At 47.0% G+C, this 125,642-nt stretch overlaps 3 protein-coding genes across 13 annotated transcripts in view; 2 read left to right on the top strand and 1 right to left on the bottom strand.

Moving 5' to 3' along the window:
- Positions 1–4,473: 4,473 nt before the first annotated feature.
- NF2 (neurofibromin 2) lies at positions 4,474–80,770 on the bottom strand. Of its 7 annotated transcripts, none has more exons than XM_008686721.2 (17): positions 80,169–80,761; positions 54,174–54,299; positions 52,132–52,254; positions 49,965–50,048; positions 41,186–41,254; positions 40,281–40,363; positions 38,321–38,396; positions 34,332–34,466; positions 31,279–31,353; positions 29,332–29,445; positions 26,723–26,845; positions 25,776–25,993; positions 24,316–24,421; positions 21,355–21,482; positions 19,486–19,651; positions 17,829–17,873; positions 4,474–7,334 (listed from the first exon to the last, which is right to left on the bottom strand). In XM_008686721.2, the coding sequence occupies exons 1-16, from the start codon at positions 80,280–80,282 to the stop codon at positions 17,838–17,840; spliced, it is 1,776 nt and encodes a 591-aa protein (XP_008684943.2). In that variant the 5' UTR covers positions 80,283–80,761; the 3' UTR covers positions 4,474–7,334; positions 17,829–17,837. The 7 variants fall into 7 exon arrangements, with proteins under 7 accessions (XP_008684943.2, XP_040475645.1, XP_040475648.1 ...); XM_040619712.1 differs by lacking the exon at positions 4,474–7,334 and adding an exon at positions 17,334–17,427 and having other exon boundaries at positions 80,169–80,762; XM_040619711.1 differs by lacking the exon at positions 17,829–17,873.
- A 15,175-nt stretch (positions 80,771–95,945) lies between these two features.
- Positions 95,946–108,848, top strand: NIPSNAP1 (nipsnap homolog 1). 2 transcript variants are annotated; one of them, XM_040619709.1, is made up of 10 exons: positions 95,946–96,068; positions 102,462–102,589; positions 102,787–102,832; positions 103,090–103,184; positions 104,874–104,944; positions 105,095–105,235; positions 105,561–105,592; positions 105,939–106,033; positions 107,182–107,265; positions 108,524–108,848. In XM_040619709.1, exons 1-10 carry the CDS (start codon positions 95,977–95,979, stop codon positions 108,586–108,588), a joined length of 849 nt encoding a protein of 282 aa, XP_040475643.1. In that variant the 5' UTR covers positions 95,946–95,976; the 3' UTR covers positions 108,589–108,848. The 2 variants fall into 2 exon arrangements, with proteins under 2 accessions (XP_040475643.1, XP_040475644.1); XM_040619710.1 differs by lacking the exons at positions 105,561–105,592; positions 105,939–106,033.
- Positions 108,849–110,476: 1,628 nt separating this feature from the next.
- The window catches only part of THOC5 (THO complex 5), a 33,823-nt gene continuing 18,657 nt past the window's right edge, over positions 110,477–125,642 (top strand). Inside the window, exons 1-9 of one of the 4 annotated variants that reach the window (XM_008686717.2) lie at positions 110,477–110,559; positions 112,862–112,984; positions 114,923–115,066; positions 115,975–116,088; positions 116,220–116,317; positions 118,486–118,632; positions 120,023–120,137; positions 123,975–124,107; positions 124,825–124,857. In XM_008686717.2, coding sequence (XP_008684939.1) covers positions 112,889–112,984; positions 114,923–115,066; positions 115,975–116,088; positions 116,220–116,317; positions 118,486–118,632; positions 120,023–120,137; positions 123,975–124,107; positions 124,825–124,857 — 880 coding nt within the window. In that variant the 5' untranslated portion in view covers positions 110,477–110,559; positions 112,862–112,888. The other 3 variants (XM_008686716.2, XM_008686715.2, XM_008686718.2) reach the window with 3 other exon arrangements.

Here is a 125,642-nt window from a genome sequence, read left to right as displayed (position 1 = left end):
CCCCCCCCCCCCCCCCCCCCCCCCCCGGCCCAAGGAGCTCCTCCTTGCGTTCTAAGACACCCATTGCCTTACTGGGCCTCTCCACCCTACGCCCAGCCGGACTGGTTCCAGCAGAGAGTGGCGGATGGGGGTCCTGGGTTTGGCCCGGGGAGCGGGCTGCCCCTGGAGCGGGTTGGCCTCTCGGAGCAGGGGGCCAGCTCACCGGCCTGCCTTGTGGGGAAACGGTGCCCGCTCCACCTGGCAGCTGCTTCCTGCTCCCCCTTCCAGCGCTTCCCTGGACACTCCTACGTGGGGCGGGGAGCCCTGGCATCCCCAGCCGCTCTCTCTCTTCCATGGGAAAGAGGAGGGAGGAGAGAGAAAAGCCGTATTAATAAAAGAATAGGATACTGCGACTAACTCCGCAGCGAGTGCCGCTCAGAATAGCAATGTGCTTTCTCAAGGCAAACAGAACTCCCCAGGTGTTAATGCAAATTCACTCCAGTTAAGATGAAAGAGGGTTGTTTCCCCCTTTGCTGGCTAATATGAAGGACTTAATAGATTCAGCTTTGGGAACTTCAGGCTGGGAGCAGAAGGCTGGGGGAGGGATGTAGGCGTGGGCAAAGAAGGGAGGTCCCCGCGGGCTTCAGGGCACAGCGACTGCCACCGTGCAGCGGTGCGGCTCCTGCCGCCTCATCCCCTCTCCCCGAGGCTGACAGGAGCCGGGGCACCACTCGGGAGGAGGCAGTGGGAAAGTCCAGGGGGCCCTGTCCCGGTGCCCGCTGCCCTTCATGTTAACTTGGGGGCTGACGCCACAATCGCCAGTCCCTCATTTGTGCCAGAGGAGCGTGGAGCTAGGAGAAGGGACCCGCAGGGGCGAGGCTGGCTGGCCGTGCGGGGCACCCGGTCCTAGTCCAGCTCTGGGCCACGACTGCCCCGGTGGGAGAGTGGGTCCCTCACCCTGGAGGGGCCTAGGGAGACCAGCCTGAGGAATTCCTTTAGAAACATGAGATTCAAAGACTATTGGAACAGACAAGGGCCTCAGAGTTCCTCTGGCCCAAATCTGACCTTTTATAGCCAAGGACTTGGAAGCCCAGAGAGTAGAGGGTCTTCCTCAAGGCCGCACAGCTGTACGCACAGAGCCTCTCAAGGACCACGCTCCAGGGCCTGCTCTCCTGGAAGCCTGAGTGGCTGGTGCTCTGTGGGACACAGTCTGGGTGGCTCTGCCAGCCACAGCCCCTTCATCCCCAGGGCGGAGGAGGCGGGAGGGAGGGGGCGCCTTTCTCCAACCCCGGGGTCCCTGGGCTAAACTGCCTATCCCAGACCAAGCAGATTTGGCATACATATTTCCCCCAGAATTATCCTCCATTGAAAATTGCCCCGGGGTCCCCGCTGGGCCAGTTCAGGGAGGGGGAGGGGGACACCACGCAGAGTCTGGGCCACAGCTGGAACCGTGGGAAGGTGTCTCCCTGGCTCAGCTGGGGACAAAGGGCGACTTCAAGGAGATGGGGGGGGAGGGGGGGAGGGATCGAGGCTGCCCCCACCGATCCACTTCACTTGTCTGCATTTAACTCCTCTCTCTCAGGGCAAATGGCACAGCAGTTGCCCTTAAGGAGACACCTCCGCAGCCTCTTCCCTTTTGTTTACCGACTTAATTCCTTCAGATCAAAGACTGCCCCTTCCTCCCCTAGCAGGCAGGCGGGGGAATTACATTATTTATATTGGAAATGGGCAAGACTCCGTGGGGACTTCTTCCTTGTGCCTGATAAGAGAAAATCAGGTCACTGCCATGCCTCCCTGGTGTCTGCGGTTGGGTTCGTACAGCCCGGGCACCCACGGGCTCAGGAAGAGCGCCAGGTGCGGCGCAGGCTCTGCCCACCCAGCCCCTCTCTCACCCCCAGCCTCCGGTAAATTATTGACCGGAGCAGCGGGTATTAATGTGACAACACCAGAACATCCTTTCCACGCAGCCCCGGCCGGGGTTATCTATCATCCCCGGGGCTTTGCAGCTGGCACTGGGCAAACACAGTGAGGACAAAGAGGCCAGCTGCAGGTTCATTAAGCTCCTGGTGCAGGTGGAGGGATGGGGCCCCCTGTGGGGGGCCGCTGGTGGGCTTGACCCTTCGGAGCCGCGGCTTCCTCTGGGTCACCACTGCTCTTCTCTCTGCTCCCTCCTGCAATGCCCACCCCGACCCCCACAAAGAAGCGTGCAGCTAAGGAGCCACCCTTGCCAAGTGGCACCGTGCTCCGAGCTCTCTTATGAATCCCCACAAAACCCTGTAACTTGCCTAGGGTCACACGGCTGGCAAGGCGCTGTGGAGGCATTGGGACCCAGGTGTGAGTTCCAAGTCAGAAAGGGCTGAGCCCTTCAGCTCTGTGGGCTCCTTAGCCATCTCCCCAGCTGGGTGTAAAGGAAAAAATGGGTTTCTTCATGAATGCTGCTTCTATCGCTTGTAAATAATGGGGACACTGCCCCACATCCTCACCCTTTTTCTTAGAAATCTGAGTATGTTTTGCATCTGCTCTTCACGTTATTCTGACCACATTCCAGAGGTACCCAGAGAGGTCATCGTCAACCCTCTTTTCAGAGGGGGGAACGGGTTTGGGGAAGCAAAGCCCCTGGCCCGGCTGGAAAGGGGGAGCCTCTGCCGGCTCTGACTGCACCACTCCTCACAGGTCTTGATTCCCTTCGGCTCAGAGGCAACACGCCAGCTGCTATTCTGGGGCTGCTGCCCCAGGGAGATGGGCATCAAGTGGGCACCGGGAGAGGACGCGGTGAAAGTTCGGCTCTGAGGCAGCGCAGGGGCTCCCAGTGCTGCTGAACGGCCCGAGTGGGCTCCCTGTAAACAAGCTCCTGACTCCCCCCCAGAGCCGGGGCTGCAGCCGCAGAGACCTGCCATAATGCAGTCAGGACAGGTTGCCAGGGGGCGGCTGGAAGGGGAGAGGAGCCCTTGGCCTCTCTGGGCAGCCTGGGCTGTCTGAGAGGGAGACAGAGCACATGCGGATGGCTCGACTTTCTCTTCCCCAGCCGTGCAAGAAATTGGATTCGACGCAGTTGCACCAATACCTTCCCACCCGGAGTCCTGCTGCCAGGACTCACCATTGTACGTGGGGGGCTCCCTATCCATTCCTCCGAAGCAAAGGCTTCTGGGGTGGGCGGTGGTGGCAGCAGCCGCCAGGCACTCCGCTCTCAGGCAAGGACCAAAGGTAAAGGACCAAGTGCTGGCAGGGACGTCAGAAGGAGCCACTCGGGGACCCCACAGGACCGGGCTGCAAACGCTACCATTAAGCCCTGAGGTCTGGCCAACAACTTTGAGTTTACAGCACTGTCAAACTTAAAAAAAAAAAAAAGCAGAGTGGGACTCCACTGGTCTCCCCAGTACCAAAATACCAGTAATATTAGTTCTAACCCCACTTAGTGGAGCTCTCAGGACTTGTATGGGCATATTACTATCTTTTGGGGGTTGGGGTTGGCTTTAAAAAGTCGTAAAAATATTGTCTGGGCAGCTTCAAATGACCAGTATTTATGAAGGGCTTTCTCTGGAAATCAAACTATTTCCAATCACTGTAAATAACATAATCGACATTTTGAAGAAGTAAAGCACCTTCATATGATTTATCTAATTAGCTACCGATTTTATAAATTTAAAACAAAATGTTGTCTACAAATCTTGCAATTTTCTAATTCTATAACTTCAAACATGTCTTTCCAAAATGTATTTCAAAACTATCTATATTTACCTCCAACTCCTGGAAATTTTTGAGTATTCTGATAGGTTATTTTCGTGATTGGCCCGTACAGTGGAGACCTGAAATGTATTCTGCAATGTGGCAGGGCCCTGAGAAGTCCTGATAACGCATTACGCCGCCTGAATCTTTCATTTTACGCTGCCTGATTTGAGATAGAGGTGTCCTATAGTAGTTGTGGTCTTAAAGGATTTTAATGCATTGAAAAAACAGAAACAGAACAGAAAAGCGTAAGCTCTGCAGCAATGCTTCCCAACTTGAAGTGTGAATGCCACGTGGCCTGTGACAACAGCAGGCCTCATCTGTCCTGTGGACCGTGCCCAGGGCCCTACTGGCTCTGCAAGCCCCACACCCAACCCCCTCCTCCAGAGCCCAGAATGCAGACACCTGGAAGCAGAAGCACCTGGAGGGGTTGCCCAGTCCGGCTAGTTTTCAGGTCTGGCATTGAGGACAGGCAGGGGGCGTGGAAACACAACGCACTGGGACCCTGTCCAGGGCCCTCTCTATGCGACACTGAGTGCCCCACGGCAGCGGGGGGAGGGAGGGCGTTCCCAGGTGAAAGTATAGTAAGGGGTGCTGTCATCGGCCTGGAAAAGGTGACATGGGGCCGGAGTTGAGGTCCCAGGGCAGTCAGGGAGGGCTGAGGCCCCGTCTCCTTGGCGCCCATAAGAGCGAGCCCTACCACCCAGCCCATCTTGCCGCCTCCGTGGCTGGGGCAGCAGACACACCAAAGAAGCCCAAGACACTTCTGACTGCTTAGAATTTTTATTAAAACAATCATTTAAATTACAACCATCCCCGGAATAGAAAATAGCCTTCCATGGTCTGGCCCTGACAGGAAGCAAGACTCAGGCCCCGCTGGAGCAAGTGCGGTTTGACATCTTGGAAAAGGGATGGAGCTTCCCTGGAAGCCCACAAGGGGCCTGCCTGGCCCAAGAGCAGCTGGGAGGCGCTGTCTCCCCACTGAGGCGGCCCCTCCGGGGGCTGCAAGGCCCAAGCCCTATCAGCGAGCAGCACTCTGTCCCCCGTCCTGGTTTTCTGCCTCTAGATTTGCTGTTTTGATTTGTAAGAGAAAACAGAGGGAGAGAGAAGCCTGTCCCCAAGATGACAAAACATAGTCGCGTAAGAAGTGTTACGTAATGCCACGGGGTGTTGTCTAGGGGGGCCTGGCAGGTACGTGAATAACTGAGTGGACGCCCCAGGTCAGAGCGCTGCTGGGGCCGAGGCAGAGCTCCGGGCAGGACGAATGAGGTGGTCTGTGCCCAACAGCAAAGGGCCAACAGCGCAGCCTCACGGCATGTCACCAGCCGGGCAGCCCAAGAACCGTCAGAAGTGCCCATAATGAAATCGCTGTGGCTAGGGCCCTGCTCTCAGGGGAGCTCAGCTTATTCCTTACTTAATAAGCAACCATGCCCCAAAAATGTTCACTTGGAAAGAACACAGTCACCTGAGCCACAGGCTCAAGTCCCTGAAAACCAAGCTCCTCTTTCATTCCTTTGCCTTCCAAGTGGCTCAAGACCTGAGGGCCACCACCCTCTCCGCCTATCCATCTTGGGGAGGTACACGCCAGCTCCCGCCTCCAGGGAGAGCTGAAGTGTTCCTGGATGAGCGAGGCTCTGCGGGGCACCCCCCCCCCAAGTCTGCTCTCGGGCCCCAGGGTGCTCCTGCCACAGCTCACATGCCAGCTGGCTCCCTTGTGGCCATGTGGCTCGGCATTTCCCGGACTTGGAACACACACACAGCAGTTAAATAATAAAAAAACAAAGCCCGACAACATTTATATAAACCACTACCAGGCTCCTGTGCCCGGAGCCACTGTTACAGGTTCGATTTACAGGTCAGGAGGAAAGTAACTCGCCATGGAAATTCAGGGATAGCTGGTGAGCCTGCGGAGACGGAGCCTCAACACAAGGGCCAGGCCCCACATTACAGACGCCTCAGGACTCCCTTCACCGGGGCCACATCTCGGGGGAAGAGGCTTTTGAGTGACAGGGAGACACAAGGAAGCTCTCTCAGCCACAGCCATCCACACTTGGCATCCAGATGTCCACCCTGCATGCCCTAAGGGGCTTGGGGACCCACAGGGCTGCCTTCCTCAGGGCAGGGTGGCCCCAGATGGGAGGTGGCCAGCCTGGGACACCGTCAGGTCAGCCTGACTGTGGACAGAAGGCAGAAGAGTTTCTCAAAACCATGCAGGACAGCCAGAGACACCTCTACTCTCAGGAAATCTCCAGGCCCTCACATGTCTCCACTTCATAAGCCTCTTTTCACTGGTTCAGACTTATCTCCTGCTCTGTATAACAGCCCCACTGGAAGGATCTGAATGGCTGGTGGGTCACGCAGCACCACCAAACCACAGAGAAAAGAAAGTGGCCCCAAACTAAGGAGCGTGGTGCCATGCGGGTGGCTCTGTGACCTCCTGCTGCCCGAGTGGCAGGGAGCTGTGCACAGCAGGTGCCGAGCACCGACAGTGAGGGGACACCGGGCCTGTGCATCTGGCTTGTGCTGGGAGGAGCACAGGGGACCCCACACGGCCCAAGGGGGAATATAAAATAAAGGGCCGTCTGGGGTACAAGGGCAACACCAATACAATCAAGGCTTAGGAAGGGCTTGCCGGCACGTGGCCAGAGGGAAAGGTGATTCAGGTCAGCCACACAGACTGGGGCCTCAGAGCCCTCACGGAACCTGGCCGGGCTACCAGGTGCTGACTACACCAGCCCGCCCCAGGCAGGAAAGACTAAGGCTGAAGGGGCTGAGGAAGCCACGCAGCTCCCGCCTGCCTCTCGGACCCTGGTCTGAGGTGGCAAAAGAAGGGGAGCGAATGTTCTGTGTGGAACAGATTCCTACACAGCTCTGCTGGCCTCCCTGCCCCTCTGCTGGCAGCCAGCCCGTCATCACAGCTTCTGCCTAAAGTCTTCCCCCAGTCACAGCTGCCTTTCCCATTCCCCACCAGCTGGCAGCCAGAGCGCGGCCTCGGGGGCTCCTGGGCTGAAGACCCATCGCGTGGCCTGTCGTGAGCCACAGGCTGGCTCACCGATGACATGTGGCAGGCAGGCTGGCAGGCAGGCCGCTCCGGGCCTGGGCTCGGGCGGGCCACACTCCTCGCATGCCAGTTCCTCACCAGTGGAGGAGATGAATGTTCTGGAACCCAGGATGGGGTGGGGGCAGTGGCACCAGCCTCCCCGTCTGCAGGGCTCCTGTGCACTTCACTCCCTACAACCACTTCTCTGGGCTGGGGAGGTCAGCACTGGACAGTGAGACACACACCTCAGGGTGCCTTTGACAAAGGAAGTACGGAACCCCACATCAGATGAGGAAAGACAAATACTTCTTTAAAAATTTTAAAAAGAACTAGAACCCCACGAGAGAGCTCTCTGCAGGTCACAGTTCAAGGCAATTGCACGTGAAGGGGGTTGGGCTCTCCACTCAGCTGGGCAAAGTTCCAGAGTTCCCACGAAAGCTCCCAGCCAGCCCACCTACGATGACTCCCACGGTGGCTGACCCATCCCTCTGGTGCCGGGAGCAGCAGATGCGACAGATCCTGGGTGGCTGGGAACCTGCTAGAGCTCTTCAAAGAAGGCCACTCGGGACTTGGCGCTCTGCAAGGTGAGCTGCAAAGAAGCAGAGAAGAGGTTGAAACGGGGCTGGATTTCTGCGTTCACGCCACGTGCCGTCCTGCCTTGGGGACTAACCTCAGGGCTGGTTTGGAGTGAAAGGGAAGACCGCTCAGACAGACGCTGAAGAAGCTCCCAAGTGAGTTTCCAGAGTTGCCCAGGAACTCAAATCAGGAAGTGACAAATGAGGACATGCCAGGAGGGATGGCTGGCGGACAGGAGCATGTCAGCAGGAAAGTGTCATCAATGTCATCCTTTCACAGAGGGCAGCAGATCCCTGGACACTGTCAGAGGGTCTCACGTTCCCGTCTACAAGAGTCTCTAACGTGCCTCTGTGGGGCCCTGCCTGTGGCCGTGTCACCTGGGACGCAAGGCTCAGAGGACCAGCTTGGCGGTACAAGACTCAGGCAAGGCAGGCCTGTGTCAGACAAGGAGGCGTGTGTCCCTTCCACTGCTGGTTCCCCCGGTGGCTCCCAAAGCAGACTTGCCCATGACCTGGCAGCTCAGAGGGGGTTTCCATCGACAAGCTGGGAGGCAATGAGCTTTCTAGTTGGGGCTGGTTCCGGCAAGGAGGACAGTGTCCGTGGGGCAGTGCTCTGTCTGGAAACTACAAGGCCTTCCCAGGAAGGCTGCTGTCCTGAGAAGCACAGGGTGGGGAAGCAGCAGAAGGGAGGGGAGATGATCAGGGGTTGAGCTCCTGGCATGGTGGAAAAGGCACTAGAATTTGTGACCCCCTGAACTGCTGAACCCTAATCCCCTGACTCAGGAGGCCACTTCCAGGATCTCCCCCAACAGAAGCATCTGGCATGGGCCTCCTGCAGTGCCCTGGCTCCCCTCCTGACATCACCCACTTGGGTGAGACTGTGTTCTACATCCAGCTCCTGGACTTCGCAAAGGGGGGTCTTCAGGGAAGGGGGACACAGGGTACATACTGTTCATCTTCAAATCCCCCAAACCCACTAAGCTTACTGCTTCATACCTAGTAGCAGCTCCAACGACGTTTGTTGAGTGAATCAAATGTAGGCTAGAGAGAAATGGTGGGATGCACAGGAAAGGCAAGAGCTCACACGGGGCTGAGAAGGCCCGGGCACTAATTCTCCTTTGTCACCAGCTTGCTGCGTGGCCTCAGTGGACACCCTTGACCTCTCTGAGCCTCTTCCCTCTGGAGTTAAACCACGGAAGCCGGCTGGATGGTCCGGCCCATTCCCTTGTCCTCTGCCAGTCTCTAAATCTAAAAAGTCCTTCGTACTATCTCAGCTCCCTAAAGGGTGGGGGAGGGAGGCTCGAAAGCCAAAGCTTCTCCATCAAACAGGAAGCGTCAGTGTGCTCAAATGAGACAGCTTGAGAGCCGGCTCTTTAAACCCTGCCAAATTTGTGGCCTTGAAGTTCCTGACTAACAAGGTGAGTGTAGGGAGGCATCCGAGCTGTCTTCTTCAGTGGAACCAATTTCAGAAGCCCTCTGGAAAACCCAGCTCTATTAGGAATGGAGAGAGCTTTCATTTCTTTGCTTAAATGGAACTCCCTCTACAAGGGAGCCAAGTTTGGATGGGTTTCTCCCTAAATGCAGTCAGAGGAGAACGACCAGGAGTTATGTGCTCTGTGATAATGGGACTCACAACGGTAACCGGGAAAGAAGAAAGAGAACCTGAGAATCACTGGGACAAAATCCTCTTGGGGGAGAGTTTAAATCAAAAGGTGTGAAACCCAGAGGCTCCTGGACGGCACAGGTGGTGAAGAGTCCAACTTGGTTTCAGCTTGGGTCATGATCTCAGGGTCCTGGGATCGAGCCTCGTGTCAGGCTCTGTGCTCAGCTTGGAGTCTGCTTGAGATTTTCTCTCCCTCTCCCTCTGCCCCCCACCCCCACTCATGCTCACACGCACGTGCTCTCTCGCTCTCTAAAATAAATAAATACATCTTTTTTTTTTTTTAAAGGTGTGAAACCCAATGTCTCCACTCAGGTTTCTTCCACACTCCCAGAGAAGACCTCAGGTGGGCTCCTCAGGGGGACAGGGAGATGCCCACAGCCCTTCCACACACTGAGTCACACAGAGGCAGAGCCAGGCTGCCTGATCCAAAGCCGCTGACCAGCTGGGTGGCCCTGGGCAGGTCACTTATTTGCTGTGGTCTCAGCTGCCCACTGTGAAGCGGGGATGGTGGCACCCCTTTCTCACAGGGGGACGTGCAGAGTTACTGGGAAGCACCGTGAAGCACTCAGCACCATGCGTGACGTGCGCCGAGAACTCAACAGCTGTTATTACTAATCACAGCACCACATTTTCCCCCCTACCCCCAGCTCTGGCTCCTCTCCTTCCCGTGGGGGAGCAGGGCAGAGTGCAGGTTAGAGGCGGTGCAGGAGAAGGCAGGCTCACGCATTGGGCTGGCCCTCACGGCCTCCGAGGCAGGGCAAGAGGATGCCCCCGAGAGGCCTGGCCACTTCCCCAGGCAGGAAGCCCAGGCTGTGGGGGCCTCCGAGAGCCTTCCGCCCGTTTGTCCAATGTTGGCTCCAAGAATTCCTGGATCCACTACCCGAGTTGCGTGCTGGCTGTCCCCTCGAGGTGCCAGGGGAAGGTTTTGGCAGCTCCAGCAGCGCCAGATTCCAGTTACTCAAGCACGTGTTTGTTGGGATGCAAAGCCCTCTTCGGGTGGGTAAGATGCTTCCCTGGATCCCCACCCAACACTGCATGGCAGGGGCTCAGGCTGACCTCTTATCCTGCACGAGCAGAAGTGGTACCCCAGCCCGAGGAAAGGTTTGGAGCAAAGTCAAATACCGGCCACACAGAAGTAGCAAAGCACCGCAGACACGTGGCCTCGGCAAGAGGAGAGAGCACCACGGTCTTCCATAAGGCACTAGGCTGCTACAGGGACAGGCAGACCCACCACACAGAGGGGGCTGACAGGACTGCTGCCGCTGGGGATACTGGGAGCCTCCTGCATCGGCCCACAGGCAGAACTGACTACTGTGTGATTCCTGGCGGTCCTAATTCCATTAGGGACCCTGCCGTCTGAGGAAATTACCTCCACAAGCCCACTTATCTGCTGCTGGAACCCGTCCAGCCACCACCCCGGCCTCTGCCTGCTCTCCCTTCAGCAGCATCCTTTATCTTAGACATCAAAATGTCCTCCTCCTGAGCTAGCCAGCTCTCCCTGCGCTCGCTCGTGCAGGAAAGCAGGTGGGGGAGGCAGGAAGTGAGAGGAGGGTCTGCAAGAAGCAGCCTTGGGCTTCTTTCCTCTGCCCGGGGACTCAGAAGCCCAGGGGCAGAGGTCAGGAGGGCCTCTCGGGCACTGCCAACAGCAGCTCCCAGCTGTGCTCCGGCCTGGTTCTTCTCACCTGTGGGATCTGTCACCACCTGCTGTTTCTAGAAAGCTCACTGACTGTCACGTTGACTGTACAGCTAGAGGCAGGAGAGAAGGGGAGGGCTCAGAGGATCATGGCACAGAGCAAGCCCTTCAGAAAACAAACTGCCTCTGTGCGTCTTTGTGTGCTCATGAGAACTGGCAAACAAGCGTCCTGGTTTCCCTGCCACCCGCCCATGCCCTAAGGTGTACGAGCCCATGTCAGCGTTTGGTCGGCCTTCTTGCTGTGACAGGCCCGGCTCTCTCCTCACAGCACCACAGAGACAGCCTGACGAAGGCCCTCACCTCCCTCCCGCAGGTCACACTGTGAGAACTGAAGCCAGTCCCGGGAGCCCCCACCACCACCACCCCGCACTCTCTTTGGCGGCCCAGCAATAGCCCTCCTCGCCCTCCAGTCTGAGCTGCTGGGGGGGAGGGGGCACTGCCTCTAGGAGCAAGGGCAATTCCCCAAGTACTTGCGGTGTGGGCTCCATGACCACACTGCCAAGGCTTATCTCCACGCTCGACCAGGAAGAGGTCTCCTCCCAACTTCAGTAGGTGGTGAAAGCCTCAGGATGCGTCGCGGACAATGGCTGCAACACGCTGGGACCTGCGGAATCTGCTCCGCCTGAACACAACTAGCAACCATGTCTGCCACGCGCCGTTCAAAAGTCACACCAACTCCAGACAAGGGCCAGCCATGGGGCTCCTGGAGGTCATGCCCAGCTCCTCCGGAAGCTGTACACCACAGAGTCCCTGCACAAAGCCCCCAGGCCACAGTGCTCTCGCCAGTTCCCTGAAGATGACTAAAAGAACATGAAGTTTCCTCACCAGGCACTGGGCTGACCCGCTTCTCTCTTCCAGCTGTCTCTTCACATCTGATTAAAATCGGCCGTGTGAATAATACAGGAGGAATTAAGTTCTCTCTTGACTGAACCGGCTGGTCAAGTCTGTCACTAATCCAATTCCATTCTGAGGAGACAAACTCCCTTTGCTTTCCCTGCTGCAGCTCTCTGCAGCTTGGTTTTTATCTTACAGGGGCTCTCATCCACCTGTTGGGCCTGGACCCTTCTTCCTGCCCAGCATCGACAGCCACGAGCCTGGCAGGGTCCTCTCTCCTGCCCATGTGTCCGTCCAACTGCCAGTTGTCTGCGGCAGCCACCAGGCTGTGAAAGGGCAGGAGAGGGAGCCACTCAGAAAGCTACACCTCTTTCAAGCTACCACAACTCTGTGGTATCACCGCACAGACACGTCCATCTGATCACAACAAGCTCAGATACGGGAGACACATACGTCTCCTTAAAAAGACACAGGCGGCTGGATCCTCTCAAGCCTCGGCAGCAGCAGGTGCCCAGCAGGTTCTCCCCAACCCAGGCACGCACGCCAGACGCAGACTCAACTGGTTCCTGCTCACTGGGTAAGCTTTCCAGGCGGCCCATCAAGATTCGACGATCTGGCACTTGCCCACTTCTGAGAAAGGGCTCCGGGGTCTGGGGACAGCAAGCCTGGAAGGCACCTGTGACAAGCAGCAGGCTCACCAACCCCTCCCAGCCTGCCCACCAGGGGAAGGCGGCCAGCTACAAAGGATCCTCCGGCATCATTCCCAAGAGTGCCCCCTGCTGGAAAAACACAACACGAGGCGGGCTGCGAACTCTCCTTCCAGCTCTCCTCTAAAAGTCCTTTTGGGGGAATCATTTCCCAAAGTGATGGGAGGGTAGCGAAATGTATTCCGGCACGGAGCCTGCAGCAGCAAGGCTGCTTGATTAAGAATGAATTACACTTTCATCAGCACATACAGAAAATTGATTCACAAGGCCGCATGTGATAATCTTGTTCCTAAAGCAAAAAGTGGCTGCGTGGGGGTAGGCAGGACACAGAGCCACTTCGGCTATCAGTGACAAGAGAAAGGAAGCTCTACAATTAAGCTGGGAGAACAAAACTAATCAGAGCACCAGGATTCCTCCAACTAGTCTCTGGAGGCCTTGCCTCAATCTACTCATCCCGAGGGAGGAAAAAGGAAGGTGGGAGGGGGACCGTCGAACTCATTTTAAACAATAAGACCCACAACGCTGAACCCATTTTAGATACTAACCTAATAAACTCTAGGCTCGGAGACTCTGCTTGTCCCATAAAAATGCAGCGGAATTGAAATGCAAGCCCTAAAATCATGTTATACTTCCTCTCCGCCACTACATATTGAAAACGAAGGAGCGGGGGAGGGCACAGATTCAAAAGGACAGGCAGATTCTCTGGCGCTGGGATCCACCAGGAGAAAGCCAACTCTGGAGCGGAAAGGTGACAGCCAAATCCAACAGCGGCAAATTCCAACATAATCTTCGGTTTCGGGTGTAATCAACATTCCCCGTTCCAAATCAGAGTCGAGGGGGCAGCGCCAGGGAAGGGGGAAAAGTTGCCATAAAGTGGCCAGATTAAGCATTTCTGCAGTCTTGCTAGTGACGGCTTGCACCCAAATGCCATCTGGTGATGTGCATGGGGAGAGAGCTGTGCACACACTTATTCCTAAGCAGAGGTGGGATGAAAGGCCAAGTCCATCCCAATTAACACATTCATTCAGTTTGGTATTAGCTTCTTTATCTGCTCTGGAGAGAAATCGGCCAGGGAAAACCCAGAGGGTGTCTTTCGTAACATTAATCCTTTAGGGACCTAAATCAGGAAGATGCCTGGAAACGGTGTGCCTGTGTCTTGAGCCGCCTGTGTGATGCTGGCACGGCCCTTTGCTACCCCGTTCCTCCGCCTGGAAAGTGGACTAATCAGCCTGATTCACCTCACTGGGCAGGTAGAGGCCAACTCACAGCCACGGCGTACTCTGAGCGCCGAGTACCTCAGCAAAAAGGTGCAGATATACTGATGTCATTTTCAAATTGCCAATATCAGAAGGGAAATCACGGCAAGGATCGTAAGAACAGAACCTCCAGGCCGCAGAATGAGTTTGCATCCCGTCTCTTCCCTCCCACTGTTGCAGTAACAAATCAGGTGCCGGAGGAAAGCTGCACTGAAACACATCTTCAGAGCTGAGGGACCAAATGGGATGTTTTACTGCATCCAATAAGGCCCAATAATGTCCTCAGGCACTTCCAAATGGTTGTAAAATATCCTAGGAGGGCAAAGCAGGCTTTGTACGCTCCTCAACGCCTCCCCAAAGGGCAACTGCCTGACTGGGTGAAGTCTCCCAACCAAAAAGAGGAACTAGGTCGTGGTCTTTCGGAAAAGAGGCTGACAGAACCTTCTATCTAGAGAGCTACCAGAAACAGGCAAGACAACAGTAAGCCCTCGCCAGTGGAGAGGGCCGTGGACATCTAGCTGGTGCGCGTGTGAGGTAGCAGTGGCCCCTGGGGATGAGCCCAGGTGTCCCGTCCAGGAAGACCATGCTCCTTGAGACCAGCCCACGCCTCCCAACACCTTCCCTGAGCTTCCCACAAAGCGGGGAAGAGTTCGCCACTGCCCTCTCTTCCAAGTGTTTTCTATCCACACCTGCCATGCTGTTGCTCCTTGCTAATCCTTGCTCCCACCCTGCGCCCATCCCCCTTTCTTCTCCTGCACCCCCTCCCGACTCTGCCACCTTTCAACAACAAAAGAAAGGTTCTGGAGCTGGGGAGCCAGCGCGCTCCCTTTGATGCCAGGGCAGAGAATGCCACACCAGGCAGTGCTCAGTTTCCAAAGCAGGCAGAGCCACTCGGATCGAGCGACCGGGGTCACATGAAGCACACATGACCAACGGAAACCGTTCAGAGCCGGCCAACCAGAGGTCACCAGGGAGGCTCTGGCCGTTTAATTGTGGGAGACGCCTTTCACGCGTGTTCAATCTCAGCCCGTGATTTATCGCTTCCCTGGGCGTTTTAAGTGTTCTACTTCACTTTGCCAGCCCTGCATCTCCAGGGGAGTCCGTGCAAATTGAAGATGACATTGGACTTTTATGTCTTACTGATCTGAGAGGCGGCTACAGCTTCAGAGAACTGTCAAGGTTCCTCATTCCTGTTTCTCCACCAGTGCAAACTGCAGCTGGGCCTTCATGGCTCCAACCATTTACTAATAAAATAAGCTTTCTAAGCTCTACAACCCCCATGATTTCTCATCTGTCAATTCCCTTTGAAATCCTGTACTTCCTTGGAGATCAGGGGCACAAAAATGATGACACATTTACAGGCACTCAGACCAGCTCGGGATCGGGGAGTGAAACCTGTCCCTTGAGAGGGGATGAAAGCAGGACCTTGATATGTGCAAACTCTGGGACTGCATTTTCACCTCCCAAGTGTGCAGCACAGCTGGCCACTACTCACCTTATCAGCACTGTGGCTCTGAAGCCCACGACACCTGTGTCCCCCTTACCCCAGCCTCACTGCCGGACCTCGCTCCCTCACTCGAAAGACTCAGGGGCCAGGAATATGTCACTGTCGCACTCCCTGAGAATGAAATGAGCCTAGGTTCTTAGGGGCGGCTTTTGATCACTAGGTGCCCCTCCGGGTCAGGTGCAAATGCCAAACCAGTTGCACTGAGTATCAGTTGTGGGGGGGGTGGAAATGTGGGAAGTTATGATTAGCAGGAGGAGCAAAAATATACCCCTGCAAACTCACATCAGATTTGTAAAAAGAACCAGGGAAGTTAATTCTGGCTTTTTCAAAGTTTTTACCTCCAAACGCATTAATTAATTAATTGCTGAGGTGTTATGGTGAACTATTTCCTGTGTATTATCTCATTTAATCCTCATAACAATCCTGGGCATTAAGGACTGTTTTATTCCCTTTTTACAGGTGAGGACACTGGGCTTTAAGAGAAAGTAAGAATTATGGAGGAAGTACGTGGCAGAGCAGTGGTAAGCTCAGTTAACCAGGCCAGACAGCCTCTTGGCATTTCCAAGGGAACACGGTAACCCCTGAACCTAAGGGTAAACCCCTGGAATTAGCTTAAGCGCTCCTCAGCCCCCGAGGGTACCGCGCAGTGTCGGACACGGAGGCCTCACAGGCAGGCAGAGGAGTACTGAAGGCGAGGAGGAGGAGGAGGCACGTGCCCGGGTTATGGCAGGCAGGTAGACCCATTCTTTTCTTGAAGAAATCTATGATCAGAAAACATTGAAAACAGAACAAAAAGCAGTGCAGGCTGGTTTGAACCAAGACTAATGAGCGCTCAGGACACTGGAAACTCTGAAGTTCACCACCAGCCCTTACGTGTATCTCATCCTGGACTTTGTAGATGGAGCTCCGCCCTTCACATTCTCGGCGGCCGCACTTCCAAAGCCCACCGTGGTGTTTCCCTTCAGCGAGGCTCACTCTGGCCCAACCCCAGAGCTACCCTGGTACAGGCAGGCAGCTGCTCGGCAAGCGTGGTCACTGGCTGCAGGGACCACCGGAAGTCCAGACGATGGAAAGGGTATCAAACTTCACGTGTAGCAAAAACTCCATTATTTCATCTAGTGATCCTGAGATAAGTCCAGCTGTATTAAAAGCCAAGTCCATGCTTTTATTAACCCTCAAGTAATCAGAATTCTTGATTAACTGGAACATGGCAGCCTGCTTTGAAAACAAGTTCATATCAAGATGTTTAAAAAAAAAAAAAAAGGCTTCTGTGAATGTCCTAGGAGCAGTACAAATTTGACTACAAATCAAACCTCATTTGTCTATAATAAGAGCTCAGTGAGAACTGACGGACAAAATCAGGCCCCCGAAGAATCTAAACGTTCTGAATCATTACAGAAAGAAGAAAGATGAAATCCTCTCAAGGTGGAATGGTATGGTCATACACAGGCATAGCTGACAGCACAGGCTCAGCCGAAAAGGGACTTTCTGCTGGACCCTGTGTGAGCCGCGGAGTCCAGGAGACCACAGTGGATCCACTCCACGGTCTTCTGGGCACCATGGGGTCACTACCTGACAGGTGATCCACTTGGCCTGCCCAGTTCCGGGGTTGGTCATACTGCCCTGTTCACAGCGTGCACTGCTTGGTGTTGGGGTGTTCAAAGCCAACATGTGGTATGAAAGCTGAAGAAAGAGGAGCCTGCTAACTCAAAGCATCACACACAGATTGGGGTTCATGCTATGGGTTCTTGGAACCACTGACAGATAGAATCCATCTTGTAATGAGATCCATCTGGGACTTTAATAGCTAACCTCTCTTGCTTGGATAACAACCGCAAATAAGATCTATCTTATGCCAGATCTCACTTTTTGGTAGATAGCTTCCAATGAGTTTATCTTATTCTAATAGCAGAAACTGTGCTAAGGACACCAAAGGACACATCCTACATGACGGTCAGGAGTTGGTGGGCCCACCGGCTTGCATACCGCTGGGGCTCAGGTGAGGACAGAGGGAGGATGTTACGTTATTACCGGGCATAATAAATTCTCCCCACTGCCAAGGCACGCTGGGAGGATGATGAACTGTTGCAGAAGGAAAGCAGCAATCGTTCCACTAATTCACTCAACAACCACTGACTGCTCGTCTACCGGGTGCCAGCCACTGTCCCAATGTGAGTTCACGCTGACCACGACTCTGCCCCAGGCTGTGGTGGAGCTGGAGCAGAGACGGCCTTTAGAGCGCCGGACGGATGGTCCACTTAGACTGACTACAAATAAGACCACTGTGCTGGTGGTTTGCTTTACTTGGAAAGAAAATGGTCGTGTACAGAAAGGGGAGGCTCTTAAAGAAAATGAGGGTGTGCGGGCAGCCCCTTCCTTCCACCACCAGAAGTAGCCGGGTATGACCATGGGTCTTCAGAAGCTGTCACCACATGAAAGGTCTTGATCTGGAGTTAAAGACACTCAAATCCCATTTCCATGCTAGGGCTATTTATCTGAGGACTACACCACTGAGACAAAGGACTTTCAGACAGACCTCACTGGACAAGAAGCCATGACCATCCCCAGCCCAACGATGACACAAGATGTGAAGGACAGCCAGTCCTACAGCCCCATGACATGCTCTTCAGAACGAGGCAGACTTCTGGACCCCTGGAGGCTGGTCTGGCCCCAGAAGGTGGGATGCCTGCTCTCAGACTCAAAGCATGCTGCGGCCAGTACCCGGGCGCCACCTGCCCTCGGGAGGGCTCCGCATGGCCCAGGGACAGAGACAGGCAAGCTCATGCATGGGTTAGTATCACAGAGGGTAGTACCATCACCACATACAGAGTACCTGGGAATAACCTACTTTGAGGGCTCAAATGCAGATAGGTCTTCTGCCTTGGGCTTGAGGCTAAACCAGAAAAATAAAATGAAGAAAAACAAAAACATACCCTGTGATATCAACAATGCCACATGTGCCATTTGCAAAATGCTCAGACAGGCCTGAAATTGTGACAAGTGACTTCATTTGTTTATTTTTATGGCTTGGAAACAGGTCTCTCCGGCTTTCAGCACGCCAGGTTCCCGTGGCTGAGGGACCGACTCACCGCAGCAGCTGCAAAGATGAGACGACTCCGGGTGCCCAGACGAGGAACTGGGGGCCGGGGCAGGGGAGCCTGAGGCAGCTCCTTCGAGGGCTGACTGGCTCACTGGCCCAGTTGTCGTTTTACCTCTCGGCTCCCTGGCTGAGGCCTCACTTTAGCTCCTCTTTTGCTAATTGTTTAACAATTTCGTTTTGGAAGGGAAACCCAGTAAATGACGGGAGCCAGAGGAAAGAAGAGTGTGGAATGGGGAAAGGCCTTTCCTTCTTGGTTATGCTAGTGAAAGGAATGCTCTACTGACTGCACCCATCAACAACGGCAAGGAGCTACGGAGCCCTCAGGAGTCTTCACATACAGCTCAACTACTGAAAACAGATACTCCTGGGGCGCCTGCGTGGCTCAGTCTGTAAAGCATCTGCCTTCGGCTCAGGTCATGATCCCGGGGTCCTGGGACTGAGCCCCACGGCGGGCTCCCTGCTCAGCGGGGGCCTGCTTCTCCCTCTTCCCGCCCCCGCTCATGCTCTCCCTTGCTATCTTGCTCTCTCTCAAATAAATAAATAAATTTTTTAAAAATAAAAATCTTTTAAAAAAAGAAAAAAAAAACCACAAGACCCCTTAACCTGGGACACCACTTTAAAGACTAAGGTAAAGATTAAAAAAGTAAACCTATCTAAACTATCGTGGTCAAAACTCAATGAACAGTCTAACCTTAATGACACCTCTTTTACAGGTAAAGCCTGACTCTGGGCTATCAGTCAGGAGCAGACGACCGGCAGGAGAGGTCATTTCTGCTTTGCCCGACATGAGAAAAGTACACTCTTGGGCTGACATGTATATGGGATTAACCTTCCCTAAAATGCTGAAAGCTCAAAATATCAGTAGAGAACGATCTGAAACTGCTAGCAACATAAAGTCTCACCTTTTAAAACATTAACGTTCTTCTAGACACTTTTGTGTAAGTTTTTCAACGTTAAAATTCAGAAGTTGGTTTCTTTAAAGCAAGAACAGAATTGTTTTTATAGTCCTTGCCACTTAAAAACCCAAAAAGACTAGAGGGAGAGTCCATACTCAACAGCCTCCGTCTCATTTTGCTTTCTCATGAAGTAAGGCAGCTCCCTGGGCAGAACTCCCCTTGGCTTAGAAGACAGAATTGCTTTCCTGCTAAATGATGGATCAAAACCCGTCTCGTAACAGTGATTCATTTCATCAGAGCTTTTAACAGGCTCCCCTTCCATCAAGCCAATGGGCTCACAATCACTGGTGGATTTAATTCCCTTTCTGGCGTGAGTTAAAAAATTTCCTCAACTAAGTACGTATAAAAAATGGTAACAGTCTAACGACTCGGCTCCTCAGGAAACCAGATGCCAACCTCACATTTCATTAATGACTGTCCTGATCAGTGAAGGACAGGAGACTCGGTACCTTCTTGATGGTATTGTGCTTGCTGCTGGTGCCACCCCGGTCGGAGTTCTCGTTGTGCAGAATATCCAAGGCTGTCTCCCTCTCTCTGAGTTTCAGGGCCTCGATCTCGGTCTTGAGTTCATTGAGCTGCTCCTGCAAGTGCTTGCTCTTCTCCATGTACTCCACTCTGCCGGCAAGAGGACATTGTGCATCACGGCTCTGGTGGCAGTATGACACGGGATCCAGGGTCTGCGGCCTGGGGTCCACTCCCGGGCTGGGGGAGCCGGGGCCTCACCTAACAGGTCTGAGTCTGTTTCCTCGTCCATGAGATTGGGGTAATGCTCACAGGGCTGTAGTCAGAGTTAAGTAAAATAAAGCACAGGAAAGGCCCCTGGTAAACTCTCAGAAAGTGCTCTACGAATGCCCGTTACCGCAGATAGCTTTTAGTTCTGCACAAGTAACGACACAATGAATCAAAACTCCTGGCATCCAAAACAATCTCCGGTTTCAACCCTTCTTGGATAAGTGATTCTATGCAAGTGACCTCTTCTGATAGGCCCTGGCCACGTCCTTACTTGTTTTGGGATGTCATCTCCTAAAGAGGGTGGAAGCTCACTCAGCCAACACCAGGAAGAAAAAGATCCCCACCATCGCCTGCAAATAGATATTCTATCTATGATGGTGAAAAATCTGGAAATCCTCCTCAAAGTGTCCACCTCTAAGGACATAAGGCTAACCATGCAACACAAACACCAGGAACATTCTGTAGTGATGCCCATGGCTGGTATGTGGAGTCTGTCACGTGCATGGGTAATAAGAAAACACAAACTATAAAAAAGCAGGACCCAGAACAGGATGTAGCCTCACCCCGGTCACAACCATGAAATGCTCACTGTGCCTGGTCAATGGAGAAAGGCTGGAAGGGCACCTCGGACAGCAGACACCACAGACAGAGAGGCTCATGGGTGCTCGCCCTGGGCTCCAAGGAGACAGTGTCCCGAGAGAGCTATCCCAAGGATACTGGACAAGGTGAGAGCACAGAGCCTCACACGGGCTTAGAGCTGAATCCTCATTCTGCCCCTCATCAGCCGTGTGATGCTGGGTGAGTTCATTAAATGCTGTAGATGTCATTTATAAATGGCACACTAAAACCCACCTCAGATGTCAGCTTGATGTTAGTTAGCGGGAATGAAATGAGACAAAGCTAGAAAGCCCTGCCACCCAGGCACTCAGTACATGGTTCTCCAGCACGCTGTGGCACAAGCAGCCAATTTACCTATGGCTGGGAACTGGGGGGACCATAGTCAGACTTCTCCTGCAGTGAGACTCCTTGCCACCTCGGTTCCACCAACCATGAAAGGAAGGAGGAGCACACAGCAGAAGCTGCTGTAACAGGGCATGCAGGGCTCAGCTTGGGGCTGCCCCATGCAGCAGGGCTAGCCTGACCTGGACGTTTGCTTTCCTCGGCCTTGAGCCCGAGTCTCTCTGCTTACCCTTGCTCTAGACACGGGAAGTGCCGCCAGTCTCAACCACCAGAGCACATAACCGGGAAACCTGTTCTGTTACCGTGTTCAGACATTATCACAGGCTCTATCCCCATGTGAACAGCAGTCTGACAGACTCGGAGATCCCTGACAACCAGTCCCAGCCTGTAGATGAGGTTTTGAGCCACCGTAGACTCCAGGTCACCAATCAAGAATCATTGTTATCCTGCAAGACTGATTGCTGGTGTGATGTGCTTCACTTCTGATGAGGACATTCTTCCTCTGGAGAGCAACCCCTGCAGGAGCTAGGGACAGGCTCCTGCAGTGACCCTCCAGTTTTCCCAGGCCCAGGTGGCCCCGCTCTAGCTCACCGGCTGGCGGCATGGAGGTCAGGGGGACTACGTACTTTTCTTTCTCTATCTCCATGGAAAGCCGCTTCATGTCAGTATCCTTGAAGTCGAAAGACAGGCTGTCACCGACGAGGTTGAAGCTTGGTATGTCAGGAGGCAACGGTGCTGGAATTGGGTTCATAGGCTATGAATGAGAAGTCTCCAGTTAGGAGGGCCAGGTTCTATGAGAACAGGGGCACTGCTGTGTTGACCACCCACCCTCCAGCAGCCACAGAAGCAATGGGCACATCTTGGGCCCTGCCTCCCTCCCAGTACCACCATGGCCTCACATCACAACTGTCGCCCGTTTCTCCTCCTCCAATCTACATATACTGGCTGCTGCCAGGTGATCGACCCCAAAGATCTCAAATCCAGGTAAATCATTCCTCTCCCCTCAAATCTTTAACAGCTCTTCATACTCAGCCAACTTACACACAAACTCCCACCCACTTCTTGGTTGAGGAAGCCCTCAGGCCCTGGGCTAGGAGCTGGAGATGCAGAGAACAAGACAGAGTCCCTAGCTCTGAACAGCTGAAAGTATCATTCAGGAAACAGAGGTGCTCACAGATTATCATGGTTAAGTACGGTAGATGCTGTAGCCAGAGGGTGAGCAGTGGCCGAGGGAGCTGCGGAAGGCATGCTAGAAGACATGCTGCTTCTGCTGGCATCAGAGGATATGCCAGAGGAAAAGGGGCATGGTACTAGGCAGGGCAGACAAGGCTCAGCAAGAATGCTGAGGGTCTGCAGTGCCAGCGTGGGGAGCAGGCTGGGAGACCGTGACCAGACCCTACAGAGCTCCCCTGCATGCTGAGGGGCTTGGATTCAGACCATGGAGCCAGAGTAGGGCTTGAAGCAGAGGATGGAGAGATTAGATTTGAGGACTTCCTCATCCCAGAACAAAGGGTCACCTAAAATATGGCCCCAATCTAGTCTAGCTTCTCCTCCCACTTGCCCTAACAAGTCGTGAACAGTACCATTTCTGTTCCTTTGCTTAAACCACTCCTCTCCCTACATGCCATCTCTCAGGGCCCTTCTCAAGTACTAGGATTTTTCACCAAAGTCTTTCTAGATCCCTCTCAGCCAGATGGCAACTCTTCTTTGCTATGCGTTAACATTGTGTTTCTGGTTCTGTTATGGCACTTCCCTAACTCCGCCCTGTAAAAAATCCTTTTTGGCTGTGTCTTCTTCTTTTATGGTTGGCAAGTTTCCTAAGGGCAGGATCTGCCTCTCTTTCATCCTTGGATCCTTGGCTGAGTCTGGGACGGCGTCTGGGAAAGGGTAGAGGCCCAGAGCGCTCATCTGAGACGATGACAAGGCCTAAGGCAGACTGCCTGTGTGGGTGTTGAAGGTGGTGCTGAGAGGGGGCTTCTGGGGTACTAGAACGTTCTGTTTTCTGATTTGGGTGCTGGGTGCATGGGTGTGTTGAGTTTCTGAGAATTCATCAAGCTGCACAGTTATAATTGGGCACTTCTCTGTACGTATGTTATACCTCACCAAAATTTCCGAAAAGACGGGCGCTCAGTGCTGCACTGTGGGTAAGAAAAGACACTGGTACGACCTCTGTGGAGAGCATCTCGATGGAAAAACCTGACCCCACAGCTCTATTTATGAGAATTTATTCTGCCAGGATATTCACCGTATGTGCGAAGATTTGTGCTCAGGGATATTTTCCACAGTTTTGTTCACAACTGCAGAAGAAAACAGACTAAATAGCCATCCACAGGGGACTGCTTAAATGAATTACAATCCATCCATACCACGAGATATGATTAAAAGGCTGATACGGATGAACTCCTCCAGGACTTATTTATTTATTTACTGTCTGAAAAGCGTATAAAGTTTGCTCCAGTGTAGGTTTTGTTTTATTTTATTTATTTCTAAATTTTTAAAGATTTTATTTTTGAGTGATCTCTACACCCGGCGTGGGACTCAAACCCTCAATCGTGAGATCGAGTCGCACGCTCTACCGACCGAGCCGGCCAGGAACCCTGCTCCAGTGTATGTTTTAAAACCACACACATCTCAGGTGCCCGGCCCGGACAGCGGCAGAGATCCTGAGGCAGGACCATCGGCCCACTCAGCCCACCGAGCCATGAGCAAGAATACGGAATGGCTGTTTGAGCTACATGGCTGGCTTGGGGTGGCCTGTCACACAGCCACAGAGAAGCAGAACAGATGACAACAGCAAACTGCTCCCATTTCCCTCCACCTCAGACCCTGGGCTGCTTCGTCTCTGTGGCCCCGTGCAACCCTTTGCTGCATATGCCATACGAGTGTGTGGTGCGTGCGTTTGTGCCATGGGCACATCTGTGTGTTGGCTGAGAATACCCCCGCCTCTTTCCCACCTAGCTAGTTCCCACTTACCCTTTAGAAGCCAGCTCAGGTGCCATCCTATGCCTCCCCTGCCCCTGCAGCCTGGGCTACATTCTCCTCGAGGGCCCTGTGCCCCCTGTCTGGATACAGACTCTGCAGCTGCCTGGTATTACATGGAACAGAACAGTCTGACGAACTGAATGCACAGAGGACGGGAAGGGAAGAGACTTCTCTCTTCACTGTGCGACCCTGTTTAATTGAAGTCTGCCTCCTTATCCCAAAATTGAGTCTGGAAACTGGTTCTTACCTGGCAATAGTTCACTCTGAGGTACACAGGTACATGGTATACAAGGTAGGCTAAGATTACACACAGCCTGGCATCTAGAGGCTATCCTCTCTGGAGGATAATTTGGGACTACGTTACTTAGAATAAGGAAAACGTTTCAGAGCTGGGGAAGGCCCGGCTGCCTGTTATCTAGGCAACCGGAGAGGTGACTCGTCCAAGGCCAAATGGCAGACCAGGCATTCTATCCAGTCCCCAGCCACAGGCCCTCAGCATCACTCAGTCTGCCGTGGCACCGCCAGGGGAACGGAAGGGCTGGGAGGGGAGGGGAGGCAACGAGGCCTGAAGCAGCTGCAGGCCGGCAGCCCGCAGCCAGGCTCACCGGGTATGTGGGCTTGGTGGTGATTTCCAGGAGCTTTTGCTTGGCTCTTCGCTCTGCCTCACGGGCTTCTTGCAGGTCCTGCTTCAGCTGATCTGCCTCCTTGGCCCTGCAAGGGAGGGAGGAGACAGTCAGTTCCACCAAAGTGACGGCTGGAGGAAAGAGAGCCCTCTTCCCCAACATCCCCCTGGAGAGGAGGGACGTGAGTTAACCCTGAGGATGGCCCCAGATGTGGCAAACAAGGCAAGTGGCTGGGAGGACATTTATGTGAAAATCAGACCTTCCAAAGCAAGGACAACATTCCTGAGGACTGTTCAATGCGATGGTAAATCTAAACCGGGAGAGCAGGGAAGCCAGTGGGCAGGAGTCAAGTTCAAACCTCTGGAGCTGGTAGAGGGGGAGAAGTGGGGGAGGGGCCAGCAGCTTCCTCTGCTTCACTTCTGGGTGAGCGTGGGCTGGGCAAAGGTACAGTACAGTGGATCTAAGGGCTTATATTGGATCATGAAGGGCAGGATGTGAGAGAATGGATTCTTCACAGCCCCCCAGTAAAACAACTGCAGGCCTGGGGCCAACCTCAGGCAAGAAGACGGGCACCAATGCTGAGGGCCTCGCACCTCACCCTGCAAGACACAGGACCCAGGGGGCCCTGCCCAACATGCATCAGTCAGAGGGGGAGAGACCCACACACAGAAAGAAAGGGGCCCGAGACAGGGCAGGAAACAAAGAACCATATTCTCAGAACAACATGCAAAAAGTGGAGAGGAAAGTGTTGTGAATGCACCTTGGTAGCAAAGAGCCAAATTCAAGTGTTCTAAATCAACAGAGCCAAATGCTGTGGGGAATGTGCCAGTGTTTATCTGAAGGCTGCAGGACCAGAACAATCCCGAGCCTAGAATAGTCTTTGGAAAGTACAGACTACAGTTCCATCCTTCAACCTGGTCGTGAGCTGGCCACAAAGAGGATCCCAGCCCTCCCCTCCTATCTGCCTCAGGAGCCTTAGGGCCAAGAAGGGCTGCAGGGAAGCGGGTTCCTCCTTACTTCGTTAAAGGTAAATAGCTGCTATCTCCCCATATGTCCCCTAAATGAAAGGGAAAAGAACCACATTTTTTAAACGTAAGAGCCCCCTTACCGCTCCTCAGCTAAAAGTAGTCTGCAGCCGTGCTTGATGACTTTCCTGCAAACACGGCTATCAGAGGGACGGCAGTCTATCACAGGCACAAGCACGACCAGAGGTCCACTCAACAAGAGAGCCGTGTTCCTGAGCCTTTCCGCTAGTTCCAGCCCCCAAACCCCACACCGGCTTAAGTACCAGTCCTCACCAACCTGTCAAGGGACGAGCCCTCCCCTGCCCCAGAGAGGGAGAAGCAGCTTGCGGACACGTGCAGTCAAGCTCTGCCTCGGGGCCAGGTTATGACTGAAGGGCCCCTCGCCTGGGCCCGGGCCCAGGACTCCCCACCTCTAACCTCCTCTCTGACTCCTCGGCCATCTTCAGCGCCAGCACCTCGGCCTCCAGCACCTTCTGCTCCATCAGGCGCTTCTCTTCCTCTGTCCGAATGGCTGTGGCCTTGATGCGCTGCATTTCCTGTTCGGCCTCTGCGGCCTTCTGTGCCAGGAGTTTTGCCTCCTCCTCCGTGATTTGGGCCTTTTCTGCCAACAGGTCAGCCGTCTCCTCAGACCGCATCTGGAGAAGAGTGCTGTCAGCTGGGATGGGGATCACGCGTCTGTCATCCCACCCGGATCTGGCCTCAGACACTCAGGTCAGCGGGAACCAGAGCCTCGGACTCCCTGGGGCCCTGCCACTGAATGTCCCGTCAGATGACACTCGGGCAAGGGATGACAAGCCACACCCTCAACTTTTCGGAAAGGCCCTTCAGGTTCTGCCCATGGGGAGCAAGAAGAAAGCACCTTTCTTAGTATCTTCATGAGCTGACGCGTATGCTTTATGAGGGAGAAAACCAACTTTACCTTGTTCTTTCCTTTTACATCAGTGGTTCAAACCAGCGGTGACTGTGCCCCCTGGGAGACAGCTAATAATGTCTGGAGACATTTTTATTTGTCACAAATGGGGGGTGAGGGGGTGCTACTGGCACCTAGCGGGCAGGGGTCAGGGACATTGCTACACACCCCCCTCTTGCACTTTCGGCTCCCACCACACAGGGTGATCTGGCCCCAGTGCCAGCTGAGAAGCCCTGCTTTCAAGGCGCGCCCGGTGAAAGTGGGGCCTGGCTGCACATGAACTCCACCTGAGTCTGCCTCCGCCGACACAGGTGGAAAGAAAAGGCACCGTTTTGTTTTTTAGCTGGAATGTCAAAGCACATGTTACTAATCTGTGGTCGTCAAGAGGCCTAACTCCCAAAACGCATGCGCGTCCCCATGGAGCCCCCCGGGGCCCAGACCCCCCAGCAATCACCAGGGCTTCGTTGGCCATCGTTGCTTCTTCCTTCATCTGCAGCAGCCTCCTCTCCAGCTCATCCCTCGTGCGCTCTGCCTCCTCCCTCATCTGCTTCTCTCGAGCAAGGCGCTGCCGCTCCATCTGGGGGCCAACGACAGTGGCCACTGAGTCATGGGGCCCATGGCCTACAGTGCCACAGGGGCCTGAGAACACCCAGTGTCCAGAGTCCCCCAGGGAGACCCTCTTTTCTCCCCTTTACTTTAGGTCGCTGGTGTCATTCTTGTCACCCACCACCCTCTGTCCTTCAGAACCAGCTGCAGGACCAAAAGCTGTGTCCCTTGAAAAAACATCTAGAGGTGAGGGAACAAACAAAACAACAAAAAAGCAAGCCCTGCCAAGTCTACCTGGGCCAAAGGAGGCATTCTTACACACTGCGTGCTGAAATGGCCACCCTGCCAATATCCCTTTTTGTTGGGAGACCTCACGTGGCTCTGCCCTGCGGCTGACAGGACACGATGCGGGTTCCTTCTCCCTGAGACGGAGCCCCAGAAACAGACAGCTCTTTTCTGGTTGGATGAGCCACCTCACCATTTCTCATCCACACGGACCCCTCCCACATCTCTAATTTCATCCACAATCGCTCCTGCTTCCGACCCACAGAGAAGATGGACCGGCTCTATGCGAGTCATCGGGAGTTCACACATTGTGTGTCACAGGGGGGAAGCTGCAGCGCCAAGGCACAGGCGCCCAGCCTCACGCAGAGGCAACTCCTGGCCAGGCCTGCGACTGGAGGGAGCCGAGCAGGGAACATGGCCCCTCCCCCATCCTTAAGGCACCAGTACAAAGCCGCCACTGCCTCCCGTGCCTTCTGGATCACTGTATTAATTGGGCCACATGCAGAGCTTAATAAGAGGAACAAGCACAGGACAAGCGCTATTCTCTGTGATCCTAGGGCATTAACTGAGCTCAGAAAACAGAAGCCAGAAGTGACCACTGCACTATTTTCTTCCTTAAATAGAGCACATTTAATTACTTCTTGCTTCAATCTTGTCCCAAACACAAGATTTTTAAGACTGCTGCCTTTTCTAAATACTGAGCCAAAAAAAAAAGGCCTTGGGCCTCGAAGGAATAATGCAAAGACAAGCAATAAAATACTGTAAATTCTTCTCCAATTTCCCTCTTGCAGGTCAGTGAAAAGCTTAGCTAATTTGTTCTCTAATTTCCACTGCATTACAATTTCCATTAGGTAGATTACTGTATCTCCATAATTCTCCACTTGAAAAAAACCCGGGCAACAACCTTCTGTTCCCAGCACTGCACTTTCCCTGAGACCTCCACCCACTAGTAAGGGACCTCCTGTTTGCAAGGTGGTTTCAGTTTCACAAAGGCTTTCAGGTGCAACGTGTCCTTTGATTTGACACGGAGAAGACGTACCATTAGCTCCACTGGACAGAGGAGAAAACTGAGGTCTGGAAGGTAAGTCATTTACTAACGTCACACACTAAGTTTCACATCCGGTTCCAAGGTCAGTGTCTGTACTACTGGGCTATGAAGCCGCTGGCCTGCTGTTCTACACGCAGCGCAGGTCTGGGGCGTACGCATGCTATTCTCTGCCACGGCCCTGAGGCTGACGCGCTCATTGCCAGTTTCAGATCTCTCACTTCTAAGCTTTGCGCGGCCGAAAAGAGGTCAAAGGAGGCTCTTCTTGAAGTTGCCACTTAGACCCAGGCTAGCTCAGAAGCATTTCTTTGTCCAAGAAAACCCATTCCACCATCATGGCCCCCAAAGCAGCCGAAACAGTCTGCTGTCTCAGAGAGCAAAGGCACGGAACGCTGAAAGCACGCTGGATCAAACTGGGCATTTCATTCCAAATCTCAGGGCAGGGAGCCAGCCTCGCCGGAGTCCCCACATCAGAGAGCTGCACACAGACTAATGATTACACCTCTGAGCCTGCTAGTCCTGAGGGCAGCTGACTGCAGCTGCTGCTACTCCGTCTAGGAGTTGGTCCAAAACCACAGTGGATATTCTCAGCAGCGAGGCTCAGATTAGTTGTGTGGATTTTGGAGAGTCAACATGGTTTATGAGTAAAAAACAACGATGTGGACCGTCCAGTCTGCTGATAAGCACTCCCAACACCTCCAGCCGCGGGCAGTGTGCCGCCTGGGCTGACCTGTGGCGGGGAAGTGCCGCTGGCGTCTAATTAGCATTCCCGCAGCAAGCCCGAGACGCTGCCATGCATTATATCACCACCTAATTAGAAAAGGACAAGGCTGGGCAAAGGAGACAGGCAGGCAAAAAGAAAGTGAGCTAATCAGGTGGACAGATGGATGGATGGATGGATGGACAGATGGATGGACACAGGCTTGCCTATCTCTTCCCAAGCCTACCTTAATCACACTTCACTTACTTAAGAGATGTTTCTTATAGATACGCTATTGGAGTTATTCCTCATTTCCAGAGCGGACACCCCACCAGCTGGGCACCAGCCAGGAAAGATCCAACACAGATAAAACAAGAGAAAGTGGATCTATTGCCAAATGACACCTGTCAACCCATGACCGCTGCTTACCTCCCAGGCCAAGACCAGGAAGCAGAGACAACGGCGGTTCAGACACGGTCTTGCTCACCTGCTTTCTAGCCTTCTCCTCCCTGGCCTGGGCTTTCATCTGCTGAACTTCCAAAGAATCGGCCTTCCTTCTCCTCATAAAAAGGTCATGGTTCCCGATACAGAGCTGGAGAATCTGTGGTCACGGAAGCAGTGGAAATGTTAAGCCCACAAATTTACTTCAGTGCCTACCAGCTCACCAGAGCTATGGCATCTTGGTCTCAGGGCTCTTGGGGGCAGCAGGAAACCTAAGAAGTAAAACACGGAGTGAAACACCAAGGCCCTCCCTACTAACGGCCTCCAGTGCTCTCTGCTCTGGAGACAGGCAAAACGGAGGTGCCTCAAGTACTCCACGGGGCAAAAATCGCAAGTGAGGAGAGGAAGAGATGCCGCTTCAGCGTGTCTTCTGGATGCGCCGCATTCTCCTAAGTTAAGATGTGGCTCTGCAGATCAGGGAGGGCAGGAAAGCTCATTCAATAGGCTGGGCTGGGACAACAGGTTATTCATGTGGAATAAAAGAAGCTGGATCCCTCCCTTACACCGTACACAAAAATCGGAAGAATTAAAGATTTAAATGCCAAGACTGAACCCTTGAAATTTTTAGAAGGGAATATAGAAGAGTATCTTTATGACCACAGGATAAGACATTAAAAAAGGAGGAAAAATAAGCCACAAGCTGGGAGAAGATATAACCAACAAAGAATACAAATAGCCCAGAAATATTGACCAAAAGACACGAGACAAGTGTTTGACAAACAGACAATAAGCGTGGGGGGGGGGTATGTGTTGTCATGAGCGCTGGGTATTATATACGACTGATGAATCACAGACCTGTATCCCTGAAACAAATAATACATTTTATGTTAATTAAATTTAAATTTAAAAAGAGAGGGACAATCAGCTTGGCCAAAAAATATACAAAAAGATGTTCAACCTCATTAGTAAATATACAGATGCACATTAATATGACACTGAGATACCATTTCACACGCACAATAGTGACAAAAAATTTTAAAGGCTGATAATGTAAGCGCGGAAGATATAAAACAAACGGAAGCTGCACCTACTGCACTGGATCTGTCAGTCAATTCACCTTGTTCGGAAAACAACATGGTGTAATCCTGAACTTGGACATAGACTTAAACCCTGCCCCTGTACTCCTAAGCAGATACTCTCTAGAGAAACTATGGCCGTGAGCAGGAGGCAGGTACGAGCATGTTCACAACAGCCTTGTTGAAATGGCAGAGAAGTAGAAAGAACTAACTTATTAATAGGAGAACGACAAATACATATACATACATATACGTGTACACACACACACACACACACACACACACACAAAGGAATACGATACAGCAATGAAAAGAAAGGGATCGTACCTTGAAGCATCAATATAGATACACCTCAGAAAAAAATGTTGTGTTAAAAAAAGTGACAGAAGAACACAGACAGTTGACAGCACTTGGTAAATTTCAAAAGTTCACAAAACTTAATAGTATATTCATTTTGCTATATATTAAGTCAAGTTCTGAGGAAAAGCAAGGGCCTAATAGGCACACAGCTCAGAATGGTGATCACCGTTGGGGAGGAGTGTGGGGGAAGCCAGCAGGATGCTAACATGAGGGGTTCTAACAGTACCGGAAGTGTGCTATTTCTTAAAGCTGGGTAGTGGTAGTAGCTGTTTATTTTTGCCCCTCTTCATACCTAATACACATTATACTTATCCTTTTATATGTATAAGGTACCTCCATAAAAATAATTTTTAAAACTCCACATCACAAAATTTACGTTTGACTCATTAGGTTAAGCTAAAGGGAAGAGTCTTTCAAGGTCTATCGGCAAAGTGTGTAGCAAGTGGGCTATCATTCTACACGTTGCAAGAGGTTACTCTCATATGCTCTCAAAAAAGGTGCTCAGGTTCTCAGAAAAACTACAGTTATCAGTAACAAAAACCAGGATCTCAACTTACCAGCTTATTAACACGAAGCTTTGAGGAGTTAAATTTAAAGACATCGATTTTCTTATCCAATGGTTTAATAGTAAACTGAAAGAAGGAAGCAGAAAACAGTTTCAGTCTGACAGCCTAGGGTGTGAGCACCAACAGGGAAATTCCACAAAAGCAGCAACCACACTGGCAAAGATCCAGCGTGAGGCTGTGCCTTGTCCTGGCTTCCTGGTGCCCGGGCACTAAACCATGCTGAATTATAAGTGGCTGAGGGCGCCAAGTCCGGGGCTGTGGAAGTTCAGGATCCTGGAAGGTGTGTTGTCAGCACCATCTTAGGCTTGGAAACCTGACATGCCAGCCTTCAATGGGCCCCACCATGAGGCCAACCCTGGGAAGCCCGCTGCAGAGCCGTAGGCCCAGCTCTGCCTTCGGGAAGCTCACCACCTAGCTGGAAGTAGACTGACGACAGTCAGTTACTTGAGAACTTACATCCTCCATCAGTGCCTCACTGGGTGGCACAAATCAAAAATGTCATGGGGGTTCAGCATAGATCTACCATAAGTAGGAGGGCAACTTCAGCTGGTCATAGACAGAGTATGACAGGGAAGCTAAAAGGTTGGACGGAGGGCCATTCAGGATGGGGCAACAACATAAATGAGGGGGAGATAAGGAAACAAGCAGAGTGTGTGTGTGTGTGTGTGTGTGTGTGTGGGGGGGGGGGTTTGACGTTATTAGCTGACGACTAAGATGATATCGTGGGCTCAGACTGGGAGGCAGGCAGGGGCTGCTGGGGGTGGACAGTCAGAGGGGCTGGGGTGTGATGTGGCAGCACGCAGGTCGTCACTCTGGGTTCTGAACACGGGGATTATCAGCTGAAAGCTGTTAATAAAAGCAATAGAGTGTGAAGAAGAACAGACTGTGGTAAAGAGGGAAACAGTTCCTGAAATCAAAGGGGAGAGAAAGCTGCATAAGGACAGGAGATCCCAGGGCCAGACCGCTACGCAGGGAAGCATATGAAGAACACACGGCAACTGCTGTTCTCCCCCACTCCTGATCAGACCAGACAGATCCTCGATTTTTTAAAGATGCACTTAAAAGATGGGTATCTATTCCCGAGGAAGACATGCTAAGCAGATAAATACGCCCAGGAAGACAAATTTTTGGGTATTTCTTTCGCGTGTTATTTTGTCTGAGGAGTTGGCACACTGAGAATGATCCTCGGTCAGCTTTTGGTCAAGCTAACTTAGAAACACTCTTGCTCTTGGGGAGGCTGCTACTCGTGAATTTCGTGAGCTTATTTTTGGCTTTGAAGTCAAACCCTGGAGCTGTCAGTGGGAAACCACAAGTGGTGGGGAAACCACAGGCTCTGTGCTGTGCTGGGATGCGCAGAGAATCAATGGATCACTTAAAATAAACCAACATTTCTGTTTTGACAGCACGGCTGTCATGCATAACTACTAAGACCACTTCCTATTATGTCAAGTCAGCTTGAGGTCCTCTTACTGCATGAGTTATTGACATGATGGAACACGATGGCGCCCTGCCCCTGGAGAGGGTAGATTAGAGTTTATTGTGTCAGGCCGTACTAGGGGAGACTTTAATCCTTGGGTTCTGTGAAAAACGAGTGCTTTGGGAGCCTTTAGCACACAAATGCGTGGATATGCAGTAAACAGACTTTATGAAATTAGAGATGAAAAACTACCATGCCATAGCATACCTACTGCTTTAAGTCATGTGCAGCTTTCAACTGGAGTACTTTAAAAAAGAAATACCTAAGTGCTCCTCTTCTGGGCTACGTACAGAAAATCTGAGAGCCAGAATGTTTTGAATGAAGAAGCTCAATCTGTCTCATCAAGCATGGCCGAGGAGATCTCAACCACATTACTGGAAACCAGGAGCCTGGTGTTCCCTTTCTCGAGTTGCTAGTAGGGAAGGGAAAACAGGAAATCTGCTCCCAGTGTGGGCTCTGCAGGCAACCACACTAGCCGTCACTGTTCTCCCTCCACACTCGGCGTCCCAACTGTGTGTGCACCAGCACATCACAGAGCACCATCCAGGCCCACTGCCCTCTGCTGGGTGCCCTGTGCTCAGGACTCACTCTCTGCACCCCCTACCGGAAAAGCCCCCCCAAGGCTGCGACTTCAGGGAACGTGGAGCTCAGCCCCTGCTATTCCCCTCACCAATCGCAGCTCGCCTGATTCCTCCGCATCTCCGCTGCCTGATGCGGCACAGACACCCCAAACCTGGCCCCTGCTCTTGCTGCACGTTCTCGTGAGGAGGGACTCAAGAGTCGCGGTGAGAAAAGTGAACCGCACTGGGTCATCATCACGTGCGTCATCAGTCCCTTGCACTGTAGGCCTGTCTTACAGCAGTCGGGGCCTTGCTTGACTGTAACTTCCCTGAGGGCTGAGACTGGATTTTCTACATCTTTGTTTCCCCTACGAAACCTAACACATAAGCAGATGCTTGATAATTCCTTTAAAATTAACAAAGAACAAATGAGCAAACGAATGAACATAAGATTAGTGTTTGGGAAAGGTCCACCGTGCTGTATAGAGGTATCTGATTTCTAACTTAGTGTTCAGCCAAGTTACTCAAACTTAATTATTCTCAAATTCTCACAAGTAGTTCTGATAGCCTTACTAATATCATCACCACGAGAGATACACACACACACATATATGTATGTGGGGAGATAAGTGGATAGATATCCCCACCACATGTGTAAGCACTGGACACTGAGAGACGGCTTAATGTCCACCACATTTAAAATTTCTCACTAGAAATGGAAAGGCAAGTAATAAGAAAGGTTACTTTCTGGTTTGTTTACTATTCTTTGGAGGTTTGTCTCCACAAGTTGAGCTCCCCAATCTCTTGTCAGTCAGCAGGGGGGTTTAGCGATGCCATTTGAAAATAGGATGCCAATACTGTTCTGTAAACAGAAAACAACAACCCCAAACCCAAAGCCTGGGGATTAAAGGATTTTACTGGTAACAAGGAGCAGCCTGGCTGGGGAGCCAGGGAAAGCCCGCAAGCTGCGCTGCTGGTGGGTCTGCATGCGAAGCACGTCCTCCTACCTCCTTGTCGCTGTATGAGATGTTTCGGATTTCATTCCACGGGAAGGAGATCTTGGGGGTCAGCCTGTTCTCAGGATCATAGATGTGGAGCCCCAGAGCATCCACTCCAAGGAGCAACTCAGTGCCCTTTTTATTCTGTAGATGCAACAAAGATGAGCCCCCGTCAGCTCCAGCAGAGGTTTGAGGTTTTATTCAACTTTCCAAAGAACCTGGCACACACAATTACATGTGACGAGTTCCAACAGATCCCAACAGAAGTCACAGCTGTTGTGTAACCCAGGGGGCCTCCAGCTTCCTAAATCAGGGCAGGCAGAGGCAAAACACCATTCTCATGACTCGTGTCCCGGAGAGGGATCGCTGGGGGCTTCTGTTACTGGCCTGATGGCCAAAGCACCAGCCATCTAAGCACTGTTACCTCCAATTAAATACAGTAGTCATACCCCACCCCCCTTATCTGTGGTTTTGCTTCCTACGGTTTCAGTTCCTAAGGTCCAGAAGCCGATGATCCTCCTTCTGAACTACTGTCAGGTCAGTAGTAGCCTAACGCTACATCGTAACACCTAAGTGATTCACCTGACTTCATCTCATCATATAGACATTTTATCGTCTCACATTATCATAAGAAGGGTGAGTACAGTCCAGTAAGATGTTAGAGAGAACACGTTCACATAACTTTTATTATAGTATACTGTTAAAACTGTTCTTTTTTATTGTTATTGTTGTTAATCTCACATTTTGCCCAATTTATAAATTAAGCTTATCACCAGCATGCATATATAAGGAAAAAAACATAGTGAGTGTGTGTGTGTGTGTATGTGTGTATGTGTGTGTGTGTGTGTGTGTGTAGGGTTTGGTACTAGTCACGGTTTCAGGCATCCATGGGGGGGTCTTGGAAGGGGACCCCTGTGGATAGGGGGACTATTATAACCAGGTTATCACAGATGTAGAATAAAAACCTGTAGAATTAAACATCTCTTACATTAAAAGAAAATGTAGTTGTACTACCAGAAAGGACATTTTTTTTTTTTAAGATTTTATTTATTTATTTGACAGAGAGAGAGACAGCGAGAGAGGTAACACAAGCAGGGGGAGTGGGAGAGGGAGAAGCAGGCTTCCCCCTGGGCAGGGAGCCCCATGCAGGGCTCGATCCCAGGACCCTGGAATCACGACCTGAGCAGAAGGCAGACACTTAATGACTCAGCCACCCAGGTGCCCCACCAGAAAGAAAATTCCAAGTGCTGGGATCAAATGGTTTTATTTTATATTAAAATGTATTCTCAGTGTGATAAAGCAAATATAGTAAAATGTTAATTCTAGAACTTAGTGGGTACATATGGGTATTCACTGTAAAATTCTTTCAACTTTCTTATATGTTTGAAATTATTTGTAATGGGAAGTTGGAAAAAATATACCAAAATGAATTGTATACAAATTATACCTCAGGGTGCACCTGGGTGGCTCAGTCAGTTAAGCATCCAACTCTCGGTTTTGGCTCAGGTCATGATCTCAGGGTCCTAGGATCAAACCACTGGCAGAGCTCTATGCTCATTGGGGAGTCTGCTTGAGATTCTCTCCCTCTCCCTCTGCCCCTGCCCCCGCACTCTCTTTCTAATAAATAAATAAATCTTTAAAAAATAAATTGTACCTCAATAAAGCTGTTTGAAAATTTAATTGGTTGCACATATGTTGGTTGGCAGTCAGAGCAGACAGAGGGCAAGTGCCCTTGGCTCTCAGGCCACTGACCCAGCTACAGGCCTGGAGGCCACGACCTCAGGCTGGAGGCCCATTCACCTATGCTGTGTGGTGTCCTTTGTGTGGTGGTGGAAGGAAGCTCCCTGCACGAGGACCTAAAGCACCTGACCTGTTGCTGACAACTAGGAAACTGAACCAGATTCAAGGGCAGGAAAACAGGTCTGCAAACCGAGAAGATGCTCAGACTGTGATGAGAAGGACCACTCTAACAGCAGGTGTCAGGTGGACAAGTGAGTGCTCCAAGATAAATCTTTTTAGTCCTTCTAACGCTCCCCAAGTCAGGCGCTATTACCAAACCCTGAGAGAGATTCCCTCTGCAAAGCTCTTTAAATTACTGCATTAACATAAGTGAGGCTTTGTACTTTTAAGTGCTACAGTACATTTTGGAAAATGAGATATTTCATTATGTTTGTGACTAGTTTAAATTTAAAAGGATTCTACCCTCTGCTTCCTATCATGACTCCCAACACTTCTAGAGAATAAACATAGAGGCGGGACTGAAGCAGTCTCTTTTAAATTGTTTTAAGTACATAATTTCCTTAGTTGATGGTGAAATCACAGGAACTCGAACACAAAAGACACTAAAATATTCATTAGCTGTGTCTACTGTGTAACACAAAACACACACACAGCAATTGCGTATTTTAGTCTGACTGCTGTAGAAACATTTCCTAATAAGAGACTGTTTTTTAAGGACTGTAAAACACTACTTTTCTAGAATCTAGATGGTGGGCATATGGGCCAAGAGGAGTTATGTTGCCAAAAACCACAGAAATGTGTTAAACTAACCTGACCTTGAACAAACCAGACAATTAGCAAATGGAAATTAATAAAGCTTAAGAAAATAACCTTTTGCATTATTATAGAAAATCTTTTAAGCACTTGTTTACTATGTGAAATAACGTAACTTGCCAGCGTAATTTTATACGAACTAATCCATTAAAAAAATCCGTATTTAGAAAACAAATCAGTAAGAAAGCTATCCTACATTATTTAAAATGTATTACAATTTACTCAAATTTCATACAAAATTTTTTTTAAAGATTTTATTTATTTGACAGAGTGAGAGACCACAAGCAGGAGAAGCAGCAGGCACAGGGAGAGGGAGAAGCAGGCTCCTGGCTGAGCAGGGAGCCCAATACGGGGCTCAATCCTAGGACCCTGGGATCATGACCTGAGCTGAAGGCAGACACTTACCTGACTGAGCCATCCAGGCGCCCCTTATACAAAATTTACAGGAACCCAAAAAAAGGAAAGCAAACCATAACTACGGTAAGAAAGGTGGACCACTGGGGCACCTGGGTGGCTCAGTTGGTTAAGCGTCTTTTGATTTTGGCTCAGGTCATGATCTCAGGGTTCTGAGATCGAGCCCCCCACCCCCACCCTGTATCTGTGCTGGGCGTGGAGTCTACTTAAGATTCTCTCTCCCTCTCCCAAAAAAAGAAAAAAGAAAGAAAGAAAGAAAGAAAGAAAGAAAGAAAGAAAGAGAGAGAGAGAGAGAGAGAGGAAGGAAGGAAGGAAGGAAGGAAGGAAGGAAGGAAGGAAGGAAGGAAGGAAGAAAGAAAGAAAAGCTGGGCCACTGTGGGTGATTGTTTAACACCTACTTCTCTGCAGTTTGGGAGCAGCAATGGAATACCTGAGCCAAGGGCATGAATTCCTTTGGAAGGGGTTCCTAGGTGCTGCATGTAGCAGCAGGACATCGGAGAAAGACGCTCAAGAGGCCCACCCAGCCAGGACTGAAAACGGAAGCCTCTGGTGTAGAAGCGGTGGGTTCCCAGAGGACAGTGGGACTCTTAATGGTCTGAATAGAAAACCAATTAGCCTGCTAGTGAGAACAAGAGTCCCACCACAACAAATCAGTAATCTGTAAAAGCAGCTTCACTCTCCTCGTGTCCTGGGGGAAGAAAGTATTTACAGGTGCTCCCTGTGGGCCAGATCTCACATAGCCAGAAATAATCAAACGTCACTCTCAGAGCATTCAAACAGGTTTCTGCTGAGCACAGGACCAGGCTCAAGTCCCCGTGGGGGCTCAACTGACACTTAATTACCAAGGATCTAATTGAAGACCAAAAATAGAAAACGAGGCTGTAAGACCCTCTCCCCTTCCTTTTCGATTCTCCTCCACTGAACCAGTAAAGAGTCTGCCACCCTGGAATAAGGAAGTAACCCATTTTAGCAGTCGGTCTCTGATTCAGTCTCTGTTTATACACAGGGAACTCAAAGAGGCTTCAACACACCCGGATTGCAAAGTAGTTCACACCGTACATCTCCAGGTCCTGAGCTATCTTCAAATATTCCATTTCAGCTTCGTCCCTGTGAGGAGAACAAAAGACACTGTTACCAGAGTTAAGTGAGAAAATAGAGGGCGGGCGCAGGCCAGCCTGCGCGCTGGAACCCACTGGAAGACGCCAGCCAGAGCAGATACCAACATGGCTCTTCCCAGCCCTGAGTCCATGAAACACACAGAGGTCAAGCAAAATTTCCCATCCCCATAAAAGCCAGAGAACAGATTCATTACAGTGTCTCTTGGCTTCAATTTCACGCTTTGCCCTTGGTAAATAAGGACACCCAGCTCAAGGAATTCAAGAAAAGCACGTGGTATGTTATCTTCTCCCCTCAAATGGATCCGGATATGCAGATTTGATTTAAGTTGTTGCTTTATCCCATTGTGAACTTTCTTCACCTACGTTTTGGTATTGAAACAATTCTCTCTGCAAGCTACCTGAGAGCTACCTTCCTCATTTTATTTCTTATTTCTTTGGGTGTTGTCAGAGGTTAGGCCAAGAGCTATCTGGGCTATAAAACCCAAGCCAGGTCACCTACTTCTAAGCTGTGAGTCAAATTTAAAGCAAGCCCTCAAAGCAGCAATGACTTGCAGAAAACTCCCAAATAGACACACTATTGAAATATTTTAAATCCATCTCCCTATGACCTTGCCCCTTCCCTCTCTCCAATCTCAAAATGCTCTCAAATGAATCTTAAAAATTCAACCTGAGAGAACACACAGTGTTGGCAAGCATCTGGAGCAACTAGAAATCACACACACTGCTGATGTAAATTGGTACAATTACTGTGAAAAATTGACATTATTTGTAATACCAAAAACCGAGAGATAGCCTGACGCCCTCAACGTCCATCAACAGTGCAATGGATAATTCATGTTTTATTAATATAGTGGAGTTCTGCACAGCGATGAAAATGAAATTTCATTGCCGTTACATACCACAAGCCCAAATCTCACAATATGATGCTGAGTAAAAGAAGTGAGACACAAAAAATAGACTGTCCCATGGCATTTATGTACAACTTAAAACAGGTACCACTACTCTATGGAGTTAGGGATCAGAAGAGTGGTTAGCTTTGGGGAGGAAGGATGGGGAGTTACGGCGGGGGTGGGGGGGTCACGTGCTATCTTGTCACCTGGTGTTACATGGTGTTTTCACTCTCTAATAATTCATTGAATGGTACATTATGACTTGCCCACTTTTCAGTATACATATTAGGAAGCTAATCTGAAGAAGAGGACAATATTTTAAAGGCTAATGAAAAGATGATCAATTTCTACAGTGATCAGGGAAATGCTAACAAATACTTAAGATACAATATCTCGTCTTTTAGATTACAAAAAATTAGATCAATAAAAATGAGTGTTGGGGAGAAAGATGGGGGGGGAAGACATGTGCATATACAGCTGATAGGCAGGTAGATAGGTACGACCTTACTGGAGGGCGATTTAGTGGCACCTGTCAACACAAAATGCTCACATCCTTTGACTCAGCAACTCTTGCAGAGAAATGTATTCTCAGAACTACTCATGTAATTATATAACAATATTAGACTATACCCTGCAGGAAGCAAAAATCTATAGCTACCCCAAATGTCATCAGTAGAGGAATGGGCACAAAAGGGATGGGATATCCATACACTCTAATCCTGAACATGGCACTGAACATGGCACTGAATTACCAATGACTGCAGTGGGGACAGGCTGAGCACCCCCCTACCTCACACAGCATGCACCAGAAGGAGGACACACGCAAAACTGAAGACCAGCTACTCCCAGCTCTCCCTTTTCCTTCTATCTACCTTGGTACTGCCTTTTGTTCAACAAGCATGTCCTAATTTTGTAGTTCTTTAAAAAAAAAAAAAAAAAAAAAGCCCATACGGAAATACAAACCAATAATGAAGCAGCCTCACCTGGCTCGGCCTCGGTGCTCTGCATACCAGGCTGTAATTCTCTCCTCCCACATTTCTGGAGTCATTTGATACAGATTTATTACCTACCAAAAAATAGAGCAAAATAAAAAACCCACACACAAAGGAAGTTTGGATATTGTTTGCCATTTTTATAATTATGCATCATTTTTACAAAACAGCAAAGCTATTTTTAAAAAGCCACATACAGGGAGAGCCAGTCACATCGCAGAGGTAGGCGTGTAAACAAGCGCCATTCAATCTGAGTCACAACTTAGAAGGGTGCACCCCTACTCAGGCCTAGGTGCACCCCTCGCCCAGCTGCGGCCTCTCTTTCCTGGGCTGCACGACCAAGAGGGAGGAGCTCCACCAAGCTGCATGTGCTGCGCCCTCCTCCTGCACAAAAGCCATCAAAGGAGCAGGGAAAGTCAGGGAAGGGGAGAAGCAGGCCTTTATTAAACATGACAGATGAGTGGAGCTATAAAATCAGGAGCAGCAAAAGGGAGGGAAGGCCCGCTTCTGTGGCTGATGAGCAAGATGCACAACACCGGGGATTAGGAACTACAATGTCCACCCTATGCATCTCTAGCCATCCTGCCCCGCTGCAAAAGGCTCAGCTCCCCGCGCGGAACACATGCTGCTCCTGGGAATCACCTGGCGCTCACCCACCTTGAAGGAAACGAACATTCAAGGCCATGCTAGCTCTGGCAACCGCAAACGAACTCCACGAACCTTTGCTTTTTAATATTCTTAACAGAGACTCTACACTCTTTACTCAAGATCGATTACAAAATATTTATTTAAATGATCTCGCCGTGTACTTCCAATATTCCTTCAAGTCCCTCAGTTAGCTCTTTCATAGACCACGTCTCTGCTGTGTTTTTCCAAACAGGGGACGGATTTCTTACCCTTTTTGGAAGCAATTCCTCTTGGGCCAAAAATCCACGCTTGTGAACAGAGGGGTCGTAGTCACCGTACTGGAAGGAGAAGAAAGGGAGGGCAAGCGATTGAGATTCTAGAGACAACTGCCATTTCTGAACTGCCATTTCTTATCCCCTCCCAGCTTGGGGAGCAATTCAGTTCCAATTCAGTTCTGATGACAACTCTTCAACCTTGCTAGTTTGTTATCCTTGAACGAAAATACAAAGCTGATTATATCTATGAACAGAGTTGCATAATCCCGTGAGGGATGGAAGGGTGATGTGCTAATAAGAATGTGACATTTGTATGGAAATGTAGCTGTGTTTTCTAACCCGCAAAGAAAGCAGTCACTACCAAAACATTAGCTTTTGAAAGGAAATAACAAAACACAACTGTGAAAGTTGTAATTAGCAATGTGTGATAAGAGTCTTACCTACAAATCCTAAGTGGCTGGTAATTGGAGCCAATTGCTAGGTTGGGAGCTGGGAATAACGTACGCAATAGCTTTAATACCTTTCATTCAGGCTCTGAAAAGTGCTTTGGAGAAATTTGATGCCAATGTTGTCATTCCCATTGCACAGACAAACAAGTAAAAGGTTAACTGATTTTCCCAAAGCTACAGAGCAAGTAACTAGTGGGGCCAGAAATGGGCCCTGTATTTTAATGTATCCTTTCAGGGACAACGACTTGGAAATTCATTTTCTGATTTAAGAAAAAATATCCCTTTCTTCCAAGAAAACTTAAGTGTGACCAGGAAATTAAAAAAAAAAAAAAAGAGAGAGAGAGAGAGAGAAGGCATTTTCATCTCTCTCTGTCTCTCTTTTTTTTCCCCCAGATAGAGAGGGAGCATGTATGAGCACGGTAAGGAGGGGCAGAGGGAGAGGGAGGGAATCTCTTGCAGACTCCACGCCCAGCACTGAGCCCAACACGGGGCTCAATCTCATGACCCTGAGACCATGACCCAAGCCAAAATCAAGAGTCAGACGCTTAACCGACTTAGCTTCCCAAGTGCCCCCAAAAATGAAGGCATTGTTTAGAAGAAATTATAAACATATAAATATAAAATCGAAACCTGTCTCTTGGGATTGAACAGTGTTCATCACCAACTTTAAATTGTGCCTCATTCCCGTATCACCCTGCTAAAAAAGCACTACGAATTAATGTTAAGAATCTCATCATTATTCTTCAAATAGCGGAACTGTACTGCATCATTTTTTTGTGTTAAAGCAATTAATTTATCAAATTTAAATATTTAAAATATGCCACAGTTTTCTGTACCCCTGTCTAGGCATGTCTTCATTTAAAAAAATGTGAAGGGGGGCTCCTGGGTGGCGCAGTCCTTAAGCGGCTGCTTTTGGCTCAGGGCGTGATCCCAGCGTTCTGGGATCAAGCCCCACATCAGGCTTCTCCGCTAGGAGCCTGCTTCTTCCTCTCCCACTCCCCCTGCTTGTGTTCCCTCTCTCGCTGGCTCTCTCTGTCAAATAAATAAATAAAATCTTTAAAAAAAAAAAAAAAAAAACCAACGTGAAGGAACCTGGCCTCTCTTGATCTCCCAAAGGCCTGGGGATGTGATCAGTCAGTAACTGGACTGAGTTTTAAGGGCATTCTCTCCGGAGGGAGCTGCAGAACACAGACAGGAGCCTGATTCTGGAAGGAGGCTGCTAAAGGTTAAGTCCCAGCTCTTTCACTTATTAGCTGACCTTGATAATTTTTGTGTCTCGGTTTTCTCATCTGTTAAATGGGGAATAATAACAGTATTTGTCTTACAGGACTTTTGGGAGATTAAATGAAATAATACCCGTAAAAACTGTAAAACTATGCTTGACACATAGCATGCGATACAACCTGATATGAAAAGACAAAAACTCAGATTATTTTACCTCTGAGTCTGTTTCCTAATTTGTCATATGCGAGCGTTGGTCTTAGAGGATTTTGAGTGGGGGGCTGCTCTGGTATCCCTCTGAGGCCTTGAGGAAGGATTCCTCTCTCTCAACTTCAGCTTTGTCATCTGGAAAGCCTAGGTCATAACAGTGCCTGCCTTGTAAGCGGGTGACGAGGATGAAGATGATCTGGGGGAGCATTTTACATACTGGCTGGCATGTCAGTATTAGTGTTATCCTCTGCATTATTTATGACATTGGTTACTGTTTGCCTTTCTGATTTCTGAAGGGGTAGTACGCTAAAGTGAGCCTGTTAGCTGCATTTACAAACCTCTTAATGGTGCTGACCAAACTCTAAATGCAGAAGTCAGCAGATATGCAAAGTTAAAGCTGTAAATTCAGGTTTCAAAGGCTCACAGGATTAGCGACCCACGTTCTCATACTGAGCTCCCAGCTACTTCCATGATCACATGTTGCACATCTGAGCAATGCAGAGGCAGCAAAGACCCTGCTTAAAGAACTTCGCCACTGGACTAACTCCACTTACAACTTTAAAGCCACCTTGATGCGAGTGTCTGCTCTCAAATGCCTCTTTAAAAAACAAAAGGAGGAGAAAATCCTTAAGTGGTGGCAGTTGGTTAATATAAAAGCAAGTCATACCACTCCACAGATGGAGATGGCTGTTCCTCACCCTCTCCGTACAGATGCATTCTGGTAACATAACCAGGGGTGATTTACTTTGAAGCTAATGAAGTTCGGGTTTTAGGTCTCTGCACCTACATGGGCTTGACCCTAATTTTATATTCACAATTTGGTATTCTTGCATTGAAAAGAAGCCCCCTAAGTTATATCAACTTCAGGCCCCACAAAACCTGGATCCACCCCTGATACAAACCAAATGAATTTAAACTCAGGATGGGAGTTCACCATTTAAAGGATTCTTGAAGTCAATTCTTAGGTTAAACAGACGCTCTTTCTGGATATGAAATACGATCCTCTGACAAATACGTGGAAAATTAGACCAAATGTTCTGAAGAGGATTTCACAAAACATAAAGATCTGATCAATACATACACTGAATAAATAGATTCCTACCACATACCAGTCCACTAAATTTCACGTGGATTAAAGATTCAAACCTATAAATGAAAATCCATAAAAATACCAGAACAAAATAGAGGACATGTGTATAACAACGGTGGGTGAAGCCATTCTAAAATCACTCAAAACAAAAAGACTGACAAGTCTGATACGTGTAAAGAAAGAGAAAATGTTAACACCCATACTATATGGAACTCCTATAAATCAATTAGAAAAAGATAAACAATATAGTAGAAAAATGGGCAAGCTGTAAACACTTGATTCAGAGGAAAGAAATACAAATTACCAGTAAATCTGTGAAAAGATTCTCAGCCGCATGGTTATCAGGAAATTAAAACTTAAAAAAAAAAACAAAAAACAAAAAACACCTCTTTCTCTGTCAGATTAGCAAAAATTTTGAAAGACTGATAGCATCCACTGTTGATTAGGATGTAAAAAACAGTTATTCTCACATGCTGTTCTTAAAAGTTAAATTAGGACAAAACTATTGGAGGACAATTAGGCCATACATATTTAATGTTTTTATTCCGATAAGTACACAAAATTCACCATTTTAAGCATACAATTCAGTGGCTTTTAAGATATTCAGAATGTTGTACGACCATCACCGCTATCTCATTCCAGAATATTTCCATCACCCCAAAAAAAAAAATCCTATACCCAGTAGCAGTTAAGCCCTGATTTCCTCCTCCTTCCAGCCCCTGGCAACCACTAAATCTACTTTCTGTCTCTATGGATTTGCCTATTCTGTTCATTTCATATAAGTGGAATCGCACAATAGGCAGCCTTTTGTGTCTGGCTTCTTTCACTTGGCATTATTTAAATTTTAAAGGTTCTTATCCTTCAGCCCAGTTATGCCATTTCTCGGTATTTATCCTAGAGAAAGACTGTTCACATGTGCCCAAAGAGCATATCCAAAGATGCGCACTGCCTTCATTTAAATAATAGAAAAACAAATCTACATATTTACCAATAAAGAGACATTTAAATAATCCACTGCCCCTCCTTTGCAGGAAATACTGTTCAGTAGTTTAAAAATGAAGTGGGACGATCTGTTCTGATAGTTTTAAGTAAAAAGGACATGCTGTAAGGGAGTTCCTCTGGAGTAGCCACCTAGAAGTGTAATTTCGGGGACTCGGGGATGGGGTGTCCCCTCACCTGACCGGCTCTTACTGCATCCATGGCTCTACAGAGGTCATGCCAGTTCACGGTCCTTTTCCACCACCACATGAACTCAAACATTGTTTCTCTACTATTTACTAATCCTTGTCAACCTTATGGGTTTGAAATGGTTCGTTAGTGTTGCTTTTTGTTTTTCTTGACTGAACATCTTTTTGTATTTACTGACCATTCTCATGTTCTTGTCTACAGAGTGCCTGATATGCATGCCCTTTGTACCCACTTTTTTTGCTGTCTTTTTCTCGTATACTCAAGAGTTCTTTATATTCAGGGATATATCTGCAGTGCTGCTTATAGAAATCTACCTTAAGCGGAGAAAGCTTTTGCACATGTACACGAGGACTCATATAAAAGGATTTTCAGTAAAGCACTGTTTCTGATAGGAGGAAAAAGGAGAAACTAAACCTACCTCTCCCTTAAAAGGAAGACAATCAGTAAATTAGGTTTACTCACAATGGCCACCGCATAGCAATTAGGATCAACAAACTACACTTACACATACAACATGATACATCTCAAAATCGATGTTGATTGGGGAAAAAATATCAATGTCTAAAAGTATAAGCCAGGGGCACCTGGGTGGCTCAGTTGTTAAGCATCCTTCGGCTCAGGTCATGATTCCAGGGTCCTGGGATCAAACCCTGCATCGGGCTCCCTGCTCTGCTGGGAGCCTGCTTCTCCCTCTCCCACTCCCCCTGCTTGTGTTCCCTCTCTTGCTGTGTCTCTCTCTCTCTCTCTCTGTCAAATAAATAAAATCTTTAAAAAAATACAATAGGGGTGCCTGGGTGGCACAGCGGTTAAGCATCTGCCTTCGGCTCAGGGCGTGGTCCCGGCGTCATGGGATCGAGCCCCACATCAGGCTCCTCCACTATGAGCCTGCTTCTTCCTCTCCCACTCCCCCTGCTTGTGTTCCCTCTCTCGCTGGCTGTCTCTATCTCTGTCAAATAAATAAATAAAATCTTTAAAAAATAAAAATAAAAAAATAAAAATAAATAAAATAAAATAAAATAAAAATAAAAGTATAAGCCAAAAAAGGGACGGGGGGGGGGGGATACACAAAGTATCTCACCATTTATATTCAACTTTTACCCCCTGGATATTTTCAGGTCGGTCTCCTCCCATCCAGCTGACCACTGCTCAAAGTGTGACCTTCAGAGCCTCTCACCAGGACGACCACCACATAGCCTTCTAACAGGTCTCCCTGCTTCCAACCTTCCTCACGCCAATCTGTCCTTCACATAGCCACCAGAGGATCTGTCTAAAATATAAACCCTTCACTGGCTCTGCACCACCCACACAATCAAGTTAAGACCCTTTATGGGGATGCCTGGGTGGCTCAGTCGTTAAATGTCTGCCTTCGGCTCAGGTCATGATCCCAGGGTCTGAGGATCGAGCCCCGCATAGGGCTCCCTGCTCAGTGGGAGGCCTGCTTCTCCCTCTCCCAATCCCCCTGTTTGTGTTCCCTCTCTCGCTGTGTCTCTGTCAAATAAATAAAAAAAAAAAAAAAAAAAAAAAAAAAAAAAAAGATCCTTTATGATCTGGCCCCTTACAGACCTCTCCAGCCTCAACACTTGCCACTCCTCACTAATACTTTACATATACCCAACTTCTTAATTGCGTTTTGGCACTCTGTCCCTAACTGGCATCAAACAGTACCAAGAAACACTAAGCCTCTTCTCCCACCTTCGGTTCTCTCTCGGAATACTAGGAATCTATAGGCCAGTGCTGCAAGACTGGTAAATTACATACCACTCTCTCCCAAAGTCATTTTTAATAAGAATACATTTCAAACAACAAAATCCAACAGGTGGCTTAAAACATTGCAAGATGGTTTGGTATGTCATGTGATTGAACTAAAAAAACAAAAACACAAAAAAACCACCAAACCCAGCTCAGACTTTTAATTCAAACATTCAAACATAACTCAAACTCTAACCAAGAAATATGGTTCTTGTTAACTGAACCATGTGATTAATATTTGTACTTATACTGTGAGGGTAATTGTTTCTTTATGTCTTAGAATTAGCTGTGTCTGTATCATTCGAACAGCTGAAATACTATAATGAATACATTTGTGCATAATTACATTCCATGTGTTAATGAGCCCGATTCCCTTTCCACAACCACACTTCTAAAGTTGCTTTCTATTTCAGAAAGGTTGTGGAAGAAAACAAACTGAATGTGATGGAAAGAAACCAGTTGGTTTGCTGAAAAGTTTGGACTTATGTGACCCTATAAATGAATCTGGAATTTTGGTGAAAGGCAGTGCGTGCTACCCAGAGACCTCCCTCACACGCTACACAGGGAGGGCAAGGGCAGAGTGCTGAGTTAGGCAATCTGGACTCTAGGGTTCTCATCCTGGCTCTACTCTCTCGTTCCGTTCTGCTTCAAATCCTCTCCATCAAGAAGTGGGCTATAAATTCCATTAAAAAAGAATTAACATAAAGTATTATGATTTTATAGACAAATCACTAATCCTTTCTGAGACTTAAATTCCTCATCTGCAAAACGGGCATAACAGTCTCAAACTATGGCTCATGGAAAAGACTACACTAGGCATCGCACGAAATACTCATGTAACACTTTGTAAAACTGTAAAACATTACAGGTGTGTAAGATCTTATTAATACTGTAATCAGATACCTTTTTAATATTAACCAACAGTCCTAGAAACTGGAAGCATGTTATAATAATCCTTAGTTTCTCGAATGCAGACTTGAAGCTATAGATTACCTTTATTTGTAAGATCCTAAAAATTTACACCGGAAAAAACATTTAGAACATCCTCCTCCATATGAACCACATATGCTGTCTGTGAATCACTTTCATCTCTAAATTAGTAGGATCCAAATTAGTAGGGCTTTCCTACAGTGAAATCTGTTTAAGCAAACATCTGCTGGTTCCCTGAAAAGTTATTTTTTTCCACAGGTGGCCTTTGAATTTGTGGCCCAAAATCCATGCAAAGGAAATGTAGCCTTGGAGACTGAAGCCCTTCAAAGAGAGGTAATGTCCTTGAGAGCTTGGGTTTCCTCTCAGCTGGGGAGAAAGCGTGCTAAAAAGGAACTCGGTTCTGGGCCAGGAAGTGCTCGGATTTGATGAGAGTGACAATGACTGCTTCATCACTGTCAGGGCAATACTGATTGAAAGGATACATTTTTCCTGTTATTAATATTCTTAATCAAAGCATAAAAGGAAGCATATGTTTTAGTTGAATCAAGGCCCATTTTCTGTTTTTTCAATTACTCATTTTTCTGGGCAGTGAAATAGCAGAGGTACAAAACACAATCCCAAAGCCATGAATTCTGCCCTTAGCTTTTAGCCAAGATTGTCCAAATGACCTTGGGCAAATTGCTAAGAGTTGATAGTTGCTTTAGCGTCTGTATCTGTGACAGAGTCAACAATCCCTCCTCAGGCCTGATGAATACTCAGCAAATATTAGACGAGTCATCAAATGATTGAATTGATTCTGGTGCTTCTGTTAGTCTAACCAGCATGAACACACTTTTTTCCCCCCAAATGACAGGCCAGTCATTTCCTGGCTTTGATCTGAAATTGTATTAAGCTACCCAAAAAAAGTGGGCTAAGAAGTTAAGATGGGGCGCCTGGGTGGCACAGCGGTTAAGCGTCTGCCTTCAGCTCAGGGCATGATCCCGGCGTTATGTTACGAGATCGAGCCCCATATCAGGCTCCTCCGCTATGAGCCTGCTTCTTCCTCTCCCACTCCCCCTGCTTGTGTTCCCTCTCTCGCTGGCTGTCTGTCGAATAAATAAATAAAATCTTTAAAAAAAAAAAAAAAAGAAGTTAAGAGTGCCTTATTAATTTTTATAACATCACAGGGAAATGGCTTTGTGGACACCTCTAACGAAAAAGGAAAATAAAAACGGAAAAGATTATGCAAAATCACAAAAGTAATGAAGGTGTCCCAATTCTGGGGACCTTTCCTTATGCTGCCATGGGAGGGAGGAAGCACCCCTGACTGACCCTGTAGTTGGTCTTTTTTTTTTTTTAATATAATTTTTATTTTTTTTGTAGTTGGTCTTATGAAAACAGAGAGGACAAAACACAAGAGTGGTGGTCTCCTTCACCACCACTCCCAATCCGCAGTGACTTCTTCTCCATGAATGGCTCACCAGCAGCTCCACTGGGCTCAAGATACCAAAGGGCCTGCCGCACCCAGTCATTAGCACAGCAAGCACGCCCATCAGGGCCTCATGGATGAAGGGCATTCTCTAGGCAGTAGTGTGGTTCCCACACACAAGGTGGCTGGTCCTCAGAAGATGACTTTGGGACCTTTTTGACCTAAAGGTATAGTTTGGCCCAAACTGGAGACCATAAATTCATTTTCCCTGGTTAATGAAAAGTCCAGTGGCTATAATTAACCACATGTGTGTAATGAGATTACACAGACAATTCATCATAGTTCTCACAAGATTAAACAGAATCTGGGACAGTGATAATGGTTTCCCCAGCCCACAAGTCCTAAACATCTCCCTCCTGGAGAAAGTCTCTCTGAAGCCTAGAAAACCCAAAGAAACAAAAGACTGGAGTGATTCCCGTGACACACATTATTGCCAAGGAGGAAGGCACTTCCCTTCTTCGAGCCTACCTTGGCCTGGACAGCATACGAAGCCAGGAGCACAGAAGCCTCGGGAGGGCAGTAGATCTTTTCATCTAAAATCTGCTTCTTTACCTAAAAGGGGCAACAAGGGAGACATGACACTGTGTGCATGGAAGTGAGTTGTGCATGCTGGTCACAGCAGATGGCTGCAGGGTGTTCTAATAAGGGCTGCCAAACCAGCCTGGTAATGATTTTCTGACAAAGGGTACAATTTTTTTATTGCTGCAGACAGGTTGCGAGTTCAGTCACTGGCAAGTTATTGCTAAGATGACTACGCATAAAAAAAAAAACAAAAACCCTTATCTCTTCTGTTTCTGATCAAATGCTGAAGAGGAAAAACACTTTTCATGGTTAAAACAGAGACTGATATCCGGACTGTGACAGAGGGGAGCTGTGAATTCCAGAAGTGTGAGGAGCAGCTCTGGTGGCGATTGCGGCCTCGGCCCCCGCTGAGCACACACAGCACTAGAGGAAATGGAGTCTACTTTAAAGTCTTAACACAAGACAAAAGTCAGCAAGGCCACTGAGTTATGACTGCAGGAAAAAAACTCATCACATTCAAAATGCCTGCTCTAAGGAAAAAGGAAGCCATAAAGTTTGATCGATTAAACTTTTAAGTACATGTGAGGTCCAGGAAATATAATTCTTAAGCCATAATGTTGAATTAACATATCTCATTGCATTTAACTCCTTAGAATGGTGCAGCGTGTGATGTTCCAGATACAGAGGCAAGAGAGCCTCACCAAGTGGGGGCACACTGAAATGAACACAACAGGAAGGCCAACTTTCTTTTCACAGACGTCAACAGTCACCAGATTCATAAAAGTAGTAAATCTTGCCTTGCTCAGCCACAAAAACACTCCAAGGTTTCAGGATGAGGGAAAATTTAGCCAAAGTCACATGAGGGATGGGCACTGCTTCTAAGCGCTAACAAGAAAGCTATCTCTGTAACGCTAGCACATTCTGGGGCCTGGGAGATCATTATATGGTTTTACTCAAAGCAGTGCAACTTTCTAATCCCTTAGTTTCTTTTCAAAGGGGGAAAAAATCCACACTACAGAAAAGCTGCAAGGGTTTCCCTTTGAAGGAAAATGTTAGGGATGGGGATGTAGGCATATATACACATATATACACACATACACGTAAACTTACATATATATGTGTATATATATGTAAATATATACACACTCAACACTTTCTTTGTAAAATAAATTATTTGGGGGTTTTATTACATTTAACTTAATATTCATTGTACATAACAATCTGAGGTTCAAACTAATTATACGAGGACTATGTGACAACGTCCATACACCTACTTCTGGGAAGTCAGGTGACTAACGCCCCTGTGCAACCTTCTGCGTCACTGACAGGAGGCACCTCTGGGCACACAAGCGGCTCCAGCGCCAAACACTGCAACTAACCATGAAACCGGGGCAGCGCTCTGCTCAAGCAGTGAGAACGCCAGCAAAACTGACAGGGTTTTCATCCTCACACTAACCCCCACTCACTGTGCCCAAGTAGCAGTCTTTGGGCCCACAGTTACAGAGCTCCTCATTTCTTCAGTTCGGTTGAGCAGTTACTTCTGGAATGCCTCCTGCGCACTCGGTGAGCCTTGCCCATAAGGGGCTTACGCTCTAATGAAGGAGTGGGAGACGAATAAGACATTTATAGACAACGGACAGCATGAAGCATGATGTTTGAAGATCCACACGTGCAGGATTAGCCGCGTGGAGTTAAACTCCAACTCACTGGAGTTCTGACGTCCCGTCTTAATGACAGCAGACTTCAAACTCGTGGAAGAACTCCCCTAAGACTCTCTCTTCGGACTTCCTTTGTAACTACTAGGGACTTTCCCCTCAGTGACAAGAAAACAGGATCCATCTTCAAAAAGGCTTCAAGTCAGGCACCTCTTCTTACACAGCCACAGTTTTGTCATCTCATCTGACACCAATTCACATCACTCAACTATAGTTCTATTCTGAAGATTTTCTCTTCCCCCATTACAGAACCAAAGGGACTGACTTCCCAGAGGCAGAACATTTTCACAATGCTAAGGCATCTGCGGTCAACCCCGAGGGGGTCATCCAGGCTGCCTTGGCAACCAGGCCTGGGTGACTTCTCTCAGAGTAAGCAGGGCTAGCACGGACTGGTGTACCTGCAAGAAGAATAAATGCTGCGTGATCTCCTGAACCAGCTCCTCCTCGGCATTCTCAGGATAAAATTTGGCCAGGAAGTGAAAGGTGACTGGCTCTTCCTTCGAAACATCGTGATCCAGCACCTGCACAATTACAGAGCAAAAGCAGCAGCTATGTTGGCACCTGTTCCTCCCCTGCTACCATCAAAGAACCTTCTGCAGGGAGCGTATAAATATTTTTCCCTCTCTAAATTCATCACACTGCCCAAAGGTTATGATCTTACAGTCTGAAGCATTCACAAAGCCATCTATAACAAGAGGTAATGTTCACCTCACATGGCGTTTCTGAACCAAATTAATCAATATCCCCAAGGGGTGAGTGGAGCTAAGATTATTAAGGCACAGATGTTCTCAAGGCTACAGAGATAGTTAAAAACTAGAAATTTATAGCTCAGAGGTCTTGGGCACTATCCCTTACGGTAGGCTGAATGTTTTTTAATTTTCTGAACTTGTGGAATCTTCCTTTATTCTTTTTTTCTTGCTGTCAACCCCCAATGTTTAGGTCCATAGTGGGAGGGAGCTTAGAGATGATGAACCTTATCTTTGTGAAATCCTCTAAACATTAACTGAACGACATAAGGGAAATGTGCCCACGGTGGCAGCCCTTTGTTTCAAGGAACCTCTAGAGAAGCCCTACAAAGTACCTGAGCACTGTCAGCAAACCACGCTGCCTTTAATCTTCTGACAATTTCATCCACCCACTGAAAAGCTTGAACCATCTGCTCTCCAGAATGAATTTCATTTCAGGACATAAACATGCCATGTGACAGGCTACAAGGCTCCATTAACGTGTGTCATGATTTATTTCCTTTGAGCAGCAAGGTTCCACGGTTCCTGATGCCCCCAACCTAATATCCCTTTGGCCAACACTCAGGTATGATTTAAAATTTACTTTGTGGAGAATCACAAAAAGATACAGAAAGTTTTTCTGTCTTAGATAGATAATTCTTCATGCTCCTACCCAAATTCCAGGTGGCAATGTCCAGGAGACCCAAAATAAACCAGCTCTAGGACACTCTCACTGACATTGGCACATGGTGGCACTCTGATGCTCACGATCGCTTGGAATTATCGTATGAAATTTATAACCAGTGGAGACTCCAACATGAAGATTCAGATTACTGTGCACATATGGAAACACAACTTGAACACTTGAGCTTAGAGTCAAACTTGTAAAAAAAACAGGAGGCGTTCATTGTCTATCATGCCATGCAGCAGATGACCAAATCAATCAGAGGGTATTGACTTACTTTGAGATCTAGGGGTCTTTCAGGGGTTACTAATAAAAACAAATGGCCCTGTTCCCAAACGTCTTCATGGTTAGGTAGGCAGGTAAGTAGGTAAGTGTGCCTTCGTGAGCACACGTGAATCCACGCAGACGGCAGTTCCCTTAGGCAATATCCATTTCTAAGCCACCTTAGAACTGCTGGGCGCCCCAACTTCTCTTCCAAGCCTCAGAAGCCCCAGAGAATCATAAAGAAAAAATGGACATTCTTTCTTCACCACAGGAACCGGGGCCCTCTCTATTCCTTAGATCATGTTAATGACTAAATTGAATTGGAAAACAGTGTTTCTCAAAAAGACTTAAAAACATTCCCTAAAGGACATGAGTCCCAAGCAAATCTTTCAAAGACATAAACTATTATAAAAAAAGAAAACAGGATAATAATATAATAGTAATTTTTATTCATAAAGCCTGACTAGTGGTTCAATAAATGGAAGAGCATAAAGCCGGAAGCAATCAGCCTGGGACGATGAGTAAAAGAAGCCAAGAGGGCAACAATCTCATCCTTGTTGGTTCCACTGGCCTAGGAGAGCATGTGAGGAGCAGAAAGCCTGCGACGTCTCCAGGACCTGTTTTCTACGTGACTTACTTCAGGACTTGCCCCCTTCTCTACTGGGTGTCCCTAGTGCCCCATGACGAGCAAAGACGCTAGGCACGTGCTCAGGGAAAAACCAGAGCACACACCAGCCTCACTGGTCTCATCAAGTTCCAGCCCAACCTTCTTGTCCATTTTGAGCCAGGCCACGGTGTCCTTGATCGTGTACTGCAGTCCAAAGAACCACGTTTCACGAAGCCCCAGGGTCCGGCACACCAAGTCAAAGAGGTCCTTCCCTTTCCACTTCATCTGCAATATAACAGACCAACAGGGAGGGCATCGTGAGCAAAAGTTATAATGCACTTGAACAAAACCTTTCTCTCTGCACTCCCTGCTCTCGGGTTCCAAAATGTGGGGATGACACCAAGACGGCTGATGAGCACAGAATTCCTAAATAATTTTAAAGCTTCCTACACAAACCATGAGTGGGAAAATACCAATTAGAGCTTAATGGCTTAATCACTGCAAAGCATACACAATACCTCCCTTGGACAGTTCCTTACACATCTTAATATCCCCAAAGCTGCTAATTTAGGAAAGCTGGTAAATAAGCATCCTCATTTAGGAGAGTCTAGCCTCTTGAGCTAACCCAGGGAGATGGCTAGCTTCTACGACATTAATTTCTGTGAGACTTTGTCGCTGATTTTTTTTTTTAATCATGACATTGTCCTTTGATAAAAAGCTACTGGGTTGTTTTGTTTTGTTTTGTTTTGTTTTAAAGACTAGTTCTACAGTAAGTTTTTTTAAAAAGCAACAGAGGGGAGGAAGTTGTAACTGAAGTCATAAATCACACACAAAAAGAACCATTAGCAACCAGTCAGCCCGACCACACGTCTCTCCTATCCTGATGCATAACTGAGGCCAAAGGAGAGGTGACTCCGCCACAGTCACACGGAGCAATTTCAAACTCTTGGTATCCAAACCCAGGGGATGAACAGACACCAATATACTGCAGCACGCTTATCCTACAGCTTCTCTTTCAAAAGGACCTAAAGCAACTGCTGCTAAACCCTTTTCTCAGCTTTTCAAGCTGAGAAAATGGAAAACCAAGTTCAACATCTTAATAAAGAGAAGAAAATGCCCAGCCTCTTAGTAAATGTTGCCACCTTGTGGCTTCCAAGCTAAATCACCCAGGATGTTCCCACATTAGCCCCCTAGCTGGGCTCACCCCAGCCCCATCACCCGTCCCCCATCTGGTAGACATTCAGATATATACTGGGTACAGTTGTAAGCACACAAGACACATCCCAGAGACGGAGGTCACAGTAAGAATAATTTGGGGATTCAAATGCAAAGTCGCCAGACACTGGAAGGGCAAGACCACTCGATTGCAGAAGCATCTGTCCTCCTGTCCTCATTAGAAATCTTCTCCCAATGTCCTGGCACACCGAAGATGCATAATGAAAAGGAATGGGAGAAAATTTAGGGTTTAGAGACAGGTTATAAAAGCAAGAAGCAAAAAAAATGAGTTAGACCTCTGATATCTGATTGGCTTTTGCTAAAACCTGATTGTACAGAGAATTTTTCAAGTAGGCCTTCTATTTTTAATATATATGAATGAACAGTGTGTTCTCTACAAGGCACTCAACAGGAAAGCCCGTCCCTTCTCTGTGTTTACAGTCAAAGAGCAAAGTAGCAAGCTAGATGGAAGGGCACCAAAACCGCAGCAGACAAGTGGCTGAGATATGAATTGGCTTTTGTCCTTCACTGGGGCCATTTCTCCTGTCTGCCCTTCCAGCTCCGCCCAATCACCTCTCTGTGACTTTAGTGAGGCCCCTGGAACACTACAAAGGTTGAGGTCTTTAGAAATGATTTTGAGTAGAATAAAATAAAAATGACAAGTTTTACTTAGAAAAAAAAAAAGGGTGATCTCCCTCCCCTTCTGCAAGGCTTATCTAAATGTTGCCACGCCCATTTTTCCAGACTGATAATAGCACAAAGTGTTTTTTAATTCGAGGCAGGTTTTAACTCCTACAGGCAGACTTCACTGAAAGAAATATTACTTTGAAAACTAGAAGCTTCGGGATGCTGATTATCCTCTTGTCTCTATTTTAAGCCAGTACATAGTATATAAATTATAAATGACTACATTTCCACGAGATAATGTAACGCTAAAGAACAGACATTAACTTGCAGAAGTTGAACACCCAAGGGCCAGAAAGATCGCGGCATCGATTCCCAGGTGGCCATAACTCATGGCCGCAGCGGGGCCGGGCTCAGCCACAGAGGGGCCATCCGCAAGGGGGACGTGCGGTGTACCTCAACCAAAGCTGCGAAAGAGGATGATGAGTGAATTTCTTGACTTTGGCGGGGTTTAAATTCACAGGCATACTATCAGAGTAATGCAGTTTTCCTTTATTCCTTTCTACTTCTTTGTTTTTAAAATGCAAAACAATCCCTGCCCAATGCGAATAGGCAATGTCTTTGTTCCCAAGAAGCTTGCAATAAAGTGGGGGGGGGAGCCTCACACCAATGCAGAACGCCTTACTCAGATTCTTTTTTTTTTTTTTTTTAAAGATTCCATTTCTTTATTCGACAGAGATAGAGACAGCCAGCGAGAGAGGGAACACAAGCAGGGGGAGTGGGAGAGGAAGAAGCAGGCTCATAGTGGAGGAGCCTGACGTGGGGCTCGATCCCATAAAGCCAGGATCACGCCCTGAGCCGAAGGCAGACGCTTAACCGCTGTGCCACCCAGGCGCCCCCTTACTCAGATTCTTAACTTTGACTCTAATGCTCATAGAATGTCAGTCAGACATGAGCCAGAGTAATTACCTACTGTAGACACTTCCCTTTAAGTATAAATAAGGAAACTGAGTCACAGATTCTTTGGCAGCTTTCTGAATCAGACACTGGTCCTTTTTCCTGGTGATCTAAGGTAGACAACCCCGTCAGTTCCTCAATGGCCTCTTTTCCTGCTCTGAGGGCTTCCATTTGTCTTGCACTAGCGTTCCCCAACCACCTTTTCCAGTAAGAAACTGATGTCGTAATACTCTTCTCCTGCCCTGAAACCAAACCTATTCTTGGAAGACCCAGATATTGTTCCTTTACAGCTCAATGTGTATTAAAGCCTCTGCTACCTCTCATTCTTTCAATAAGCACTACAGAGAACATCCTATGTGCCCAGCAATGTCAGACACGGAGAATGCAAAATGGTGGACTCATGGTCCCTATGGGAGGCACAAGCAAGGACCTAAGTCAGAAAAGGCTTTAAAGAACAAGTGAGAGTTAGATGGAGGGAAAGAAAGAATTCCAAAAAAGAAAATCATGATATCTACAGTGAAATGCAAGTCATCTGGTAGAGCTGAGACAGCCTGAACTCAAGATGGGGCATGGTGGGAATGGGGCGCCATGTGGGGCCAGATGGCTCGCCATGGAGTCCTTGAAGACTCTTGGGAAGAGGAGTGATGGGATCGGATCAGTATTCTGGAATGTGCTTCCATCAAGAGGGCAGAGAACGGGCTGGAGGAAAGGAGCCTAGAATCAAGAAAAGCAGAAAGGAGGCCAACTCCTGCCTTGATGAAGGCAGTGGGAGAGAGAGAAGACAGGCTGAGAATTGGAAAAGAGGCAGTCGCAGAGCTGACTCAGTGCCGGTGGGGACACCTGCATTTCCGGCTTGAGCACCAGGTGGTTATACTAGAGGAGAGATGGCAGACAGGAGGAACAGCACGTTTCAGGGGAATAGATGAGCAACTAAGTGTTAGGATAAGTTAAGGTGCTGGAGGAAACCAGGTATAGATGTCCTAAATACAATTGATTTAAACTCCTATTAGCTCTATTTATAAAAGAAGATGCTCCATCATTAAGTAATTAAGAAGTTTTTCTTTTGGGTTCAATTTAACCTCCAACATGCTGTGTACCTACATGAGGTTCTGCTTCTCAACATGCCCTTCCCCAGTGTATGAGGCTTGCTTAGTCCTCCTAATTTGGGCTTCTACTTCTTTACAAACAAGAACCACTGGTCACAGTTGCTCCAGGTGGCTCCCGTGACATTCTGTGAAGGGAGGTCTTGGGTTGTGAAGGGGCTTCTCTGGTGCCAGCTGACTCACCAGAATGTGACCATGCCCACCTTTACAGTTTTATCAGTGATCCATTGCATTGTGCTGATGCTGTGACATGATCCTAATGTCTGAATGTCTCCCAAGATTGTAGGCGCCTCAGAGCAAGAGTGACATCAGTCATCTCTGTTGCCCACAGTGCCCAGCTGACTCTGTACATACAAGACACAGAAAACAATGGCCATCCAACAGAAGACTTGCCTACTTCAAAAGCCCAAGGCTCAAAAACTTAAAATCAGCCCCCATTAGGGGCGCCTGGGTGACTTAGTCAAGTTAGGCATCCAACTCTTGATTTCAGCTCAGGTCTTGATCTCAGGGTCATGAGATTGAATCCCACACCAGGCTCCACACGGGGCATGGACCTGCTTAGGATTCTCTCTCTCCCTCTCCCTTTGCCTCTCCCCCCGTTCCTCCTCTTCCAGCTCGCACATGCTCTCGCTCGCTCTCAAAAAAATAATCTAGGACACCTGGGTGGAGCGGACGGTTAAGCGTCACCTTTGGCTCAGGTCATGATCCCAGGGTCCTGGGATCAAGCCCACATCCAGCTTCCTGCTCAGTTGGGGGACTTGCCTCTCCCTCTCCCTCTGCTGTCCCCCCTGCTTATGCTGTCAAATAAATAAATAAAATCTTAAAAAAAAGATTAAAAAAAATTCTTCAACAAATACTTGGTGAACACACGTTGTGTCTAAGCACCACCCAAGGTGCAAGAGATATACAGAGAAAAAAAGACAGTCTCTGCTCTTAAAATATAGGACTAGGGCATGAGTCAATGAGGAACAGATAATCACTTCCCTCACCCTACACACAATAATCAACTCCAGGTGTGGTTTCCAGGGCTACAACACTTGTAAGTGCCACACAGGGACCCTCAGAGGCTGTAGCGACCCCCAGGAGGGGACCCTCTATCCTGGAGGGGTGGGAAATGGTATCTAAATCAACTCTCATGGTAGGAGAGAGCAGCTAAGTGAAGACTGGGCTTGGGGAAGGAGCAAGCAGGGTAGTGTGTTCCAGGCACAGGGAATAGCATATGCGAAGGTCTAGAGGCAAAAAAAGCTTAGATAGGGGAGCCTGGCTGGCTCAGTCAGTGAAGCATGCGTGATCTCCGGGTTGTGAGTTTGAGCCCCATATTGGCTGTAGAGATCACTTAAATAAACTTAAAACAAAACCAAAAATAACTTAGATGGTCCTTGTAAGAAATGGAAGCATTTATAGTTCAGTTTGACTGGAGAATACTGCTGTCCTTCCAAAAGGACCAAAACTACCACCTAAAACCAATTCTTTGTCAACAAACTCCATGTCTCATTTTAACCACAGAAAGTGGTTATCCACCAAAAAGTTATTCAGGTGACTAATTTCACCTTTTTTCCCAAACACGGAATATAACCACATCTATTCTAGCTATACGGGACAGAGTCAAATCAACCAAAGATGGCTGCCTCTGTACACTAGGGTTTAATTCTTTCCAGGATCCAGTCTAAGAGGCATAGATGGGTGATAGTTACCTAACATCAGTATGAATCTCAGTGCTGTCACTGAGTGACCTTGGGCAAGTTATTGAACTTCCTTGTGCTTTGCAACGGGGATGATAAACAGACCCTGTCTTAGCCGACTGATCTAAGGATTAAGTGCATTAATATATTTTAAAAGCCTAAATACTTTAGTAAATATAGTGCCCAGCCCATGGTAAATACTCAATAAAGGGTGGTTATTATTCATCCTAACCCCTCCTCCTCTCCTTACATTCTCAAGTGGTGCCGTGTAAAGCCTCCCAGTCCTGTTTCACTCCATGGATGATGGATGACAGATCAGAAAGGGCACCATCAATTCTCATCGAGTTAACCATGCTATCACTCATTTGACAAACATTTATCGAGCACCCACTACGTCCTAGTCATTGTGCTCGGCGCAAGAGATAAATGATGCATTCAGGACAAGACACTGTCCCCATTCATGTCTGACAGAGAAGACAGGTAGGTAAATGGATAACAAAAACGAACCCTGGTAAATGCTAACAGAACAGAGTGCTGTGGGAACACAGATCAGGCCTGGGGGGCTGGGGTCAGGGGCTTCATGGAGGAGACACTGTCTGAGCTGGGTTTTGGGAGCCAGGCAGTAGTTGGTACCCTGGTGAAGGGGCTAAAGAAAGGGAGGTCACGCCAGCCAGAGGGAACAGCATGTCTTCCGCTTGGGTCCAAGCTGTTGCAAAGTGAAGGAATGTTCTCTGCACCTTTCTAGTATCTGACAAGTAGCATAATTACCCTATCTGCGGTACTGAATGTTCAATGCAGTACGGAATAAGCAGCTTCAGCCTGATGCATGTGACACTTCGGACTCTCCACAAGCTGCCTGAGAACCACATTGCTCAGTCCCAGGTTCCGAGTGGTCCTGCATCCTGTAACAACACCGGCCAGATCTCTTAAGGAGCCACAGCCAGGGGGATGAGTCTCATGTTCATTTCTTTATTAAAACATTTCCTTTTCTGATACCTGTGAGCACATAAGCCTTTCGGGCTTTGCACTTACACTACTTTAAAGCCTTTTTGTGAGGGTTTGTCATTTTTCCTGAACAGAGTGCCTAAAAATAGAACAGTTCCCAGTTCTGCTTAAGTGTTCACTGAGGCCCACATCTCTCCACCTGGCCACAGTGTTCAAACTGCTCCACGCACATCAGCACAGCTCCGCGCCTCGTCTCAGCCTACTGAAGAGGAGGAATGGTCGCAGGGAGATGATCATTTTGCAGACACGAAAAGAGAGGTGGTGGAGTGAGAAAGGTGATCTGCAGGGAGAAGAAAAGCAGGAAGGAGCGCAAATCTGGACTCCATGGTGTGTACGCTCCTGTTCTGCAGGCCTCGTCCTCGAGGTGCCCTTCAAGCAGGAGGGGGCTAATGGTAGTGAGCCTGGAAGTACAATGCTTCTCGCTTTGTGGCTCTGCTCTCCCATTACTTTAACAGGCTGCAGTGCTATTTCATAGATATATACTTGTGCCTGTATCAAAGATAGATGGGTATAAACTTTATAAACAGGACTAAGTGCTGTCAACTTGTTATTTTTCGTAAGGGCTGGATTTATGAGCTTTACCCAAAGTGAAGTGCTTGTAATTTATCAACCTAGAATGTTTTAAGTAAATAGCACTAAGCACTCACCCTCCGCAGCAGGAACAGAGCACTTTTCTGTTGTAGGAAGCAACTGGCACCGATAAACTACAGCGCTGATTGGGGTCTATTAACCAGAGAAACGTTATGAGTAACATCTGCAACAGTCACCTTACAGTCGGCCAGGTTTAGACTCACTCACAGCCCTAAACCTACCATTTGTTTTTTTTACTTTCGAGCCTTCACATTGCATTTCTCCCACTGCTTTCTTTGGGCCATGCAGCCACCAACAATCAATCCCTCTCCTCCTTACGGATACAACCAGGGAGGGTCAGTAGGAAACCAACCACATAATGGGAAAAGGCCAAAGCTAGAACGACACGATTAAATGACAACTTTCTTGAAGAAAAGAGAATCAAATTTGGCCACCATATGTGAAATGCCCAAGAATTAGACCACAGAGAAACTTCGACTTTACAGAGGAAACTCAAATCTGGAAAAAGCTACCAGAGAAACAACATTCCATTTCCTAAAGGTCTGGGGGACTACATTTTTCAGCCACACAAGGAATACTATTCGATTAGCTGTCTACTCCACAGAAGATGAAAGAGAACAGACAATAAGCATTCGCTTGTTAAGGCTTAGCTCACAAGCTGCCCTAGCATTTGCCATAAAAATTGTCAAGAGGTTAGTCCCCTTACAGATACAGCAACGAAGGAACTGTGTCTCTCTGGGCTCAGGATATGTGCCACGAGTCTACCACTATGTGAGAAACAGAAAACCAAGGATGACTGATTTCCCTTCTCGATATTTATCTCTGACTGCTGCAGCAGTCATGGCTGGCCTACAAGAACCAGTTTATAAAAGTCTAGAAAATTTAAGATGTTAACCTAAATACAACTTTTATTTAACCATTTTGAAAAAAAAAAAAGTTAGATGCCAAATACTTCCATTTACAAAATAAACACAATGGAAAAAGTTACAAAAAGGATTTTGCTGTGCAGTAAGCAAGCTCCATTAACATCTATTCTGGTTAATCAAAGAGGGTAAAAAACTATAGTAACGCTGGGGCAAAACCAACACGCACCAATTCAGGGTGTGGTAGCACCACACCACAGAAGCGGGTTCTTGTGTTTCATGAGCTGAAACTGCAGAACTATCGAGCTGTGTGCCCCAAGCCTAATCAGCCATTATTTCCCAACACGAGGGAAAAGGGGATCCTCCAAAAAAGAGATTAATTTCTCTGCTCTATTAATCACAACCCCTACATCCCTCATCTAAATCTGGGCAAAAACCTTCTCTTTGCAAAAAAAAACCCCACCTCCAATCGCTTGCCTGTCAGTTTCTGCCAGTACCAGTCAGTAAATTTCCTCTCTCAGTCCTCCAATCACCTGTTGTTTGCCAATTCTATTTAAATTAATGGTTTCAAGGCCCTCCACCAATTACTTCCTCCCTCCAACCAATTACCCTGCTAGTTACAACACAGCCTGTGCCCTCCCAAGTCAGCAAACCTACGTGCTTCCATTTATCCAGAACCAGATCTTTCTAAGGTCCGTTTCTTTAACTCACTACTGTCCCCTTCCCCTGTCCAATACCAGGTAAGTGAGTCAGCACATACTTTACATACACAGGAAAAGGAGGTGTTTGTCTTTCCCCAAGATTTCTGTCTTTCCTCCAGTCTTGCAGATCACAAACTCCTTGAAGGCAAGGATTACTATGATGCAGCGCGCGCGCGCGCACACACACACACACACACACACACACACACACACTTCAAGTCTCCCAGAACCCCAGCAGGTGCTGCGTAACCTGTGGCCACTCCCTAAGTGCTTCTGGCTGCCTGACGAAATGGATGGTAATGATGATGATGACCAGAGGAGGCTTCTGAGTAGAACAGTCTTCTAAGTAAGTAATGACTGCAATGAAGAAGCAAGAATATATGACACTCCGCATTAAAATTCTAATTGCATAATTGGGTCTTAAGGTATGTATTTTCCCCCTTTGGTGGCACACACTGATTTCTTCTAAAAATTCCTTGGCAAGGAAATTCAAATCTCGGAGAACCAACCAGGAAAAATTTCCACAGAACAAAAGAAACTCGTAAGAAACAAATCATAGCACCTCCAGATGCCACAAAATGGAGGTTTTAAACTCTCAGTCTTTCAAAACTAAATGAATGATAGTTTTCTAGGGGAAAAAAGAAATCCTTATTTTTGTAGCTTCTGGCATGTTTCCCGCCACAGTAGAGAGAGGTTATGGGAACAGCAGCGAACCCAGAGAGGGGATCTGGATCCTAAACTCCCTCCCTCTACCATACACACAAGCCTATATACAACCTTGAGTGAGCCACGCAACTCCACTGGGCCTCGATTTCTTCCTCTGTCAATCTCTTATGCCCCGTGCAAGGCCTCGATTTTATGACACTATGAAAAAAGACGAGGCATTTCAAAGTCAGCTGACAGATGACAGAGCAAAAAGAAACAATACAGTTACGGTGCTATAAAAGCAATACAGTCCCCCAAAAGCAAAGGAGACAATCTCTATCTTTGGAATTTAGCTCACAACATGGGAGCAATCATAGCCTTGTCAAATAGCTATAAAACACCCAAACCTGCTGTGTTGGGAAAGTCACTTAACCTCTCTGGGTCTCAGCTTCCACAATCATCAAGTGGTCTTTGAGGATTAACACCCTCTGAGTCTATGAGCTTGAGATGGTTTTGTATAAACCATGTAGCACTTTTTCCACTGCTATAATATTTTTTTTAAAGATTTTATTCATTTATTTGAAAGAGAGAGAGAAAGCACAAGCAGGGGAAGGGGCAGGGGAAGTCAGGGCAGAGCCAGCAGCAAACTCCCTCATGAGCAGGGAGCTTCATGTGGGTCTCAATCCCAGGACATGACCCGAGCCCAAAGGCAGACATTTAACCGACTGGGCCACCCAGGTGCCCCAGTAATTTTCTTTTAATCCGTTAACATTCCATTTTACATCTTAAAATCATTTTCAGGCATGTAAATGACACTTAACATTTAATTTATGGGTGCTTTCTACATGCTTTTTCCTTACTCAGGTCCTGCTATTGATGCTGTGTTCCTTACTCCTAATAATCAAGAGCTTACTGTATTAATAATAAACTCTCTAATGTAACAAAAGTGGTCATTGTAATGCTGCTGAAAAATAACCTTTTTTAGCACCTAGCACGCTGTTAATATTCAGCAAATATCAACAATCACAAAAGCTGAAATACCGAGAATAATAATTCCGCAGAGAGCTACAAGTAGGAAACAATCGTAAATTCAGTGCAGGTAGACACAGAGCTAAATTTTACATCTCTAAATATGAGGTAAAACTAGCAGACCAAAATACAACCCATAACTAACCATTATCCAATGGATTAACTCCTCCTACCCTGGACATCACAAAAATTACAGTTTGTACTTAAAAGCACATTCTTGGGGCGCCTGGGTGGCACAGCGGTTAAGCGTCTGCCTTCGGCTCAGGGCGTGATCCCGGCGTTATGGGATCGAGCCCCACATCAGGCTCCTCTGCTAGGAGCCTGCTTCTTCCTCTCCCACTCCCCCTGCTTGTGTTCCCTCTCTCGCTGGCTGTCTCTATCCTGTCGAATAAAAAAAAAAAATAAAAAAATCTTTAAAAAATAAAAATAAAAAAATAAAAGCACATTCTTGGGGCGCCTGGGTGGCGCCATCGTTAAACATCTGCCTTCGGCTCAGGGCGTGATCCCGGCGTTCTGGGATCGAGCCCCACATCAGGCTTCTCTGCTGGGAGCCTGCTTCTTCCTCTCCCACTCCCCCTGCTTGTGTTCCCTCTCTCGCTGGCTGTCTCTATCAAATAAATAAATAAAATCTTTTAAAAAAATAAAATATAAATAAATAAATAAATAAATAAATAAATATAAGCACATTCTTTCAAAAAGTTCCCAGCAAAACAGAGCTAGAGCATTAATCCATTCATGCAAACCGGCTCATGAAGAACCCCAACTCTAGCCTGGAAAGAAATTTTAAACATTCGGGTTCTGTTTCTAGCTTGACCTTTTAATTCAAGTTTCACAGTCATCAGCGATGACGACACTGGTTTAACAACACTGGAAGGATTAGGTATGAGCGCACAGGGCTGGTAAACATGTCTGCAGATGGATGAGAACTACTGTAGGTTGTAGATATCTCTAACATATTTATGAGACTGATTTAATCTCCAGTCAATCTCCAGTCAATACACTAGATAAAGACACCGTTGCTGAATTTAAAACTCCAGATCAGTTCAGATAAGTTTAGTAATGACTCTGGGCTTTGGTTTTAAGTTTTTGAAAGTCAAATTATCAAAACAACTAAAACCAGGAGATTAAAACTGGCAAGGTGGACGGGGAAACCATTAAGTAACGTAACTCACTAACAGAGAACTTCTGTGAATTTTCCAACGCTCAGTCCAAATTTGGCAAAGAAGCAAAAAGTCAAACGGTAGTGAGGGCTGTAGAGGAAAAGGACCCAGTGCCTTTGGAAATGATGTGCTCTGACCCCACCTAGTGGCGGCTGGAGTGATGTCTAAACACCTTGAATCTCTGCACTAGTGACTGAAGATTTGATTCAAGATTTTTTTCCCCTGAGGTCAGCACTAGTTTGGTAATAAATTTTTACGTGCTAAAAATGTACTAAAACATGTGGATTTAGAATCTAAATTAGACAAAGCACAGACAGGGGAGGATGGAACACATCATCCTGTAACAAACCAGAGAAGCCTCATCACCAGCTGGCTAAAAAGATTAGCAGCTCTGAGAAAACTCAATTCTGGGTTTTTAAGACCTCAAATGCCTTTAACTTCTAAAATTAAAAATAAACAAGCACCAAAAATGTTCTTGGACAAGAATGCAAAACTAGCATGAATAATTGGAGAAGTCACCAAAAACAAAGAAAAGAGGAAAATGACACACTGGGGACAAAAGAATAGAGAATAAAAATGGCAGAAATCAGAAGAGAATCCTGCTATCACAGTGGACATCAAGCTAAATAGAGATCAATTACAAAGAAGATCCTTAAACAGAAATACAGTGTAAAATACAGCTCATTATATTTAGACTAATTATAGAGTCTAAGAGCCTACAATTGCAAAGGCATGGATAATCTGAAGAAGATTCAAAGAAAATGAAGGAGATGATTAAGGAGAAAATTCATAATGCCTTCTAGCATGAGACCCTTCTGCTTTACTCCCACACTCCTGGCTCATGATAACACGAGAAGCTAGTATTTACCAACTGCTTACTAGGGTAAGGCCCTGGGCTAAGTGCCCATTAAAGGTCCACCTCATTCATTCACACCTTAAAACAATCCTATATGAAAACTAATATTATTCTCCTCATTTTATAGATTTGGCAACTGAGGCTTCAAGAAGTTAAGTCCAAGATCACTCCGGCAGCAGGTGGCAGTGGTAGGACTTTCACCCACACCAACTTACCCCTTCTATTGGGATGCCAGCTCTTGTTCCCTAAGCAATATCCTTCCTATACTCCAGCAGATTTTTCTCACACCTACATGCTCAAATCCTGAGATGGTTTCCTACCTAAGAAGGAAATATAAAAGGGAGAGTTGTGCAATGAGCTTCTTCTGCCCAGATCACCTAAAATGGGATGTTAAAGCTGAGGGCCTTTGAAATCCTCTCATTTTTCAGACTAAGAACTGAGGCCTGGAGTGGGGAAAAGAAGAGACACGCGCAAGATCACACAGAGGAGCTCTGCCTAGAAGCCAGGCATTGTTCAAACACTAGTTCAGTGCTCTCAATGCTTTTATACAAGTAACACCCTGACTACACACCCAGACCAGACACAGGAAAGTGCGCTGACCTCCTGAGCCCAATGCTGGCCAGGCTTGACCCGAAAGTGCCTCCTGCTTGGCCGGCCTTGCTCCCTGAGGACTGGCTTTAGACCTTGGCACTTCCTGAATTTTGGGCCTAGTTGGTCCCCTGCTCATCCTTTGTCAAAGACCCTGATCCCTGGCCTCATCCTCCTAGTGCCCAGGCCCTCGGATTCAGTCTAGTTTTGTCCCAGGCTCCAGCTCGTTCAGGTTTCGGCGTAACACCTGGCCCAGAGTGGTTGTCCTCTAATTGGGCTCCTTGTTCCAAACTCTTCCCACCCCCACCCCAAACATTTCAAATCATTCTGCACGGAGACCACTTTAAATCACTCTCCTAATAAAAAACCTCAAAGCTCCCCACTGCATTTGATGAATATAAACTCCTTAAGCTGGCCTTCAAGGGCCTCCAGTATCTGTCCTGAACCTACGAATTCAAACACATCTCTCTCCTCTCCCTCCTCAACCCAGAGGATTTCCATCCACTGCCTTTGCTCAGGCCACGTCCACTGATCCACTGACAGGAACACTCTTCCTCTTCATCTGTGGACACAAACCTTCCTTCAAAATGGGGAGGGTGTTCCCCATTCACCCCACTGCATGGTTTTTTCTCTGTCTCAACAGGAACACACCTTCATTTGATACAGACAGACTGCTAGATAGATACATAGATAGATTCCTTTGCATTATCTTTTCATGTGTACCCTGTTTCTCTAACCAGATTATGAGCACCCTAGAAATCTGGGACCTTCCCTCTTAAATATCTTTCTGTGTGCTCTAATGCCTTAAATATTGGCTTTTCCAAAAGTGAACTGATGGAAAAGGAGGTGTATTTCAAAGAAGTTAGATAACTAACTTCACAGAGTACACGAAAAGGCCTCAGAATAGAGAGGTTAACCAATTGCTATTTATGGGGACACACCAAATATTAAGAGATTATCAGGCTGATTATAGGGAAGAATATTCGGACCACAAAGCTTGTTAAATACGCAACTAGAAAATACTTAACTGTTGCAAAATAACCTTCATTTTAAGCCAAAGGCAAGCAATTTCAAGTAGGATCATGGCAAATGAAAAGGATTCACTTATGGAAAATGTCCATTTGATTCAAAGGCAAACCAGACACTGAGGCAATGCAACAGAGGTCGTCAGTCATATCACCCACCAGCCAAAATTTAAGGCCACTGGCAAGTTCACAAAATGGTTTTGAAATGGCACCTTACACCAAGTGTAATAAATAAAATAATGCCATAGACAAATGGCTGAGTTAGGAAGTTCTCTGTAAGATCTCTTATTTCTGCTTTCTTTTTGCACTTTACCAAATACCAAAGTTGTCTCCAGGTTTCTGTTTCTCTCCTTTTTTTCTACTTGGAGCTTCCTATGAGGGCAGCATAGCTTAACACAAAGAGAGCCAGCCTGGAAGACAGATGACTTGGGTTTGAATCTCAGCCCTATCACTTGGTAGCTATGTGGTATTCTTGGGCACAAAGAGGGGGGAACACTTGAGCAGAGCCCAGACAGAGAATGAGAACATCTGTGCCAGCAGACAAGTGAGAAAGGCATTCTATGCAAAGGCAAAACAGTATGAAAAGAACTTGGTAGCTTCCAGAAAGAGCAACCAGGACAACAGACCCAGAGAAAAAAGGGAAAGTGGGAAAGTGCAGGAGAGCCTGGGAAAGGGAGCCAAATGAGGAGAGGGCCTGGATTTACTTCCTTTTCTGTAACAACCTGTATATGCGACTTACCTATGTCAGGTGCTAGTCTAAGTACTTTACCAATACTGACTCAGTTTTAATCCCTGTAACAACCCCTTGCAGGAAGAATTACTACACTTCCCATTTTACAGATGGAGGGAACAGACATCTGAAGAGGATTAAAGAACCTGTCTAAGGTCGCTGAGCTGGTTAGGGCAGAGCCAGGGATCAGGCTCCTGAGACCAAGCTCTCCCGAGACGCTCATTACCTCTAGGCTGTGCTGCTTCAGAGCCCAGACAATAAACTGGAACTTGAGATAAGACCTCTCCAACTGACTTGAAAGCCTCGTTGTGAGGTTCAAATAAGCAACTGCTAGCCTCATTGGTCATTACTGAGATTCTCCCACTGTCTAGCGGTCCCTGTCCTCTTCTTTCTCTTTCAGATTAGACAGTGGCTCTGCTGGGACTTTAAGCAGGCTATGTACCCTGCTGGAGCCTCCAATCCCCACTCTGAAAATGAAGCCAGTGACAAGACCTCCATCCTAAGTAGCTCTTGATCACTGCTAGGTCCACATGGGTACTCAGTAAATACCTGTTGAGTGAATAAGTGAATGAGTCTCTGTTGTAAGTATTAAATGAGATAGTACTTTTAAAGCATTTAGCATGGTACCTGACACACAGTAACTGTTACTCCCTAGCCCTTTCTCCTACAAAAGAGCAGGCATGGGGGCCAGCAGATGGCAGCACTAGCCAGTATATGCCCTGTTTCCTTCTACCTTCAGCGGCATTCACCTGACTGCCCACATCCTAGATCTGCAGACCAAGGCCATCCGTGGGCACTGCTTAAACCCCATGGGAGAACCCAAAGATAAGGTAGAAACAATCTTTCTTCTGAAATAAGAAAAAAGGTTTCTCAGTGCCCTCATATAGAGTCCCATTACTACATACAACTAGCAATGAAATGACCACCACTGCCCTCCGGAAGTTTGCATCCTAGAAGGGAAGCATTTGCCTGAGTCTTGGGGTGTCTGGGTTGTAATATCTTACTGAAAATACCAGGATCGTTCTTTCTGTTTTCCCCTTTCAAAAGTTTCTACTTCATGTCCACTTGTATGTTGGAATGATCTGCAATGCTGGTGTTTAATCCAATCATAATCCCACCTGGGTATGTGAAAACATTTGGGATGTCAACCAACAGGAGAAGGAGGCTTTGTTTCCAACAGAAGATGGAACAACTCAATTCTGAGAAATTTTTCATACTTGGCTCTTCTTACCGATAGATTGAATTATTAGAGTAAAATTTCAGCCTAGATAAGAAATAACATAACCGTTTAGCCTCCTGGCAAATTACGTTCAGCACCCACTTTCTCAAAATGACAAATATCAAATCGTTCAACTGGAAAAATCCTCTGAAACAGCAAGCCAATTGTGCAATGCAGCAAGTAGTGCAAGGAAGAGATTTATTCCCTATCTCTGCAGCAACAAAGTCTGGATTTATTAGCATAAGGTAACACGATTCATACGTTAACTACCACTGGTTCTGAAATTGAGTCCTTGGACCACCACCACCTTTGACCTCAAAAAAGTCAAGAATTCCTCAAGTACCATCTCTTCTCTTTTTTCTTTTTTTCTTTTTCCAAATGCATCTGCCATCTCCTTGCATTAGCTCCTTGCTCAGTTAATACACAACATAAAAATAGCAAGAGAGAAAGACTGATAGTTTCTCAGAGCTCTATCATCATAAATCAAACTACTGTTACTTTTTTAATAGAATATTTGAACATATTCGTTTACAAACAGGTATTTACACTGAAAAGTCAATGAAATGCAACAGCTTGACAAATCACAACAGGGCAGTAACCATGGTGACCTGAGTCTCCTACTTTAGGCCAATACAATCCCTTCTAGTTCTTCCTTTCTGCTTGGCACTATGTGTTCCATGAATCCTTATAAAACCTTGCAGGGCCAAATTAATTAATTAATTAAGAAAATAAATAAAACCCTGCAGGGTCAGTATTATTATTTCCATTTTACTGATGTAGAAACTGAGGTCCGACGAGTTTAGGTATCTTATCCAAGCCAGAAGCAGATTAGCTGGAATTCAAACCCAGGTCGACTTTATTTCAAGGCCTATACACTTTCTACTAATGCTCTGCTACTCAAAGTGTGGTCCCTGGACCAGCAGCACCCGCATCATTTGAGAATGTTAGAAATGCAGAATTCTCCGTCCGACCACAGAAGTACAGAATCAGAATTCTCAATTTATCAAGATCCTAGGTCATTCACGGGCACATTTTAAGTTTGACAGACTCTATGCTGTACCATTCTGCCTCTCTGAATATCACTACTCTTATCTTCTAGAGATCAGTGGTCCTCATTATGGTGGCAGCGAGAGGGGAAGAAGGAAGAGTGTTTTCCCCCCAGGGACACTTGACAACATCTAAAGACATTTTTGGTTGTCTCACCTGAGAGGGTGCGGAGGTGCTACTGGCATCTAATGGATAGAGTCCAGAGATGCTTCTTAACACCCTACAATGCAAAGGGCAGCCTGCACCCTAACAAAGAATTATCCAGCCAAAATGTCAATAGTGCCAAAGTTGAGAAACCCTGCTATAGCTGATAACATCGCATATTCTCTTTGGGTCTGGGGTCTGTTCAAAAAAGAAAGATTTTCATGGTAGAATGGTGGCTGAAGAAATCTTATACAAAATCCCTTTTCCTACCAGTCAGTCTCTCATAATCTCTTGCAACATTTACCAAATAGAAACTTAGATTGGCCGGGGAGGGGGGGACCTCGCTGGCTCAGTAGGTAAAGCATGTGACTCTTGATCTCAGCGTTGTGAGGCTGAGCCCCACACTGGGTGTAGAGATTACCTAAATAAATAAATAAGATCAACACAAACCTAATTTGCCACCTATTATTGTGCGATCTGAGAGCTAAGAGTAATTTTTTCATTTTTAAATGTAAACGTAAATTTTTTAATTTTTTATTTTTTTTAAAGATTTTATTTATTTATTTGAGAGAGAGAGCGAGAAAGCACAAGCGGGCGGGAGAGGCAGAGGGAGAGGGAGAAGCCCTAATGCCGGGCTCGATTCCAGGACCCCAGGATCATGACCTGAGCCAAAGGCAGACACTTAACTGACTGAGCCACCCAGATGCCCTTTAAATGTCAATTTTTAAATTACATTTCGTTACTTGTGAAAATTATATGAAAATCAAATTTCAATGATCACAAATAGTTTTATTGGAACAAAGTCATGTCTTTTGTTCCCATTTTGTCAAAGGCCGCATCCTCCTTAACATAGCCTCAGATATAACTCACTACCTTAAAATTCACCTATTTAAAGTGCCTAATTCGGGGCATCTGGGTAGCTCAGTCAGTTAAGTGTCTGCCTTCAGCTTAAGTCATGATCCCAGGGTTCTGGGATCGAGCCCCACATCGGGCTCCCTGCTCAATGGGGAGTCTGCTTCTCTCTCTCCCTCTCCCCACCCTCTTGTTCTCCTCACTACGCTCTAATAAAAAAAAAAAATTTAAAAACTGCCAATTCAGTGGTTTCTAGCATATCTGTAGAGTTCTCCAACCATTACCACCGTCAATTTTAGAATATTTTCATCACCTCAAAAAGAAACCTTGCACCCCTCGGCTATCACTCCTATATCCCTGTACCCTTTCTCCGGCCCTAAGCAACCAAAATCTACTTTCTATTTCCCTATATATCCCCACTCTGGACTTCCTGATGAATGAAATAGCAGGTGTTCTTTTGTGACTGCTTCTTCCACTTAGCATAATGTTTTCAAGGTTCACCCATATTGTAGCATGTATTTATTATTTCATTCCTTCTTAGTGCCAAATAATATTCCATTGTACTGATACACCACCTTTGGTCTACCCTTTCATCAGTTGATGGACATTTGGGTTGTTTCCACCTTTTGGCTCTTACAAATAATGTTGCTACGGACATTTTGTGTACAAGTTTCTCTGTAGATATACATGGATTTCTCTTGAGTAGATACCTAGTAGTGGAACTGCTGGGTCATATGGTAGTAACTCTATATTTAATTGTTTGAGGAATGGCCAGACTGTTTCCCAAAGTGGGCTGCACCATTTTACATTCCCACCAGCAGTGTATAGGGGTTCCAACTTCCTCATATTCTCACCAACATTTATTATTACATGACTTTTTGATTCTAGTCATCCTAGTGGTTGGCTCTTACTGTGCTAAAGTGGTTATCTCATGGGGTTATTTTCATTTCCCTGAAGACTAATGATGTTGAGCATATTTTTCATGTGCTTATTGGCCATTAGTATATCTTCCTCAAAGAAATGTCTATTCAGATGCTTTGCCCCTTTTTTTAAAGTAAACTCTATGCCCAAAATAGAGTGGGGCTTGAACTCACAACCCTGAGATCAAGAGTCATGCACAGGCACCCCTCCTTTGCCCACTTTCTAATTGAGTTATTTGCGTTCTTATTACTGAGCAATAGGAGTCCTTTATGTATTTTAGATATAAGACCCTTATGAGATACATGATTTCCTAATATTTCTTTCCATGTTCTTGACGGTGTCCTTCAAAGCACAAAAGTTTTTCATCTTGATCAAGTCTACCTACTTTCTTCTTTTGTTACTTATGCTTCTGTTGTCATATCTAAGAATCCTATGCCAAATCCAAAGTCGTGAAGATTTATTTCTGTTTTCTTTTAAGAGTGTTACAGTTTTAGTTCTTATATTTACATCTTTGATGCATTTTTAATTTTTGTACGTGATATGAGTAGGGGTTCAACTTCATTTTTTTTGCATGTGGCCTACCAGTTGTCTCAGCACTGTGGGTAAGTCTACTCATTCCTCTAACGAATGGTCTTGGCACCCTTGTCAAAAATCAGTTAACCATAGATATATGGATCTACTTCTGGACTCTCAGCTCTATTCCATTGATCTATATGTCTATCTTTATGCCAGTACTATACTGTCTTCATTATGGTTCTTTTGTAGTAAGTTTTAAAGAAATATGAGTCTTCCTACTTTCCTCTTCTTTTACAAGATTGTTTTAGCTATTCTGGATCCCTTGCAATTCCATAGAAATTTTAGAATCAGTTTATCAATTTCTAAGAAGAAATAAACTGGGATTCTGATAGGGATCGTGCTGAATGAGTAGATCAGTTTGGGGAATACTTTAACACCTTACAAGGTTACTTTAACATACTTTAACATCTTAACAAGGTTAACACCTTAACAAGGTTACATCTTACGATCTATGAACAAGGGATGCCTCTCCATTTATTTAGATCATCTCTAATTTCTATCAACAATGTTTTAATAATTTTCAGAATATAAGTTTTACACTTCTTTGGTTAAATTTGTTCCTAAATATTTTACACCTAATACTATTATACATAGAATTTTCTTAATTTCATTTTCATATTGTTCATTGCAAGTATATAGAATTACAAGTGATTTTTGTATATTGCTCTTATATGCTGCAACCTTGCTGAACTCGTTTATTAATTCAAATAGTCTTATGGGGGATTTCTTAAGAGTCTATATACAGGGGTGCCTGGGTGGCACAGCGGTTAAGCGTCTGCCTTCGGCTCAGGGTGTGATCCCGGCGTTATGGGATCGAGCCCCACATCAGGCTCCTCTGCTGGGAGCCTGCTTCTTCCTCTCCCGCTCCCCGTGCTTGTGTTCCCTCTCTCGCTGGCTCTCTCTATCTCTGTCGAATAAATGAATACAATCTTTAAAAAAAAAATGAGTCTATATACAAGATCATGTTATCTGTGAATATATTTTTATTTCTTCCTTTCCAATATGAACGCTTTTTATTTCATTTTCTTGCCTAACTGTCCTGGCTAGAACCTCTAGCACATTGTTGAATAGAAGTGGCAAGATGGGGTGCCTGGGTGGCTCAGTCGGTTAAGCATTTGCCTTTGGCTCAGGTCATGATCCCAGGGTCCTAGAATCAAGCCCCACATCAGGATCCCTGCACAGCAGGGAGTCTGCTTCTCTCTCTCTCTCAAATAAATAAATTCTTAAAAAAAAAAAAAAAGAATTGGCAAGGTATCTTTGTTTTATTCCTGATCTCACTATTAAGTATGACAGTTAGCTGTGGGTTCTTCACTGATACTCTTTATCAGGTTGTGGAAGCTCCCTTCTATTCCTATTTTGTTCAGTGTTTTTTTCATGAAATGCTGTTGGATTTTGTCAACTGCTTTTTCTGCATCTGGTGAAATGATCATGTGATTTTTGTCTTTTTATTCTATTAATATGATCTATTACATTAATTGATTTTCAGATGTTAAACCTTGCATTCCTGGAATAAATTTCACTTGGTTATGATGTATGATTTTTAAAAATATGTTGCTAGATTCAGTTTGCTAATATTTTTGTTAAGAATTTTTGCCTCCGGGGCGCCTGGGTGGCACAGTGGTTAAGCGTCTGCCTTCGGCTCAGGGCGTGATCCCAGCGTTACGGGATCGAGCCCCACATCAGGCTCCTCTGCTATGAGCCTGCTTCTTCCTCTCCCACTCCCCCTGCTTGTGTTCCCTCTCTCGCTGGCTGTCTCTATCTCTGTCAAATAAATAAATAAAATCTTTAAAAAAAAAAAAAAAGAATTTTTGCCTCCAGGGGCGCCTGGGTGGCACAGTGGTTAAGCATCTGCCTTTGGCTCAGGGCGTGATCCCGGCGTTGTTGGATTGAGCCCCACATCAGGCTCCTCCGCTATGAGCCTGCTTCTTCCTCTCCCACTCCCCCTGCCTGTGTTTCCTCTCTCGCTGGCTGTCTCTATCTCTGTCAAATAAATAAATAAAATCTTTAAAAAATTTTTTTTGCCTCCGGGGCCACCTCGGTGGCTCAGTCGGTTAAGCATCTGCCTTCAGCTCAGGTCAAGATCCCGAAGTCCTGGGATTGAGTCCTGCAGTTCCGCACTGGGCTCCCCGCTCAGCAGGGAGTCTGCTTCTCCCTATGCCCTGCCCAGCTTGTGCTCTTTCTCGCTCTCTCAAATAAATAAAATTTTAAAAAATAAGAATTTTTGCTTCCATATTTTTTAAAGTAATCTCTATACCCAATGTGGGGCTGAACTCACAACTCCGAGATCAAGAGTCACATGACCTACCAACTGAGCCAGCCAGGCACCCTGTTTTGCTTCCATATTCATAAGAGATCTCAGTCTCCCGTTTTCTTGTTATAGTTTTGTTGGGTTTTCGTATCAGGGTAACACCAGCCTCATAAAATGAGATGGGAAATGTTCCCTCCTCTCCTGTTCTTTTGGAAGAGTATGTGAAGAATTGGTATTAACTGTTCTTAAAATGTTTGGCAAAATTCAGTAGTAAAGCCATTTGGGCCACTAGTACATACAGCCTAGACATTTCTTTGAGGGTATTTTTATTACTGATTTAATCTCTTTACTGGTTATAGGTCTGTTCAGATTGTCCGTTTCTTCTTGAGTCAATTTTGGTAGTTGGGTGTGTTTCCAGGCATTTGTCCATGTCATTTAAATTAATCTGTTTGGTGTAAACTGTCATTTTACTTTTGTTTTCTATGTGTTTCATGTCTTTTTCGTTTCTCTACTCCTCCTTTACTACTTGTTTTTACATTAGGTGAATATTTTCTAATGAAGCATTTACATTTATTTAATGATTTCTTCATCACATTTTTTAAGTGTTTGGGGGATTTTTTTAGTGGTTGCTCTAGGGTTTACCAGATAATCTTATCAGAGTCAGCTTCAGATTTATACTAGCTTAATTCCAGTGGTATATACATCCTACATATCTAAATATATAGACCCTGTATCTATATATATCTATATATCCTTTCCCTTTCCACTTTCGTAGACTATTTTCTATATATATATTAAAATTATATATGTACTATATATATATATTAAAATTACAAACCCAACAATACATTATTGTTATTACTTTACCATCTGTAGTCATGTCCTTAGCCCATTACAGCTTTGCTTCCACCCACCTCCTCTGTGCTATTATTGGCATGTTACTACACATATATTACGTTTGTATGTTATAGGCCCAATAGTACATTACATACGTTATTTTATACAACTGCTCTTTAAATCAGTTATAAGAAGAGAAAAGTATTCATTTCTACTGTCTTTTATAATTACATTAATTACCTTTCCCAGGGCTTTTTTTTTTTTTTTTTAATGTAGATCCAATTACTGTCTGAGGCCATTTGCTCTCAGCCTGAAGAACCTCCTTTAGTATTTCTTGTAAGAGAGGTCTTTGAACAACATCTCCAATTTGCATTTACCTGGGAAAGTCTTTATTTCACCTTCATATTCGAAACAGCCATTTTGAAATATCCAGCTGGGCTGGATATAGGATTCTTAGCTGACAAGTTTTTTCTTTGAGCACTTTGAACATGTTATCCCACAGCCTCTGGCCTCCACAGTTTCTGCAGAGAAGAGAGCTGTTAATCTTAATGAAGTTTCCTTGTATAAGTCCTTCTTCTCTTGCGGCTTTCAAGATTTTCTCCTTGTCTTTGACTTTCTGCATTTTTACTTTTTCTATTTGTGGATCTCTTTTATTTTTCCTCTTTGGAGTTTATTGAGCTTCCTGAATGTCCAGACTATTGTTTTCCAACAAATCCAGAAAGTTTCAGCTACTATTTTTTTAAATATTTTTTCTCTCTCCTCTCCTGGTATTCCCATTACATATGTGCACTTAATGATTTCCCACATTTTTCATTGTTTTTTCCTTTCTATTCTTCAGCTTGCATCATCTCTATTATTCTATCTTCAAGCAAGCTAATTCTTTCTTCTGCTGGTTTCAATCTACTCTGAGACTCTCTAGGAATTTATTTCCGTTTTGGTACTTTCCAACTCCAGTATTTTCATTTGGTTCTTTTCTGTAATTCCTATCTCTTTACTGATCTTCTCCACTTGATGTGAAAATGTCATTATATCTTCCTTCTTTAATCATGCTTTCCTTTAGTTCTGTGAACGTATTTGTAATGGCTGTTTGAAACCTTTTCTGCTAAATTTGTCATCTGGTCGCTCTCACAGGCAATTTCTACTGCTAGGCTTTTTCCATCGTATGGGTCATATTTCCTGTTTCTTTACATGCCTCATAATTTTTTGCTGGAAATTAGACATTTCAGGTAATATGTTATCTAAATAATATAGATAGTGGACTGGTTCTGCCCGCCCCAGCCCCAGGACTTATTGGTATTTGCTTATTTACTGATGGGCTGGAATGTTTTAGTGAAATCTACTTCCTTCACACCTTCACACAGTGTTAAGGCCTATGATGTTGTTCCTCAGAGAGGCACAAATTTGGTTTTGGCCACAGTCATCCCGGAGTGACAGTGGTTTTAGTAGGGCTCTTTCTTTTCCTCTGATCACACCCAGCTGTTAAACTTCATTAACTGTGTTTTGCTGTTCTATTATTTTCAACCATGCCCTAGGGCATAACTTGCTCTACAAAATAATCCAATCAAAGGTGGCTCTTCTGAGGGAACAGTTTATTCAATCTCAGGAGGGCTCTTCCCAGCTTTTTTTTTTTTTTTTTTTAGATTTTATTTATTTGACAGAGAGAGAGACAGCCAGCGAGAGAGGGAACACAAGCAGGGGGAGTGGGAGAGGAAGAAGCAGGCTCCCAGCAGAGGAGCCTGACGTGGGGCTCGATCCCACAACGCCGGGACCACGCCCTGAGCTGAAGGCAGACGCTTAACGACTGCACCACCCAGGCGCCCCATCTTCCCAGCTGTCTTTATCTCTGATTCTCTCCTGAAAACTAGCTAGTCTGCAGTCTAGGCTGTATCTTCATTAAATCCGTATCTTCCTCCCTTTTGCCCTTCACCAAATCCTCCAGTTAAGAGTTCCCTTAGGCATAAACTTCTCCACATTTTGTTGCAAATGAATTAACTGCCTTTGGGAAGAGAGCAGAAGCTACAGGTTTTAAAGCCTTCTTCTCCCTCCAGGTAAAATCTGAGTCCTTGGTGGAATGAGGGGGACACACCAGCCTGAGATTTTCTCAGTTTGCCTCCTCTGGCATGGAACCACCATTGCACAAGCTGGGTTTGGGACGAGAGGAACCGGGGCCCCAGCAGTCTCAGTGTGCCATGCCCAAAGCACAGCTCCCATTCTGTGAGTAGGAGCTGGACAGAAGAAGGAAGAATCGTATTTCAACTATACACACCTGGGACTGTCTCAGTAACAAGTAGGCTTGAGCAGGATAAGAAACACTGAAGTTCTGCTCCTCCTGGGAAGAAAGTGGTCTGACAGGGAGTTAGGGGAAGAGGGAGCCCTGTGTTCTGGGTTGCAGCAATCTGGAGTGGAATCTCCACCCTGCTGAGTTGGAAGTGGGGAGGGAGATAGTAGCCTTGGTTCAAATACTAGACTCTCGCCTTTCTTAGCAAATTTTCACAGATTTTCTTGAATAGATGTTTATTCATTTGATGAATGTTTGCCCTTAGGACCATTTCCAGAAGGTTTAAATAGGTGAGTTTTTTGAAGTAATTTTCACCAGTCTTAGAGGCGAGCAGGTCAATGACACTCCTCAAGCTGTCATGCTGGAAGTGAATCCTAAGGCTGCTTTTGTGCTGTAATAGTTGAGCTGAAGAGCTAAGTAGTTGTAACAGAGATCCTATGGCCTGCAAAGCTGAAAATATTTACTATGTGGCCCTTTACAGAAAAAGTTTGTCAACCCCTGACTTAGGTCACTGCTGCCAGTGCTGCTGGTTCACAGACCACACTCTGGACTAGCAAGGATTTAAATTACTTGAGAGGCAGTACTATTTTGGCTAAAAAGCTTGACTTAAAATCCCACTTTGCCACTTACTAGATAATGGTTTGGGGTACCTACCTCATTGGGTAGTTGTGAGAATGAAATGTATGAGCGTCTGACACTTAGAATATATTCAGCAAATAATAACTTATTATCATGATGTAATGAAAAGTTAAGTATTAGTCATCATCTCTTTCCCTTAAAGAGTTTTCTTCCAGAAAATGAAAGCTTTCGGGAAAGGGAAAGAAGTATAGACTTTCCAATATACGAGATGCAACTTTTAATACCTGGGGCACATAATAGTATCTAATTAAAATAAATAAATAAATAAATAAATAAGAGCATAGAGCTGGAGCTTAAGCCTGACACTGAAAACCAGTATTTGCCACCACAGATGCTTCCAGCCTCTTGCAGTAACAATGAATGAAAACCTTCAGGAAGTGCTTCCAAACCCAAAGCCCTATGAAAAAAGAGCAGCAATTAATCTTTAACGTGAGGATTTGGGCCTAGATGGCTCCTTCCGGTTCTGGTCAGCTCTGTCTATGCTCAGAGACCGTATAAACTGAATCCCTCAAGCTTCCACCTTGACTGTCACCGCGGCAGGGGCGCCCCAGTTGGTGCCCGACCCACAGCAGGGCCCGGCTCCCCTTGCCGCAGCCCGTCGGGGCTGCCAGCGGGTTACCTCGCAATTGAACTCCATCTCGGCGTCCATGGTGACGATCCGCACGGTGAACGTCTTGGGCTGCTTCCTCTTGAGCGAGCTGAAGCTCATACGGGAAGCGATGGCCCCGGCCATGGCGCGGGGCTCAGGCCCGGGACCCTAGCGCCCCGAGGCCTGCGCTCTGGACCTGTTAGCCCCCCTGGAGGAGCCGCAGAGGCCTCAGGGCCACCATGGTAGCCAACTGGCCGGCCTGGGAGCTGTCTGGTCGGCGCGGGCCCCCAGCGGCCAGCATGGGCCGTGAGGACCCTGCCCCGGGAGCGTAAAGGAGAGTTGGGGGGCGGACCCTTACGGCCACGGGGACGGAACACCAGCCAGGACCGACGGGGTGGGCTCGGCTCGGCGCTCAGAGACTCGGGCCGGGGACGCTAGGGACGCCCCGGGACGGGGCCCCTAGACGGCAGCGGCCCAGCCCCCGCGCGCCTCTCAGCGGCCGATGGAGGTCTCGGGGCCGCGCTGCGGCCAGGCGCGCACGTGCGCGCGTGGCTGTCACCGTCCTCGCTCCGCGCGCCCGCGGGAAGCGTCCCCTCCCCACAGACCCCGGCCTGCTCCCCGCCCCGCCCTCAGGCCCCCAGATCATTAGACACAGCGCAACCGAACCCGGAGGCTGCCGCCCGGACTCTGCGGTTGGCTGAGAACCCCTAGGGAGGCGGGACTTTTCCCTCCCGTCGGCTCTACTTCAGAAAGACCCCACCAATTGGAAGTTCAGCTGTGATTGGAGGCGCGGGCCTGGGCTCGGCGTTGAGTGGCCATAGCGGCAGTCACTCCGAACGCTTTTGTTCGCAGGGAGTACGCCTACTCTAGCAAGACTGGTTGAGGCGTCGGAACCCGGCGCGCCTGCCCCGGGGAACCACGTAGAGGCTGTTCGGCAGTTGCGGGTGGGCGAGTGAGGGAGTGCCCTTCGGACCAAATACGCGCCGAGTGTGGCGCCCCAGGAGATTGTGTTTCGGACACTAGGCGGATAATCCTCCTTGGCACTTAACTGCATATACTGACCTTCGTGTTTCTTAAACTTTTAAATCACGTGGAGGCTGCTTAGGTTGCCGGCGCTCTCCCGAGATCCTTCTGCTTCTCTTAGGGAGAAATTACATCATTACCAAGGAAGGATAATAATTGTACCTACCTCGTGGGGTGGTTGAGGAATTTAAGGAAGTTAATACATATAAAGTCTTTAGAACGGTGGCTGGCACATACTAGTTTGAATCCTATGAAATTGCTGTTTTTACGGGTACAAAACAGTCGAAAAAATGAAAGCATTTCTCATTTTGTACTCTGATTTCCATTTTCAAACCATATATGTGTTTTATGTTTTTTAAATGTCATCAAGTTATAGTGGATGTGTTGTGAGGTGGGGGGAGTATATAGCTTTCTGTATTTAAAAAATAAATCCTACTTCTAAATAACTCTTAATGGTTGAGTAGAGACAATTTCCTCTGTTTTGACTGAAGAGTAAGCAGTCCTTAAATGTTAACGATCATTAGCATCACCTCCCCTACGGATGGGAAAATTGAGAAGCGCAGCACGACAGAGCCACCTGCTAACTATTATCTAGATAGTGAGAAGCAAAGATGGGACTCAAAACCCAGATTTATCCCTCCCAGAGCTTGCTGGCATTACCGTTTCGCTGCCCTGCTTCCCTAATTGTGGCTGCCAAGTTGCTCCCTGTTGTAGCCCCCAAAACCACAAACTACCATTCTGGAGCACTCAGCAGACACAGTTGCTGGTAACTATACCATAGCATACCCCTAGCTCTTCTCCACAAAACCCCGTGGTGCAGTGAATCACCAGCATATGCTGGCCCACCCAGCAAAGCTTCTGTGGGGGAACTTTATATCCTGTCTACTGCTGGCAAATTCTCCCCACTAAAATGATTGTTCAGGGTAGTGTGGGCTTGGAGTGAGAGTGTCTTCATTTTAATTGCTTCAGTTCTTCCCCGTAGGTGGGAGAACCAGGGTGAATTCTCCCAAGGGCTTCCCACAGGGACAACAAATCAGGGCTTTAACCCAGGGCCAGGACTGCCGACAAAAAAGAAGTGATTCTGGGATCCTACTGAGGGGTAGAAAGAGGATGTAGATCAGACAGCAGGGGTAAAAGTGACATTGATGGCCAGTAATAGCTCCTTTTTATGGAAGGCTTACTAGGTGCCAGGCACTGGGCTAATTGGCCAAAAATGCCAAATTTAAACATTCTTGGGGAGACATCCAGGTGGATACATGGGTCTGGATCTCAGAAGGGAGGCCAGGACCAGGAATAAAAATAGATGTAATGGAATATTACACTGGCATTAAAAGTGCCATCCACAAAAAATAAACGCAAATGATCATTCCTACCAGATAAGGGCTTGACAAGGAATAATTCAAGCAGAGCTCATTAAAAAAGATCTGGGGGTTCCTGACTGGCTCAGTCTAGAGCATGAAACTCTTTTTTTTTTTTTTTTAAGATTTTATTTATTTATTTGGGAGAGAGCACAAGTGAGGTGAGGGGCAAAGGGAGAAGCAGACTCCCCACTGAGCAGGGAGCCTGATGCAAGGCCGATCCTGGGACTCCAGGATCATGACCTGAGCTAAAAGGCAGACGCCTAACCGACGAAGCCACCCAGGTGCCTCTTACATGCCTGAGCATGTAACTCTTGACCTTGGGGTTGTGAGTTTGAACACCACATTGGAAGGTAGAGTGTACTTAAAAATACATGTTTTTAAACATGTATTAAAAAAACATGTTTAGGGGGCGCCTGGGTAGCGCAGTCGTTAGGCATCTGCCTTCGGCTCAGGGCGTGATCCCAGCGTTCCAGGATGGAGTCCCACATCAGGCTCCTCCGCTGGGAGCCTGCTTCTTCCTCTCCCACTCCCCCTGCTTGTGTTCCCTCTCTCGCTGGCTGTCTATCTCTGTCAAATAAATAAATAAATAATCTTAAAAATAAATAAATGAATAAAACATGTTTAAAAAAAAAAAACTAAGGCTGGCTCAGTGGGTGGAGCATTGACTTGATCCCGGGGTTATGAGTTCAAGCCTCACACTGGGGTTAGAGATTACATAAAAAAATAAAATATTTAAAAAAAAAGAAAGATCTGGACACACAGACAGTAAATACCTGTTGAATGAAGAAATAAAGGACATGAGGAAATACTTAATGGTCTCACCCATGGAAACAGTATTAATGGCTACCATGTATTAAGTGCTTACCATATAAGGTACTCTGCAAAGGGCTTTGCATGCTTTATTTCTTTTGACCTTTATCAAAACCTTACTTGGTAGGTACTATATCCTCAGTTTACACATGAGGAAACTGGCTAAGGCTGAAAGGAGGTATTTTACCCAAGACTGTAACTGGTATAGATGCAGTTTGCATCCAGGATGGTTTTTATCTAGATTTCACCTTAGTTACATTTTGTTCCTCCATTCTTCCAGAAGATCAGTAACTCTCAAAGTGAGGTCCATTCCCTCCAGGAGACATCTGGCAACGTCTAAAGATTTTTTTTTGGTTATCACAAGTAGGGGATGTTCCTGTACTCCATGGTAAAGGCTGAGGATGCTGTTAAACATCTCACAATGCACAAGACAACCTCCCACAACAAAGAATTATGCAGCCCAAAGTACCAACAGTGCCCAAGCTAAAGAAATCCTTCTCTAGAGCAATTCTTCTTTTTTTTTTTTTTTTAAGATTTATGTATTTGTTTGAGAGAGAAAGAGAGCACAAGCCGGGGTGGCAGAGGAAGAGGGAGAGAGAATCTCAAGCAGTCTCTGTGCTCAGTGCAGAGCCCAACGCAGGGCTTAATATCATGACCCTAAGATCACGACCAGAGCTAAAACCCGAGAGTTGGTGCTTAACCGACTGTGCCGCCTAGGCACCCCTGGGGCAATGATTCTTTAACTGTTTGTGTGTGTGTGTGTGTGTGTGTGTGTGTGTGTGTTTCAAGTCAAAAACACTCTATCAAGGGGCACCTGGGTGGCAAAGCGGTTGGGCGTCTGCCTTCGGCTCAGGGCGTGATCCCAGCGTGATGGGATCGTGCCCCACATCAGGCTCTTCTGCTATGAGCCTGCTTCTTCCTCTCCCACTCCCTCTGCTTGTGTTCCCTCTCTCGCTGGCTGTCTCTATCTCTGTTGAATAAATAAATAAAATCTTTAAAAAAAAAACACTCTATCAAGAATCTGATGAAACCAGTGGACATTCTCCACAAAGGAATACACACACACATACACATGCACAAAATTTTGCCTGTGGTTTTGGAAGGTTCATGGAAAGACTCCTCCAACGTGCATCTTAAGCCCCAGGTTAAATCAACTCATCACTAAGATTGAATCAACTTGACCCTGAATGCTAGATTGTAACCTGTCTGCCAAACACTGGACTTGGTTGTTTCTAGAATTACTTTCATTGTACATTGGCATGATGCCAGTGTCCTGCTCAAAGGGTGTTACAAGAAACGGCCCTGTGCAACTCTGTCTTTAGTAGAGATTTAGCTGACGAAGGTACACACAGCATCCTTCCTGTGAAGACTCACAAGAGAAATCTCTCTTAAACTCCAGCACTTAACGTTTCTCATGGGAGACTGGTTTGCTTTTTATTTTTTTAATAACGTTCGTTGTGTTTTCCTTATCTCATAAGTAATCCATATGCATTACAAAAAAGAAATAGAAATGGCAGATAAGCAGCGTGGTAGGCATAATTCTAAAATGTCCCCCATTGGGGCGCCTGGGTGGCTCAGTCAGTTAAGCGTCTGCCTTCAGCTCAGGTCATGATCCTGGGATCCTGGGGTTGAGCCCTGCATCAGGCTCCCTGCTCAATGGGCAGTCTGCTTCTCCCTCTCCCCTTGCCCCTCCCCGTTTGTGATTTCTCTCTCTCACTCACTCAGATAAATATATAAAATCTTTTAAAATTTTTAAAAATTTTTTAAAAAGTAAAAAATAAAATGTCCCCCATTGATCTACAGGCTTGTACAATCCTACCCATTGGCCATGCGCAAGACCAATAGATATGATGGGGTATTATTCCTATGATTGTGTTGCTTTATATGGCAAAGGGGATTTCTGCAAATAAAATGCCTTACTCAGTTGTGTTCATCAAAAGGGAGATTATCCCAGGGGGATACTGAACTAATCAGGTGAACTCTCTTTTTTTTTTAATTCCAGTATAGTTAGCATACAATGTTATATTAGTTTCAGGTGTACAATATAGTGCCAGGTGAAGTCTTTTTTTTTTTTTTAAGATTTTATTCATTTATTCAAGAGAGAGAGAAAGCAGAGCGGGAGTGGGGACAGAGGGCGAGAACAAGCAGACTGTGCACTGAGCACAGAGCCCAATGCAGGGCTCGACTCCGGGCTCGATTCCACGACCCTGAGATCATGACCTGAGCCAAAATTAAGAGTTGGACACTTAACTGACTAAGCCACTCAGGCGCCCCTCAGGTGGACTCTTAAAAGAGATTTAGGGTTCAAAGACAAAGAAAGTCAGAGAGATGAGCTCCTCCTGACCTGGAAGGAAGCAACCATCCATGCTGTGAGCTGCGTATAGGGCCTCATAGCAAGGAACTCTGGGTGGCCTCTGGGAGTGGAGAGTGTTCCAATCTGACAGCTAGCAAGAAAACAGGGACTTCAATCCCACAACCACAAGGAGCTGAGTTCTGCCAACAACCAGAGTAAGCTAGGAAGGAGGATCCTGAGCTCCGGGGTAGAACCATGGAGTGGCTGACAGTTTGAGTGCAGCCTTGTGAAACCCTGCACAGATCATACTAAGCCATGCCTGGATTCCAGACCCATGAACACTATCAGATAATAAACGTAATTACCACTAAATGTGTGGCAATGGGTAAACACAGCAGTAGAAAATTGATACCGGCAGAGAGAAACAAAAAAAAATTTTTTTAATGAAATGTTTTATTTTGAAATAATCAGACCCCTCCCTGCCCATGCCCTCCACCGAGTTTCCTTTATTTATTTATTTATTTATTTATTTATTTATTTGATAGAGACAGCGAGAGAGGGAACACAAGCAAGGGGAGTGTGAGAGGGAGAAGCAGGCTTCCCGCCAAGTAGGGAGCCCGATGTGGGGCTCGATCCCAGAACCCTGGGATCATGACCTGAGCCAAAAGCAGACACTTCATGGCTGAGCCACCCAGGCGCCCCACTACCGAGTTTCCTTGATGGCAACACAACCAAGGAAGCTAGAACTAGAGCTAAGGCCCCAACCAGGAACAATAGGCCTTTTCAATGATCAGAAACCATAGCAACACCCAGCAGATTTAAGTTACAGTTAATGATATAAAATGTGCCGGTACAAACCGCTAAATCCTTTGGAGGCTAATTTCCCCAAACTCCCTCTCACTGCCCTCAAAATATTTGGCTAAACTAACATGTAAGTGATAGTTGCTCCTTTGCTACTGCACAAATGGAACAATTTCCCCCATTCATTTTGTTTGCAATATCTTGATTAGAACAAATACTTTCAGGGGCACCTGGGTGGCTTAGTTGGTTAAGCACCTGACTCTTGATTTTGGCTCGGGCCCTGATCTCAAGGTTGTGGGATTGAGCCCCGGGTCAAGCTTCACACTGGGCATGAAGCCTGCTGAAGATTCTCTCCCTCCCTTGGGCACCCGGGTGGCTCAGTCGGTTAAGTGTCTGCCTTCAGCTCAGGTCATGATCTCAGGGTCCTGAGATCGAGCCCCAAGTTGGGCTCCCTGCTCAGTAGGGAGCCTGCTTCTCCTGTTCCCCGTGCCTGTGCTCTCTCACTCTCTCTGTCAAATAAATAAATAAAATCTTAAGAGAAAGAAAAGATAATTTTAAAAAGATTCTCTCTCTCCCCCTTTCCCTCTGCCCCCCCATAATAAAAAATAATAATAATAAAACATAGCCAAGTCTCCACATAGCCCTGTGTGTGGTTAGCACAATAACCTCCAGGGTCCTGGCCTGGTGCTGAGAGGAGGCAGATGGAGAAAGAAACAAATTTTAACTTGTATAGTCCACTGGCTCACTGCTTTCATATAGGCCATATTGTTTTGTGATTTGCTAACGGTTATTCATCAATATGTTAGGAATATTTTCCCATATCATTAAATATTCTATAATAAAATCTTTTAGGGACTGCATAGGATCCTATGTATGGGTATAATTTTGTTTTTCTCTCTATTACACGTTGTAAATCATGTAACCAATCACGCTTCCTTCTTGGAGTTTGCTGTTAGGAAGCTCAGAGCCAAATTTGCAGTCAGCTTCTGGCAATTGTACCCGGCCTTGCCTTATCTGTGGCTTCAACTAATTTTTGCTGCCCTTATTCCTTACTTTGCAGTCACTTTTTCCTTACTCACTCACTGTTTATTTGTTGCACTATTTTTTTACTCAGTTATGGGTCCCTTACCTAAAGGTTTTTTTAGTTATTTCCATATATATAAACAAAGTATTGTTTAAATGTATCTAATTTTCTAAAGTAGGCTCCATGGCCAACATAGGGCTCGAACTCCCAACCCTGAGATCAAGAGTCGCGCCACCAAGACTACTGCCAGGCACCCCAACATAGATCTAATTTTTAAGCTTTTATTATTTAAAAATTTTTTTCTAAGATTTTATTTTTAAGTTATCTCTACACCCAACCTGGGTGTCAAACTTACAAACTTGAGATCAAGGGTCTCATGTTCTACCAACTGAGCCAGCCAAACTTCCCTTAACCTTTTGAAAACTAATATTAAAGTTTGCAAAAATAGTAGTTTCTCTATATCCCTCACTCAGCTTTCCCTAATGTTAACACGTTGCTTAATCACAGTACAATGATCAGAATCAAGAAATTAACACTGATGTACCACTATCAACTACAGACCATATTCAAGTTTCACCATTTTCCCACTGCTGCCCTTTTCTGTTCCAAGATCGTACCAGGACTCCAGGTAACATTGGGTTATTTCTCTTACTCTCCTGTAGCCTGGAACAGTTTCTTAGCCTTTCCTTGTTTTTATGACCTTGACCCCTTTAAAGAGTTTTGGCCAAGTATCTGTCAAATGTCTCTCAATTCGGGTTTGTCTCAAGTTTTTTCATTATTGGACTGATGTTCCAGATATATTTTTGTAAGCTGCACCACATTATTTTTGGAGCGGGGTGGAAATGGAAGACCAAACAAACTGGGGCGCTTGGGTGGCTCAATCGGTTAAGACGTCCGACTCTTGGTTTCAGCTCAGGTCGTGATGTCAGGGTTGTGAGTTTGAGCCTCGTTCAGTGGGGAGTCTGCTTGAGATTCTCTCCCTCTTCCTCTCCCTCCTCCTCCCACCTCTCCCAGCTCATGCCTGTGCACTTGCCCATGCTTTCTCTCTCTCAAATAAGTAAATAAAACATTTTTTAAAAAAAGAGCTGAACAAACCAAGAGGTTCTGGCCTGTCTGCAGCCTGAGGCTCAGGGAGGTGATTTGATTCATCAAGATCACCTGGCCCAGGTGATCTGGGACCTAAGACTTCTGAGGCCATGGCCAGGAACCAGTGTTCCAAGGTGCCATCCTGCAGCACTGAGCCTGAGGCAGGCAGCCTGCAGGGAACAACTCCTATCTGAAATAACAGCAGGAAAGGAACCTAGAGCTTAGGAAATCACTAGTGTTCATCCTGTTCCCTTTGAGCCTGGAATTGAAGATCTTTGGATTTTCCTAGGATGTCCCTAGGTGTTAGAGAGGCAGGCAGACCTGAGTTGGAATTTCCACTTTCCTGCGACCTTGGGCAACTTAGCTTCTCGGAGCTTCAGTTACCTTGTCTGTAAAAATGGGCATTAATAATAAATGATATGATGTGTTTAAAAGCCCTTTTAAAAATAAGAATTGATATTTATTGAGCACCCTCTATGTCTAAGGTGCTGTGTGACCTTGCAAAGGTGCTTATCATTTCTCCACCTCCATTTTATCATCACTTAAAATGGGAGAATAGAAAATGGGATTGCAAGTAGCAAAACCTCAAAGCACACATTCATTGCACTTGTACTGAGTGGTCATTTTGGTACCCATGCATTCTCATTGAATTCTCATGGTTAAGTAGGTTATTATGCCCATGACACAGTTAAGACAACTGAAGTGCCCAAAACTAACTCACTGGCCAAAGACCACACAGCCTAACAGAGATAGAGGCTGGATCCTCAACCCAAGTTGCTAGCTCTGGGACCATGGTCTTCCAATGATAGCATGCTGCCAGTAGCAAGCATGCCTTTGCCTCCATCAGGTACTAAAAAAATGGCTCTTTTCTGGCCTAAAATGTTTAATCTTGCCCAATTGGCATTTGAGGCTGTTTCTGTGTTCCTTACTAAGGGAGATACTTTTGAACCTGAAGCTAACAGTGTGTATTATTAGCTTCCTAGAGCTGCTGTCACAAAGAAACGCAAACCAGGAGGCTTGGAACAACAGGACTATATTGTCTCACAGCTCTGGAGGCTAGAAGTCCAAGAACCAGAAGTCAGCAGGGCCACGCTCCTTCTGAAACCTGGAGGGGAGGCTCCTTCTTTGCCTCTTCCAGCTGCCGGTGTCCCCAGATGTCCACTGGCTGGTGGGGACATCACTAGCCTGCACACGGCATCTCCTTGTGTCTGCACAACATCTGCATGCCTGCCCCGTGCCCAGATTTCCCTTTTCCACGCAGACATGGGTCATGTTGGATAAGGACCCACCCTAATGGCCTCATTTTAACCTGATTACCTCTGTAAAGACCTTATTTCCAAATAAGGTCACATTCTGAGGGACTGGGATTGGGACTTCAGTATCTCTTATTTAGGGGACATGAATGGGCAAACACTCCTATGTTTCTCCTTTACTGTCACGCTCTCTATGCTTCTGACACCAAATCTGGGGCTTTTTCACTCCAAACAATTCTCTGGGACACCAGCTGGAGGTCCTACAATTCAATTCAATTCTGACACTAACTAGAGTTAGTGCAGACCCTACAGGTTAAGGACACAGTCCCGTGAGACTACTCCTCCTTCAGACACCAATCGTCAGTCCTTCTGACTTCCTGGCTACAAATTGGGGTTCCTATGACCTCCGCCTTGGACTTGGTAATTTGCTAGAATGGCTTGGTGAATTCAGGGGAACACTTGGGCTGTTTTATTATATAATAAAGGATACAGATGAACAGCGAAATGAAGAGGAATATAGGGTAAAGTCAGGAAGGATCCAGGGAACAAGAATTTCCGTCTCCATAGAGTTGGGGATACACCACTTTCCAAACATATGGATATGTTCACCAACCTGGAGTCTCTCTGAACCCCCTACACTTGGAATTTTTAAGGCAGCTTCATCTTGTTAGTAGGCATGATTGGTTATTAACTCAACCTCCAGTCCCCTCCCCTTCCAGGAGGAAGGGGGTTGGGGCTCAAAGTTCCAAGCTTCTAATGATGGCTTCATCTTTCTGATGACCCACCCCCATCCAGGATCCCCCAAGGCATTGCCTCATTAGAACAAAATATGTTCCTATCACCGGGGAAATTCCAAGGGATTTAAGAGCTCTGAGTCAGGAATCAGGGTCAAAGACCGAATACCTGAACGAAAGGTGCTAGTAGCACTCTTATCACTTAGGAAATAAAAAGGGTTCTAGGAGCTTTGTGCCAGGAACTGAAGGCACAGACAGAACATATATTTTCTATAATTTCACAGGACACAATTCCACCCATGAATCCTCTTCCAAGAGCAGGTTCGAGGAGCTGCATTTATGCCAGTATAGCCGGGGAGGTCCAGGAAAGTCACATTTTTCAGGAAGGATGCCTTCTGTAAACTTCACAGGATTCAAAACTTCGTATTCCAAGACCGGTTTTTCCTTAGGAATGAATGTAAAGTAGGTGATGGAATGTGCTCACACAGCTCATAAATCTACAAACGTCTTACCATATTTTTGCTGTTGATGCTGCTTTGTATCTTTGCAACACTCTCTGTACCCGTGGGGACTCTTCCAAATTAACAGCACCACCTGTCAAAGAGGTGATTCAGTCTCCTCCGTAGTGTTTATCACATCCAGTATCCACTCCAAAGGTATTGATTTGGGGTGTGTTTTTCAGCACTAGCATCTCTACTTTGTAAATGCTTGAATGATGTTGTTATAGCTTTTCAAAGTGGTTTGTAATGACAGCTAAGGGCAAAATAAAGGCTTAACGGGCACGAAAAGCGGTTGCTAGAGTCCAAAGCACGTTAGCAGTGTGATTTGCTCATCAAGGACGCAGAAGGTGGTCATTTGTTTTCCCCACTAAAGTGGCGCCGCCTTGTGGCAGTAGCATGAACAGGTTTTCATTCATTCTATCCCCGGTGGCTTTGGAGTTTGTTCAATAGGTTAAGGAGTAAAAATGTTTTCTTTTTCCGATGTTTGTGTGATTTCCAATTTGCACATGGAGTGGCATTTTGTTAACATTTCTGTGGCGCTGTGTCCGAGTCACATAATTCGTATTTGCATATGATGCATACTACAGAAAGGCAGAACTTGGCAGTGTGGCTCGTGCCCTAGCCAAAACATAAAAGCTTTCTTGTCCCTGTCCCTCCTGTTTGGGGTCCCGTAGGAGCTAGGGAATGCAATTCTCAGAGAGCAGTTGGGCCTGAGCATAAAAGCCCATCGATAAGGAACAGGTGACACTGCCACAGCTGGGTAATTTGTCTCTTTGCTCTTCTGCAGCCCATTTGGTGATGATGTATTTGTCCCAGAGAATAGATGATGGCAGGTTTGTTCATATTTTACACTTATGAACCTGCCTGTTCCTCTCCGCCCGGCTCTGCCCATCTGTCTTTGTCGCTGGCTCCTCTCATTTCATCTCACAGATTGGGCAGCAGGCCTTGGTCATGAGTTATGAAGGTGAATACCGTGAGGGCAGCGTTGGGAAAGGAGGGAGGAGAAGAGATGGGTCAGCTCTCTGCAGAGAGGGGAGGGATGGACAGATCTGGGAGAAAGAGATGTCACAGACTCAGTGGTGGGCAGGAAGGGAGCTCAGAGAGGAAGGGGAGGGAGAGATCCTAGGACGGAAGACAATGATGCTGGGGAGATCTGCTCACAGAAGATGGTTTGCAATGCTAAGTCCAGTCCCAATAATTAAGTTGGGTCCTAGTACAAAACCTAATCATGGTAGCCAAACTCCCAGGCGGCCCCCATGACTCTCACATCTTGGTAATTACGCCCTTGTAAAGCCCCCTCTCACGCTGAGCAGGGCTGACTTGTGTAACCAATGGGACATGCAGAAATGACAAAGTGTGATTTCCAAGGTCACAAGAGTCTTTAAAGCTTCCACTTTCCTCTCTCTTGGATCACTTGGTCTGGAGGAAGCCTGCTGCTATGAGGCAAAGACACCCAAGCAGTGCCTGGAGAAGTCCATGGGGCAAGGAACTGAGGCCCCTGGCCAAGAACCAGCACTCACTTGCCAGGTGTGTGAGCAACCTACCTTGGAAGCAGGTCCCACAGCCCCAGTCAAGCCTTCAGATGACCACAGACCAAGTTGACATATATATTAATTTATTAATTTATTATTTATGTCAATAATCTCTACACCCACTGTGGGGCTCAAACTCACAAACCCAAGATCAAGAGTCCATGCTCTTTCAACTGAGCCAGCCAGGTACCCTACCAAGCTGACATCTTGACCACAGCATTGTGGAAGACCCTGAGCCAGCTAACTACTCATGCCTGAATTTCTGACCTATTTGGAACCATGTGAAATAATTGTTTATTGTTTCAAGCTGCTAGATTTTGGGAGTAATTTATTCCATGGTAATTGGAAATGGTCTAATTCCTTATTTATAGAATTGCTGTCCAACATCTACCTGGTTTGCTGCCCAGAATGCACAGTCCATGGGTCAGGGAACCATTCATACCAGCTGCTCGGTTAACCAGCATTGCATGTTACTGAATGCCACAAAGAGAGCCCTGTGCCCTACTCCTTCAAGCAAGGTAAATGTAGTTAAGCAAGGAAAAGACTCTGGAATGAAGTGGGTATGTGTTGTGAGGAGAGGGATAGAGCCATGATTAGGATGACCAAATCTCCTGGTTTCCCCGGGATAGAGGGGTTTCCTGAATGGAGGTCTTCCAGTGTTAAAACTGGGAAAGTCTAGAGTAAACTAAAATGAGTTGGTCACCCTAGCTGGGGTTGGGTTTGGGGTCTCAAAGCTGCATTTCCAATAAGCTGCCACACTGTGGTTCATATGATGTGGGGAAGAAGACCCATCTCCCATCTGTCCTGGATAGGAGTGGGACCATGCTCCTAAAACTGCCTAGTTTTATCCTCTTGCCCCACTTAAGTGGGTGGAAATGGGGAAACCCTCTTGGAAATGTCAGACCAGTGTGAGGAGGCTACAAGTCAGTCCTTCCTCCTTCTCCCCAGCAGAGGTGGCCAGAAACATCTGGAATTCGGTGAAAACTCTCACCCCAGACCAGGAAGGCCAACCCCTTTCTGTCCATGGGTTCTGGCTTCCCGTGGGTTCATTACCAAATGTCCTCTACCACATGGCCAATGTATTGTTCCGTAGCCTCTGTTGGCATAATTCAGTCACAGGTCACCAAGGCTGCTCACGCCATTGTTGGAGAGGATTTCTTTGTACTGAGTGAGAAGCTGCCTCCACATAACCTCCACCCTTTGATTATATTTGATTGTGCTAAACATTTCTAACATGTCTCTTCCTTTTCACATACTATGCACACATTGCGTTCTCTGCCTAAGGTTCCCCTTGCCCTGCTCCCTTCTCCTGGCAAACTCTCTCTACTTATCCTTTCAAGCTTAGGTCCAAAGTCAGGCTTCCTGGGAGGCCCGATGGAGCCCGTCATTTCTGCCTCTCCAGGTCTACCACACTCAGAGCCTAAGGGAAGGAAAGCTCTTCCACAGGATACCAGCGACAACTCATTTGTTTCACCTCCATCTACCCATGTGGGCTTTTCCTGAGTGGCTGGGACTGGGGAGCCTCCCATCACACCAACTTCCAGAAGGGGGAGCTTATTTCCTTTTGGTCCTTCGGATAAGCCCAAGGAGCCACTGGTCCCAGCTGTGTCCATGCTCTTCTTTGTTTTTTTTTTTCATTTTTTAAAAAGATTTTATTTGACAGAGAGAAAGAGGGAGGGAGAAAGCACAAGCAGGGGAGCAGCAGGCAGAGGGAGGAGAAGCAGGCTCTCTGCTGAGCGGAGAGCCCAATGTAGGACTCGATCCCAGGACCCTGGGATCATGACCTGAGCTGAAGGCAGACACTTAACTGACTGAGCCACCCAGACTCATTTTTTTTTGTTTTTTGTTTTTTAAAGATTTTATTTATTTATTTGACAGAGATAGAGACAGCCAGCGAGAGAGGGAACACAAGCAGGGGGAGTGGGAGAGGAAGAAGCAGGCTCGTAGCGGAGGAGCCTGATGCGGGACTCGATCCCACAACGCTGGGATCACGCCCTGAGCCGAAGGCAGACGCTTAACCGCTGTGCCACCCAGGAGCCCCTGTGCTCTTCTTTGTTAACACAGGCTGCTCACAGCCTTCTGCCTTAGCTATAAGGCAGTGGCCACAGCGTTGTGTCCATTACATTTATTTCAATAGTTCTGCCTGTTTATGACAATTGATCCAGGTTTTCCATTTATCATGAGGATATAGTTTCCTTTTTAAATAAATCACACATATAATACATGTTCCTTTAGAAAATGCAGGGGGAAAAATCACAGTACAAGCCTCACTTCCTTACAGAAGTCATCACTGACCCTCAAGTGTATAGAGGATCTCCCTTTTTTTTCTTCTCCACCCATTGTAAGTCCTCACAGCTCCCCATATTTCTTCATGGTCTGCACTGTAATTGGCAAAATACTTTTGTGTATATTTTTCACTTATTCAGTAAATATTTAATGTATCAGGCAGGAGAAGTGAGGGGACAGCAGCCTAAGGCATCTGTCCTGAAGGGGCTCCAAGTCAATGTTGATTTGATTTTGTCTCCCTTACCAGACCTCAAGTCCCAAGAGGGCTGGGGGCTTGTTGTCCTGTCTACATTTAGTGTCTAAGAGCTTAACACAGGTGATAGCCATGCTGACTCAATCTTTGCTGAAGGATTAACAAAATTAATGCATGCCCTCCATTCCCCCTTGCCAAGCATACCAGCAGGGAGGTACCGGTCAGCAGTCGGTGGGTGGATATTCTTTGGGGGAGTGCTTGCGAGTATCCATGCATGCACCCAGGGATCCAGGGCCCCTCGTGGTGTCTGAAAACTCTCTCCTTTTGCTGAGGTCTGTGACCTGGGGAATTGTGGACTGAGAATGGATTAGTTTGGAAGGAAGACAAAAGAGCCGGGCAGGGCCAGGAGAGGGCATGGTGCCCAGGATGCCCAGGTAGAGATGGTAAAACGGGATGAAGACAGAAAAGGAGATGGAGAGAAAACGTACTCGTGGCCGGGAGGCTTGCCCAACTGTCTTAGATTGTTAGGGGTTTGTTCCTTTGATAATGTGCTAAATACTGCCTGTGGATCCCTCCTCCCCTGAAAAACGCACAATTTCAGGTGAGCCTACTGACTGACCCTCTGCCGCTAATCTTAAGTGCCCAATTAAGAACCGCTAGTGTTCGACGCTCCCATTTTACAGAGGTGGACACTGGGGCCCAGAGTGGGCAAAGGCGTTGGTCAAGGTCACAGTGCAAGTCAGTACTGGAGCTGCAGGGGCTCTAAAGACAGGAAACTGTCTTCAGCCCAGCCTTTGTGGAGTTGGGGGACGCCCGGCGGCAACGCCCACCTGACTGCTCGCTGAAGGAGGCGGGTGAGCCGGGTGGGGCGGGGCTCCCCTAAGCCCCGCCCCGCCGCCGGGTTCGGGGGCGGGACCTTTCTCCAACCTGCGCCGCTCCAACATGGCTCCGCGGCTGTGCAGCATCTCCGCGGCCGCGCGGCGGCTACTGGGGGGCCCCAGGCCCCGCACTGGGGACGTGGCGGCTGCTGTGCGGTAAGAGCCGGGCCGAGGGTTGGGGAGCGGCGCGCGCGCGCGGGAGGTGCAGGGGCGGGGGCCAGGGTCTGGGTCTGGGGGATGGGCAGACTCCGGCTTGGAATCTATGGGTTAGAGGCGGGGGCAAGATCGAGGCCTGGGGAGGAGCTCTCGCCAAAGATTGTGAGAGACGGGTGAGATATGCGCAGGGTCTTTGTCCTAGTGGGTACCTGGCTCTGGGCACAGAATGAAAGATGGGGTGAAAGGGAGGGGCATGTCCTGGGCCCTGGAGAGTGGGAACGGGGCAGAGGGCTGGAGTGGCTCCTTCTTTAGGCCTTTGGGGTGATTGTGAAATAGCAACCCCTGGGGGCTTCTAGGAGAGGCGGCTCCTCCCTCGGGAAGTTCTAGGAGGAAGAGATACGGGGAGCAATGGGGGCACTCCCAAGGCCATGGCTGCACGGACCCTTTGCGCCCCAATCCTGAACAGTACAAGTGGGGCAAAGGAAGCCTGGGAAGGGATGGGAGTTGCCCAAGGTCACTCCCTCCGGTGTCTCGGGGTGGCATTGGGTCTGGGCACACAAGTCTCCTAACAACCACTGCTCTTTGCACCACAACTGGTGGCCTCCTGGGAGAAGGAGGCTGGCTTGGCCATGCGCTCAGCCTGGGCTTTTGTTTGGGCCCTGCTCTGGACTGAGGCAGGGTTTGGCCTCCCTGACCGGGCCTGAGCAGCCCCTCCCTCCTTCGTCTCCAGGGCCCTGTACTTTCCCCATCTCCTCATCACCCTCTAGACACACTTGCCTGTCTCCCCAACTAGCGTGTCATGTCATTTTTCTGTTAATCCAGCCCCTAGAACAGGGTTCAGGATAGTATGCTCAAGAACATATTGCTAAAGAAGTGAAGACACCTGTCTCCCCCCACCTGTGGAAAGGAAGCAGGGGGCCCTCCTGTCCAGCAGCCCAGGCGTGAAGGTGCAGAGTTCTGTTAGTCCTTGCCATGAGCACTGTGCAGCGTGGCTCTTGGGCTGTTGGGAAAGAGGAGCCAGGCCTGCGCCCCCACCCGGACTGCCCAATAATTGGGGAGAACCGTTCTATCATGGAAAGAGCCTGGAGTTTGTCTGGCACCAGCAAATCTAACTCAGCCTTTCTTAGTGGGGTGACCTTGGGCAAGTCATTTGGCCTCTTAAAGTATCAGATTCCTCATCTGTAAAATAGGAGTAATAAATAGTATGTATCTCATAGAGTTATTGAGGTTAAAAGGCCACATCACATATGTGAGGCTTTTAGCCTCTGGTGAACATGCAACAGATGTTGCCCTTGTTCAGACAGTTTCTTCAGGAACCCCTTATAATATAATCAGGGCTGAAATGGCCTTGGGGAGATCATCTTCTATGAGCCCGCTGTTTTCCAGATGAGAAAATTGAGGCTGGGGATGGGACTTTACTTCCCCAGGGTAGCAGAATCAGTAGGTGGTAGAGCTATTTGTGTGGCAAATATCCAGAGGCCACAAAAGGAGCATGGGACATAAAGGCCACCTGATGCTCCTCACTGGCTTGGATGAGGTGCTGAACCTCCGTGAACCTTGGTTTCCTTTTCTGTAAAGTGGGGATGGTAATCCCTGCTGGGCATTTTTGCAGGATTGCTGTGAAGGCACTTGGATTCATACTTAGCAAGTCACTCAAGAACTGCTTCATAGTACTTAGGCCCTGGTCTCCCTTTGGATACCTAGGAACATCCCCTCCCGCTGACCTTTAGCTCATCCCCTATTTCTCTGGAGTCACTAGAGCGGCAGGCAGTAGTTTTTCTGACCTCTGAGGTCTGGGGGCTGCTGGGGGAGAGAGAGTGGGCTTTGAGGTCAGGTGGATGTGAATTAGCATCCTCTTGCCCATTAATTAGCCATCCTTGAATAAGGCACGGGAAAGCCCTGAGCCTCATCCTCCTGAAAAACGTATTGTGAGGATTAGTCCGTAGCACATAGTAATTGTTCAATAAATAGCAGTTGTTACTGTTGCACTAGTAATCCCATGAACAGAACTTCAGTTCTTTTCTTTTATTCTTATTAAGTAAGCTCTGTGCCCGACATGGGGCTTGAAGAGTCACATGCACTACCAACAGCTAGCCAGGCACTCCAGAACTTCAGTTCTGTTAGTTCTCCTGGTGTGTCTTCTCAAGATACACTTCTGGAACAAAGCAGAAACAGGGTCCCTGGGGTGCCTGGGTGGCTCAGTCGTTAAGTGTCTGCCTTCGGCTCAGGGTGTGATCCCAGAGCCCTGGAATGGAGCCCCGCATCGGGCTCCTCTGCTGGGAGCCTGCTTCTTCCTCTCCCACTCCCCCTGCTTGTGTTCCCTCTCTCGCTGAGTGTCTCTCTCTCTGTCAAATAAATAAATAAAATCTTAAAAGAAAAAAAAAGAAAGAAAGAAAGAAACATGGTCCCTTTCTGCAGTCAGCCAGCTCAAAACAGGAGAGTATTTCAGAATGTGCATGGAGCTGAGCTTCCTAACATATAAATCCAGAGAACATTCTGGAGCGATTTCACGTTGAGGGGGGGGCATCAGACTGTTGATCCCTATCGAGAGTGCAAATGTGACATCTACTGAAAAGTTCTCATCCCAGACAAATATTTGTTGAGCAACTCCCATGCCAAAAGCACTGTGCTGTGTACCATGGGGGGATGGGGGGGACATTAGCTAGTGACTTCGGATGTGGCTGGGGAGACAAGAGAGATGAAAACGGTGAAAAGCCTGATAGGGAAATGTGAGAGGTGTTTTTGTGGAAGGGGCCAAACTGGTGCATCTGGGGCAGCTCCTTCCCATAGATTGGACAAAGCTGTGTTGTGTTTTTCTAGGCCTAAGAGGCATTCTTTATATAGTTGAGATACCAGAATCTTTGGCATTCCTAAGATGACATGAAAAAGGGGGGGGGGGGATTGGGACTGCTCTAGAGCAGTGATTTTTGTTTTTTAGATTTTATTTATTTGTTTGACAGAGAGAGACAGCCAGCGAGAGAGGGAACACAAGCAGGGGGAGTGGGAGAGGAAGAAGCAGGCTCCCAGTGGAGGAGACCGATGCGGGGCTCGATCCCAGGACCCCGGGATCACACCCTGAGCTGAAGGCAGATGCTTAATGACTGAGCCACCCAGGCGCCCTTAGAGCAGTGGTTCTTAAACTTGAGCAGGAATCGGAGTCCCTTGGTGGGCTTGTTAAAAACCCAGATTGCTAGGCCCACCCCCAGAGTTTCTGTTGCCCTAGGTCTAGGGTGGGGCCTGAGAATATCTCAGGTGACATTAATGCTGTGCGTTTCAGAACCACTGGGGTAGTGAATCCTGGCTTTGTGGGAAGCTTGGCAAAGTACATGAGAGCTAGAATTCCAAGTGGAGACGTCCAGCCTTTGTTTTGTACACGGTGGGGAGCCATAGAAGACTTCTGAGCGAGCAATAGCATCACCAAAACGGTGCTTTACAAAGATGGATGGGCAGATTAGGAAGAGTGGGGAAGGAGCGGGAGCCGGGAGATCAGTTAGGAAGTTTGGTAGAAACAGTCATACTAGCTGCATTGCCATGTCAGGCCCTTTCTCTAGAAGACCCATCCTAATGCCCCTGTTTTACAGATAAGGCATATCAAGCCCAGAGATGAAGCTGAGCTGAGATTAGAACCTGGATTCATCCAGAATCTGTGCTCTTAAGCACTAATTCTGCTGCTGATGGTGGGGAGCGTAAGGGGTCCTGAGCCCTGCATCCACATTCTGAGCCACCCTTTCTCTCATTCCTTACCTTCCAGCTTTTATTGTCTTTAAGCAGCTCTGTCTTCGCTTCCCGCCACTCCTTCATTTATTTCCCACATGCACACTGAGCACATGCCAGGTGCCCAGCAATGTGCCAGGCACTGGGATACATGGGACAGACAAAATCTCTGTCGCTGCGGGGCTGCTTCTAGTGGGGAGACAATAAACAAGGCACATAATCAAAGAAAAAACAAGGTATAATGTGTTAGAAGGAGCTATGGAAAAATAGAGGGCAGGGTGAGAGGGGTTGGGGAGTTCTAGGTTAGGAGACTATTGTGATTTCACTGAGAAAGTGAAATTTGAATTCTTGAGAATGTGAGCCTATGGACACTGGTTTGGAGTTCACACCCTGACCTGGGATCTTGGACAGGTCCCATCTTGGGTTTTACCTGGAGAAAAAATCTTTCGAGAGAGGCTACTCCAGCTTGCTAGTTTGACACACGGGGAAACTGAGGCCTGTAGGCATGAAAGATTAGAGAGTGAGGGGAAGAGATGGGAGCCCACCAGAGCTCCTGGATCCCCCTGCCTTTTCCCCAGAGTAGAGAGCATTCTAGCCCCCCACTCTTTCTCCAAGGGCTCTCCTCCTGGCTGTTTATCTTGGTCAGTACTGATGTTAATAAATTACTCAAAGCCCAGTCCCAGAGCAAAGGTCTTGGCTGACAGTAAGTAGGAGCCACTGTTTTCCCTGCCCCCACCCCTTCCAAGGGAAGCATCCCCTCTACATTCAAACCAAAGGTCAGATCTCTCTGCCAGTGGCTTTGTTGAAACACCTGGTTCTTCCCAGTATGTGCCTGATGCTCCCCCAGGTCGGTGCTCAAACCTGAGGTGGGGGGCTGGCTTTGGAGGAAAGAACTCTGGGTTTGTTCTTGCCTCAGTTCTGCCCCTGATTTACTATGTGACCTTGGGCAAGTTCCTTCAACCCCCTGACTATTTTCTCATCTCAAAACTGGGGATACTAATAGTTCTGAACACAATATCAGCATTACATAGATGCGGCAGGATCATGCTTCTGAGAAGCCGATCACGGATCCCTGACACAGAGGCTGTCCTCAGCGGAAGTATCTATAGCGAAGCCCCCTTATTCTGGTCACCAAATTTCATGGAACCACACTGATGATCTGATGATAATTGTCTTTTTGGTTTTTGTTAATGAAACAAATACAGGCACAATGACAGAAAACCTATGAATTCAGAAACACTTAAAATAATTTTTTTAGCTTTACAAAGAACTATAGTGAATAAATAAAAATTTGACCATCTCCCTCTCCCCTCTCCCAGGTAAGCAGTATTAGATTTGGGACAAATCCTTAATCATCTTTCTCTGTGTTCATACAAATGTTTTACAACTTAAAGATGCTTTTTTTTATTTCATCAGTCCCAGTGGCTGCTCCATATTTTGGAAAAAAATAATACTTTGATTTGCAAGACAATTTTTATTTTAGTCATAGAAAAAGATTGAAAAAGGAGCGAACTTGCTGGCACTTTAAGGCCCCCGCTGCCAGGCTCCCTGGCTAGAAATCATCCCGCAGGAGACTGGCTTTTCAGGCCTGACTACCAATTATATCACTGCTGCTACCAGGAAGATTTATAGCCTCTGGCCTCCTAAAAATAAGCCCCGCCCCTACCGGGACTTTGTGTGGGAAGTATAGTTAGGTCTGGCAGGACTGTCCCCTGCTCTGAACAGAACACTTCCCTTCCCGTCCCTTTCCTTTCCTTTCTTTCCACCTTAGCCAGGTTCACAGGGTGGCTATTTGTCAATTAAGTGTTGCCTGGATGAATGAATGAATCTTGCCTTGCAATGCCTTTTCATCCCCTCTATCTGCTGTGATCCACTAAATCAGCCCTGGAGATTCAGAGACTGGTCAGATCACCTCCTCTGGAGAGTTTGCCCAGGCTGCCAAAGGCTTGCTCACCTAGGCTCTCCCAAATGCCTCTGGCTATAATTATGTTCCAAAGCCTGCTTCTTCCAGTGGACTGTGACTTCCTCAGGGACAAAGTTTATTTTTCTTTGGCTTCCCATTTGTGGGGGCTGGGAGGGGGCACAGGCCAAGTGTAGTGTGAGCACTGGAGAGGACAATGAGTATAGGCTTCTGGCAGAGGGGACAGAAATTGCAAATAAAGCACTGAGGACAAGAGCCTGGTACGTTCGGGGAGGAGCAGATCTGGAGAGCTGGATGGAGGGGACAGCAAGGAGGGCTGGCAAGATAGGTTGGGCTGTTATGGGTTTTGGACATCAGGCAAGGTGGGTTTGGGGTGGATCCTCTTGGCAGAGGGCTGCAGATATGTGCCCCAAGTGGAGCAGATGTGTGCCCCAAGGAGCCCCCTTGGAAGGGGGTTAAGGTAGGCAGGGAGGCTGGAGAGAGGTGGGAGGTGGAGCTGCTTCTCCTGGCCTCCCGAGGCCCTGCAAAGCTTCAAGAAGCAAACTGGGCAGCCATAATCTCGGAAAGGGACCAGGTCTGTTCAGCTGGCTCCAGTGATGTTTTACACTCTGGAGCCGCCACTGGATTCCATGGCCCTATTCCTAGAGATGTGGGTCATCAAGATATCTGAGGGGTCGGGGGGCAGGATAGCTGAGCAGATGGAAGAGCCAGGGCTATCCCCACCTCTTTTTGTCCTCCTGAATGCCTCTGCTCTGCAGTTTCTATTCCAAGGACAATGAAGGTAGCTGGTTCCGCTCCCTCTTCGTACACAAGGTGGATCCCCGGAAGGATGCCCACTCCACCCTGCTATCTAAGAAGGAAACCAGCAACCTCTACAAGATCCAGTGTGAGTGGCTGCTGAGCCAGCCCGCCCTCTCGGGGCCTCTAGGGGCCTGCGAGGCTTCAGCTGGGACACGAGAGGGGCTGGGATATCCTGAGCTGTCCTGGGAGCCCTGGCCCTGTGGGACAACCCCCAACCCAGCTCCCCACAGACACACACACACACCCCTTGTTTCACCTCCCTCTCTCTTTCCTCTATTGCAGTTCACAATGTGAAGCCTGAGTGTCTGGATGCCTACAACAGCCTGACGTGAGCTTCCCCCTCCCTCTGCTTGTCCCATCCCCTGCTTGGGCACAAGACTCCATCCTGGCCCCGTTCTCCTTGCAGAAATCTAGGAGATGTAGATTTCATACTCCAAAATCCTAAGGATGAATTGTCTAGCCTCTGCATCTTACAGATGGGGAGACTGAGGCCCAGCCCTGAGGGCCTGAGTTGGAACCCTTATCTCAGGGGCCCTGGTGGCTGGTGTGAGCCCTCCCCCTTCTCTTCCCCTCCCCATCCCCCAGGGAGGCTGTGCTGCCCAAGCTGCACCTGGATGAGGACTACCCCTGCTCGCTCGTGGGCAACTGGAACACATGGTACGGGGAGCAGGACCAGGCAGGTGAGGTGCCCACCTCCCCCGTGCCATTGCCACCCAGCCCAGGTCTCTGGCACCGCTCATGCCTGGCCACCCTCCACTCCCTCTCTGCAGCGGCACTCAGAGGGATCTTTCTAAATGCGGTCCTCATCGGCTCTTCTCACGGGCCTAGGATGCCCTGCCTATAACTTTTCCCTGTTGGTCCTCAGCATGACCTTTATCTCTCTTCTACTGGCCAGCATTCCTGGTCTTGGTAGACTTCCATCCATACACTGTTTTTGGTGTTTCCCTTGGGAAAGAGGCCTTGAAACTCTAGGGTCAGACCGTTTTGCAGATAGGAAAATCAAGGCACAGATGGAGTCAGAAGGAGGTAAGGAATAGGCTGAGGGTGGGAAGGAACAAAAGTCTGAGCTTCCAAACTCCTGGTCAGCCAACTGCCCTCAGCTCTAACCTGCCTAATGGACTCTTGGGAGACCTTCCTCCCTCGGCCCCAGCCGTGCTCCCAGGGATGGCAGACTGTTTCCTTTCTTCTCTTTCACCTTTTTTATTGGAAGGTGTAGTAGTTTCCTAGGGCTGCTGTAACAAAGTGCCAACTGCTGGGTGGCTTAAAAGAACAGAAATCTGTGCTTTCCAGTTCTGGAGCCCAGGAGTCTGCAATCTAGGTGTTGGCAGGGCCACGCTCTCTCCAGACACCCTAGGGGAGAATCTTATCTTGCCTTTTCCAGCTTCTGGCTGGGAATCCTTGGCTTTCCAGCTTATGGATGCATCCCTCCCATCTCTGCCACTGTTGTCACAGAGTGTTCTCCCTGTGTGCCTCTGTCTTCACATGGTGTCCTCTTGGTGTCTGTGTCCAACTCTCCGTTTTCACATGAGGACACCAGTCATTGAATTTTGGGCCCGCCCAGTATAATGGCATCTGCGCTTGATTGCATCTATGAAGACCCTATTTCCAAATAAGGTCCTATTCTGAGGTTCGGGGTAGGCATGAACTTCAGGGGAAGGGGGACACCATTTGACCCAGCACGGGGGCTATGATAAAAAAAATTCAAACAGTACAAAGAGTTTTCAGTGAAAAGCAAGCCTCCCTTCTGCCCACGAGCCCCAGGCCTCTGTTCTCTGCCCCAGAGGCATCTCCTGTCACAATCTCTTGGGTCTCCATTGAGAGATGGTACATAGCTTAGCATCTCTGGATATGTCCCCTACCCTAAACAGATGTCCTAGCACACTGTGCTGCTGGTCTGGTCCTTGGTTTTTTTTTTTTTTAATTCACTGTTTTAGAATATTTCATCTTAGCCTATCAGACCTACTCTCCTTTTGTCCAACCTTTCTGTCATAGGCCTGGTGGTCAGCTTCATGTGTGCTGTTGTGCCTTGGGTGCAGGGACACATCTGATCCTCTTGTGCTATTTAAGGAAAGTTGGGTGGAAATATTATTCCCATTTTCAAGATGAGGACATGGAGCCTGGAGGGGGTCAAAGGCCAGCTGGCAGACCTGGAGCTCAAACCTAGGTCTCCTGGGCTTGTGTCTGGGGTTATCCCCTGGCCAGTGCTATCCTCCACCAAAGCAAAGGGAACTCAGACAGTCCTGGTGCTAAGGAGACCCAGCTGGAGACTTCCCCCCATCTCATATGCTCGTAGCCAGCCTTGGGGTAAGCAGGGCAGAGTCCCAGCAGCCCTCTGACCTGTACCTGCCGCTTTCTCCCCCATACAACAGTACACCTGTGGCGATTCTCAGGCGGCTACCCAGCCCTCATGGACTGCATGAACAAGCTCAAAACCAACAAGGTATGTCGGTGTCTGCTCCACAAACCTCTCTGAACATTGGCTCTGGCTCAGCCCTGTGCTGGGGGCTGCCACCACTAACTACCCCATGGGGACACACTGCAGGGTGGGGGGCTCTTCATGGCCACCATGCCCAGACTGCCTCACCTGCAGGAGTACCTGGAGTTCCGAAAGGAGCGGAGCCAGATGCTGCTGTCCAGGAGAAACCAGATGCTCCTTGAGTTCAGCTTCTGGAACGAGCCACAGCCCAGAGCAGGTCCCAACATCTATGAGCTGAGGACATACAAGCTCAAGGTGCCTCCCCCTCGCCGGATCCCTGCCTGCCTCATGCTTTCCCTGCTGTGGTGCTGCTTTACAGATACCCTGACATGGGGGGGGGGGTCCTGTGCCCTAGCACCTAGACTGGGGCGTCTGGCCTCTCCCTCCCTATGGGCTCAGAACAGAGGTATGTACACACATGCACACATGTGCACACCCAGGTGTGAGGTAGGGCCCCTGAATGAGGCTAGGTGGTCCCTGGGGCTGGGGAGACAGGTCAATTTCCCATCTCCACCTAGCTGTGACATTTGGAATCTGAGATGGGGGCTCATTTCCATTCTTTCCTCTGGTTCTCTTTCAGCCAGGAACCATGATTGAGTGGGGGAACAACTGGTGAGTGGCAGTGCCAGGGGTTGGGGGGACCCTGCCTACCTGCCCTGCCTGGTTCCCTGGGCTGTATGGCAGGGAGCTTGGCATCCTGTGCCCCTCATGGATCCAAGAGAAGGATCCAGCCAGGAGGCGAGGCTCTCCTAGAGGATTATGAGCCCTCCTCTAGTAGTAGAATACCCAGCCCGGCTGTACCTCTGTCACCCCCCCCTTCCCTGATCATCTCTGAGAGCTGAGGGTCCTACTCTGGCTCCTCCCTTGAGGTGTGGCTGAGAAATCAGCCTGGGGACACCTCAGAGGGCCTTTTGCCCTGGCCCTGGCCTCTGTTCCACACTCTTCTTGCTGTCCCTAGGGCTCGGGCCATCAAGTACCGGCAAGAGAACCAGGAGGCAGTGGGCGGCTTCTTCTCACAGATAGGAGAGCTCTACGTTGTGCATCATCTCTGGGGTAGGCTGGGGACCCTCCAGGGGCCCTCTGCTAGTCCCCTTTCCCCACTGTCCCTTTGTATAGACAATGCAAATACATTAGTGCCCTTTAGGAGTTTACATTCTAGCAGGGAGAGATACCACCTTAGACACAAACTAACACAAAAACATAATTTCTAAGTATTATAAATAATAAAGAGGCAAGGAAAAATGATAAACACATGGGAATGGCTTGGATAGACAAAGAAGGCCTCTCTGAGGAAGTAAAATATTAACTAAGCTAAAAGATGAGAAGGAGCCAGCTTGTGAATTGCCAGGGAAGGGCATTGTGAGTAGAGGGAACAACATGTGGAAAGGCCCTGTGGTGGGGAAAAGGCCTTTGAAGCATGCTGAGGAGGCCAGTGTGGAGAGAGTGAAGAGCGGGAGGAGACAGGGACATACCAGATCAGGCTGGGCCTTGCAGCCTGTGGGGATGAGTTGGGATTTATCCTAAATTAAACGGGAGACGGGTGCAGCATTTTAAGCAGCATGACATGACCTGATTTGTGTTCCAGTAGGATTCCTCTGGTCGCCATGTGCTTTGCCAAGAGTGCTTTGTAGGGGAGCAAGAGAGGAAGTGGGGCATCAGGAGATGGTTAAACTAGTTCAGGCGGATGAGTTCAGGAGGATGGTGGCCTGGCCTAGTGTGGTGGCAGCGAGGATGCTGAAAAGGCCACAGGTAGATTCGTTAGTCTCGAGGCGGAGCCAGTGGACCTTGTGGATGAATTGTCTGTGTGGGGTGAGGCAAGAAGACGAGAACTCCAGATTCTTGCTTGAGCAGCTGTGTGTTTCTTACTGTGACCCTAGGCAGAGCAGATTGAAGGGGTCAGGAGTGTAATTTTGGCCCTTGGAAATGCTGAATATGAGATGCTGACACATCCAAGTGGAGACGTCAACGGTTACATGGGTGTGGAGCCCGAGGGAGAGTTCTGGCCTGGAAACAGAAAGTTGGGAGTTGTCAACAAATGTATTGATGGGATGAGATTGTCAAAGCAGACAGTGTTCACTAACAGTTGGAGACATTGAGAAGAGACAGCAGGACAAGGTTTGGGGCAATGAGAGGGGGGCCCTGTGTTAGGCATAGGATCAGCTCCTCTGTTCCCACGGAATGAGCCGATGCCTTTCCCACAGCCTATAAAGACCTACAGTCTCGGGAAGAGACTCGAAATGCTGCCTGGAGGAAGAGGGGCTGGGACGAAAATGTCTATTACACAGGTGAGTGCTTCCTCTGAGGGGGTCAGCCTAGCCCTTGGCAGTCATCTGCCAACAGCCCAATCTGAGGATGGAATCCCCTCTGCAAGGAGATCAAGCCTCACTTGATTGCCTCCAGTGATGGGCAACTTACTCTTAGGACAGTGAGTGGGTTTCTATCCTGGTGGCACACTCCACATGATCTAGGCAGTGGGTCTAGGTGAGCACTCCAGGCGATGAAAACGCAGGCAGTCCCTATGCACTGTGACCTCAGGCTGTTTCCTCATCTGTAAGATGGTGACAGTGATAGTGCCTCCCTCAGAGGGCTGGAGGGAAGATTCTAGGAGCTAAGTTATGAAAAGTGCTTCACCCAGAGTGGCACAGAGGAAGCACACAGCAAATTTTTTGAGGACGTTTTTTGTTTGCTGTGTTTGCCACCTGGCTGGGACCCCTGAGAACCACTTGGAGTTAGGAGGTGTTGATTGAGCCCTCACTGTGTGCCAGGGACTGCGGTGGGTAGGTGGCTAGGGGACACAGAATGAACAGGAGCCTGTCCCTCCCCTTGAAGAGCTTACAGTTAAGCGTCCACACTTACCAGCTGGTGTGGGGGAGGATGCGCTTCCTGAAGGAGTTAGCAGGAGCCTCACTCTTGAAAGTGTGATGTTGAATGATCATATCAGGATCTCCTGGAAGCTTGCTCGAAATGCCAAATCTCAACTCCCACCCCCATCTGCTAAATCAGAGTCTATAGGTAATTTGTATGCATGGTAATGTTTGAACAGCTCTGAGCAAGAGTAAAGAGTCTGACCTCCTGGGTGACCTTGGGCTGACCTCCTGTGGGCTGCAGCCTCCCCATCTGTAAAATGAATCAGTTGAACTAAATCAGTGTTTTTCAAACTTAGCCACTTGAGGACACCCTCGTAGCTTTTGTCCTACCAGTATACTAGGGCTATAATTATTTTCTTGATATTTTTCTTTAAATCCCCTACTTTCTTCTATACCTAGCTTTGTTTTAAGCAATATTATCTGTGAAATCAGTTTTTGCTATGCCACTTATTCTTTCACATCACAGGAACATAAATATATAATTATGAAAATAGAAAAATGTTGTATCTCGGCAACACCCAAATCCCCTTTTATCCCACAATTGGGCACTCTCCATTCCAGGAGGGCAGTGGGGCTTTCCCCATCTCAGCATCCCAGGCCTCCTCTTCCTTCAAAGTCCACTTTTGGGGTTGGCTTACCTTTGCATCCTCTGTGACCTCTGCCTCTCTTTCCACAGTCCCATTGGTGCGACACATGGAGTCTCGCATCATGATCCCATTGAAGATCTCACCTCTCCAGTGATGCTGCCTCTGCCTCTGCCTCCTTCCCCTTCTCCCTCAGGGCAGCCGTGGACAGAGGAGCTCCCAGTCCTGCTGTCTTGGTTTTCTCTTGGATCTGGGAAGACTCTGGGGGTTCATGCTCAGCTCAGACAAGGGGAAACTGAAGGATGACAGGGTTCTGAGGACTTGCAGCTCTGCCCAGACCCTTCCCCTCCTTCCCTGCTCCCCCCGTCCCCTGTGCCGGAAGCAGTTTTTAGTTTCTCTGAATGAAGAACAGCAACATTTTGTGTCTTCTCACGTTTCCCCCTAAGATTCCTCATCTCAAGGCCACCGGTCTCCGGTTATCACCATGGAAGCCCTGTGTTTAGCTTTAGTTGTGCAAAAGGTAGTGTGTTGAGTGGTTAGAGAGGAGGTGGGAAGGGAGGAGGTCAGACCAGGCCTGACTCTCTGGAATTCCCTGGTCTCCACTGGGCCACCCACTTGCTGGATAGTCTGAGCCAAGTCCCTCCTGTCAGGGAAAAGCCTAAAACTGCCTCAAGAAGTAAAGGAGGAAACCTTCAAGTTAGCACAGTCGGGGTGAGGTCCTACATATTCCACTCAGGCTGGGAAAAGGGATGGGAGCTGGGAAGGATCTGGGTCACAGAATGGGACATGAACCTAGAAGGTAGAACGGAATTCATAACTTAGATTTGAACTGCAGAATTTGGAATATGAAATCAGGAATATAGAACAGAGGTTACAGAAGACCACATGGGGAGGGGTTCTTAATACAAGACAGTTGGAAAGAGGCTCATCTCTTTCTCCTCCCTACTTGAGATTGAGAACTTGACTGTTTAGTTTCAGCCCTTCTGTGTAGGGAGAATCTCCTGCCCTTTTTCATTCCTGCAGGTGAAGTAAAGGGTCAGGGCCTGTATTTTCCTCACCCTGCATTCCTTTACTCTCTTCATATTCTATCAGCCCAACCCCCATTCTACTAGGCCACTGGATATGTGGAGTGGGGTTAATGACTTTGGGAGCCTCCTCGGTGATCCCTACACCTCATGAACCTCTAGGTCGCTTGATTCTGTCTCCCTTTCAGGAAAACTTGTGCTGGAGTCACTGATGGAACCAATTAAATATTTACTATAAAACACTATGTTTTTTCTTTATCGACAAGGAACTTAGGCAGGTGTTACAGGCAGGGCCAGTTTCCTAGTTCCACCTGGCTGATTTACTTCCCTGGCCCTGCGTTGTGTTCCCTGAGCTACAGGGGAGGGCCTCCCCCCATGGCAGAAGGCATTCAGGACGTTAGTGTTTCTACCTCCAGATAAGTAGAATGTACACCAAAAGTCCTGAACTCTGTAGAATTCGTACCAGGGGTAGAAAACTTGAGGCTGTCAAATGCTGCATTAGAGTTGTGACTCTGCTGTAAGCAAATGGAGAAACTATTGATGCATCCGTGGAAAAAAACAAGCGTTAAGGGAATGAATGCCTTCCCTGACTTGCTGCCTTCACTAGTGTAGGATGTTTGGGCGAATATAACAATGGTTAAAGATACAGGTTATGAAGGCAAATCCACAGGGGTTCGAATCTCGGCACTACCGAGCTCTCGTGTTATCTTGGGCATACGACAAACTCATTCAACTAATAATAGTAGGCAGAGCGCCTACTAGCTGCAGGACGTTGCTTTAGGCGCTGAGGAAAGAGTACACGGGGCAAAGAATCTGCCCTTGCAGCCTCAGTTTCTTGGTTTTAGAGGGCAGCGTGGTGGTGTTGGCGCCTGGTTCCCACCCTGAGAACTCCACAGCCGCGGCCTCCGCCGCTCCCACGCCGCCCAGTCGCCGCTTGCCCCACGCGCCGGCTGCCCTTCGGGGCCTCTGCGCTTCGCTTCCGGCCTCCGCGCTTCGCTTCCGGCCAGCCACTCTTTCCTTCCGGTTCTCTATGGTGTACGGGAAGACGTCTCTCAGCCGCCGGAAGTGGCTAGCCTCCCGCGACCGGTTCGGGCTTCCGAGCGGTGAGGAGTGGGCCGGTCGGAGGGGCGGGGCTGGGTGCTCTGGGACCGAGGTGCAGACCTCCGGGAGGGCGTCCCCAGGCTGGGGGGCCGACCCGAGTTCTCCGTGCGCACTTTCCGGGATTCCCAGCCGTTTGGCGCCGCGTGCTCCGTCTCTTCAGGTGAAAACGTTGGCTGCCGCAGCGTCGAACCCCACATGGTAGCCTTTAGGTGACGACGATGATGTTGATGTCGAAGGTGGTGGTGACAATAGCTCACATTTATTGTGTGCTGACGTGTGCCAGGCTCTCTTTACTGGGTTTCCGAAGTCAGGATTTCCCGCATTTCAGCCTTTCGCGTCCCAACTTTGTGGGTTTTGCCCAGTTTACCGTTTAAGACTCTGCTAAAGGGTTTTAATCGAGTCACCTTATACTTCTTAAACGTAAATTTTCTTTAAGAGAAAATTTTAAGTCTCTCCCCTAAATGGAGACTTGTCCTATGCAGAAGGTAACGATAAAAATTAATATATGTAACATGAAAACATTGTTAATTTTGGCTAGATTTCATTGTCTAAGGCTCTGAGACACAGTCCGCTTGTTAACAAAGGGACACCGATGTTCACAGATGTTAAAGACAAACTAGGGAAATGAGATGTTCTCCTTGAAGCAATCAGAAGTTTCTAAAAAGAATTGAAAAGGGATTAACTTACTCCTTAGGTGTTCAGCATTGTTTCAGATCACCCGTGTACCATCTAAGGCCTCACTCCTAGGTCATCTTCATCACCTTCCCCAGCAGAGTGCCTCCTGTGTCAATGTCCACAGCAACCCCTGAGGTAGGGACTCTTACTCTCGTTTGATCTGTGAGGAAGTAGGCCGAGAGAACAGTGAAGCAACTTGTCCTAGAACTCATGGCTGTAAAATAGTAGAGTGGAGACTCCAACTCAGGGCTTCTCGGACTCACTACCATGAGCCATTGTTTCCTTCAGTAAATGTGGGTGACAGATTTGCTGGGGTTAGGGGGATAGTGCTGCCCACCTGAGGGGGCTCTGGTGCCATCTAGGAGAGGTAGCAGAAGGAGGATGCTTTGTGACCTTGGAGCCCCATGCAATGTAGGTTCTATTCTTTTAAATGTTAGGGCCAACCAGAGAGTTGATGGCATTGCCAGGTGAGATGGTAGCAAGACACGCTGGTGTCACAGTAATGTAGTTGTCAAGAGCACTGATGTGGTGTCAGGTGGACCCAGGCTTTAGCATAATAGCCGTGTGACCTTCGGCACTTCATTCACCTTTCAGAACCTCAATGTTGTCATCTATAAAAGGGTACTTGTTCTTATCTGAAAGGTTTCTTATAAGGATCAAGTGAGAACATACCCTTAAAGTGCTTAGATCAGGTCCAGCTTGCAGTGATCAATCAATACTATTGGGAATGGGTATATATGCTAGGCTGAGGAGTTTAGTCAGGGATATGATTGTGGTGACTTTACAGGAGGTGGAGCTGGAAAAGATGAGGTTTTTTTGGATAGGCTGTGGGATGATTCCCCCCTTAGAGAGAGAGAGAGTGCTCGCAGTGGGGGAGGGAGGATGGGGAGCAGAGGGAGATAGAATCTTGAGCAGGATTTACACCTAGGGCAGAGCCTGATGCAGGGTTTGAACTCACAACCCTGAGATCAAGACCTGAGCTGAGATCAAGAGTCCGCTGAGCCACCCAGGTGCCTCATTCCCCCTTTTTATTTATTTATTTTTTATTTTAATTTTTTTTCTTTTCTTAAAGATTTTATTTATTTATTTGACAGAGAGAGAGACAGCCAGCGAGAGAGGGAACACAAGCAGGGGGAGTGGGAGAGGAAGAAGCAGGCCTCCAGCAGAGGAGCGTGATGTGGGGATCAATCCTACAACACCAGGATCACGCCCTGAGCCAAAGGCAGACGCTTAACGACTGAGCCACCCAGGCGCCCCCCCCTTTTTATTTTTTAAAAGATTTTATTTATTCATTTAAGAGAGAGGGAGAGAGTACAAGCATTGGGGGAGAGGGAGAAGCAGTTTCCCTGCTGAGCAGGGAGCCCAACAAGGGGCTCTATCCCAGAACCCTGGGATCATGGGATCATGACCTGAGCTGAAGGTAGTGGCTTAACTGACTGAGTCACCCAGGCACCCCTCCCCCCTTTTAGAGAGGATTAAACTGAGGTTTTGGAGGGTTGAGTGACTTTATTTTTTGAGTTAACAAGGGTGTAAGTGGCTAGAACTACTAGTTAGACTTCAGTATTCTGACCCTAGGAAAATCTCCAGCTCCAACTCTGAAAAATCTTAGAAGTTTCCTCCTTTTAACAGGTTTCCTCCTGACCTCACCAAACAACCATGTCATCAGAATCGAGCAAAAAACGGAAGCCCAAAGTGATCCGAAGTGATGGCGCTCCAGCTGAAGGGAAGCGTAACCGTTCTGACACAGAGCAGGTGAGATGAGCCAGGGCTGCTGCACTGCTGAGAAATTACAGCTCCTAGTCAAGCATCTTGCTGTGAGATTGCACAGCTGAGGGTCACAGGGACAACCTCCCAGGTGGCGTCTGCTTGACCAGGTGCCTGGACTTCTCTTGGTTGTACAAACCTGAGTATTTACATCTGGTTTAGCTGCAGCATCCCAAGAACCAACAAACCTATATTAGACATAAAAAGTGTCTGAACAGAGGCTGCGTTCTAGTATGGTGTGTGTCTCCATTTTTCCTGATGGTCAGAAGAAGCCAGTATCTGTAGCAAACCACCACTGATTGGAGATGTGGCATCCCTGGTCTGCTACTGAAATGGTACAGAGCAACATCCCCACAGAATCTCTTCTGTGGCCTGAGAGCTCTTGTGGTCAGCAGAGTCTTCTTTTACTGATTCTCTGTCTTTGAAACTGTCAAGCTAATTTATGACTTAATTGTTTTGATTGTTCGGTTGGTTATTTTTTCTTATTTTTTTAAGATTTTATTTATTTGAGAGAGAGTGCAGGAGAGAAAGCAAGCACAAATGAGGGGAGGGGCATAGGAAGAGGGAGAAGCAGGCTCCCAGCTGAACCCAGACCCTGATGTGGGGCTCTATCGCAAGACCCTGGAATCGTGACCTGAGCCGAAGGCAGATGCTTAACTGAATGAGCCACCCAAGCACCCTACTTTTTTTTTTTTTTTTAACTATAATAGAGAAACATAAGAGCTTGAATTTAAGTAGAAAACCATGTTTTCCTCAGATTTAGGAAATCTAGATTAACAAAGAACCTTATCCATTTTGCAGGTATTGATTCCTTTTTTATTGAGATATAATTGACATACAACATTATATTAATTTAAGGTGTACAACATGATTCGACATCTGTATATATTGTGAAATAATCACCTCTAAAGTCTAGTTAACATCCATCCCCATGTATAGTTAAAATTTTTATTTCTTGGGACACCTGGGTGGCTCATTCGGTTAAGTGTCTGCCTTTAGCTCAGGTCATGATAGCAGGGTCCTGGATTGAGTCCCATGTTGGGCTCCTTGCTGAGCGGGGAGCCTGCTTCTCCTCTGCCTGCCGCTTCTCCTGCTTGTGTTTGCTCTTTCTCTTTGACAAATAAATAAATAAAATCTTAAAAAAAAAATTTTTTTATTTCTTCTAATGAAAACTTTTTTTTTTTTTAATTAAGTAGGCTCCACGCTCAGCGTGGAACCTGACATGGGACTTAAACTCTCAACTCTGAGATCAGGACCTGAGCTGAAATCAAGAGTCCGGCACTTAACTCACTGAGCCACTCAGGCAACTTTGTGATGAGAACTTTTAAGATCTACTGCCTTAGCGTCTTTCAGATATGCAGTACAGTATTATTAACTATAGTGGACTTTTCAAGAAGTGTATTCTGTTCACTCTAAAGGGTGACCAATCGTGATATTTTAGTCTTTGCTAAAGCTTGATTTGGCCATCTAAACACTCATCAGTAGGAATTTGGTTAAATGAATTCTAGTTCATCTGTATAGTGGGTTATCATGCAGCCATTTTGATGGATGTTTAAATTTATTGGGATGAGAACTTGCAATAAATAGCATGGACAGTATGATCCCGTTTTGTTTAAAAATAAAATGTGTGTTTATCCACAGTCTTAAAAATAGTTACTTCAGGCTGGGAGGTGAGATTACAGGCAACTCACTTTTCACTGTGTTCTGAGTCTCTGACACCAAGCATGCATTACTTTATAATTAGAAAGAAGAAAAGTGGAATGAATTCTTTTTCATTTTGAAAAGAAGAAAAACATTTGATTTGAGGACCACATTTTTTAGAGACCTGATTTGGGGTTTCATTGTTACTGGTTTCAGCCAAGTGTCCCCGGTCCCAACAGGGAGACTTTTATTCCCCACCCAAGGCCTGTATCCTTGCCTCCACAGGAAGGTAAATACTACAGTGAGGAAGCTGAAGTGGACCTTCGGGACCCTGGCAGAGACTATGAGCTGTACAAGTACACATGCCAGGAGTTGCAGAGGCTCATGGCTGAGATCCAGGACCTGAAGAGCAGAGGAGGCAAGGATGTGGTAAGGAGTGGAACTGGGATTGGGCAGACATGAAACTGGTAGGTTTGCATGGATGGATTTATTTTGCACCCATCAGAGCCCTTCCTCATCTTGGTCTTCTGTCCTAGCCATGATCAGGTGGTTGGAGTCTGGGGGCTCCAGAGAGTCTGGGGGCTCCGATGCCATTAACCTATTGGAGCATGTCATCACCATCCAGCCACCAATCACAGTTACAAAAGTTCGGGACAATTAATTTTTCTCATAACTGTAATTTGATAATTCATCCAAGTGACACCATACGCTGGGCATTTTGCCAGGTTTTGAGGAATGATGTGTGTAAAGTCCTTTGCTGTTTTAAGGATGAATATGTACAAGAATGTCATAGAGACCAGAAATGAAATTATTAACATTAAATGAATGAACCAGACTTTGGGGTAAAGAAACTAAATAATGACTAAAAACCCATATATTTCCAAGAATCTCACTTATTTGTGCTTACACTAGCCAGTATTGTTATGATTATTACATCATATTTTACTGTGGTCAAGCTTTATAGTTGTAATTCTGTGATTTTCATTCAAGATATTCTGTAATGTTATTCTTAGAGGTCAAATTGTATGGCAGGGCGTTGCTGTTTTTATGATCTCTGTATACAATATGTAGGGACAGATACTAATTGTGCATTGGCTGCACTTGCTCCTTCAATTCTTGTTACTTCAGTCCAAGCAGAAATTGGTTTTTTGCCTGGGAACTTTAAGCATTTCCCTTATACAGTCATTCTTCCATTTCCCACTGACATTTCTCTTGGCTCTGAGTTCCTTCCAGTATCTGTTTTTGGCCTTGGATGGGGCTGGGTCAGAAGCGAGGGGCTGAAGGAAGCTGAGCCAGCACCTGTTGACAAGATCTTTACCAGCTTTCTTTGCCTGCAGGCAGTTGAGATAGAAGATCGAAGGATCCAGAGCTGTGTTCATTTCATGACTCTAAAGAAGCTTAACCGATTAGCCCACATCAGGTTGAAGAAAGGAAGAGATCAGACCCATGAGGTAGAAATTGAGAGGTTTAATCCTCCTCGTTCCTCTTCCCCACATTCCCTTCTTAATCACCTTTACCTCTTGTCTGAGTTTGCTTCTTCTCTGATCTGCCCCACTCACTTCTGACCTTGTCCTCCTTTCAGGCCAAGCAGAAAGTAGATGCCTATCACCTGCAGCTCCAGAACCTGTTGTATGAGGTGATGCACCTGCAGAAAGAGATCACCAAATGTCTGGAGTTTAAGTGAGTTTTGGAGAACAGCCTTTGGCAAAATAGTCTATTAGTAACTGCTTTTTCCTACATAGTTCATTGTGAGCTAGTCTCCTTAAAAAAAAATCAGACGGGCTTGGAGATTGCAGGATCTGGGACGAGGATGAATAGATCACTTTGAGGGGTGAATTGGAAGCAGTGTTTTCAGGCTGCACAAAGAACCTCAGAAGCCTGTCTGACTTTTTTAAGTTCTGAGCTCTGCACCTGGTCAAAAGCAGTTGTCTTTTTCCAGCAGGGGCCTTTACATTACCAGTTTGATTCCTGGGCACCTTGCATGGGAGTAACTCCCTTTCAGTTAAATCCTTTTAACCTTTTGGCCCAGTTTTTCCTCTCTAAAGTTCCAGCCATTCATTTTTGCAAGTGAATTTTATTCTTCGGAACCTGAACTTCTTGCTATTTAGCTGCCTTCGGGTGAACAAACTATAGTTTCTCAGTGTCCATCTTAAAATGTAATGCCTCTTGGCAAATCCAAGCTGAGAAATGAGAAGGAAGAAAGAGTAGACAGAGGAAGAGAAGGGAATGTATTCTTGCTGGGTCAAACCTACTTGTGCAGACTGAGAAGAAGCAGGGTTTGTGTTGTTGTTTTTGAGAGAGAGAGCACACACCCGAGCAGGGGGGAGGAGCAGAGGGAGAGGGAGAAGCAGACTCCCTACTGAGCAGGAAGCCTGATGTAGAACTTGATTCCAGGACCCTGAGATCATGACCTGTGCTGAAGGCAGACGCTTAGCCGTCTGAGCCACCCAGGCCCCTGAGGCAGGTTTTATTTGTGAGAGGGGCGTATCAATCATTGAGTCTGGTGTATTTTTGATAATTATGCTGATTTTTGAGAGGTATCTTTATCTGCTGAACAGATTCATCATGTAATAATATAATAGTTAAATACTAGTAGAGGTGAGATCTGTATCAGGTTTGTACCTGAGTTAATAGTATTGTGTCATTGTCAGTTTCCTGGTTTTGACAATGTACTATGTGTAGGTATTATCATTGGAGGAACCCAGGGGAAGGGTACACAGAGGAAATAAACTCTCTGTCCTATTTTTGAAACTTCCTGTGTATCTTAAACTATTTAAAAATAAAAAGATATTAAAAACAAAAGAATGTGGTGCCCCAAGCTATAACGATCAGTCAGATGAAAGCTGACAGATGCAGAATACAATAGAACCCTGGCCTATGGAGAGGCAGGTGACCACCCTTGGCTCTGGTCAAATCCCAGCTCTGCCACTCACTAGCTGTGTGACCTTGGGCAAGCTGCTTGACCGTGGAAGTTTCCATCTCATTTGAGATATGGATAGAAATCCCCATTTGATTAGAGTTACCCTGAAATAAGTGAGGTGAGGCCGGCACGCAGCGGTGGTTAATACCTGGTAGCTGCTGTTATTACCATAGTCTGTCCCCAGCCTGCGCACTACGGTGCTAATACAGGAAAAAGCATTGGATTTCTTCTTGTGCGTAACTATATACACAACAGTTGAAGCCTCTAGATCGTTACGCCATGCTGGCTCTTCCTCATCCCGTGCTTATGCGGTTAATATTTTGAACTTAAATGCAGACCTTTACTTTTTTTTCCTGTTAAATATCAATTCTTGGTTTCAACCTGGCAGTCTAGGCCTAGACGGTAGTGTTTTTATTGACTTTTTTAGTTCTTACTCTTTTGCTAAGCTTGGAGCATCCCTTCCAACTCTTCAGCTAATTCATGGATAAAAATTTGGACACCATGGGGGGGCGCCTGGGTGGCACAGCGGTTAAGCGTCTGCCTTCAGCTCAGGGCGTGATCCCGGCGTTATGGGATTGAGCCCCACATCAGGCTCCTCCGCTATGAGCCTGCTTCTTCCTCTCCCACTCCCCCTGCTTGTGCTCCCTCTCTAGCTGGCTGTCTCTATCCTGTCGAATAAATAAATAAAATCTTTAAAAAAAAAAAAAAATTTGGACACCATGGATAAGGATCCTATGGTATGTCACCAACTACCTCTCTTCAGAATGAAACATTTACTAACGAGCATTTGCTGAGAAGACCGGATTCCAGGTTCCTGGGTAGTTGTAGAGGAGGTTTAAGCAAGCATACATGGAGGGAACTGTGGGCCCACTTAATCCATGGTTTGGGATCCTGAGAACAGCAACTTGACATCTACTTTTCCCTGCAGGTCGAAGCATGAAGAAATTGATCTGGTCAGTTTAGAGGAGTTTTATAAGGAGGCTCCTCCAGATATTAGTAAGGCTGAAGTCACCATGGGAGACCCTCACCAGCAAACCCTTGCACGTCTGGACTGGGAGCTGGAACAGCGGAAAAGGTTGTGTATCCTTCCTGACCTTGTTAACCTGTACAGACACAGACCTTTAACCATGGGGACAGTGCTTTGTCATGCACAACCCACAACCACACAGCAAAGTTCTCTGGAACCAGTAGAATGGTTTAAGACCAAATCCCATTTTGTGATTAATTCACACCTGATAATTTAAACTTGACCAACATCATCATGGTGGGGCTGGAATTGCTTACGGCTGTTAAAAGAAAATTGGAGTGACTTTTTCTTTAAAATGTTAACACCTGAGACCTAAATACCTTTTGTATTGTAAATTTAATATTTTTCTTTTGCTTTTTCCTCTGCCTCTAAGACTGTCCCTGTGGTACTTTAATGGTTTGCAAGCACTATTTCAGAAGGTTATATGGCATTCCTATGTATAGACAAATTAAAATTTACATAATCTTTCCTCTATTGGATTGGACTTTTAGTTACCACTTTTTTGCTATCATAAATTATGCTTCAGGGCCCACCTTTACATATAAAAATTTCCTGTACTAATAAAGATCTTTTATTTATTAATTGTATTACTGGGTAATTTATTTTAGGTCTTTTTAAGGGGATAGTGTATTTTTCATACCGGATCTTTCATGGCTGCGTCCCTTTCGTTACAGTGACTTTCTTGCCCATGTTTGTATGAGAATTCTTGGGCTTTTGGTTGACACATTTGCTCGTTTTCCATTGGAGAAACAGGTGTTTTTCTTTCTTTTTTTCCCCCGTTATAGAATGTATTCTATGCCTTTGGTCCGTGTTATGAATTTAATAAGCACTAAGTGTGGTTCTTATGGAATTGGTGTCAGGTTTTTAGCAGATGGGACTGGCCCGTCACTCCCCTGTCCAGTACATGGCTTGCCTTGGGACAGGCTAAACCATGAGTGTTGTATTCCTGTGGTCCAGAATCCATCACCACGCTGCCCCACACAGGCCAGTTTGTAGGCCTCATTTGGATCCTATAGTTGCTAGGTCCACATATTTGTGAAAGTTTTGGCTCTAGACCCTAGAGGCAAGAAGGGGAACAGGAAATGACACAGGGATATTCCCTAGTGGTTAATGGACAGAGCCTCTGGAGCCAGACAGGCATGGATTCAAAGCCCAGCTTTGTACTAGATTTTAGCTGGATGACCTTGGGCAAGTTACCTACCTCTTTGAGCCTTTGTTTCTTCCTTTGGGGAAAAGAAGAGTCCCTATCTTCCAGGATTTTTATAAGGATTAAATGCAGTAATGCTTATAAAGAGTTCTCCAAGTGCTTGACACAGTAAGTACTAGGTAAACATCAGTTAATCATGACTGTTTCATTAGGTGGATTGTGACAGTCATTAGGTGTGTCGGGAGATCTTTGAGGAGCTTTGAGTGACAGTGGTGTGTCCTTTCCCAATAGGCTGGCAGAGAAGTACCGAGAGTGCCTCTCCAACAAGGAGAAGATCCTTAAGGAGATTGAGGTGAAGAAGGAGTACCTAAGCAGTCTCCAGCCTCGCCTAAATAGCATCATGCAGGTGAGACTCTCTCCCATATTCCCCAGCATTGACCTTTTGCTTTGCCTTCAGTATTCAGCGAGATCTTTCTTACCTGAGGCCTCCAGCAGCCATATCTCCCTTTGGGTTTTGCCAGGTGTGTTACCCTAGTGGGTGTCAAAGCCCAGTGCAAGGATGGTCCTGTTTGCAGTTTCTACCCAGCCCGTACGGTAACGTGTTCTGGGAGGAAGAGATGCTGCTGGGTGGGCTCAGGAACATATACACACATTTATCTGGGATGTTTTCTTTTCACCCAGAGCTGCTTTAGGTAAAATACCTTTGCAAACTATAGGTTTAATTTACCCCCAGAATGGTTTCCACCAGCCCCATAGCCTCTAGGCATCTAAGCCTGCTTCTGTGGATGTCTGTTAGACTCCCTGACTGCATCTTGGGGGCAGTTGTTCAGCAGATGTACTCTCTCTGAAAAGAACTTTACTCATATTTGAAAGCTGTTAGGTACCTTGGGAGGAAAAGTCCTCACTTTAGAAATGCAATGTAAAACGTAATGTCTTTCTTTATAGATGATCTGATTTTTATTTCCTCTGTAAAGCTAGGTGTGCTCTAAATCCTGATAGTTGTTTTTTTTTTAAGGTTTTTTTGGTTTTGTTTGTTTTTTAAGTAAACACTATGCCAACATGGGGCATGAACTCAAGACCCTAAAGAGTAACATGCGCTATCGACTGAGCCAGCCGGGCACCCCTCTAAATCCTCATAATTTTGTGTAGCAGAGTAAATGTTATATGAAAATGTTTAATATGAAAAGCTAGATGTTTAATATGGAGGAACTTTGCAAAAGGACCCTAGAGAAAAAATTCCCTTTTCTAGGATTTGGTAAGGTCTACATTTCCTCCCTTCAACTCTGGGCATAGAACTAGAAATGTTAACAAATATTCTCAGTAGCGCTTCATAATAGGACAAAAAGAAAACAAACTAAAAGTTTGGGTTGTACTTAATTTTTCCTGTTTTTTTTTTTGTTGTTTTTTTAAGATTTTGTTTGTTTATTTGAGAGAGAGAGAGTGTGGGAGGAGGAGCAGAGGGAGAGGGACAGCCAGGCTCTACGCCCAGTGCAGAGCCCAATGCAGGGCTTGATCTCAAGACCCTGAGGTCATGACCTGAGCCCAAATCAAGAGTTGGACACTTGATGGGCTGAGCCACCCAGGCGCCCCTTAATTTTTCCTGTTAAGTGGAGTCTCTCTAAACATCTCTAAATAGGGTACAGGTTAAAGAAATTCTAGTGTGGTAAAGCCTTACAGCTGTGATGGAAATACAGAACAGTATGCCACTGATAAGATAATTGGACAGAATAAAGATTTATCATATAATTAAACAAAACAATGCTCATTGTAGGACATAAAGTACTATTTCATTGTATACCTTTGCTTATAAAGTATCTATATGAATATATATGTGAGTCCAGTGTATGCTTAGAAGAGTCATTATTCATAGCAAACCATGAACAATTACTTCGGGGTTGGGAGACTGGGAGGTTTTTTTGTTTTGTTTTTAAAGTAGTCTATGCCCAATGTAGGGTGTCAACTCTGAGATCAAGAGTCGCATGATCTACCAATTGAGCCAGTCAGACGCCCCGGGAGTTTTTGCTTTATAAACTTGAATACAACTTTTTTTTTTTTTAAGTAGGCTCCACACCCAGCATGGAGCCCAATGCAGGTCTTGAACTCACGACCCCGAGATTAAGACCTGAGCTGAGATGAGCCACCCAGGCACCCTGAATGCAATTTTTTAAACATACATTACGTTTTAAAAAATAGTTTTATGTGTAGAAAAGCATACAGTTCATAAGTGTATAGCTCAGTGAATATTCACAGTGAACACATCTTTGTAACTGGCACTCAAATCAAGAAAAAGAACATTACTGATTTTCCAGAAGCGGTTTTATTTCCCCTTCCAGTCACTGTCTCCTCCCACCCTCACCTCCCCCAGGAACCTGTTATCTTGACTTCTAACGTCATAGGTTAGTTTGGCCTGTTTTTGAACTTACACAAATAGAATCATATAATAGTATACTCTTGCGTCTGCCTTCTTTTCTGAACATTATGTTTGTGCGATTCATCTGTACGGTTGTGAGCACCAGGAGTTCTTTATTTTCATTGATATTTAGTATTTGATTTTAGGTACTTACAGTTTGGGGCTTATGAGTAATGCTGCTGTGAGCATTCTTTGTCCTTTGGTGCCTGTGTGTACATATTTCTGTTGACTATGTTCCTAGGAATGAAATTGCTGGGTTGTAGAGTATGCTAGGCATATATTTAATTTTGGCAGACACTGAAACAGTTTTCTAAAGGGATTGCACTGATTTACAAAATTTCCTAGCACCATATGAAAGTTCTAATTGCTCCACATCCTCTCCAACACTTGATATTGCCAGTCTTCTTAATTTTAGTCATTCTGAAGGGCATTGCTTATGGTTTTAAATTCCCTTTCCCTGAGCACCAATGATGTTGCGCACAGCCCCTTTATGCTTATTACCTTTTGGATTGACTCATTTGTGAAAGGCCTATTCGAGTCTCTTGCCTTGGACTTCCTTATATTTTTTAGAGATGACTTTTGCAGGTGTTTTTCCCATTTTGTGACTTTTTCACTCTCCTAATGTAATCTTTTATTTTATTTTTGAGATTTTATTTGTTTATTAGAGAGAGAGAGAACGAGCAGGGGGGTGGGGGAGAGGGAGAAGCAGACTCCCCACTGAGCCCGGGGCCTGATGCGGGACTCAATCCCAGAAACCTGGGATCATGACCTGAGCCAAAGGCAGACGCTTAACCAACTGAGGCACCCAGGCACCCATAATGGTATCTTTTAATGAGCAGATGTTCGTAATTTTTATATGATCTAATTATCAGTGTTTTCCTTTATGGTTAGTGCTTTGGTCCTGTTTAAGAAATTTGTCTCTGTCCCAAGGTCATGGAGATATTCTCTTGTTTTCTTATAGAAGCTCTATTGTTTGTCTTTCACGTTTAGATCTCTAGGCTTCCTGGAAGGGAATGTTGTACATAGTGTGAGGTAAGGGTCAGATTCATTTTTTTTCCCATGTTGGTATTCAGCTGGGTCATTTATTGAAAAGACCATTCTTTCCCCACTCTGCTGTGCCACTTTTGTCATAAATCAAATGTCTGTGTAGATTTGTGTATGGTCTATTTGTCTATCCAGGCACCAGTACCACATTGGCTTAATTTTGTAGCCTTTTTTTTTTTTTTTTAAGATTTTATTTATTTATTTGACAGAGCAAGTGTGAGAGAGAGCATGGGCACGGGGAGAGGCAGAGGGAGGGAGAGGGAGAAACAGGCTCCCTGCTGAGCAGGGAGCCCAACGTGGGGCTCCATCCCAGGCTGAGGTAAAGGCAGACGCTTAACCATCTGAACCACCCAGGCACCCTGGCCCTTTGCATTTAACATGATAAATTTTAGAATCACCTAGTCGATTTTCACCTGCTAGGATTTAGACTGGGATTGCATTCACTCTGTAGATTGTTTTGGGGTGAATTGATTTCAAGATGGCATTATCATGGCATATATTTCCTTTCATTTAGATCTTTCATTTTTCAGGCCTTTGTGTAGAGGCTTACGTAGTGTGTAGTTGATATTTTCTTAATGCTATTGGAAATGGCTCTTTTTTAAAGTTCTTTTTCTTACTGTTTGCTGCTTATATAAATTGATTTTTTTGTATTGACCTTTTTTACCTATTCTGTTAGCTTATCATGTATTTTTAGTAAATGCAAAGCTATTATGGTAACTCAGGAGCCACCTCTTCACATACGGACTGCTTAAAAAGAGAAAACAAAAACTCTTCTTTTGTTGCATGCAGGCTTCCCTCCCCGTGCAAGAGTACCTGTTCATGCCATTCGACCAGGCTCACAAGCAGTATGAGACAGCTAGACACCTGCCACCTCCCCTTTATGTCCTCTTTGTCCAAGCCACTGCATATGGGCAGGCTTGTGGTGAGTATGGGGCGTGGGTGAGGAGGAGGGGCTGTGGGAGCAGCAGCCTTGGCCGTTTGAGTCATTTGGAAACCCTGCCCGCTGAGGAAATCTCCCTGGTCCTGCTCAGAAGCCCACAGGTGACAGATGCTGCCTCCCTGCCGCACCACCCAGCATGGCTGCTTTGACCAGCTGGCCTGAGGCTAGACTAATCTGGTGGGCATTTCAGAATGGATGGCTTTGAATCTTTGATGAGCCTGGCTGGTCAGCTGTTGGGTGCAGTGCCCATGCAGCCTGTCTGGGCTCCCAGACACTCGCCCCATCAAGGCACGCTTGGCAGGTGGATCGGCCCCTCTTGCTCCGCTTCAGAGAGAGGACTTGGTGAACACAGGTCCTGGGCAGCTTTCCCAGGCTTTTGCCACACCCAAACAAGCTGCATGTCATTATAGTGAATTACCAAGTGGGAAGATGTCTCCGCTTTAAGCTTAAGGGAGCCCTTTACTTCACTAGGATTTTGAAAAGTTTTTGGAGACCCTAACTTTTGCCCTACTGCAGCTTTTACCCAGCACCTAAACTTTTCTTCTTCACCCCATCGCATCAGACAGATACGTATCGCACCAGTGCATGCCTCTCCTCCCAGCCATGGGCACCGACACATCACTGTCTCTCTTCTTGTGTTTTCCTGGTCCTTCTGGTCCTCTCCCTCCCTTTTGTTCTCCTTCTTGTTTCCATCATCAGCTCATATGAAATCCTCCCAGCCCCCTAGACAGGGTGAGTAATTTTCTTTTCTTTTGTGTTTAAACCTATCCTGTTTCCTTTCCCATTTTACAGTAGAATTTCAGGATTTAGTTACCCAACAGAACATGTTGGCACTTGTCAGTGGTTGGTGGGGGCAACCAGCTTGTTTCGGGTGAGGTATGGGAGTTCATGCAGGGCTGTCAGAGCAGTGGCCAGCCACCTGGGAGTATTATCTCAGTGGCCTGCCAGGTAGAGGAAGTTTGCTATCCCTCCTTTGTACAGTTGGGCAAACCATTTCAGGCTCCTGTGACTCTATAATCTGTATACCCTTTTGAATGGAGCAGGAGGGATGGTGGCCTATCTTGACCTCTCAGCACGAGACTTCTGGAGTTCCACAAAGGCCGGCCAGGGGTGACCCAGGGAAGTGTCAGTCCTGGTGCATAGGACAGCCTGCTTATATTTGTGCTCCTCGGCCCAAGTTGAATAGACCTGGTCTTGAATCCTAGCTTAGCTACTTCTGGCTATTGTATCTAACTTCTCTGAGCCTTAATTTTCTCACCTTACAGCTATAATAATGATATGGCTCTCATAGGATTGTTGTGAAAGTTAAACATTAATTTGAAAAAAGTAAGTTTATACTTAACAAGCATCAGCTCATTTGGTCCTTGCCACCCAACTGGGCAGCTCCCATTTGTCAAGACAGGATTTCATAGATGCAGAAAGTGGGGCTCAGAGCAGTGACATAACTTTCCAGGTGTTTAGGAGTTTGTGGGGCAGGTACTCAGATTTAGGACTAGCCTATAGGGTCCAAGTTCCTA

The sequence above is a fragment of the Ursus maritimus genome, unplaced genomic scaffold (assembly GCF_017311325.1).
Source record: "Ursus maritimus isolate PB19 unplaced genomic scaffold, ASM1731132v1 scaffold_33, whole genome shotgun sequence".
Classification (NCBI taxonomy): domain Eukaryota; kingdom Metazoa; phylum Chordata; class Mammalia; order Carnivora; family Ursidae; genus Ursus; species Ursus maritimus.
This window is presented reverse-complemented; position numbering and strand designations above follow the sequence as displayed.

Bases quoted from the DNA above. Each gene is read 5' to 3' on its own strand.
- NF2 (XM_040619716.1), bottom strand. From the start codon at position 80,282: ATGGCCGGGGCCATCGCTTCCCGTATGAGCTTCAGCTCGCTCAAGAGG. The intron at 41,255-49,964 runs GTAGGCTCGAAG...TTCTCCTTCCAG, and splicing joins CGTATGCTGTCCAGGCCAAG to TACGGTGACTACGACCCCTC. The intron at 38,397-40,280 runs GTGAGGCTGCTT...TTCTCCTCACAG, and splicing joins GAGCACCGAGGCCGAGCCAG to GGACGAAGCTGAAATGGAAT.
- NIPSNAP1 (XM_040619709.1), top strand. From the start codon at position 95,977: ATGGCTCCGCGGCTGTGCAGCATCTCCGCGGCCGCGCGGCGGCTACTG. The intron at 103,185-104,873 runs GTGAGGTGCCCA...CCCATACAACAG, and splicing joins CGGGGAGCAGGACCAGGCAG to TACACCTGTGGCGATTCTCA. The intron at 105,236-105,560 runs GTGCCTCCCCCT...GTTCTCTTTCAG, and splicing joins TGAGGACATACAAGCTCAAG to CCAGGAACCATGATTGAGTG.